The sequence below is a fragment of the Glycine soja genome, chromosome 5 (genome assembly GCF_004193775.1).
Source record: "Glycine soja cultivar W05 chromosome 5, ASM419377v2, whole genome shotgun sequence".
Taxonomy (NCBI): domain Eukaryota; kingdom Viridiplantae; phylum Streptophyta; class Magnoliopsida; order Fabales; family Fabaceae; genus Glycine; species Glycine soja.
In genome coordinates this window covers 4,015,734-4,140,816 of record NC_041006.1, presented here as the reverse complement: position 1 = coordinate 4,140,816, position 125,083 = coordinate 4,015,734, and the positions used below count along the sequence as shown (strand labels likewise).

The 125,083-nt window shown below is 30.5% G+C and overlaps 10 protein-coding genes, 1 long non-coding RNA gene and 2 pseudogenes across 18 annotated transcripts; 6 read left to right on the top strand and 7 right to left on the bottom strand.

Annotated features, from left to right (window-relative positions):
- Nucleotides 1–4,962: 4,962 nt before the first annotated feature.
- Nucleotides 4,963–5,873, bottom strand: LOC114412049 (putative calcium-binding protein CML19). Its single transcript, XM_028375815.1, has one exon. The coding sequence runs from the start codon at nt 5,771–5,773 to the stop codon at nt 5,351–5,353; it is 423 nt and encodes a 140-aa protein (XP_028231616.1). The 5' UTR covers nt 5,774–5,873; the 3' UTR covers nt 4,963–5,350.
- Nucleotides 5,874–14,366: 8,493 nt separating this feature from the next.
- LOC114412048 lies at nt 14,367–16,168 on the top strand (annotated as a pseudogene).
- Nucleotides 16,169–16,187: 19 nt separating this feature from the next.
- Nucleotides 16,188–18,634, bottom strand: LOC114412047 (argininosuccinate synthase, chloroplastic). The gene is made up of 8 exons (XM_028375814.1): nt 18,499–18,634; nt 18,335–18,419; nt 17,993–18,041; nt 17,643–17,825; nt 17,412–17,486; nt 17,141–17,326; nt 16,960–17,048; nt 16,188–16,845 (listed from the first exon to the last, which is right to left on the bottom strand). Exons 1-8 carry the CDS (start codon nt 18,548–18,550, stop codon nt 16,293–16,295), a joined length of 1,272 nt encoding a protein of 423 aa, XP_028231615.1. The 5' UTR covers nt 18,551–18,634; the 3' UTR covers nt 16,188–16,292.
- A 7,939-nt stretch (nt 18,635–26,573) lies between these two features.
- Nucleotides 26,574–29,114, top strand: LOC114412046. Its single transcript, XR_003666577.1, has 3 exons — nt 26,574–26,784; nt 26,918–27,217; nt 27,886–29,114. It is a non-coding gene; the product is annotated as an uncharacterized LOC114412046 (long non-coding RNA).
- A 67-nt stretch (nt 29,115–29,181) lies between these two features.
- Nucleotides 29,182–33,280, bottom strand: LOC114412045 (argininosuccinate synthase, chloroplastic-like). Its single transcript, XM_028375813.1, has 10 exons — nt 33,090–33,280; nt 32,748–32,797; nt 32,557–32,596; nt 32,021–32,159; nt 31,525–31,573; nt 31,216–31,398; nt 30,956–31,030; nt 30,686–30,871; nt 30,030–30,118; nt 29,182–29,920 (listed from the first exon to the last, which is right to left on the bottom strand). The coding sequence occupies exons 1-10, from the start codon at nt 33,154–33,156 to the stop codon at nt 29,368–29,370; spliced, it is 1,431 nt and encodes a 476-aa protein (XP_028231614.1). The 5' UTR covers nt 33,157–33,280; the 3' UTR covers nt 29,182–29,367.
- Nucleotides 33,281–36,569: 3,289 nt separating this feature from the next.
- Nucleotides 36,570–43,951, bottom strand: LOC114413805 (protein ROOT INITIATION DEFECTIVE 3-like). The gene is made up of 8 exons (XM_028378335.1): nt 43,721–43,951; nt 39,000–39,113; nt 38,646–38,779; nt 38,384–38,528; nt 38,097–38,302; nt 37,590–37,711; nt 37,125–37,357; nt 36,570–36,812 (listed from the first exon to the last, which is right to left on the bottom strand). Exons 1-8 carry the CDS (start codon nt 43,949–43,951, stop codon nt 36,570–36,572), a joined length of 1,428 nt encoding a protein of 475 aa, XP_028234136.1.
- Nucleotides 43,952–53,536: 9,585 nt separating this feature from the next.
- On the top strand, nt 53,537–56,914 carry LOC114412044 (nucleolar protein 56-like). The gene is made up of 8 exons (XM_028375812.1): nt 53,537–53,815; nt 54,414–54,628; nt 54,736–54,893; nt 55,022–55,209; nt 55,285–55,537; nt 55,770–55,918; nt 56,004–56,138; nt 56,374–56,914. The coding sequence occupies exons 1-8, from the start codon at nt 53,611–53,613 to the stop codon at nt 56,721–56,723; spliced, it is 1,653 nt and encodes a 550-aa protein (XP_028231613.1). The 5' UTR covers nt 53,537–53,610; the 3' UTR covers nt 56,724–56,914.
- Nucleotides 56,915–60,287: 3,373 nt separating this feature from the next.
- Nucleotides 60,288–64,462, top strand: LOC114412043 (adenylate kinase 4). Its single transcript, XM_028375811.1, has 6 exons — nt 60,288–60,542; nt 62,102–62,247; nt 62,327–62,446; nt 62,603–62,770; nt 63,511–63,600; nt 64,046–64,462. Exons 1-6 carry the CDS (start codon nt 60,437–60,439, stop codon nt 64,142–64,144), a joined length of 729 nt encoding a protein of 242 aa, XP_028231612.1. The 5' UTR covers nt 60,288–60,436; the 3' UTR covers nt 64,145–64,462.
- A 469-nt stretch (nt 64,463–64,931) lies between these two features.
- On the bottom strand, nt 64,932–66,775 carry LOC114413804 (annotated as a pseudogene).
- Nucleotides 66,776–75,458: 8,683 nt separating this feature from the next.
- Nucleotides 75,459–79,693, top strand: LOC114412042 (adenylate kinase 4). Its single transcript, XM_028375809.1, has 6 exons — nt 75,459–75,726; nt 77,283–77,428; nt 77,508–77,627; nt 77,785–77,952; nt 78,693–78,782; nt 79,228–79,693. The coding sequence occupies exons 1-6, from the start codon at nt 75,621–75,623 to the stop codon at nt 79,324–79,326; spliced, it is 729 nt and encodes a 242-aa protein (XP_028231610.1). The 5' UTR covers nt 75,459–75,620; the 3' UTR covers nt 79,327–79,693.
- A 223-nt stretch (nt 79,694–79,916) lies between these two features.
- On the bottom strand, nt 79,917–84,409 carry LOC114412040 (cyclin-dependent kinase G-2-like). Of its 8 annotated transcripts, none has more exons than XR_003666575.1 (7): nt 82,580–84,372; nt 82,311–82,446; nt 82,122–82,210; nt 81,907–82,018; nt 81,406–81,826; nt 81,164–81,274; nt 79,917–80,897 (listed from the first exon to the last, which is right to left on the bottom strand). XR_003666575.1 is itself a non-coding variant. In XM_028375806.1 (7 exons), the coding sequence occupies exons 1-5, from the start codon at nt 83,875–83,877 to the stop codon at nt 81,731–81,733; spliced, it is 1,731 nt and encodes a 576-aa protein (XP_028231607.1). In that variant the 5' UTR covers nt 83,878–84,373; the 3' UTR covers nt 79,921–81,274; nt 81,406–81,440; nt 81,723–81,730. The 8 variants fall into 8 exon arrangements, 4 of the variants coding, with proteins under 4 accessions (XP_028231607.1, XP_028231609.1, XP_028231606.1 ...); XR_003666576.1 differs by having other exon boundaries at nt 79,921–80,689; nt 80,784–80,897; nt 81,164–81,826; XM_028375806.1 differs by having other exon boundaries at nt 79,921–81,274; nt 81,406–81,440; nt 81,723–81,826; nt 82,580–84,373.
- A 2,615-nt stretch (nt 84,410–87,024) lies between these two features.
- Nucleotides 87,025–90,539, bottom strand: LOC114412039 (malate synthase, glyoxysomal-like). Its single transcript, XM_028375804.1, has 4 exons — nt 90,096–90,539; nt 89,266–89,591; nt 88,426–88,756; nt 87,025–87,873 (listed from the first exon to the last, which is right to left on the bottom strand). The coding sequence occupies exons 1-4, from the start codon at nt 90,441–90,443 to the stop codon at nt 87,208–87,210; spliced, it is 1,671 nt and encodes a 556-aa protein (XP_028231605.1). The 5' UTR covers nt 90,444–90,539; the 3' UTR covers nt 87,025–87,207.
- Nucleotides 90,540–116,361: 25,822 nt separating this feature from the next.
- LOC114412038 lies at nt 116,362–117,667 on the top strand. The gene has a single exon (XM_028375803.1). The coding sequence runs from the start codon at nt 116,437–116,439 to the stop codon at nt 117,304–117,306; it is 870 nt and encodes a 289-aa protein (XP_028231604.1). The 5' UTR covers nt 116,362–116,436; the 3' UTR covers nt 117,307–117,667.
- Nucleotides 117,668–125,083: the final 7,416 nt, after the last annotated feature.

Below are 125,083 nucleotides of genomic sequence, written 5' to 3'. Positions count from 1 at the left end.
GTTTACATACACAAAGTATTCCCTCAGGAGCCTGAAATGATTGTTGAAATTTATTGTATCGGTATGGTCTTACTAGTTTTCAGTTGAATATAACTTACAGAAATGAGGTTAAGGAATATTATCCGGGACTCTGAAACTCCCTTCTTTATAAGAAGCTTGATTGCTTGGCTGGCAATGTTACTAGGATAATCATTAAGGTGCTTATTGCCAGCCAAAAGAAGTGGCCGAGTCATGCATAAATGAACAGAAAACAAAGGTAAATGAAGAATTTCGTAGATGAAGCTTCGTAAGTTGACAATAGTCTAATGTGAAACTAAAATTTTGTTCTGTGAACCGAAAGATACCAATTTCAATTCCTATAATCTTTGCTACTATGCACCTAGTACCTCGGAGTAATTGGTTGTACAACAGTGTTCAACAATAAAAGATTACCAACAATTTAACAAATGCTATAATGAAATTTTGGAAATTTGAATAAATTAATAATTTATGAGCATGGAGAAGTTGGATGTACAAATAAAGAACGAAGATGATGCATGCAAAAAGATAATAACTCACATGTCCCTAGTACTGGGTCCATGAGAAGAACATGGCTCTCCGAAATATCTTTAGGAAGCGTATCATAAATAAGCGCAATGGAGTAGGAAGCTTCTTATAAATAAGCTAATGGAGTGGAAAACATTGTAATAATTAACATTATACATAAATATCAATATAAAAAAAAGCCACCTTGATCTTTTAGACTTGTATCTTTTATCATCTTTTTTAGCAATAACATCTTAAATTCTAAAGGAAATGAGAGAAATCACACGCACACACAAGGAGCACATCGATTTCTTTTCTTATTCATTAACAATGGGATTACATTAGGATATATATAATATATACATGCATTATCTTAAAACTACATACATTATATTAACCTACGTATATTATCATTATGTGTACATTACATTATCTTATCTTAGTCCGTGTACAATATTACGCATTCTGTGGGAGCTTTGCTCCCGCACCCCAACCCCATTTGTAACCTAACAACATGTGACCCTTACATTCCACTTCAACTTTGTCCTGTCCATAAAATATGAGTCATGCACAACAATCTCCATCTTAGAGAATATTCAGTCCCATGAAAGATAAACAACAAATCCACTTCATAATGTCTTGGGTTGGGGGTCTTGTCACATCTAGCATTAATCAACATTCAACAAGTCCAAACAATGCTTAAACTTGTCAGTTGTGACCTCCTTGGTTAACATATGGACTGCATTATTTGAAGTGTGAACCTTCTGAGTAGAACCTAACCAAATGTCATCAATTTCATGATCTTGTGGAACCTCACATCAATATCTTTGGTTCTAGCATGATACACTTTGACTCCTGATTCTTTTTCAAATCGATAACACTTTGACTATCACAATGCAATTGAACTTCACCTTGCTCAATGCCCAACTCTTACACTAGCCCTGCTAACCACACAACTTCCTTGCTAGCCTTTGTTGTTGCCGTATATTTTGCTTGAGTTGTTGACATTGTCACAAGAAACTGAATTATGAACTTCCAACAAACAAGCTCACCTCCAAAAGTAAAGACATACCTTGTTGTAGACTTTCTGTCATCTAGATCACCAACATAATTAGAATCCACATATTCCACAACTGAAGGATCACCTTATTGAATGCTAAACATAATACCATGACCTATTGTACCCTTTAGGTACCTCAAGATTCCATCCTAATGTCGCTTTACTGGGACAAACATAAACTTGTAAACTTGGCTTACAACACATGCCAAATCTAGTCTAGTGCACACCATATTATACATCAAGCAACCAACCGCACTAGCATAGGGAACCTTTGGCATGTACTCCACCTTAGCATCTGTCTTTGGACATTGATCTATAAAAAATTTAAAATGTTTTGCTAATGGAGTACTCTCAGGCTTCACATTGCTTATGTTGAACTTGTCTAACATGTTCTGAACATAGTTTTGCTATGAAAGCCACAATCGTCTTGACTTCTTGTCCCTATGAATCTTCATCCCAAGAATCTTCTTGGCAGGACCTAAGTCCTTCATGTCAAACTCTGTGTTCAACAGTGATTTCAACTCATTCACATCACACAAATGGTTATCAACAATCAGCATATCATCAACATACAATAGCAGAAAAAAAAGAGTCGTCATCAAGGATCTTGATCACATAAACACAATTGTCATACTTACATCGTCTTTAGCCAATTCGAAGCATGTAAGAATCAAACCGCTTATCCACTACCTTGGAGACTGCTTCAATCCATGCAGATACCTCTTCAACTTCAGGCTTCCTCCTTCTATACATATGCGTTTGTGGACTCTATCACCGGACATAAACTCAACTCACAACTCCATCACATTGTTTTTTTTAAGGTGATATTTCTCTTATAGAATTTATGAAAATCATATTTCATTTAAATAAATCAGTTTCATTTTTATACATTCTCAATGTACGTTACAATATTAGGAATCGTTTCATACAAGAAAAGTTTTTTATACCTGAAATCACTATTTTTCTGTAATTAAGAAAGAATTTTGGAGATCATAATTTTTAAGAATAACTAAATTTGATTGATTAATTATAAATGTTCTCATCCAATAAAAAAATTATAAATATTCTCATATAAGTATATTGAGAATAAAATAATACCTTAGTATTTTTGTCATAATTTAAAAATATTTATCACATTAAATAATTTAATAAGATTATTTTTAATCTAGAAATTTTAGATTCTCACCTCCTTTCATGAAAATATTTCATGGAAAATGTATTTTTTTAAAACATTATTTCCTGATAATATTATTTTCTTTTTTAAAAAATCAAGCGCGGAAATAAACATTTTCAACCTAAGATTTCTAAGAAACTAAAATTTTTTCTTCTAGAATAGACTCTTTTAAGATAATTGTTATAGTAATCAATAAATTATTGTACAGGTCAAATTTGTATTAAATGATAATATAATAACTAAAATTACATATAAGTTAAAAGTGTGAACATCAAGATTATAATTATTGTTTTGTTAAAAAATAATTATTAATTAATTCATGTGTTTGTAGGAAATATATTAAATAAGAAATATATATGTAAGAATAAAAAATCATCATTTAATCTTAAAATTTAATTATTAAAGTCATATATATATATATATATATATATATATATATATATATATATATATATATATATATATATTGGTTTTCTTATAAAAAATAAAAAATAAAAACTTAGCTACACATATTCGTGCGTCACATGCAAGCAAATTTTTGGGGGGTGACATATTTTTCAGATCTTTATAGCTAAACATTCACCGAAGAAAAAACACTAAAAAAAATACTTATAGTTGAACCGGATTCTCCACGACATTTTGCTAGGAAATAAAGCTTAAAGAAAAAAAACTTAAATGTAATTTTGATTTTTGTATTTTATTATGTAAATAATTTTAGTTTTTTTTATTTTAAAGTAAGATATTTAATCTTCTATTTTAAAAAAATTATAATTTTAGTCCAACCATCAATTTTTTGTCTATATTTATTTCTTTTATTTCTTACAATTTAATTAATAAAATCATTTATTAATGACATTTTTAATAAATATGTTTGGTACTTACTATTAAGTTGAATTTTACTAAAATAAAATAAAAACAAAATTGAAGATTGAATCAAAATTATAGATTTTTAAAAAAAATAAAGAAATTAAATATTTCTATTTTAAAATGAGAAGATAAAATTACATATTGAAGAAAATAAAATAACTAAAATTATCTTCAAGTCAAAATAAAAAATAGAGTGGGTCACTCTAGATTAAAGTATCTCAACGTGTACATTTCGTTTCCTTATATTATCTTTGTATTCAATAAATTAATTAATGAGGGTTTTATTTCCCTACAAAGTCACATGTTACAGGAGATTCTTCAATATTGCAATTTACAAGTTGAATAAAATGGTTCAATATATATACCAAAATACCTTTCATGATGGCATCTATTATTTTCATTAATGTAAAACATTTTTATACAATCATTTAATCATAATTTAGGTTAATATAATTTTTTAAATAATTATTATAAAAATAAATAAATTTATCATACATATTAAAAATTATGATTAAATGATAATTTTACGTTAGTACATAATCTCTTTTTTCTATTTTCATATGACATGCATGTTATTTTTATAATTGATTTACTGTACTCATTGTAGATAGATAGAAATTGAGTATTGGCCACAACCATAACATATGGTGGTTTAGGATTAAGTAATAATTCCTTCACTTAAATAGACTTAAATTAAGAACCATAACCAATATTATTAACAAAAAAAAGACATAGAACTTTAAAAGAAAATAGTAAACAAGAACTAAATTTGAAAAATCACTAAAATTGTAAGGATGTAAAATTTATTTAAGCATATAAATATGATACAAAAATTCTTTACTCACCTACGTACGTACACTAGGATCTCTCAATGGAATAATGAATTTCTCACTAGCTTTGGATAATTTCTAGACCGTGTTAATTAAACGAATAATCAGAACCGGTTAGCTTCTTTACAACGCCATAGCATTAACATGGTTTTTCTAAGTTCTTTCTCCCTAACAGAAAGTCGCATCCAAAGTAAAAATAAAGAAACGACACGTTGATTCGATAATTCAATTGTTACAAAGCCATTAAGTTATGTTGATTCCTACTTTTCTTTTCAAAGAATTGCATTCGAAAATCTTATCCGTAAACAGAGCAGGGCAAGTCATTCTTGCACTTCTGCATTTTCCACGAAAAAAAGAAGAGTAAATTAAAGTAAAGAACACAGTAATAATAGAATAGAAAAAAAAAAAATCCGATGCCTTTCAGACACGGTTCTGGTTTTAACTTGGAAAATGATATGATGGGTAAAGCATCCATCAATTGCTCTCCTTGCTACAGAAAAATGTTCTAAAAAAAATGATGTCTTCCTTTTAACCAAATTTCTAATAATCAAAAGCTGTTTACAAATCCATGATTTATACCAAATTAGGCAAAATGTACATACAAACAAATCATCAATCAAATTGAAACTCATCAAATTAACCAAACTATATAGACACGTGAAGAAAATTAACTTCTCTGTTATTCGTTTTCAAGCTGTTCTCGTATTATTCCTTCAAAACTACGTCGTTTTGAAAATTGTGTTAATATTTTCATAATTAAATGTTAACACAACTCTCAAAACGACTTAGTTTTAAAAGAAAAGCACAAGAACAACTTGGAAAGAGACAGCAAACAAGTTATGTTTAGTTAGTGCTAGAATCAATGTGCATGTAGCATTATCATGATCATCATAATTACTTCATCATAATTCTGAACTCTTCAAAGCTAAGCATGCCATCCCCATTCAAATCAAACCTACTTATCATCACTTTGCACTCATCCATGGACTTAGATTCTCCCAACTTCTTGAGCATCCTCTTCAAGGCCTTTGGGGTAATAAACCCACACCTCTCCATATCATACATATTAAAGGCTTCTCTCAAATCCTTCAACTTCTCTTCCTCTCCCGCAGCCTCCATCAGCTTCATCAAATCCTCCAAACACAACAACCCGTCGCAGTCCGAATCCAACGCCTCGATCGCCATCTCAGCCTCTTTCAACATAACCTCTCCACCCATCATTGATATTCTGTTCCTTAGCTCCGAGGGTGAAATCTTCCCATCACCGTCTTCATCAAAGTACCTTAGCACACGCTCGTATTCCTCACCCCTCATCATTGTTCTCAACAAACAATTGAATAAACAAGTATGTGTGTGTTTGATTTAATTAGGAACTAGAAATATTTTGGTTTGGATATGAAACATTTGATTGTGTTGGGGGGGTTTATATAAGTTTTGCTACGGTGGTGTAAAAGGCGTGTTAATTAATAATTTAGTTTTTCATGCAAGTTGCGGAGTGTGTTCGACGAAGAAGAAAAACGACACTAACGTCACGACATATGTAGTTAGTTGAAGTTCAATTGGATAACGCGGACCCATGAATTGAAGGGAAATTAAGACTTTAATTCAAATTCAAACACCCTAGAACAAGGAATAGTTATTTACGGTCAAAGTACTCGTGAATTGAATTGAAGGGAGTATTATTTTATCTTCTTTTTCTTTTTTGATGTATTGTACATTTGTAATTGCTTACATGGTCACCCAATGAATGAGCACCCAAGACGCGTGGCAATCACACGTTATCCCTGCCAATTGTCAAAGGGGTGTAGTATATTCCTATTCACATTTTAATTTTATACAGCAAGCACCTACTTCTTCTTTTTTTCAAGATATACAGCAAACACCTAATAAGTTACAGAATATTAAAAATTTAATGTTTTATAAGTTTTTAACTGTTTAAAAATACTGCTCTCTTCGTCCCATGATAATCATTCGTCCCTTAAACCGTCTAACAAGAAAAAATTTATCCTAAAATAATTATTATTTTAACTTCTCAATGTAATATAAATTACTTTTTTACTTATTTATATCTTTTATAATATTAATAAACAACAAAATTAATAATTATAAGATTAATTTTGTAAAATTAATATTCTTTTTTTATCTATTTATTATTGTTTTTGGTATGTGTAAGATAACATATAATGATAATTATAATAGAATAAAAGAAGTAATTTTTATCTTATTTTTTTATAGCCTTATACGCTCATTATGTAAAATAAAAATAATGACTTTTTTTATTAAGAATTTGTGAGTATGTAGTATATCATATAGATATTTTAAATTTGGATGATATCAAACGTAAAATATTAATATGTTAATTATTTTAAAGAATGTGGAGTAAGAATAAAAATATTCAAAATCTGTAAAAAAAAAAAAACTAATTAGTTAAAATTATAAATTGAAATTTATTAAAAGAGAATAGTATATAATGTAAAAAATAAATTGCTCTTAAAAATTCTAACTTATTATATAAATAATATAATTAAGCGTACTTCTTTATAAACATTGAAAACTGAAAATATATATCTCATTTTCATTTATAATCATTTAAATAATATTTGTATTAACGTTGTAAATATATGATATGATTTTATAAATATTTATCATTATTTTTACTGTTAATTTAATTATAATATTTTTAATGCATTTGTTATTTTAATTTTTAAATAATAGAGTATTATCATCTATGCACCAAAAAAAGAGAATAGTATTATTTGGAAAATATTATGTTATTATTTATGATTTATGTAATATTTTATTAGTACTTTATAAGTGTTTATTTTATTTTATTTTTTGAATGCAAAGAGCTTAACTCATTTCATTAATAACCAAATGATCAATGCAATGAGGCATAATATCAAAAGAATGTAGAATAACATGAAATCTAGACACTCTAGCAAGATTGTGGGTAACTAAATTAATTTGTCTACGGATCAAATTCATAGATGAATTGCTTTTTAAGGCAAGTGCGTCCTTATAGGTGCATGCAAACTGTTTCAAAAACATTTTTCCAAATGCGCTGTTATAAAATATTATTCATGATTTAGCATTATTTTGTTTTATTTTATAAAAAAAAATTAGATGTAAAGAAAGGAAGTTTTTTATAAAAAAAACGAAAAAGAAAAAGTCACCCAGAATAATAAAAAAAGGAGGAATGGGAGGGAAGTTATCAAATTGTCACGTTTTTTTTTTGTTGGTGATATGAAATATTCCCCTGTAGTAGTGTGAAATATGACATTATCTTCTTTTGTTGTTCTTTTAATATTTTAGAGCATATACAAATTCTACAATATGGTTGACCCATTCAAATGACGTGGTAGATGAAGAACATGTTTGGTTTCATGTGTAATCACGGTGATTTTCGTCAAATATGATTTGACAATATTAAAATATGGTTGGACATCATTTTTAATTTCAGCTCCAACCCATGGTGACTTTGAAGTAGTTAGGGAGAGCTTTCGATTCAACTTGATTCACGAAAATATAAAATATTATTATGTACATGTTTTCTCTTCTCAAGATATCCTGGTACTTTTTACACTTTTTGTGATAAGCTATAATTGAGTAGTTGGATACCTACATTTTTTTTTCATTGGTTGCATTTAAAGTCTATTTTAATAATTTTACGCTCAAAATTAATTATGACTCAAAGTTTTCAAACATTACTTTTTTTTAAAAATCAATATTCTAACATATGTTATCTAGATAAAAATCACGTTATTTTAAAATTAATTATACAAAACCATGTTAATTTAAAATTATGTTAATCTAAAATCAATTTTATTAATGTTCATCCAACACATATACAAAATTATTGTGTTGTGAGCAGCAAGAACGACTTCTCCTCAAAACAAGTTGGTGTAACATTACTAATGAAATGCAATGCAAGTAGGAGTACTTATGAAATTAGAATTAGACATTAATTTATATCAATAATTTCATTAAAAATATAATATTATTATTTAATAAATTTAATGATACATTTTTTTACTTTAAATATCTTTTTTGTTTTTCAAAATAATAAAAGAACACATTTTTTAGAATTTCTATGGTACCCTTAAAAAATTTATAGGGTTTTGATACTTTTGGTTTTTTAACCAATAAAATTATCATGTTATCTGTCTTCTCATTAATTATTTTTTTTTATTTTTCAAATTAGTCCTTGATTAATCAAAATATGTTTTTAAACATTTAAAATTAAAACTTTTAAATTAAAAAAATCTGATTAAACATAAGAAGTCTAAATCCTAATCTTCTTCACCTAGTAGCAAGAACAACAATGTGAACTTTGTTTCTTCAAAAAATTTCTATTTTACCAACTGCAAAGCTATAGTTTTTTCATTTTTCATTAATTGTGTCATGTTCATTTGCCTCTCGAGATGCCTGATTCAAAGGCGCAATGTATTATGGGTTATCTCGTAATCAATTAGGCAATCTGAATATGGCATTTGTTTGGGTTTTTATTATGTTTTGAGACAGGATTAAAGATCTGGGTTTGAAATATGAACTTGACTTAAAATTGAGAATTTTGAACATACAAAGGTCACGTTCTTGTTACTGGGTGAAGGAGATTAGGGTTTATCCTTCAACGAGTTTACTTTGCCGGTGAAAAAGATTAGGATTCAAACTTCTAATTTTATGTTGAATCAGATTTTTCAATTTAAAATAGTTGTAATTTTTAGAAAATATTTTAATTAATCAAGGATTAATTTAAATAATAAAAGTTTTTTTAATTAATGACAAGATAAATGACATGACAATTTTATTGGTTAAAAGACCAATATCAAAAATCCCCAAATTTTTTTGGCTATCATAGAATCTCACCACATTTTTTACCAATAGTAAAAATGCTTTTCTTTTCACCAAGTAATAGCGGTTACATAAACAAATTAGATTTTGAATTTCATGCAAAAATTATTTGGATTGATGGTTCATTTTCAATTTGCAAATTCAAAAGTTGTAAAAAAAAATTACGTAGTAATTTCTTTCGTCCTAAGGTTTAGTTTCAAATCGTTACCTTCGAAGATTCTTTGTAGAATTCTATAAGGTAGTTTGCTAATTTCAAAATTTATTTTACTCAAATTCATCTTTTCAACTCTTTAAACGCGAATTTAGTTTTAATATATTATTAATATAAACATTTTATACTACTAATATCAAATATTTATATATTATTCAATAAATTGAACCTTTAACATATACTTTTTTTTTATGATAATGTAGTTTTAAAATTTGAATATATTTGAATTTATTAAATTATATATTATTTAAAAATTATTCAATGATAATTGTTGTAATAGAAATAGATTATTACCCAGACTTTAGGTTCGATATTATACTTTGAATCCGAAATTTTTCAAAGATGAGTTGACATGATGACTTAACCGTCATATTCAACCAGAAGCAAAATTTATACAACTAGCAAACAGGGACGGCAACGTGGTGTAAATTTAATGTATATCTATAAAAATTAATTAGATATTTATAATTAAATATATTTTTATCCATAGAAATCAAAAGAAAAATTAACATACTATATCTCAATAATTAATTGAGTTAGATTTATTGATAAATGAGTTTAAATTAACATATGCATAATTATTAGTAAAATCCCATGGGTATAGATATTATCTAACCCAATCTTATTATGCTCTGCTATAAAATATTATTCCTGTTTTAGCATTGTTTTGTTTTATTTTATAACAAAGTTAGATGTAAAGAAAGGAAGTGTTTTTTTTAAAAGAGAAAAGGAAAAAGTCATCCAGAAAAAGGAGGAATGGGAGGGAAATTATCAAATTGTCACGTTTTTTTGGTGATATAAAATATTCCCGTATAGTGGTGTGGAATATGACGTTATCTTCTTTGGTTGTTCTTTTAATATTTTAGAGCATATTAATAGATGACCCGTTCAAATGACGTGTCGTGTTGTGAGCATCGAGAACGACTCACTCCTCAAAACAAGTTGCTATAACATCACTGATTACAGTATGTGCAGAATCCAAATCCACGAAGGAGTACTTATTAAATTAGAATAAAATATTATTTTTTTAATAATGTATTATTATTATTTAGTAAATTTAAGAGGAAATTACACTGGATTCTTTTCTGTTAAGGCTTATTATACTCGCTCTCTTCCTTGAAATCCATTTCTCTGATATCCCCTTACTCTCATTCATTGTTAAGTGTTAACTCACTGTGCTAACTTCTGAGTGAAATGACAAAAAAAGACTAAACTTGTGTTTCTCCAACACCCCTGCCTCTCCGATCGCACAACCACGTCCAAACTCACCCTCGCCGCCCACGACGACACCAATCACAACCCCAACAACAACCACGCCACCAATCACCGCTGTCACCGGAGCAAGACGCAGCGCTGCTGCTCCGTGGGGGCCTCCGCCGCTTACGGCACCTGCTCTGATTTCCCGGTGGCCATGGGCATCGACTCCAGCAGGAGCTCTTCGGCAACAAAAATCCGAATTGGTCGAGCGAGAGAGTGTGAGAGAGGGTTGAGCAAAAGTCTCAGGGAAGGGTTGAGCAATGAGTGATTTCAACTTCTCTCCTTTTATCATAAATTAGAATTTTTAAATTTTAAGTTAGAGTGTAATTGGATAGAAAATTTTAATTTAATTTATCATAAAATTTAAATTTTTGTAATTTAAAATTCGATTGTTTGAATGTTTTTTTTGAAAAATTTAAAATTTTAGAATTTTAAATAACTAAAAATTTGAAATTTTAATTTTCTTTTAAAATTGGAGAAATTTAAATTTTCTTCATCTTCTTCAAGAAATAATTTCTGAGTTCGTGTAACATCGATCGAGTATGAGCCTATACTTTTGAAAGAAAATTGAAATTTCAGATTTTTAATGGTTTAAAATTCTATTTTAAAATTTTAAAATTTTAAATTCTTAAAAAAAACATTCAAACAATGAATTCTAGATTACTTTTCTCAATTAAAATTATTTATCCAAACACATTTTAAGAAGAAATTTTAACATATTTCAAATAAAATATCCAAATACCAAATTTTATCTTAAAGAATTTTATAATAATTAAGGTCATAATATTTTTTTTTTGCGTGTTTGGTTCGGGTTGAAGTATCATTTGGATATGAAATCACATATATATAAAATAATTTCATGTGATGATTCATATTCTTTTCCTCTAAAAATATTAAATAAATTTATTTTATTTTTAATTTAAATAAATATCATTAATAATTAAATACAATCAATTAGCATTAATATAATAGATTCATGTTAATAAATTGATTAATCAATATATTGATGTTACTAAATTAATATTAATACAATAATTAATTACTAATAAATTAATTATCAATCAGATATTAATATATAAATTAGTTTGATTGATTTGTATTTTACAAATTGAGATATATGAAAAATATACATTGAATAAAATTTATATGCATATCATGAGTTATAATATATATATATATATATATATATATATATATATATATATATATATATATATATAAATTGTTAATACATTTTAATATTTACAAGAATTGGTAATAACGTTATATAAAAAATATATTGATATATATATGAAAAAATAATTAATATTAATAATTGGTGTTTGATTGATAATCAATGAATATATTTAATTTCAAAATTTATTATACTTTTTTTAAGTCAAAATTTATTATAATAAATTATATTAACTATTACTTTAATAATTTAAACTTAATATAATCAATTAATCACTATCAGTTTTATTTATATTCCAACATAAATTATCTGTAAAAAATTTGATAAGAATATATAATCAATATTTATTCTAGTTGAATTGAATATGTATCTTAAATTATGAGTTGTCATAACTTTTAAAAATCCTTATTATAATAAATTAAAATATCAATTTAGTAATATAGTTATCAATTAAATATATAATATTTGTTAATATTATTATTTATGCTCAACCATTTGATTAAAAAATTTAGAAAATATATTTTATCATTTAATTAAAATATTATGAAAAATAAACATATGGTAAATTGTTTCATATTCAATTAAAAATAATATGCAAACTAGGAATGACAAATCCATACCCACATATATTCATGGATAAAATTTGCAATAAATACTTAATGAATATGTTTAGTGTTTTAGTGGGTACAGTGAATAATGAGTACAATCGTACATGTATTTTCACAACAAGTTTGTTAATAGATACGAGAGCAAATATTATTATGGTACCCGTACATGCATATATGTGTTATTTGTTAATATTAAAATACTTAAATATGCTCTCTTTTTTACCAAGCTTAAATACATAAATATTTTTTACAAATATTTTTTATTTGTACTTTAGAGTATAATTTTATTTGAACTTATATTTTAGTGTATTTTATTTGAGTTTATATTTTACTAATTTTAGATAATTTTATTTGGAGTTCACAAAATTTATTATTTAGAATTATTGATGGACATTTTTAATTGTGTAGATTGTAGAATACTTGAATAACCTTAGTTGTAACAGTTAAAATTCTTTTTTCAAAAAATATTAAAATAAATAATAATTTTGTTAAAATATTTTTAAACCATTTTTTATTTTTGCAAAAAATATTCATGGATATTAAAAAAAAATTCACAAGTATTCGCTGTGTGAATAACGGGCGAGCACATGAAGAATATTTATCTTGCGAGATGGGTAAATGGTAACTATACTTGCGTCTACCTTGCCCATTGTCATCCCTTATACAACTCTTAATATTTTTTATGGTGTTTGGGGTGTAATAGATGGCAAAAAATTAGGAGAATTTAATGTAGGATGAAAATAAGGAAATGATGTAAGTATAATAAGTCTTAAATACAGAGAGGGTTAATGTAATTTACTTTAAATTTAATGATACAATTTTTACCGTAAATAGCTTTTTGTATTTTTTAAAATAATAAAAAAGCACATATTTTTATCAATAGCAAAAATACATTTTTGCTTACTTTTCATCAAGTAATAGCGGTTAAATAACGACATTAGAGTTTAAATTTCATGTGAAAATAACTTGGAATCACGGCTCATTTTCAATTTGCAAACTCTAAAGTTGTCGCTTCAAAAAAAAAAACGTCGTAATTTCTTTCTACCTAAGGTTTAGTTTTCTAAACGTTACATACGAAGATCTTTGTAGAATTCTACAAGGTAGCTTGCTAATTTCAAAATTTATTTTACTCAAATTTCATCTTTTCAACTCTTTCAACGTTAATTTGATTTTAATATAAGAGAAAGCAATGATCTAGATTTGGCATCAGATTTTTTTACCTCAGAAAGCAGTGTTTAACAATAAGCAATGCAAAGCCCGTTCCAACCTTCCATCATGCTAAGAATATAATCATGTAATTCTAAGCAAACCAAGTATATTTTATTTAAATGAACCCCGAAGATAAAAATAAAAAAGTAAAGTTGAGGTCCTTCACCAACGAAGCATACTCCGGATCTTTACATAGTAAAAGGTTCTTCCATGTGGATCACAAAACAAGGACTTGAAATGGGTTCCTAATTACTAAGATCAGTTTGCTAAAATTCCATGAAAAACCAATCATAACCTTAATATCCGTCTCATTCACAAATCACCAGAGAAGATAGTAACGAGGTATCTATCCTCATTTTTTTTGTTTCTTCAGTACTCTTACATCTTGAGAAATTGTTAGTCATGATTTGATTCATTTAATTTTCAAAAACAAATGTTCAAAAGCCATGTTACAATATTACATTTGCATCATTTGTGTTTTTACATAGAATGTGTTCCTACAGTTGATGAAAATTCAATGTAATTTTCTTGCTGGTTATTCAATTTCCCTACTCCTTATCTTGATGATCCATGAATTTTGGTAAAATTTAGGTGAGGAAAGATCATGCAAGATGCAGGAAGCAGAGATTATAAACAGAAAAGATCAAAAGCTAACAATGAGGAAGATTATGAAGGAGATCTTATCAACCAATTACCAGATGGAATCCCTGTAGCCATTTTATCTAAATTGCCAATAAATGATGCTGCTAGGACCAGCATCCTCTCAAGAAAATGGAGAAATTTATGAACCTTTTTTTGTGGAACCTTGGAATTCGATGGTTCACCTATTATGAAAGACATTAAGAAGGCTGCAGGAAGGCAATTGCAGATGGCAATGGAGATCATGTATGATGCTGAAAGGCAAACATATATAACTTGGATCGATGAATTGTTGAGTTCACTCAAGAATTCAACTCTACAAGGATTGAAATTTTGGTTTCATGTGGGTACTGTGTGTGATGTTGATAAGTGGATTCACTTTGCCATTCAAAAGAAGGTTCAAAAGCTTGAGCTGTATTTTGGACATACATTTGAATATGTTCTTCCATTGAACCTGTTTAAACTAGAAAGTTTTAATTCCTTGCATGTTTTGCGTCTGAAATCCATTACTGTGACCAAGGAGATGCTAGAGTATTTACTGTGTTGTAGTTCATTACTTGAAACGTTGAGCTTGGTTAACTCGGGAGTTCCAAAAACTATGATGGTTTCAGGTTCATCACTCAAGCTGAAATATCTGGAATTGGTAAGGTGTTGGGAGCTGATAAAACTTGAAATTTTTGCTGAGAATCTGGTGTCTTTCAAATACTATGGATCCCATTTGGACACAGAATTTAAGAGTGTTTCAAGTCTTGTGGTAGCAACATTTGGAGGATCCTTTGTGGAGTTCACTAGGGAAAGCTTTCTCCCTCAAATAAAAATGCTTAAACTAGATCTTACACAAAACGAACCTGAAGTGGTATAGCCTTATATTTTTGCTCTTCCTATGTTGCTTTCCTTGTTAACAAGAGTGATATCATTTTTTCTGTCTTATTTGCAGCTTTACTGGCTAAGTCAACTTCCCAAGTTAAAAAATCTCAAGCATTTGGAGTTGGCTGCCTGTGTTGATGATGGTACCACACTTGCTTGTGCATTGCTATTAAAGGCATCACCTTCACTATGGAGGTTCACAGTCAAGGTACTGTGACTCTTTGTATTGTGCATCAAGCATTTGCTTAAAAGCTAGGATAGTTGTAGATCCGAATCTGCCTTATTTGCATGTAGCAGATGCTAAATATCAAACCATCTTTTAGAACAGAACGCAAATTTACAATGAATGCGGGTACAATCTCAAAGAGTTGGCATTGGTTGGGTTTTGTGGAGCAGCATGTGAAGTTGAATTAGTTATGTACATACTTGAGAATGTAGTTGAACTCCAGAAGATAATTATTGACACAAGGTCACCAACTAAACCGGAATTGAGACCGCTGGGGGAGCACTTCAAAACTTGGGATCATGAAAAAACAGAAAGCGTGCTAGAGGACTGCAGGAGAAAATCCCACCTTGGATTGAATTTGGTTGTATTTAACGTGGTATTGGAAGCAAGGGCATCATAAATAGATTTGGATATTGTCATCATTTAGAATACTCAAAAAGTTATTTGCAAATTTTAGTTCAAAAGAAAAGAACTATTCAAGTGTTAGCTGAATTCCTACAATTTGCTATCCAAACCGCAAGAGGGATCCAATCCCATGTTTGTACATACGGGACTAATAAGTAGGAAATATCTTTCCTTTTCCTTCTATATTACTACTATCAATTCTAATAGTTAGGAAAACCAAAGATCTTTCTAATATCTGAACTTGAATTTCAGGATGAATATTAAATACGATTCATTTTATTAAGGTTCGGATGATCGGATCGACTATCAATCCATAGTACTCTCTAGCTTCAAGTCTAAACAAGCAAATGGACAATGAAATGAAGTACATGTGGAAATGAAACGAACACTTAGATGCCATGTTCAAGCATTGCTCGGACCCGCATTGGAAGACCATAAAGCCTGATGAACCCAGCAGCATCAGCTTGATCATATATCTGCCCACTTTCAAACGATGAAATGTCTTGCCTATACAGGCTAAAGGGACTCGTTCGGCTGGTTGCAGTAACAGAACCTTTGTAAAGTTTCAAAGTCACAGAACCTGTTGTGGTCTCCGTGATCTTCTGCATAAAGGCATCCATGGACTCCCGAAGCGGATCAAACCATCTGCCAGCATACACTAACTCTGCATATTTAAGGGCTAATGAATCTTTGACTTGTATTGTTTCACGATCAAGTGTCAAAGACTCCAACTCGCGTGCTGCAGCAAACAGAATGGTTCCTCCTGGAGTTTCGTACACTCCACGGCTCTTCATACCTACAAGCCGATTCTCAACCATGTCGACCCTGCCAATTCCATGCTTTCCACCAATCTCATTGAGCTCAGCAAGTAAAGATGCTGGTGAAAGCCTCCTCCCATTCACTGAAACAGGAAGCCCTGACTCTATCCCAATTTCCACATATCTGCAAGACATAACTAGTTCTTTCAAAAATGTAATTGTAAAGTACAACATCTTTAATAGTAAAACAGAAACTTGGAGGCTATATATAAAGTGAAATCACAAGAAACAAGCTTACTCTGGTTGATCAGGAGCATCCTCAGGGTCTACAGACATTATGTACATGTCCTTTTTAGGCTCATTAGCTGGGTCTTCCAAAATATCTCCCTTCCATGTCACAGATTGCATATATTAGAAAACAGCAATTTGTCATTTCTAAATAGACCTAGTGCTATAGTAAAGATAGCTGCAAAACATACCTCATGGCTAAGGTGCCAAAGATTCCTATCCCTGCTATATATGGATGTCTTTGTCACAGGAACAGGAATATTATGCTTTTTAGCATACTCAATAGCGTCTTCCCTCCCTGTAATATCCCACTCCCTCCACGGAGCCACAACGTTGAGCTTGGGGTTCAGAGCAAAGAAAGTGAGCTCAAAACGAACCTAAGAGTTTATATAGAAATGTGTTAGAATAAATAAAATAATTGACATGATTTATAAGTCGTGTGAGCCCAATAGTAAGACATGCCTGATCATTCCCTTTCCCTGTACACCCATGGGAAACGGCATCAGCTCCAACTTCTTTGGCAACATCAACCATGGCCTGTCAATATAAAAAGATAAGTACATTCCACTATCACTATCATTATCATTAGGATTTTTCTTCAATATAAAAAGAGTGAACAATGCACTAAGAGCTAATAGAAGAAATGGCTTTACCAAGGAAGATGAATATATGAAATTTTTCAAGCAGAAGTACCTTTGCAATTACAGGGCGGGCCATTGAGGTCCCAAGCAAATACTTCCTCTCATAAACTGCACCAGCACGTAGGCAAGGAAATACATAGTCACTAACAAATTCCTCCTTCAAGTCTTTTACCACTAATTGACTAGCCCCACTGGCTTTAGCTTTCGCTTCTAAACCTTCCAATTCTTGTATACCCTATGAAATTTAGTTTTGTTATGACATGCAGCATTTAAACAAGAATTGTATAAACCAATTCCCCTAGTCAGAAAGTGTAAAATCTTGAAATACCTTTCCAATAGCACAATTTACACAACAACAATGTTGATTACAGAGAATGAATTAAAAAGAAAAAGGTAACATACTTGGCCAACATCAGCAGTGAAGCAAACGACTTCACAACCATAATTCTCTCTGCAACAGCAAAATCATTAAATAAAATATTATTATTATAATAATACTACAAAATAAAAGGCAAATTGACAGGGATAAGAATCACCAACTTTAGCTCTCCAATGCTTTATCACAAAACTCATGCATTTTTTTGGGGTAAAAAACCATCAGATCATCTACACAATCTCAAATGGTCTCAGATCTCTATTTACAACACATTCTAATGAGATCTAAAACATTTTTTTTTCTAAAGAGAAGCTCAGTAATTCTAATAGAAAAATGGGGAAAAAAAAAGAGCTACATAACATATATACCTGAGCCATGGAACAATGACTGATGTGTCTAAGCCACCACTGTAAGCCAGCACAACCTTACTCAATTTTCCACGTAGGGCAACACCTGCAGTTGCTTATAATAACTGCATGACAAGTAATAAATCTGGAATTCGGAAAAGAAACAAATTCACAAAAAAGGGCACCTGTTGTATGAAGGGAAGGAGCAGTAACAGGGGATGCTTTCAACTGAGCCATTGTTACACAACACAACACAACACAACACAAGTACAGCGAGTGAGTGAGAGTGTTGTTGTATACTGTATAATATAATATTATAGTATATGTTAGGGTGGCGCCTTTTATGGCATGATTGATTTATTTAATTTTTGCTACATTATGGCATGATTGATTGGATACAAAAGGAAAGGGGAGGAAAAATAGGCTAAGAAATGCAAATTAGCAAAAATTAATTCCTTTCAAATTTGAAACATACCCACAAAAATGCAAAGGAAAAAAATAAAAAGAATGGGACCATGTAAAGAAACAATCCACCAGAAGGAGCTGCACCCGTTTGGCTTTTAGTGTACGTGATGGTAAGTTACATTACATAGATACATTATATAAATTTTAAACTCCTAGATTCAAAACTAATAATAATATGCCAAAAGTTTATAATTGGGTAAATTAAGAAAAAATGTTATTTGCTACCAATGGCTTTTCGTCAAAATTAGCAACTTTTCAAAAGTGAATAAAAGAAAAATGTGAATTTTTTTTGTCTTGAGCCTTCGGTTCATCATAGAAAGAGATCTTGATTAATTTGGAGTTCAATCAAAATGTAAGTAAAGTCTAATAAAGAATTATTTTTGTTAAGAATCGAACTCAAATACTACTCGAACTATTTAATTTTAACTTCATTATATTAATTACTTGTGTCCAATCACTTGATTATCTGAAACATTAATAATAAATTATTTTTAATTTAAGAATTTATTTTTGTACCCCAGATCATCTTTGGGTTAAGTCTGGCTTAACCTAATTACCTTGGTCTACTAGGATAAGTTTTGGTCGACCAGATTCATAACATATCTTATATTATTATCATTATCTTATCTAATATCATGAATTTAAGAAAATGAGATAATTATATCTTATGTAATATATAAAAATAAAGATATAATTATATCGACAAAATCACAAGAATGGATTAATTTAAAAAAAATACAGGAATGAATAGATTTTAAAAATATTGCCTTTCGGTAAATTGTATTTTAAAACACGACTTAATATAAATACTGTCGTGTTTTAAAACATGACTTTAGAACTTTGCAATTTTGGATCACGACTTCAAGCATTTAAAAAAAAATTGTGCACCTACCAACGTGAAGTCCAAAACACGACTTCCACTAACGTACATGTTCTATAATATTTTTAAAATCTACTCATTTCTGTGATTAAAAAAAAAAACCATTCATGTGAATTTACCCAATCATATCTTATCCCTCGATACCACTATATATATATATATATATGCCACAATAGAGGAATTCTATACCAAAACAATTTTCAAAATATATATAAATAAAAAATGAGTAATAAATAAAATTAATTATATATAATGTGTTTTTTAGTGCCCATATTTTAATATTTAAATAATGAAGCTATAAATTAAATATATAACTGTTTACTGTACTTTTTATATTGTAATACAAAAAAAAAATGTGTATAATAACAACAACAACAAAGTTTGAACGAGTTCAGTTAGGTTAGAAGCAATTTACAACTTCCTCTCTCCTTTGGTCTTTTCTCATGTGTGCTAGTGATGGTGTCTTACTAGAGAAATGTTCGGTGAGAATTGACCCTCTCCCTCTACCTCAGTTACTTCTTATGGCACTATCAAGCGAACACATGTTTTCCCATGGGTGAGGGGATCTTCCAACTACAACTGGTCTTTTACTCCAAAGAGAAAAGAACCTAACTCTTGGGCCTGTGCAGACTCTTGACCAGGCTGTTCCAAAACGAAAAATAAAATATAAAACTAATTATCACATTTTATTCCTTGTTTAGGAATATTTATATCATTTTACATGTATGTCTTTCGTCTTTACTTTCACTTTCTTTGTAACTAGATAAGAGGAAAGAAAAAAATTGTCCTTATTTTCTTTCTTTTTTCCCTTGCTAGGTAGCTTCTTCTTTGTTGACATCTCTTTCAAAACTCTCAAAGTGTTTCCCATAAAATATAAGTATGTTGTGATATCTTATATCGGTGGCAGGCCTACATTGATATGAGTGTGTGAAAATGCACCAACTGGTTTTGAAAAGTTACATGTAAATATCTCAGTTTTTTATATTTTATTCTCCTAATTTCTCACTTATCTTCATATGCATAATAATAATTATAATTATTATTAATTTTAAATTTCAATAGACTATACCAATTGATTTAAGGTCCTAAATCCCTCAATGCTTGATATGCAAACAGATTCGACAAACAAATATAAAATTAATAGAATATGTTTGATATTTATTTGTTTACAATGAAGATTGTCTTTCATCTAAAGACGAGTATGTTCATCTTATGAAAAAATTATTCATTTGTTTGTTCAAATCAAAACAAGCTTGATTATAATTATATATAGAGCAGGGAAGAGATGGGGCAAGTGGTTACATTGTCAACCTTGTTGTCCCAAGCCAAAGAAAACTTGAACCCAACATTAGTCAAAGTAGTTTTTTTTTTTTTCAAAATCAAGGATTGATTGGATAGGTAACCACAAATTTGATTTAATTGTCATGCCTAGGAGTAAAACTTCCTTCATTCTCACTATTGCTTCTTTCACTTTCTGTTACATTATAAAAAATCCGTTCCAATACATTTTCAAATGCACTTTCTACAATACAATCGTAATGGAATTGCAACTCATAAAACTGTGAGTATGTCTAAGTTATATGCAAATGCAAACATTTTTTTTAAATACACATGTATATAGATTAAAATTATATAAGTCATTTATAAATATAACTTTTTTTAATGTATATTACCATCTATCACTGTTTATATACACTTTTGTAGATATTTATATACATATTTACTAATAATGCTTTTTTTATAAAATAAAAATCTGTATAAACTTAATACTCATAAAAGACATGGATTATTACAGTTAACAATGACAATACAAGAAACAATTTAAAGAATAAATATCAACTAGCTCCCTAGAATATAATATAAGTTTGCAAAACAGTTTCCTTTTCAATTAGATACATATGCATGTCTGATTTCACTAAACCATTTCCACTGATCAACGTCAATAAAATAAAATATAAAAGAAACAAAATAAAAGGAAAGGAGCAGTAACCTAACGTAAGGCCATCCCTAGCGCCAAAAAATAACAAAATAAGAATCAAACAACAAAATCCGAAAATTCAATAAATAAGTAAATAACACAATTTGTCAAATAATGGAGGGAAAGAAGGGCCAAAGACTGTCTCCTCCATTACCCAATCACAACAACCATTTGCAAGGAGACACAAAAAGGGAAAATCAGAAAAACACAGGAAATTTTCCTCTCTTCCCACATACGAAAGGGAAAATTCACACTTGGAGGACTCGTCGTGCCACCGTCACCGCCACCTCACATCGCCGCCACCACCGTCACACGTATTGCATGTGAACAGGAAAAAAAAAAAAAGTTGAAAGAGGCATTGACGGGGAGGATTTTGAAACGGTTAAAAGTCGGTAGCATGAAGTGTGGGTGGGTGGAAAGAATGAAGTTTATTTTTTTCTTTTACCGTTGCATCTTGAAACATATAATCTCATTTCTTAAAAACGTTCTTGTTAATCAGTGTAAGATACATATTAATTGTTATTTTTATTTTTAATGTAAGATTAATTATTCATTTTTACTTATATTTCTTACACTATTAAAATCCGAACTATAAAAATAAAAAATAAATTAATGATAATAAGATTAATTTTATAACATTAATATTCTTTTATTTATATTTTTTTCTTAAATTATATAAAATAATTTAAGATGAATATTATAATAAAATAGAGGGAGTAATTTGTATATTTATGGAGTAACTTTAACCTGTAGTGATTTAATAAAAGAAAAACTTGCAGTGATAAAAAAATAAATTAAACTTTTTGATATTTTTAGTTTTATGTATTTATTGTTTGATAACTAAAATTTATATAAATGATTATTTTGATTTACACTAAAAATGTTTTATATAAAATATGGGATTCATTGTACTAAAAGTAAGTTAGAAATTCAAAATGAATTTTATCATTGGAGTACAAAACAATGCACCTACATGACACTGAGCGACCCATAAAAAGTGAGTTGAAAACACAAAATGGATTATACCATAAAGATGTCCAAGTATTCTTGAAATAATATTAAAGAAAGTGATTGATTACTAACGTGTTGTATCCCCATTCCCCATCATATTGGATGGACATGTGGATTGCTAACAAAAAATACTAATTTAACACAAAGATAGTAGAAAATAGAGATAGAGATTATTTTAATGATTATTAGTCATTAAGCTCAGGACTCTTAAATTCATCTTTGAAATAAATTGAAAAGGGAAGGAAAGTTTGGGAGATGAACGAAAATTTGCTTAAATTCACCTTTTCTTTTGTTTGTAGTATCAGTAAAAGGTGAAGGAAAGAAAACTTTTGAGAGTACCCCACACAAAAAAGCTATCCCCTCTTATGTGAAGAGAAAGGAGAAGGAAAGAAGACAAAATTATTTATGGGTCACTCGTTTTATCAGTTCATGGGCTACTTTATTTGTCACTGCTTGCTACTTCGTGACTTTCCTCTTCATCCTACAAAGGCTATCTACTTCATAAAGCATTGTTTAGGACCATTTTTTGCCATGAAACATGGTCTCTGATTGATGTTATTCATAAGGCTTGCAACCTTGCCCATTCCTACCAGCTGAGTAGTGACATGATGCTCAATTCTCTTCCTCAATTTTCTACTTCATCTTGCAACCAGGGAGACTTACGTTGGAATGCTCCAGTGCATGATCCCCGTGATCATACTGGTATCTTTATTTGTGGTTTTCAAGCCAACATATGACAAAGTTCGGTGCTTCATACGAAATTATTGGCAATTCTGTTTAGGATCAAATTAGCTCGTTCAAGAGGTTTTTCCTTCATTCGAGTTGATTTTGATTCCAGGAATGCAATCCAGGTCTTGGATGGAAATTGCAGTAGAGATCATCCTTGCTGTAACGTGGTGGAGGAGATTCATGCTGTGTATTCATGGAAATTTTTTCTCACTCGTATGGAAATCGAAGAAGATGAATAGGTTTCAATAAAATTAATAATAAATTTTAAAAAATACTATAAATAAAATTATTCTTAATAATTAAATTAATTAACTTTGTTAATAAGTATAGATTAGTCAATTACATCTTATATTGTAAGATGAGAAAGTAAATGGTAAAAAATTAATATATTATTTTATAATTTTTAATATTATAAGGAAAATATATAAAAAAAACTTATATAAAAATATTCTAAATATACATTTTTCTCTAAGATTAATTGTTACACTTTACTACTTAATTAAATGTATTTATGTATATGTTTATTTTCTCTTATTTCACTTTTTAAGCAACCAAATAAAAAAATGAAAATTTAAATATTTTTTGCTTTTTTTATTTCTACTAAATAATTTTAAAAAGTTTAATCTATTTAGTTTCCCATCTTATTTTTTTGTTCAATTTGATTCTTCATCTTTTAAAAAATGTATTTTAATCTTTTACTTTTTTTAAATTAATTCAAAATGATTTTTTGGTCAGTTTGAAGTTGATGTTATTAATGATATTTAAATATTAGTGGCTAAAAGCAACCACAAAAAGAAAAAATAAGAAGAAGTTTCATCCTCCATAACCCTAATCCCCTTTTGAATCGAAAATCCCATGCTACTCATACAAATCATAAACCATTGTCGCTGTGAAGATTTGAAGCTCACAAACATATTTTCTGACGAGGGCACTACAAGCAATGGCAGCAAGGGTGAATCACATACGTTCAAGTTCAAGGGTGTAACGAATATGAAGTTGATGAGAAGAGATTTGATGCTAGAAGGATAGGGAATTCAAGAAGTTCACCTTGGCATTGGTTATGGTGGCATGGTCGATTTGGGCAGCAATGGTGTTTTTTAGAGTGTTTGGGTCACAGTTGGTTGATGGATGAGGGATTCTCTCACTATTTTGGGCAGATTTGAGCAACCAAGGTTGATGGTGGTGGATTGGATGGTGCTCAGGGTTGTCGACATTTTGGGAGGAGATGGTGGCGCAACGGGTTGATGGTGGTGGTGTTTGACTTGGTTGCGTGGGGTCAATCAAAGATTGTGGTGGTTGTGGGTAATAGTGGTGCGCGTGAGTTGGGTGACAAAGGTGAGGTTGGCAGTGTTGGGAATTTTCAATAAACCATATACAATACCAAATGAGCACCAAAACACATTATGTCATATTATCAAGAGGTTTTAAGGAATACATGGATCCATAGAGCTTGATTAACACGCAGCGGAATCTGACAGTGGTCACGAACAATTGGTTTAATGACCTTCCTTAACCAAATCACCTTCTTCCTTATGGGACCTTTGTTTTCTCTTCAGATGGGGAGAGGAAAAATTGTTTGTTGATTTAGTATATTGGGGACCATAACCATGCCTTATGTTTTAAACCTATTAGGGTTCCCATTATCCCCCAATGGACCAAACTGGTTTTCGCTCATTAAGCCCATATCAATTATCTGTTGGCAATCTAATGGACTCACTTAAATAGATCACTTTATATTGAACCCATTTAAATATAAATAACTAATATAAATGTTATAATATAATATGTAGCCCATATTAATTAATTAGGAATTATAAAATTCATAACAATCTCTCACTTGGGTTTCATATTAACCTTAGACATTTATATCACAAAATTCTTTAGGCGCGCAATCGTACGTTATTTACTTTTAAACTCCTTTTATACAATCTGGTCCATCTCATACAGCAACAGGAAACCACTGCAATTTTCATCATAATTTAGCTTGACTAAGCCACAATGATCTCCACTGTTACTCATACTCGATGACATAGATCAAATATGGATAAGCGACATGGAAATTACATACAATGTGATCTTAATCATGTCTATTTCTAACTAGTCCAAACTTTATTCTTTATAGAAATCAATCCAAAATACAATACAAATATTGCACACAAACAAACTTATAATGAAATGATAAACTTCAACTTTATTTCTGCAGAAAATCCAAATAACAAATATGTTTGTAAACCATAAGATATAGAACATAAGTAAGACTCCCACTAAACTAAGGTATTGTCAGGAATTATACCCATATGAGCAGTGTGCTCGTGAAAAAAAAACTTTAGTGTCATACCTTTAATAAGTGGATCAGCTAACATGGAATGAGTTCCTATATGTTCTATACAAATCTATATTTTCTGGATTCTTTATTTAACAATCAAATACCTTATGTTAACAAACTTTTATTTGGTTGAATTCTTAATAAGATTGCAAAGATATTGTTTCAATAAACACCTGATGGCTACTTAATGTTAGCAACAACAAGCAAGTCAATTACAATAATTTATCAATCATAAATTCTAATATAATGTCTCATAGCAGAAACTTATAACTTATAAATTCTAGTATAATGTCTCATAGCAGAAACTTAATTAATTAGAAATTATAAAATTCCTAACAGGCAGCACAAAGTAAAAGATGAAGAAGAAACTTATAATTTATAATGATTTTTAGCTGTTAATATTTTTATTTCATTACGTCATCATTTTACATGTATAGAATGATTATTTTGAATAAATTTAAATAAAGAATTAAAATAAACCTTTTAAAAAAGAAAGATCAAACTAAACCTAAAAAATAAAATAAATGATAAATAAGACATTTGACCATTTAAAAATTATTATCATACTTTTTTTTTTCTCTTGCCTTTCCTTTCTTCCCTTTCATTTTGTTTGCATTTATTAGTATTTTGGTTATTACAGGTAGCACCATCGGTCAAGGAGAATTCAACCGAATAGCATTCCCGAATCCCGACACTTTCTTACAAAATAAATACCACGTGTCCGATTCTTATTGGCCTAGTCCCCATTCCCGTAAGCCACACTGCACCCCCTACCCTTATACTACTGAAAAAACAAATAATTCTTCCATTTCCATATTGTTGATAAAGAATAAGATTTCTTAACTATTTGTTTACTTCCGGTTGTGTTTTACGTTAAGTTATCTGCAGAATCTTGGCGGAATATCTTGGGGAAGATAAAATGCTGGGTCTAAAATTTATATATCTTTTGATACTGCAAGTTCCCTTGAGAAATATAATCTAAAGGGAGAAATTGATTATGAGCGTGCTTTACATGCTGAAGCGGCTGTTCGTGGAAAAGCTATTAGTAAGCGTTTCCATGTTATCTGCTTTGAAGATATAAGGTACTCCATTGCTTCATGAGTCATTATGACTGTAATTTTCATTGTTATTTGATTACTTTTATAGGCCTAGGGCCTGTGATGAGGTGTTTTTTATTTCTTTAAAAAAAATTATGCATGTGCATTGGTTTGACAGGCCTTACACTGGGTGGTTGCATAGGAATGATTCTAAGGCAAGCATTGCAAACGGGGTAACTCCAGAAGGTTTTATAGGTAATGCTGTTAACATGGTTGACCTGGACATAAATTACTTGCAGATTATGACAGCCTCAGGTTTTGGATAACGGGAAACAGTGTTATTTAATCTTTTCAAGAAGCTTCAGGTTTACGAAACAAGAGAGAGTATGGTGGCTGCCCGAACCTGTATAGAGGATGGTGCTGTTTCGTTAGATGGTGGCATTTTAAGTGAAAATGGAATTCTCTCCCTTGGTTACCGGTCTCTCTCTCTCTCATGAATATTATCTTCTGCATCTGCTTTATGTTTACATTCATTTTTGCGTGGAGCTCTCAGAATATGATGCCTGCTGCCAACAAGTTAATTAGCCGCGCTCATAGCACAGTATTATTTTAATATTATTAAGATTTAGACCAAACATTACACGGGAAGAAAAAAGAGAGAAATTAAAATAAGATATAATTCCAATGTTCGGCCTATGCTAATAACACACGTGGATCAAATAGTAGAAAATCAATGAATAGCCTGTTAATGGGTCCCATTTATTTCGCCATTACCATTGCATGGTTCTAGGAGTATGAGGCTCGAAAATAATATACCTAAGAGAACATCATTCAAATGTCTATTCTTTTATTCATACTATATGTTATGATCTTTATTTGGTTAGTTATATTACTCACTTAAATGAGATATTACTCACTTAAATGAGATGATGAGATAACAGAATCTATCTGTAATTATATGTAATTATTATCCCATATTATTATGTGATCATGTTTAGTATATACATAATTAGAAATTTTATTTGGAGAATCAATTTGTAATCTTAGTAGATTTTGTTGTAACTCTCCTCTATATATTTATGCTTTTACACTTGACTCTTTGGGATTTTTTGGAACCCTTCTATATGTTTTCCTTGTGAGAACCAGAAGGTACTCCCTCAGGAAATTGAAGAAATCTTGGCACAGATTGAAGAGAAGAAGTCAGATCTAAGGATGATTGAAGAAAGAAACAAAGGACTGGAACAAGATCACGCCAAGAATATAAAGAAATTTAACAAAAAGAAGGAAACATACGAGAAGTTTACGGATAGAATGAAGCCTATGACTGAACTTTTGCTGTATTTCTGAGGAGACTGGTTTTCTTTGCTGTCCTTTTATTTATATAGAATGTACAGTACAGGACGTGAGTTATCAGAATCGGAGTCTTTCTTCAAGTTTCATAGTGTTGTTGCTCTCAAAACGTGTTGAACATTACCTGGATTGGGTCATCATCACATCCGTTCTTGGTCAACTTGAATGGTTTAAGATGTAAACTCAAATGCTACCGATATTGTACATATAAGGCTTGAAAATTTGAACCTTAGTGGCATAATCGATGCAGATTCCCTATGCAGGCCCCAAAAGTTAAGAGTGATGAGCTTGGCTAAGAACAACATTAGAGGAACTATTTCACACTCAATTTTGCGTTGTACGAGGTTGACACATTCAAATGTAACTAGAAACCAATCGAGCAGGAGGTTGCCAAATAAAATGGAGACATCTTAAGGACTTGGACATCTCTTGTACAATTTTTCTGGTATGATCCCGAGTAAACCACGATAAGACAAGAAAACTTGGTATTTGAAGGATGAAAGCTTGGTGCCATTAGTTATGGGAACTGGATTGCTTTTGCCATCCCTTTACTTTATGGTAAAGAAGTCAGCAAAGTTAAATGCATTGAAAGAGGTAGTTAAAGAGCATCATCATATGTCTCCAATAAAAAAAAAAAAAGGCCATAACTCGCAAAATGTAAAAAGAAATTTGAAAGCAGTATAGAGGAAGAGTAGAAAAACAGAAGAGAATGTTATTTTGGTACATGGCTTGTTACTCTACTGAATAAGGCCTTCTATAGAATAAAAAGAAGTTGCCGGAAGAAAAAAATCAGATTGGGTTTCACTCGTTGGCTTTGTCTAACCAAGTCACGAACCAACAGTAACCGACGAAACAACCACTTCTGTTTCCTGCTTCTTGTACTTTTTCAGCAACCATATACTAAACATACAAAATGTGCCACCATGATCTCACAGCTACCTCCTTTTTTATTCTTTTTCTTCTGTAAGAAAAGTGTACACAATAATTTGAAACCTTCAGTGCAAGGATCATGTAATTTCGTTACATTTACCACTTATTTGCATATTATCCTATCCATATTCACTCAGCAGTCAGCACAACCAATAATAACAATAGTCCGGACAAACAAAGAACTTTGTTAACATATATGATTTGAATTCAGGATGAATATTAAATATTATTCATTTTATTAGGATTCGAGGGATCTAATAACAATACATGGTGCCCACTAGCTTCAATCCACATTTTCTAAACAAGAAAATGGTCTATTATATCAAGTACATGTTGAGAAATGAAATCTTAGATGCCCTGCTCAAGCATTGCTCGAACCCTCACTGGAAGACCATAAAGCCGAATGAACCCAGCAGCATCAGCTTGATCATATATCTGCCCACTTTCAAATGAAGAAATGTCTTCCCTATACAAGCTAAAGGGACTCGTACGACTGGTTACAGTAACAGAACCTTTGTACAATTTCAAAGTCACAGAACCTGTTGTGGTCTCTGTGATCTTCTGCATAAAGGCATCCATGGACTCCCGAAGCGGATCAAACCATCTGCCAGCATACACTAACTCTGCATATTTAAGGGCTAATGAATCTTTGACTTGTATTGTTTCACGATCAAGTGTCAATGACTCCAACTCACGTGCTGCAGCAAACAGGATTGTTCCCCCAGGAGTTTCATAAACTCCACGGCTTTTCATACCTACAAGCCGATTCTCAACCATGTCGATCCGGCCAATTCCATGCCTTCCACCAATCTCATTGAGCTCAGCAAGTAAAGACGCTGGTGAAAGACTCTTACCATTGACTGAAACAGGAAGCCCTGACTCTAACCCAATTTCCACATATCTGCAAAACATAATGCATTCTTTCAAAAATGTACAGTACTAAATCTTTAAAAGTAGAACAGAAAATTGGAGGCTATATTATAAAGTGAAATCACAAGAAACAAGCTTACTCTGCTTGATCAGGAGCATCCTCTGGGTCTACAGACATCATGTACATGTCCTTTTTAGGTTCATTACTCGGGTCTTCCAAAATATCTCCCTTTAGTGTTACATATTGCATATATCAGAAAACAGCAACATGTCATTTCCAAAATAGTTTTGGAGCTAAAGTAAATAAAGCATAATGCTAGATCAAGATAAAGTGTGGCAACTTATTGCAATACAGCATAGAAATCATGTTGATGATTCACATGTTCTAGAGACTTCTAAAACATTATTGGATTCCTTGAAACTTTAAATGATGACACTTTAAATTATTGAGGGACTAAGTTTATTATTAATATCTTGTGGGCTAAAGTGATGGTGCTTGTATTCTGGAAGAGAAAATGATGGTTTATTCAAGAAAAAAGTACATGACATAAATAGTTAACGAGTGTAATATCTAATCCGAGAATTAAAATGCATTTATGCATTCATAAATAGGACATTTCATTCCATTTATTCACACAATAAACACTATCATTCATTCACACTAAACAACTAGCCTCAAATGAATGCTTAGGCTTAAATTCAATGAATGCTTGGGCCTAAAAAATGACAAATCATTAGATATAGCTAATTTCAACACTACAACTAGAGCTATACTAAAGATAACTGTAAAACATACCTCATGGCTAAGGTGCCAAAGATTCCTATCCCTGCTATATATGGATTTCTTTGTCACAGGAACAGGTATACTATGCTTTTTAGCATACTCAATAGCATCTTCTCTACCTGTAATATCCCACTCCCTCCATGGAGCCACAACATTGAGCTTGGGGTTTAGAGCAAAGAAAGTGAGCTCAAATCGAACCTAAAAGTTTATATAGAAATGTGTAAGAATAAAAAAAAAAATGGGCATGACTTAGTGTTATGAGAGCATAATAGTAAGACATGCCTGATCATTTCCTTTCCCTGTACACCCATGGGAAACGGCATCAGCTCCAACTTCTTTGGCAACATCAACCATGGCCTATCAGTCAGCAGGTATCAATCAATATATGTTATATAACGAGGGAAAAAAAGATAAGTACATTCCACTATCATTATCATTATGATTTTTCTTCAATATAAAAAGAGTGAACAATGCACTAAGAGCTAACAGAAGAAATGGCTTTACCAAGGAAGATGAATATATCAAACTTCAAGCAGAAGTACCTTCGCAATTACAGGGCGAGCCATTGAGGTCCCAAGCAAATACTTCCTCTCATAAACTGCACCAGCACGCAGGCAAGGAAATATATAATCTTTGACAAATTCCTCCTTCAAATCTTTTACCACTAATTGACAGGCTCCACTGGCTTTGGCTTTCTGTTCTAAACCTTCCAATTCCTTTATACCCTATAAAATTTAGTTTTGTTATGAAACAGATGCAGCATTTAAACAGGAAATTGGATCAAACAATTTCCCTAGTCAGAGGTTTAAAAACTTGATTACAGAAATAAATTAAAAAAACACACAACATACTTGGCCAACATCAGCAGTGAAGCAAACAACTTCACAACCATAATTCTCTCTGCAACACGAAAATCATTAAATAAAATATTTTTTTTTATCAGCCACATTAAATAAAATATTAAAATAAGAATACAAAGTAACAGGTAAATTGACAGGGATAAGAATCACCAATTTTAGCTCCCATGGTTTACTGCAAAACTACAGCCGTTTTTAGTTAAAAACACATCAATTCACCTATACATTCTCAAAATGGCCTCTGATCTCTATTTATACATTCTAAGAAAAATTTAAACATTCTTTTCTAGAGAGGAATCAGTAATTAAAAAATAAAAAACAAAAATAAAAATAAAAAAAGTTAAAAAAACTTGATCTCTAAGTCCATAAGGATTCGACTATTCGTCATTCAGATTTCAGAATATATAAGGGAGAGGAAAAATCGAATATTACAAAAGCACAACTTAAGTCTAGCAGAAAAATGGGGGTAAAAGGGGGACAACATCTATACCTCAGCCATGGAACAATGACTGATGTGTCTAAGCCACCACTGTAAGCCAACACCACCTTATTCAATTTTCCACGTAGGCCACCAGCCTTTGTGGTTTCAGAAACTACCTCTGTATCACTGCGTGCAGCTGCTTTAATAACTGCATGTCAAGAAATTTTAATATCATTACAGACACTAAACTTAAATATATCAAATAGCTCCAAATCCATATTTCATGTGCCGAACACAATGTGCCTCAAACGTCTACTGCTGTTATGACATAATTTTGGTAAGGAATGCTGATTTTTAAAACACAAGTGAAAACAAATGAGTCAATTACAACAGATGAAGAATACAATACAAAACACTAACAACAGATGAAGGCCGGTCCCCAAGCCCCCCAATATATTGGGTTGTTTTGTCACTCTTGTACTATATGTGTGTGCTTAGTAATCACTTAGATAAGCTCTTATAAGTCGAGTTTATAAATCAAGTGAATAAAGGTAACGCCTTCCAGGTGGGGAAATGGGGCTACAATTGAGACAAAAAAATCTTACCTTGAAGTTTATTGGCACCAACGCTTGTTCTTAGCCCCAACTACAAACAGCACAGAAATCCAAATACCAAAATAAGGCCAACATAGCACCCACAAAAACCAAAAAGATACCAAAATTAAAAATAAAAGAAGAACATAAGTGGGGTCATGGGTGTGTTTGTAAAGACTAAAGTTTTAGCTTTTAAGAATCACCTCTTTGAATGACGAAGGTTTTGCCTTCCAGAAATGATGATACAGGTGCCCTGCAAATAATAGAAATCAACGGAAGAAAAAAAACAAAAAAGGAGAACTGTTAAGCATACATAATGAATCATTGATCTTCCTTTACGAGTGCTGCAAAAGCTCTAAACTTGAGAAAACTTTACAATATCAATGAAAATGAATGAAAGGAAAGTTCCTCTGCCCAAGATTTGTTAGCATTTAAAAACTCGGGGTTTTTCAGTTTGTGTCATCGTTCAAAACATAACATTTTAAGCAAGGGAGTGATGATGAAGTTGGAACTCGAAAAGGAAACAGAATCGGAAAAAAGGGGACCTGTTGTATGAAATGAGGGAGCAGTGGCACGGGTTGAACACGCAGGGGAAGCTTTCAACTGAGCCATTGTTGCAAAAACAACACAAGTTCAGTCAGTGAGTGAAACTGTGAGAGAGTTCTATTAAAAGTGTATTTGAGCGGCGTCTTGCAAGAAACGAAGGGTTTTCAAGTCACACCGTCACAGCTTTATGTCAGTCTCTAATTGTAATTTAACTTTTCCTAATCCTGAGTCCATTAGGTTTTTATTTTTTTATGCATTCCGTGTTATTTAATGGATAAAAAATGATAATTCCTTTCCTTTATTTTTTTAAAAAATTTCTTTTAGTTATTTGTCTTTCAAAATATTTATTTTGATTCTTTAGTCTTAGTTTTAGATCAATTTAGTCCTTTCAAAATAAATTAATGAGATTTTAAGATATAATTTTAAAAAAAAATTATTGATTCAAAACACGATACATATCAAATTAAATTTACCCATAAAATATTCTCACGTATTATATTAATGACTAAAATAGTACTAGTATTTTATATAATTAAATTTATAATATATATTATAATTAAGATACAAATATATTTTAGATTTATAATAAATAATTAATTTCAAGATACAAGGTTAATTTTAACTATTTAATGATTTATTTTAAATATATTAAAATTTAATTTAAAAATAAAAATAATAATAATAACTTGAAAGAGATAAGTAATTAAGAAAATCAACCATACAAATAAAGATAAAAGAACAAGTAGTTTAAGATGGTTGAGAAATAAAATTTTTAGCTATTATTTTAATCAAATTAGATTTTTAAAAAAATAAAAATATATTTGAAAATAATCAAAAACAAAAAAATGAAAATATAATCAAATGGTCAATTCATGATATTAGGATAAAACATTTTGTCAAAAATAAAATTCTAAAACACATGTTCAAAATAGTTATTCCAATGAAGGGTTAGAGTTAGCTTGGGGTATGGATTGTGATAATGTTCTCTACGTTTCTCATATTCGCTTAATGTCATCAAGCTTGTCAAGCAGGGCATCAATGATTGTCATATATATGCAACCATTGTGATAAATATCAAAGATTTCTTGATGGAAGATTGGAGGCTAGATTTTGTTCATTCTCTTAGAAAAGAGAACTTTTGTGCTAACTTCCTTGCAAAGAAGGACCCAATATTGGGGTTGAGTTATGCGAGTTAGTTAGAGCAATCACCTAGAGAGATGTAGCAACTACTTCTTGCGGATGTCATAAATATGCCTCACATGAGATTTTAGCCTTTTGCTTTTCTTGTCTTGTTTTCTCTCACATTACAAAGATGTGTGAATATATATATATATATATATATATATATATATATATATATATATATATATATATATATATATATTTGGTGAATACGAGTGAAAGAATTTAATATTGATTATGTATATTTTAAATTAAAAAAATTATAGAACAAATGTCGCATGTAAAAAAATGTCACTTTTTTTAATTTTTACTATTTGTGTTTGGCTCCATTTTGTATTTTGTTTTCGCCTAAAATCTAAAAAGTGAAAAGGATATCTCTTGACTCTTGAAGAGTTGAAGTCAGCTTCGAGCACAAACGTTAAGGGTATAAATATTTTTAATATATATATATATGTGTGTGTGTGTGTGCAAATTATGGTGGGAAAGTAAATTCTTTTTGTATTTAGTGTACAAAGACAAATAACTCGATCATTGACCATCAGATTAATGATTTTTATATTGAACGACTATATTTGGTCCGTACAACCTTTTGTACTAGTTATTATTCTTTAATAGTCATGATGTATTTTACTTCTATGCCCCTTCTTTATTATTAATTATTTTATTACAAAATGTTAACAAAAATGTTATTGTCTTATTTGCCCTAAGGTTAAGATTTTTTTAACTTATTTAATTATGATTTGTTGAGTATTGGTTGGTCTGTCAATGTTGGCGTCATTGTAGGGAGAAAACTAGTTTTAGAGAGTATTTGATTAAAGTGGTCGGCAAAGAGGTTTGTAAAGGATGATATCGCAGGATCAAGCTTGACCTTTGAGCCATCGTAGCCGACACAATAGAGGATCTTTGGCGCGGTGAAGGTTAGGGTGTTGTAAATAGTGTGGAGGAGTCTGTCATGGAGGTGTTCATGGAAGGCAGAGAGGCCAAAGTCGAAGACCTTCAGGTCATCGGCACCATCCAGGAGGAGGTTTTGTGGCTTGAGGTTGCAATGGGCGACGTCGTGGCAATGGCAGAAGCAGAGCATGGAGACGAGTTGTGCGAAGTAGCAGTGGACGAGGGGCTTCGGGAGGCATTTGTGGCTAGAGAACCTTAAGAAGAACTTGTTGCTGCTAGTGAAGTCAATGATGAGGTGAATCTTGGTTTACGAGATGACAAAGTCAAAGAATCACACTACTCACAACCCATCCTACAAGGCCCACAAGAATGGCATCAAAAAGCCGAAGAGGCATCGCCACACTTCCACCAAACTCCAAAGGGATTGATCCATAGTTTATGAGGAACCAAAGGTACACGAGGAAGCATAACAAGAAAAACAATGAAACAACCATCGAAGAAGAGTAAAGTGTCACTAACAAATGGGGCTATTAGGATTTGATTTGTTATTCAAGTTCCATATGTTTTGTATCAAATCTATCTATAGTAGTATAGTAATTTTTGTGAGTTAATTTAATCTAAAGAGAATGTCGTACTTACTCTTATAGTATCATTGTTGGTTTTGTTTAAGACACTTGAAATTTTATCAATGGATTGTTATTCAGCTGGTTATGCTTTAAAAAAAATGGTGCAATTGTTTTTTTTGTTAACTTAAATAAAATATTCAAAATATTAAAATATTTAAAACCCTGAAAAATTTATCATACCCAATTATCTATCTTTGTGCACCAAACATAAAAATTTATTTCCCCACTGTGTGTGTATCTATATACAACTTAACGAGGAATACTAGTTGTCTTTCACACTCTTTCTAACCCCTATTCTATAACTGGCTGAAATTTATTGAAAATTATCAATTTTGATAAGTCTCGCTTCTACATCAAAAGAGTGTCGCTAGCATTCCTCTAATTTAATTTTATGCAACAAATATGTGTATTTACAATGTCGAACCGTTGAAGTTGATAAACCAATTTGTTGTCTAGTTGGGATTTGTCCCGTTTAATTTGATAATGAGACTCCCACGTATAAATGTGTATCTCAAGATCGTTACATATATAAAATAATATTACTAATCTTCATCCTCTATTCCATAACACCAACTCAACTAAAGAGCAATGCAAAATCATTAGCATTTCATATATAAAAACAAAGCTAGATCTACGGAGCAAAAAGTCAAACCATAACTCTAGAAACATACTTGGAACATAAACCACCTAAAGTAAAGGTCTAGTTATTTGATTTTGAAGATGAAGACCTCAAGTTTATATGAAATATAAAAGTGCAAATGACTTTTAAAAATAATTTAGCTAAGGTTTATGACTTTCCTCTTCCTGCATTAGACTTTGAATTTTGAACTTTTTTCTACTAGCTTTTGGCAAGTTAATGTTGTTTGTACGAAACAATCTGTGTTGCATCATACCCAATAATTTTGACTGCAATTGTTTGTTTATCACCATAACATGCTTTGCCATGTTTGTCGCCAATACTCGACTCTCTACATTTGCTTCCATTTTCATTTGCATTGTCATGGCCATAGGCAGATCTCCTTTCTGTCCAAAAGAAATAACAATGAAAACACATTTGCAATTGCTGAAAACATGCATACACAACCAACACACATTATAACAAATTACAAAAATCCCTAGTGTTGAGTTGCTTATATCTCTAACTATACAAATATGTAGTGACAAATATTATTGTTTTCTTTTGATGGGGTTAATTATAAAGGATCAAGTAATCTTGACTAGTTATTACTAATTACTTATTCATGTGTAAGTTGCAAAAAAAAAGCAAAATGTTGCATGTAGGTTACATTGACATGTTTTAATAAATGGAGGTTATTTAGGGAAAGAAGGAAAAACCTGTGAACTAGAAATCTTTTGTTTCAATAAACCAATACTTTCCATATCAATGTCGGTTTGAATTCCTGTGTAGAGTGGACGTAAGGAAAGAAGAGTGGTAGTTCCCTTAAATGAGTTGACTAGCTGGGGATACTTTTCAAGCTGAGAAACATGATACTGATTGGGGACTCTTCGGTGGTTTGGTGTAGGGAGCAACGAGGACCGTGAAACTATCACAAGATTAGTTACTTTCCCTGCTTTTAATAAAATCATCAACTTAATGTATGGATTTTGTAACTTTGCACTAAAACATTGATCATCAATATTAAGGACTATACAAATTGACATTTGTGTAAGTGCATATTGGATGATCTTCGAAATTCCATTTTACCCCAATAAATATTTTATAAATTCTCAATTGGCTACCAACTTTCTCAAGCCATAAAATTGGTACGAATAATAATGCAACAAGATAGGTTATATTACCTTTTTGAATACTGAACCTTTGAATCCTTTTCCAACTAAAGATATCCCAAGCACAGATAGAACAATCTTCTGAGGCAGATATTAAGCATGCTCGAGTAGAGGTTAAGGCAGTAATGGCTCCACTACATAGTTAAAAAAAATTAAGTAGATTATATTCAACCTCAATATATGAACATAACTTAAATTTAGGTTGGAAGCAAGGATCAAAACTTAACCACTCAAAGTAGGTTGCTCTCTACTACTAAACAAATGGGTTCTAAATCAATGCATTTGAAACAATATCCAATAGTACCATTTAATTTTGTATGAATGGAAGTAACTTTAATATTTAAATTTACATGTTTGGGAAATAATTATGCAATGACAACTCACAAAAAGTTCAAAATTAAGTGTTTTTGTTTCTACTTTGTAGTTTATATGTGGCTTCTAATCAAACATATCGCGATGAAAACATATCCTTAATAAATAATGCAAGATGAAAAGCTCCAAGCACTATATATATTTTACTTGTGTCCTTTCAATTCAAGTGGTTGTTGGCTTTCATTGACAATGGAAAAACCTTCTTCCTGACCAACATCAAGCTTGTTAACAATTATTGTTCCCTTTTCTGTTCCGCAAAATAAGAGCATTTCCCTTTGGTGAAGGGTGATGGAAGTTATTGCAAAAGGATAAACGTGAGTTTGCACAAGCATTCCAGAGATAAAATCCCAAACCTATGACAAATAGAAATCTCATATCATGAAAATCTTACAATTTGTAGGAGTAAGAGTTTAAATGCAAAAAAGTTTCATCACCTTGCATGTGCCATCAAGGGAGCTTGATACTAATCTTGATAAGTAACTATTTGGTGTAGTTAAAAGCCCAGTTATGGAAGACATGTGCCCTAAAAAACAATGCAATGGAGGTGGCGAGCTTCTTGTATCTTCTACATCTAATAGACTTCCATCAAATCAAATAAAACAAATGCATCAATGCAAAGGTGCTTAATACTTATTATGTTATTACATATACTCGTGGGGCCAAAAGTTGTCTAAGGAAGTAAATTCATTCTTTTACCTAATCATGGGCCAAACACATATCATTCCATCAGATGAACTAGAAAAAAGAAGAGAATTGTCATCTGAAAATAGCATGCAATTTAAAGATTTATTATGAGCCTTCCAAGTCTTCAGTAATTTTCCATTGGTCACCTACAATTCACAATATATCAGGATTTTACCAAAAACAAGTGTTCATCTAAGTCTCACATGAAAGCTCATACAAAAGAGTGTTAGGACCAAAGGCAAAGTTTAGTCAGTTTAAGCTAGAATTATAGGCAATATCTTTATGATGATGTAAATAAAAACATAGATTGTTGAACTGAAAGTTATTAATCGAGGAAATAGAATTTTTTAAGATGTTTATACATACATCCCAAAGATATGCCTTTCCGGACAAAGCTCCTCCCACGAGGTATATGCCATCATTTGTACAAGAAAGTGGCCCAATAGCCTCCACCGTGTAATTCAAAAGTGGTTGTTGAGGCTGAAAAGTGGAAACAATAATATACATGTAAAAATGAAATTTTTAACAAAAAAATTTTGAATTTTTAAAAAGGTAGGATAATAAGATACTACCTATAATCACTTCTATAAGAAAAAGTGACATTATATTTTACACTATAATTTGTTTCTTGTAAAAATGTCCAGAGGTAATTCTTCCATTAAATTATTGATTTGTCATGACAATCATGACATGACATGAAAGTCGTAAGCACCATTGATGCTTGTCAAATAATTTCCTTATCATACAAAGGGTATGTCTAGTCATTATAAAACAATAAGACCATTGAATTCTAATCATTTATCTTTTTCTTTGTAGCTATTAAAATATAGAGAAGGGTCCAGGCTTAAACCTAGGTGTAGAGGAATATAACCCTCCCATGTTGACTCCCCGCCAAAGGCATGAAGGTTCTAAACATATGAGAATGAATGATCAATTTCTTGACAAAGTTTTACATTACTTGGTCATTTGAAAATTTTGTGCCTCTTTCTTCATAAATATTAAATAAGTGGAGTCTTATCAAAATTTGTTAATGTTTGTGAAGAGAAATAAATGTAAAATTTTAACATTAGAGGATCCATTTCCCCATAGCATAGTGAGGAAATTGATCCCTTGTCACCTTGTCAATATGTTTAAGGAACTCAACTATCTATCAATTGTGTTAGACCTTGTTGGTATCTAAACATGTAACTTATACCATCGAGATATACCATGTAAGGACAATTTTTTTAGTACATTATAAACTTTGGGTTAGGGAACAATCAACCAGAATTTCAATGAAGATTTCTCCAACATAGTAAGAAGGCAAACTTCCTTGATATTTGCATGGGATTGAAAATATATGTATTTGCAACATATGTGCATTTCCAAAAGAAAGCAGACAAGATTTGGCTATGAATACTTATCATCAAGCAATACAAGTCTTAGTTAGTGAAAGAAAATTCATATATTTTTCTAGGTCCCTAGTTATTGGTGCTAAGAATTGTGGTTGAAATCACAATAGTTACCCTACAAGTTTAAAGAATCAAAAGCCAAGCAAACAAATTTACAAGTTTTAAAGTGTCTTTCAAGGAGCTCATAAGAGACAAAATATTAAAGTAAATTCATATATTTACATGATGAAATGAAAGTTACTATTTTTAGAACAAAACTCATGCAATTCCATAAATGTTTTTGGCAATGCTCTCCAATGGTAATTGGAGTTTCACTTTAATAATCTATGTTGACCTAATATGAATATTTATTATGTGTATTACTATGTAGGGGAGGCTAAATACAAGTCAATCCACCTCGTTTTGGCTCACTCTGCCTAAGAAATGAGCCACAACCCAACTCATTTATAGGTGGGCTAATAGGCCAGTGAGCTAATCCAACAAAATTAATAATAACAAAAAAGAAGAAATAGAAAAAAAAGTTAAAGCCTTTCATTTCATAACACTAGCTTGAATTTAGTTAGAGGACCTAAAGTAGTAATAATTTAGCCTAAATTAGAATATAAATTTTCTTATTTTATTAAACAAACTAATAATAATAATTAACAAATATGTACGTTGAAAAATACTAAACACTTAAATAAATAATTTAACATGAATTATACTGACCAATTAAAAACCATGCATCAACATAACACAAGTAAAAGTAATAGTAACAACACATTTAAAAAATAATAATTAGACGATAGGCTAACCCACATTCGTTAGTGATCCGTCAAATTGGTTGGTTAAGTGGATTGATGTATTGAACCACCTAATCCACCCTATAATTATCCTATCATTTTTTGTGGGCTAGGTGGGTTGACCCATTGTGTTTGGTCCACTTTGTCACCCCTTAACATTGAGGTGAAATTTTAATTATGCTTAGAGAATAACACCTAAAAAATTACATATAAGTTTTATTCTTATTTTCATGACATGCCTTAAAAAGCACAAACAACCTTAGAGAATTGATTGATGCAAAAAAATTTATTTTCTAAGATTTTTATCCCATATTAATTAGTGTTGACTATGCAGGCTTCTGCGTAGGAATAGCATTAATTATGGTTCATTTGTTTCATATTTATTCTTTTGGAATTCAAATCAACCCTTAAACTATGATGAAAAAAATTCAAGATTTTGAAGTCCAATGCAACTTGTTGAAATTAGGGTCATGCATGCAATCTTTTTCTCCAAAATTAAATAGCCTTCACTTAGAATATGACAAAACTTAGATGTAATTCTACATATATTTTTTTGTGCCGTTTCCAAATCAAAAATTGAGGTTTTACCATGATAATCTATGTTGACCTTCCATGCAACCCTTTAATTATTGAGGTAAAACTTCAATTTCAACTATAGAATAGCATAAAAAAACATAAATTACATCTAAATTTAATCCTTACTTTCATGGTGTGTCTTACAAAGCACAAACAAGTTTAGAAAATTCAAAAATATGAAGAAAAAAATATTATGTTTCTAAATTTCTATCATGTATTGATTATAGTTAACTTTTGCAAGCACATTGTAGGAATAACATTAACCATGATGCGTTTATTTTATATTTAATCTTTCAAAATTAAAATCAATACTTAAACTATGACAAAAAAATATTCAAGATTTTGAAGTCTAATGCAACCAACTTTAAATTAGGGTTATGTATGTATTTCTTTCTCCAAAATTAAATAGCCTTCGTTAATAGTGTGACAAAACTTAGATGTAATTTCATAGATGTTTTGGTACTATTTTTCAATCAAAATTAGAGTTACACCTTGATAATTTGTGTTGCACTTTAATGAAATCTTTTACTACGTGGATTATTGAGGTGAAACTCCAATTTTAATTGGAAAATAACACCAAAAATACATGAAATTGCATACAAGTTTTGTTCTTATTTTCATTACATGTTTTAAAAAGAACAAAAACGATTCAATAATACAAAGGAAAAAAAAGACGCGTTTCAAAATTTTTTATCATGTATTGATTGCAGTTAACTTTACAAGTATCTTTGAAAGAATATCATTAATTATGATGCGTTTATTTCATAAATAATTGTTTGGAATTCAAGTCAAATCTTAAACCGTGGTAAAAAATATTCAAAATTTTTGAAGTCCAATGCAACCAAGCCATGCTAACCTTTAGTGAAAATCTCTATTACATTATTACCAAGGTGAAACTCCAATTATGATTCAATAACACCAAAAACTCCTATAAAATTACATCTGATTTTTATCCTTTTCTCATGACATGTCTTAAAAGACTCACGCAAGTTTAGACATTTCAATAATGAGAAAAGAATATGATGTTTTTCTAAAATTTCTCTCATGTACTGATTAATGTTGACTATGCAAGCACCTCTCTAGAAATAACATTAATTATTAGATGTATTTTATTTCATATTTTGAAAGTCAAATCAATCTTTAAAGTGTGACGAAAAAGATTCAAAATTTTGAAGTCCAGTGTTGCTAGGTTTAGAATAGGATCATGTACACACTTTTTTCTCCAAAATGAAATATCCTCTACCTTAAAATATATATGTTGCAAAAAAAAAATCACATGTCTTAATTTGACTTGAGAAGTCAATAACAATTATATGAGAAACTAATTTGGAGATTGAAAAATTAATTTAAAAAGTAAACATATATATTTCTTGTATAGAAATGTTGAACATACTTTACCAACCAAAATAGAAACTAGTTTCTTAGTGGTTGACCTAAGAGTCAATGGAGAAGATCTAAATACATTTGTTTAAGTTCTTTTGTTATTGTTCTTCAATTAAAAATAGAGTTTTACATAGGAAATCTATGTTAATCTTAAATGGAAACCTTTTTTATTTATTAAAATTAGATTTTTACATAGGAAATCCATGTTAATCATAAATACAAACCTTTCTTATGTGGACTATACCCAAATGAAATTCTAATCATGATTGAAAAACGTCAATATTACCTAAAGAGCAACATCTAAGTTTTTTTTCCGAAATCAATTATCTAAGACTAATCCTTCTTGAAATACAAAAATCATTAAAGTAAACTTTATATGCGTGCTAACAATGCCCCATTATATGTTTAAGATATTTGAATGATATTTTAAGTACGATATTTTCCCATGAACATGAAGTGACATACATGCATATCAAATAGCTGATTATTATTATTTATGTTGCAAAAAAAAGCTAATAACCATGTGATTTACTCACTAAAATGCAAGAATATCTATAAATGAACTTTTCAAAACTTCAGAATAATATGCGGTACGGTTTTTTTTTCTTTCAATATGTTATTGATACAGAGTTGTTTCTCTTTTTAAAAGCAGTGACAAGTTTTAGTCAAAGACTATGAGTGTACACATGGTAAATGTTTTCCTCCTAACATAATTTATTCGATACCCAATGGTTAATCATGATTCAAACTTTAGACCACTTGATTAAGAGGCACAAGTGACTAACGCCAACCATTATTGGTTAATCCAATATATATATATATATATATATATATATATATATATATATATATATATATATATATATATATACACACACACACGCACATAAAAACTCAAATAAAAAATAAATATAAGTTGTTGGGATGAAGAGTTTCAGGTGTTAAAAAATGTTACCTTGTTGAAAGACCAAATTGCAATGGCTCCGTCGCCAACAGACCCGAGTTTGTTTGATTGAGACGCCACAAGGAAACGGTTTCTCAAGCACAAGAAGCCAAAAGGTGGCGAGGCACATGTTGGTATGTGAAACAATTTTTCTCCTGTTTCCAAGTCCCACATCGTCGCCCCTATCTTCATGTTCTTGTCACTACATGCCAACACTGCCTCTCTTTCTTCCACCACCGTCATCGATGATGATATCTCTCAATGCCTTTGTTGCATGTCAATGCCTTCAACGCTCAAACACAAATGGTATATATACATGAGATGAAAATGATATGAGAGAGAATGCGAGATCTTATTTATTAATTTAATTTGTAAAGACTAAATTAAATGAAGGGTGATAATGAAAACGACAAAGTAGTTGAGAAAGTGATGATGAGACAGTTTACTTTTTTAATAATTAGTTTTAAAATTATATTATAAAATATAAATATATGAATTTATACAATTAATTAAAAGTTACTGCTTTTAATATTTAATAAATAATATTTAAATGTACAAAATGATTAAATATTATTTTAATATTGAAAACATTTATGATTGATTGTGTTTAATTACATAAATTATAATATTTTACTTTCTTTACTTGTAAATTTTAATGATATCATTTTGACAGAAAACATTTTTTAAAAACATCTACACACCTGAATTCTAAATAAATATTTTAACAAATAAATTTTTGAAAATTAATATGTGGAGTTCACGATTATTTTTTTTTTAACTAAAATTATATTCACTAAATCATACTTTATTACTATTGTTGAAGTGAAAATTTTCTATGATTTTAAAAGTCAATACAATTATGTAAAACATTGAAAGTTACAGATTTAATAATTTCTTAAAATAAATAAATGCAATATAATAAATATTTAAAAATTAAGTTTTCAATTAATAAGGAGAGTTTATAATTAAATATAATTCTTTACTAAAATTATATGCATTGGAATTATATTTCATTATCTTTAAATAATATTTTATAAATATAAATTTAAGAATAATGTAATTTAAAGTTACAGTTTAAATATTTTTAAATTAGTAATTAAATTAAAAAACTAAACTATTTCTCATCATTAATATTTTTTAATCTCTCCTCTAATTCAGGTTAAAAGTTGTTAAAAATTCAACAGAAATCATATTAGATAATTTAGTAATATAAATTTTAAAAATTAATGAGACTAATATTAAATTTTTCTTTACAAAAATTATATTTTTCTTTGTTAAGATTCTATTTTAAAATTTTGAAAATCAATAATTATGTTGAATATGAAATGTTATAGACTTAAAATTTTTTAAATAATTAAATGCATCATAATAAATAGTTTAATACTATAAAATGTTAAAATTAATAAAGAGATATTTCAGTTAATTTTTTTTATTGGTATTATAATCACTAAAATTATATTTATTGTTTAAGTGATATTTTATAATTTTAAAATTTAATAATTATAAGATGTATCAAAAGGATAAGTGAAGGATTGTAATGTGTGTGAGTGTGAATGTGTTATGTGGAGAGAAAATATAGTGATTTGAGTGTCTCAAAGTGAGAAAAAGTAATGCCTATTGTGACAAAAAAATGTGAGAGAAAAAAATGTAGCATAAATAGTAAAACAAACTCTTGTTGAGTCAGAATTATGTAATTTTGTTGTTAAACCTAAATCAGATTGACTTGATTAATAATGGATTAGTTTATGTCATATCAATCTAGCATAAATAATTATAATATATTTTAAAATTTCCCTACCTATAGATAAATTAACACATACACACATTAAAAAAGTGGTGGGAATAAAATTAGGAAAAAAATGTTAATACATTGAATATAACTACAATAAATATGGTGGATGATTTTGCATAAAAAATGTGTTATTTCTCTTTCTTTTCATATCAAAAGGTTAGCAGTAGTATATTCATCTCAACCAAACCAATCTAATTTTTAACATTTTCTCTATTTTCATTCTCTCATCTCAAATTTTCACCATTAGCAAAACAAAATATCAATGATAGAAAATAAAATTAAAGAAAAAATGAAAAAAATTTAATTATTTGTTTTAACAAAAAATTTAAAAAAGGAAGAGTAATTTTGTTTTCTTCCTATTTAGTTGAATAAGGAAAAAGAAGAGGTATGTTCATTAAATAACTTAGATATCCTTTTTTAATAGAAATAACTTAGATATCCTTAAAGAACAAAATATTGCAAATTAAATGCTCATAAAGATATACTGACAAATTAAAAAAATGTATTTTTTATTCTAAAAAGTATATCCTTTTGTTGCCCACACTTTTGCTTAAAACAATATTAAAACTTATTAAAAACATTTATTTCATTTCAGTTTCATTTACAAATCAAACAATAATTTTTTTCTTATTTCATTTATTCTCCTTTATTAATTCATATAACCAAATGCATTGAAATTCAATGAGAAAACTAAATTATTGGAAAAAGTGTTTTTGGATGATTATTGAGTAAACTCCCAAGTTTGTCTTTGGGAAGATATCCACTATGTGGATAAAACTAGCTTGAAGCTTGTAGCTAAAAGTTAAAAATGTAGCTTATTAAATTATAAGTGTTCGATAAAATTAGTTGTTGAAATAGTTGAAAATTGTAAAATAAAAGAAAAATAATATTATGATTTATTTAAAAGGATAACAAGGAAATTAGATAAATATATTAAGGATAAAAATATAAGAAAATATAAAAAAAATAAAAGCATTTTAAAAAACACAACTTGAAGTATACATCAAAATTTATTCCGTTAAAAGAAGCTCATGAAAGGCGTAAACAAGAACATGGAGTATGAAATCCTCATGAAGGATAAATCTAATATGTCCGAACAACAACGCCAAGACCACGAAAAGTATTGTGACCATATTAGGAAAAAAACTAGGATATTAAATGTTTAGTTGTTATGTACTAATGTTGTGTTTGATCTTTAATTTTAACTATGTAGGTCGTTGTTATATTTTAAATTCATAATTTTATGTTGTAAAACTAAACGTTATAAAAGTAGTCGTTCTAAAACTAACGGTTGGAAAACTAGTCGTTATGAATGAAGCTATATAAATGTCCAATGTTTCATCATTCTCACATGTTCTCATACAAACTACACAATATTTTTCTCTTATTTCAAACACTTCAGTTACCATGTAATGGATCCAAATATCAATTTAGATGAAGCTTTGGACCAAATGGTAGATGAAGAATTGGAAGACAAAATCGAAGAAGAAATTATTAGGTTGATACTAAAGAGCCAACATCAACTAGATGGCAACACCACTAAGCGGAGGCAAAGTAGAAGAATGGTACATCAGAATCATAAGGAAGGTCATGATCGATTGTTTAATGACTATTTCTCAGCAAATCTTGTGTACACAGAGACTCGGTTTCGAAGAAAGTTTTGTATGCAAAGGCATGTATTTCTTCGAATTATAGACGCACTTAACAATCATGATGAATACTTTCAAATGAGGATCGATGCACTAAGTCAAAAAGACCTATCTCCATTGCAAAAGTGCACAACTGCTCTTCGTATATTGGCTTATGGCTCATCTATTAACAATGTGGATGAATATGTTTGAATTGCTGAAACCACTGCATTGGAAATGCTTGAAGCGATTTGTATCAAGCATCTGCACCATATTTAGGAATGAGTACTCGAGGAAACCAAATAACAGAGACATTGAACGACTATTACAAATGGGAGCGACACATGGATTTCCAAGTATGTTAGGTTTCATTGATTGCATGCACTGAGAATGAAAAAATTGTCTGGTTGGGTGGAAAGGTCAATTTTGTCGAGGTGATCATCGCAACCCAACAATCATTCTTGAAGCCATGATATCACAAGACTTGTGGATTTGACATGCATATTTTGACACTGTGGGTTCAAATAATGACATTATTGTGTTAAATGAATCTAATGTGTTTGATGAAATTTTGTCAAGACATGTGCTCGCAGTACAATACACCGTGAATATAACCCAATATAATATAGGATACTATTTAGCGGATGACATTTTTCCAGGTTTTGCTACATTTGTGAAGACCATCTCAATGTCACAAGGAGAAAAATAAAAATTATTTGCACAACGACCAAAATCAACAAAAAAGGATGTAAAATGAGCATTCAAGGTGCTTCAATCTTGATTCAGAATTATATGTTATCTGACACATTTTTGGGATGTTATTATAATGAAGAGTATCCATGCATCATATAACATAATATGATTGTTAAGGACGAACGTGACACATATCAAAATAATATTAATTATAATATTGTAGGTAATAACATGTCGACATTTGAAGTATCTTCAGGTGCTCACCTTAGTATCATATCAACACACCTCTAAAAGAGAGTAAATGTTCATGACAAATAGAAACATCGCCAACTTTAAACAGATTTGGTCAGCATATTTGGGAACGTTTTAGAAAAAAATAACAATAATTAATTGTATGTAATATTTTATATTTTCATCATTGTTTTTTTATTATTTCAATGTCATTGTGTTTAATTATCTATTATTATATAAAAATGTATTTTTATTGTTATGTATTTCCTTTCAATGTTATGTAATTTTTCTTATTTTTTAATTGATATTTAATATTTTCTTCAATTATTCATATTTATTATTTGTATACAAAAAATGAATTAATTATTTTATTTGAATAGTAATTAAGTTATAATAAAAAATATAAATGTGTGAATTTTTTGAAGTTTTTTTGTGACTTTTTAGCATTAAAGTAAAATTGTATATAAATTTATTAGGAACGTTATGGTATTGTGAGGACTACAAAAAATTGTTGTGGGGACTATAAATATGATTAAGAAACTCATATAAAAAACTTAAATTAAAGATGTCCTTGGTGATATTTGTATAAATTATATATAAGTATTTTAAATGTGTATATTTTGTTCCTCCTAATTTTGTATATTTAAACCCTACTCCAAATAGATTTTTTTAAATAAATATTAGTATTAACATAATTATATAAATTAGTGACATGGTCAAAAATAAGAAAAAATAGAATAAAAAAATATGAAAGACAGAGTAATTGTATGAAAAAAATTATTAATTAATAGGTAATATAATTTATTTATTAAATATTTTTATTTTATATTTAGTGGATTAATCAAATTTAACATTAAATAAATATTTTAAAAAAGAATTAACTCATATAGTAATGTATATATAATAGTGTTTACGACATAACTTAAGTAAATGAAATAATTTAATGCTTTAGATAGTAAAGAAGAAAGAAAGGGACTTAGTTTTAGTTTCATCTCTACAATAGTGTCACTTCATTTCGCATTAGCATGAAAGTGTCATATTATATCAAGTAACCGTTAATGGACGAAAAGATTAAAAAATTTGTGCGATCAAAATTTTAAAATAAAGAAACTAAAATTATAAATTAGGAAGTATAGGAAAATAAAAAATACAATTTAACCTAAAATTTTAATCAAAAGGAATAAGAAATTAATCGAAAAAAGTTTTCATACCTAATGATGGAAAAATTTAATCAAAAGGAATGAGAAATTAATCAAGAAAAAATGTTTTGATACATAACATATACTTGTTTCATTGTCTATTGATGTACAACAAAAACAAGTTTCCATTCCATTTGGTGAAAAAGGAAACATAAGAAGAACAACTCACCTACAACTAGCAAGGGAACAGCCAAATAGGGCAATGGAGTAGCTGAGTAGGAGAAGTAGGAGTGGGAGAGGAAGAAGGGTAAGGACTGGAAGGAAAGTTTTAAAACGGGAGGAGTGTAAATAACTAACTAGAGTTAATCTTTTTAAAAAACTATATATATAAAAAAAGGACTTGGCTCTTCTAGAGTAAGGGAGTATATATATATATATATATATATATATATATATATATATATATATATATATACACGTGTGTCAGTGCATGTAAAAAATCTAAATTTAATTATAATATTAATCATTAATTTTATTAGTGTACTTTTCACGCACTCTAATAGAGCTAAATCTGAAAACAAATGGAGGGAGGGAGAAGAGACATAAAAGGGAAATGAGAATAATTCGGGCCTATGATTCGACTTAGGGAGTTGCTACGTGCACCCAGCATTATTGCTGGGGCACCCAGCAAACAGTGAAGTGGCGAAACTGCCCTTCAGCAATTATTCTTCCGGAAGAAGGTTCTTCCGGAAAGTTTCCGGAAATAATTTTTCCGGAAAGTTTCCGGAAGAATCTTCTTCCGGAAGATTAATTTGTGTCTTCCGGAAATACTCACAGACAATTTCCGGAAGAACGTCATCCGGAATGTTTCTGGAAGAAGATTCTTCCGGAAGAATTCCATTGTCTTCCGGAAGAAGCTTCTTCCGGAAGTTAGTTTTTTTTTTTAATGCGTATGTAATGACGATTTTGCCCTTGTGTAAATTTCTTTAAATTAACGTCTTCAGGCTGTGTTTTACTGCGCTTTCTTTGTTTCTTCTTCCGTTTGCTTTGTTTCTTCTTCCGTTTGCTTTGTTTGTTTCTTTCGTTTGCTGTTGTTTCGGTGGTGGTCCCTTCAGCAGTCTGTTGGTGGTCCCGTGAAGTGAAGTATTTGAAGATTTGGTGGTCCCGTGTTCCGTATTTGAAGTTTTATTAGTGGCTGTTGTTCCTATTTTGTCGGAGGTACGCGTTTATTTCGTTTTCCGGTTAGCTTTTAGAGAAGAAAAACAGTAAAAAATGTATCCGAAAGAAATTTTAGGCACAGAAGGAGGAAGGTCCAGAATGACCACTTCCGGATGAAGGTCTTCCGGAAGTTACGAAGGCCAATTCCGGAAGAAGGTCTTCCGGAAACCTTCATCCGGAAGTGGTGAAGGCCAATTGCGGAAGAAGTTCTTCCGGAAACTACTTCCGGAAGCACTTCTTCCGGAATTGGCCTTCGTAACTTCCGGAAGACCTTCTTCCGGAATGTTAAATTATTACTAATTTATTTTAATTTCTGTTTTATAATTTTTTTAATTTCTGTTTTATATATATATTTCTGTTAGTTAATAATGAATTATTGGTTTAATTAGGTATAATGATATATATTGTGGATTATAATTTTTTTTGTTTTATAATGGTATATATATATATATATATATATTTCTGTTTTATAATTTTTTTTTATTTCTGGTTTATATATGTTGTGGATTATTGATTTAATTAGGTATAATGGTATAATATTAAATGATTTAGGTAACTTAAATGTATAATGGTACAAAAATGTTTTATTAGTTGTTTATTATAGTGATAAGTTTAGTTTAAGTAAATAATGTAGTTATAAATTTAGAATATAGTGATAATTTTAATATAGTCGTGTATGATGCATATGTCCTATTAATATGTTTGTTATTTAAGGTGTAGTAAATTTTTGGATGTGGTTATATGATAATTTGAATGTACTTGTGTATGATGCATATGTCCTTAAGATGGACGAAGATCAATGGAGGTATGACTTTGCGATGTCACAAGAAGTTCATATGGATTATGATTATGATAATCAAGAAGAATGTGGATATAAGTCCAGGATCGCCAGTAATAACTGAACAATCTATCAGTGGACTTAATCCTGTGGCAGCCACCAGGCCTTCAATCTCAGGCACTGGCCTCCCAATCAGTGTCAGCTTCCTCCCATGTGACACTAACTTCAAATCAGGACGTTCCTGATTTGAAGTACAAATTATACAATTATTAAAAAAAATTAATCATAAACAAATAAATAAACAATGACAAATAATTAACAAATTAAAATACCTGTCCACTCCACACGGCATGTGCAACATGCTCGGCAAATGATGTGAGCACTGACGGGTCACGTGGACCACCAGGGAATCCCTCTGCAGCATCATCACCATCTGACCCCTCACCACTATCAGCACCCTGTGCGTCCGCACGCATCTTAGGTGCCTCCGTAGGCTGCTCAGGGACATCATCAGTCATGTCAGCGACGTCCTCAGCCATATCACGTCCCTCCGTAGTCATCTGATGAACGCGTAGCCTACGGGCTGAGGCAGTAGGCCTACGCCTCTCGGGAACATCGCCAGCATCCTCGTCAGCAGCTCTATCTCTGCCTACAACTCTACCTATGGCATGACCTAAACCTCGTGTTCTGGCCATGATCTGTAAATCATGTCGAACACGTATTTTTTTCGGTCAAAATATACACAATTTTCTTTATAAAAAATCAACTTTATTTATAAACAAATAAGACTAACTTAAATCAAATTATTTTCACACATACACGACCTAATTTTAAAAAAAAAATTAAACAACTTCATTTATATAAAAAAAAACAACTAATGTAAAATAAAATTATTAATAAACATGCACAACTTAATTTTTTTTTAAAAAAATTAAACAACTTCATTTATAAAAAAAAAAAACACAACTAATATAAAAATAATTCATTACTAAACATCCACAACTTAATTTTTTTAAAAAAATAAACAACTTCATTTATAAAAAAAAACACAACTAATGTAAAAAAATTAATTAGTAAACATCCACAAGTTAATTTTTTTTAAAAAAATTAAACAACTAATGTAAAAAAAAAATTATTTAGTAAACATCCACAATTTTTTTAGTAAATAAAATACTTCATTTATAATAAAATAAACTAATTAATTATAAAAAATTAGTATTTTTATAAAACTTCCAAAACACACAACTTTAATTATAAAAATAGACAACTTCATTTTAAAAAAAAAACACTAATTTAAAAAAAAACAATAAACAAAAACAAACACAACTACTTTTATATAAAAAAATTAATTTACAAATTAATATTTAGTAAAAATACACAATTTAAATTATAAAAAAAACATGACATCAAAAACCCAAACTTCATTTTTCATAAAATCTAAAAAACAAAATAACCAAAATAAATAAAATAATTCATTTAAAAAAAAACAAAACAATTTCTGTTTAAAAAAATTTAAAAAAAAAAAACACAAAAAAAAAAACAAAAAAACCACTTCCGGAAGAAGTGGTTCTTCCGGAAACATTCCGGAAGAAGGGGTTCTTCCGGAAAGGTCTTCCGGAACTTTGGAAGTTCTTCCGGAAGTGCGCGTCTTCCGGAATTCTTCCGGAAGAACCACTTCTTCCGGAAAGTTCCCGGAAGACGTTTTCCGGAAGTCTTCCGGAAGAACACTTCTTCCGGAAACTTTCCGGAAAAGGTTCTTCCGGAACTTCCGGAAGAACCCCTAACGGGTCTTCCGGAAGACTCCGCCGTCGGCCATTTCCCCATTTTTTCCGGCGTCCTCTCCTCTCGTTTTCTACCGTCCTCTCCTCTCGTTTTCTACCCTAAAGTTACTATCCTAAGGTAACTATCCTAAGGTTCCACTGCTACAAGCTATAACAATGTTGTATCAAAGGGGAGTTAGGGAGACTAACCTCGTTCGCGGAGAAGAAGAAGACGACGTTCGCGCTTGCCTTGCCGGAGAAGAAGAAGCAGTTCGCGGAGAAGAAGAAGCAGTTCGCGGAAGGAATGAGCAGCAGCAGAAAAGTTTCTTCCGGAGAGGGGGGGGCTTTTTATAATTTTTTATTAAAGGGCAAAATTGTCCATTCATAAAAGTTGCTGGGTGCACCAGCAATATTGCTGGGTGCACCTAGCATCTCCCTTCGACTTAGGTACGAGGCCCAGCCCACTACTAATGACCAAAAGTACCTTCCGAATTTGGTTGGCCGACAACTCGACCCGCAATTCTTCTTTCTTGTCCAACCCGACCCGTTTCAAACCAAACATCATTATTTTGTTCTTTCTTAAACCCTAAACCTCGGTACCCAGTAGGCCGCAGCAAGTGCCATTTTATTTTGCCCTACCTCCTCGATTCTAGGGTTTCAACAATGGCGCTGTTCCTTCTCTACGAATCCGCTTCGGGCTACAGCCTGTTCGAGGTTCACGGCGTCGATGAAATCGGCCAGAACACCGAAGCGGTTCGGAACTCCGTTTCGGACCTCAACAGGTTCGGCAAAGTCGTTAAGCTTCGCTCCTTCAACCCTTTCACTTCCGCTCTCGATGCTCTCAAACAGTGCAACGCCGTCTCCGAAGGTAACCAAACAAACACTCTCATACTGTTATTCTCTGCGCGTTTTTTAGGTTCTATTGAAGCTGTATGTTATAGGGATTCAATTCGTACCAAGTTTATTAGTATTATCATTATTTTTCTTATTTTTGGTTTATGCTTCGTTTGATAATTCTGTTTTTTTTATTGCGTTTTCAGTGTTTGCTAACATGCGTGATATATATTAAACATTCAGCAAGTAAAGTCTTGTTTGGATAAACTTTTCCGTAAGTACTTAAAGTAGGAGAAAATAAGAGTGTAAAATGAACTGGGCATCTCCAAAAGCGGAAAAAGCTGAAATGATAAGTTGATTTTAACTTATATTATTTTAACTTTTTTTATCGAGAAGCTTATCCAAACAGGGCTTCAGCCATGTTTGTAGGAGAAAATAAGAATGTAAAATTAACTGAGCTTCTCCAAAAACTGTAGTGATAAGTTGATTTTAACTTAGAGGAGAAGCTAAGTTCATTTTACCTTTTTTTTTATTTTTTTATGGAAACAGGGTTTAAGTATTAGTTGTATGTCTTGTTAACTTGAATTCTTTTTAATTTTTTGTATGTTGCTCATTTTTTTTTGAATGTTCAGGCATATTAACTGATGAGCTGAGGACTGTCTTGGAGACCAACTTGCCTAAAGTGAAGGAAGGTAAGAAGTCCAAGTTCAGTTTAGGTGTGTCCGATCCTAAGATTGGTTCCCAGATATCTGAAGTGACTAAGATTCCTTGCCAAAGTAATGAGTTTGTGAGTGAACTTCTTCGTGGTGTGCGATTCCATTTTGATACGTTTGTTGGTGATCTCAAGGTTAGTGTTTCCTCATGCCTCCTTTTGTGTTTCTGTATCCAGGACACCTGTATCTTATTTATATCACTAATTTATATATTGTTTTTGTGCTGCTTGATTTTTCACAGTCTGGAGATTTGGAAAAGGCACAACTTGGTCTGGGACATAGTTACAGCAGGGCAAAGGTGAAGTTTAATGTTAACCGTGTAGACAACATGGTTATTCAAGCTATCTTCCTTCTTGATACACTTGACAAGGATATTAATTCATTCTCCATGAGAGTCAGGTAGTATGTCTCAAATTTGAATGCTCAATTAATTATAGAATTTTCTTATTCAATATAATTTGTTTTCTTTGAGAACATTGTGAACTGGAAGAATTCATTTCTCTATTTGCTTTGTCAATTATGTGCAGAGAGTGGTATTCTTGGCATTTTCCTGAGCTGGTGAAAATTGTAAATGATAATTATCTGTATGCCAAAGTTGCAAAATTTATTGAGGATAAGGCAAAGTTGGCTGAAGACACGATTCCAGGCTTAACTGACATAGTTGGAGATGAAGATAAAGCAAAGGAGATTGTGGAAGCTGCCAAAGCCTCCATGGGTAGAATTCTCATCTTTTTGGGTTTAACTTTTGCTTCATTCTCAGTCTGAATCTTCTTTCTCTTGACGTTTTCAGGACAGGATTTGTCCCCAGTGGACTTAATCAATGTCCATCAATTTGCACAGAGGGTAATGGACCTATCTGAGTACAGAAAGAACTTATATGATTACCTGGTTGCTAAAATGAATGATATTGCACCAAATTTGGCCACTTTAATTGGTGAAGTTGTTGGTGCTCGTTTGATTTCCCATGCTGGTAGCCTCACAAATTTGGCAAAGTGCCCCTCTTCAACTCTTCAAATTCTTGGTGCGGAGAAGGCTTTGTTCAGGTTTTTACTCCACCTTTTGTTTTAAAGATTCTTAAATTTTGAAGTGCCAATTTGTTCATTGAAAGTTAGAAACTAAGTCTAAAACTAACAATGAATTTGTAGAAGTGAAACTGTAAGAATTTGGTATTTCCATTGTTTAGGTTGTTTTGTCTGGACCTCAGCTAAAATACAGACATTACTATTCCTTGTGCACTCACTGCTATTTTATAATGTCTTTGCCTGCTTTATTTAGGGCATTAAAAACAAGAGGAAACACTCCCAAATATGGTTTGATATTCCACTCTTCTTTTATTGGTCGGGCATCTGCCAAAAATAAGGGCAGAATGGCTCGATATCTTGCAAACAAATGCTCAATTGCATCACGGATTGACTGCTTTGCTGGTTTGTTTCTTTCATATTCACTTTAGCAATATCTCATGGCTGTACATAGCACTTTGTCATGATTTAGCTTTGTACCTCAATGCAGAAAGGGGTACTACTGTTTTTGGGGAGAAACTGCGTGAGCAAGTTGAGGAACGACTTGACTTTTATGACAAGGGAGTTGCCCCTCGCAAGAACATAGATGTCATGCAGGCTGCTATTGAAAGTGCTGAAAACAAAGGTAGGGATGAAGAGATCCCCTTTTATGGCTTTCCCCAAAACATGAAAGATATAAATTTGGTTGTGAATGTAAATGAACTTATATTGGCCATTATATGTTGAAACTTTTTTTTTTTTAAATTGCTGAGACTATTGTGGAGAGTTAAGTTTGTTTTAAAGTTGAGAAGCTTATATGTTGCAATTCATACTTTGTTATATGTCTTGGTGTGGAAGCTGATGTATTCTATTTGTTGCAGATACAGAGATGGAAACAGAAGCACCTGCCGAAGTTTCAGGCAAGAAAACCAAAAAGAAGAAACAAAAAGCTGCTGCTGCTGAAGGTGATGACATGGCTGTAGATACAAATGGTGATGCTGTGGAGGATCATAAATCAGAGAAGAAGAAAAAGAAAGAAAAGAGGAAATTGGAACAGGAGATGGAGGTCGACGATCAGGCTGAAGATGATGGTGCTAATGGGGTCACAAGTGAACAAGAAGGAACAGTGAAAAAGAAGAAGAATAAAAAGGATAGTAACGGAGAAGCTTTGGAGGCTGGTGGAGAGTCTAAGAAGAAGAAAAAGAAATCAAAAAAGAAGGATACGGAGTAAACTATGATGTATTGCAGCTTTAACTGTTGAAATCGAATCTTTTATGTTATAGTTTTGGACAATGTTAAATTTGCTTTGTACTTTACCAGTTGCTGCACCAGTATAAACTTTATGTTGACTTGTCATTTGGCATACAAATTTTGTCCTAGCAATTTTCCGCGTAATTTCAGTATTGGAAAAGTCTATCTCAATGTTTTTAATATACTCTTTTTTAACTGTTTAATTGCATCACTCTGGGACAATTTAAGCAATTGAACATAAAGTTTTTATTAAAAAAGGAAGTATTATTGAAAAAGTTACAAGTTTACTTAATGATTTTATTTTACTTATAATACTTCAAAACAGATGCATTATAGAGTATTTGGTTTGAGGCAATGTCTTGTGTTTTATTTATTTATTATTTTATGCTCGTCACTTCGCCTTAGACTGCAAGGGCCAAGGAGTTTGCGGGCCTCTTAACCCAGTGTAATCTAAATTCTTTCTGCAAATTTATCCAAGACATCATTCACACTAATATGAAAAGGGTGATAACGCTCAGAAGTGAACACATTTGTTAAATAGATGTGACTGAAGTCACGTGTAAAGATTATTGGACTCTTTAATTCAGTTTCTTATGTGAACTTTTGTAAAAATAAAATAAAAAGTAACATAATAAAGTAAAAATAAAAAAATACTTAAAATCGAAACCATTCCTAATTTACTACAAAATCTTTTGCGCGTTTCAAACCAAATGATTTACACTTGTTTAAGAACTAGGTGTGGGCCTGGGCAAAAGCATGGTCAATGTAAAAAACAGTAAAAAAAAAAAAAGAGAAAGAGAAAAAAAAGAAGAGAATTAGAGGAGGGTGCAGTAATACATGGCAATAAAATGTGGTAATGACACGTGGATGAATAAATTAAAGGTTGGACAAATTTATTAATACTAATGATGAAAGGAACTTAGCTTTTATTTTAATATTAACCAATCCTATTTTGAATAATCATCAACAGAGGTTGAGAACAGTGAAAAGTGCTAATATCTCATCTCAACTAAAAGAGGCTTTCACATTAATATCTAACTCTTTAATCCTACTATAAATAAAATTATAAATGTCTGTTAAGAATTAAATTAAGAACTTTTACAGTTTTGCTCGTTGCAAGGGTTACTGTAAAAATCTGACAATTTCAAAAACTTCAGATGTCAGCTGCGTAAAAACCTTCAAATGTCTCTTTTGTGTTTAGAGAAAAACCTTCAAATGTCCTAGAAAAACTGAAATTTATCTTGCTATCGAGCTAATAATATGTTATCAATCACTAACAAATAAATTAAGCTTAATTGTTTCTTTTATTATTATTTTTCCGTTCCTTTAGACTGTATTTGATTTTAGTTTTTTTAGTTGATTAAATTTCTCTTTTAAAATTAAGTAAATTTAACCTCCATGAAACTATTTATAAATTAAATTATTTTTTGATAAAATCAAAACATGGAATTTCACTCAACATAAAAATAAAATCTAAAAAAGCTCTCTTTAAAATTATCTTGTAAAATATTTCAAATCCCATTAACATTTTACTAAATTTCTTATAAAGTTACTTATAAATTTTAAAATTATTTTCTAACTCAAATTTATCATAAACTCCTAAATATGTAGATAAAAACAATAATTTGAAAATTTTTAAGTAAAAATTTGACAAAATGAATAAATTTAGTTAATTTTTAAAATAAAAAACTTAACCAACTTAATTTTTTCCATAGAAACTAAAAAATCACTTATAATTTAATTATAAAAAAATTCGAAATACAATTAAACTAACTACTATTCATTTAACTGTTATACTTGTATCAAAAGTATACAATTTCTGTGGGTAAAAGAAGCATCTTTAATTAAAAAGGAATACTAAAGAGAACATAAAATAAGATTTGTTGGTTAACGGCAACAACCAACTGGTAAACTGGGATTCAGATCCTCTACAAGTGAACATAGAAATGCACTGTATGGAGTTTCATCCAACGGCCACTAAGCTTTGAAATAGTACTTTTTTTCATACTATTACACAAACATTTGAATGGCCATGATTGCACACAGTTGGTTCACCAACTGTTGGCGATCTGAAACAGATGAAAGAATTCAAAAAGAAAAAAGCGTCTGCGTCTTTCATTCAAACTGGTATATAAACAAAATAATTAATTTTATATCATTTAATCTTTTTTATTACGAGTAAGATTATTTTTAAAATGTATTTCATTCAAACTTATTATTATAAATAAAAATGAATCAACAAAATAAAAATAAAATTAAATAATGATATTTTAAAACAATAGTATTAAATAAAATAAAATAAATTTATTTATATTTAAATTCAACATACAAGATTATTTTTTTTTGAAATATATAAATCAAAAAGGAAATATAAGATGAGTGCATATCTTCTAGGTTGTAAAGTATAATTGTGCAGTATTTGATAAAGTAAGTAAATTATTGATTAGTACAAACACTTGAATCATAGAGTTTATCACACTAGATTTATTTCATTTAACGTACAATTTTTAATTCATATGGATTCTGAAATAAAATTATGCACAACAGATTTAATAACCCGATTAGCTCCTTTACAGAAGGATAAACAAACGTTGATAGTCAATATAGTTGATTAAAAATTCTTTAAAAATTACTTTTAAGCTTAAAATTAATTAATTCAAACATAAATTTAGCATTAGAAAATAATGAGAAAAAAAAAGTTAATGCTCATTAGTTGTCTCTGAATATAGCTTACATGCGAAACCAAAATGTAACCAAATTCTCGTCAAGTCGAGAAACATATATAAGTGGATATCTAATAATGTAACCAATAAAATCTCATAACAAAGCTTAATAGTAACACACTTTCTGGCAAGAGAATGAGAATGATGAATACTTTCTGACACTTAATTAATTCCTAATTTATTAATCGAGTTCAATGTGTTTTTTTTAAGTTAACATTTAGAATTTATATGAAATTAAAAAATATGAAAATTTAATCTAGAAAAAAAATGTTAAAAATCCTTTTTTGAAAGGTGCAAGGTTAAAGAATTCATTTTTTTTAATCGATACTGACACAGTTACATTTTAATCTCAAATGCTTCGAAGAGTGCCAGTGGGATTGTTTTTCTTTTTGAATAAAAGATATGTAATATATAATTTGAAGAGTATAAATAAGTGTCAAAGTTTAAATAAAATGGAAGTAACATGGATATATATAAAGAATGGATCTGGTGTAGTAAGGATTATGATTTAAGTGTTATATATATCAATAATTTGTTTATTTTACTAAATACTGCACCATTATATTTTAGAGGATTTACACTCGTATAAGATTTCCCTATATTTACACGTGAGAAAATGCAAGATAACACATATTTGATTTTTTTTAAAAAAAGAAATTCTTAGATCAGTAATAATTATATACCTAAGTAAAATTGGTTGTCTTTGATGCAGTCGTAGTCTTGACTTGACATAGAAAAACCAACCCAAAGAAAATATTAAATTAAAATAATAAAAACGGTTGAAAGGAAAACAGAGAAAAAATAATTAGAAAAAAACAGTCACCTAACATTTGTAGCTAAACAAAGGGCAAGAGACGGCGAGTTGAGTTTTGAAAGCGTGTGCGTGGGAGGGTCCGAAGTTGGAGATAGTGATTCTGGTTCTGTTCTGTTCTTCTTTCTACTCACAACAACATCAGAATCAGAAACAACAATGGCCAACACTAACTTGGAAGATGTTCCCTCTCTGGATCTCATGACTGAGCTCCTTCGTCGTCTCAAGTGCTCTTCCAAACCTGACAAGCGTCTTATTCTCATTGGTATCTATCTCCATCTCTCTCTATATATATTTTAAATAAAAGAAAATTTGACATAAAGTTGTCAGTTTTGTGCTCGCTGCTAATTCAGATCCGAAAATTCGAAAATGCTTGTGTTATATAGTTTGATGCTTTCGCACGCGTTGCGTTCGAATGTTGTAGATGCGGTTTTTAGGGTTTCCTTCGGTTGTATTTGCTGTTGCTTGAGTCATAGGGAAAATGCTGAGAAATTTATGTGATTTTTGGCTCTACTGTTGAGGATGGAGATACACTGGGACGATGTACTGGGTTCTTCAGTTACTGGAGGAGAAAATGAGAGACAATTTGCTTTTCGGTAAATGGATTTTTTGTTGTGTTTTTCGGGTGATTTTTTTTAAACTTCTTTTGAAGGATTTTAGGAGTATGTGCTTGTTGGTCTTATTCTTTGAAGTTATTGACTGGCTGGGTATCGGTGTTTGAACCCCAAGTAGTTCTGATTCATGCTTGTTAACTGATTAGTACCTGTTATTTGAATATGATTCTCTAATTGTGAATCTAAATTCTGCACGCGTCCATCCCTTAGAGAGGTTTGTGCGTGTGTTCTTTCAGGCTTGATAATTTTCAGACTAAGTAACGTAACTGACTTGAGCTGTGTGGGTTTGCTTTTAGACAATAGAGACCTGTACATTTGAGGCAAAGAATTTCTTATCGTGTGATTGGATGATAAACTAGTTTAAATTTGTTTATAACTTCCTGTTGAAATTCAGTGTATTTTTACATTCATGCTAACATTAGTTTGTAGATTTGTCCTGTGTACCATCGGTGGAAAGATGCTAGTCTGTGGTGGTTTTTTTTTTCTTTTTTTGATTTGGTTTCAATCAAGTGCTGTTGGTTTTGTCTCTAGGACTTTATACTCACTTGATTATCATTTAGAATTGTACTCCACTGTAGAGCCCATGCTTTCTCAGCGTGTTTTCATCTTTAATTGCTAGCAACTTTTCCCTATTAATGCAAGACTGGTCATTTTCTGACACCTACATGTTCTATTTGCAGACAGAAAAATGAAAAGCGAAATTGAGTTGCCCTGTTGAACTTTCAAATTGAATCTGTTTATGTCACAAGAGTTAAGATGGGAAATTTAATGTGTATATTTCAATAATCCTATTATAACAGGGAGGTTTCACCCATAATGGATCCTCATTCTCCTTTTTTAATGCTTTTCTTTTTATTTATTGTTTGAAAAAACAAGAGTGAAACACAATACTTCCATGTCTTCCATAAACTTTCAAATTGAACCAATATTTTGTGAAGTGATAGCTCCTGTTTCAATTGATGAGTAGCTCTTAGATTTGTATTGTTCCTCTGTGCTGCACTTAGGCTACTATTTTAATTTGATATGCTTCCATATGTCTTGCGCCAATGTTCCAAGTACTGACAAGTTAGTGGGGTAGGGTATCCTCATTATTTGGCTTGGTTAGGCCATTTAAGATTCTTGCTTTAAGAAATTACAGTATATATTTGAAATCGTTAAATATAGTTTCAGAAATTCAAGTGGAGTATAACTTGATAAAATGTTAATGCAGGCCCACCTGGATCTGGAAAAGGCACCCAGTCACCAATCATAAAAGATGAGTACTGCTTATGCCACTTAGCTACCGGTGATATGTTAAGAGCAGCTGTAGCAGCTAAGACCCCTCTTGGTGTCAAGGCTAAAGAAGCTATGGATAAGGTAAGGCCTGTTTGTATATAATCTCAACTGAGCATTTACCTTGAGAGATTGCTAACATGATAGTGTTACAATTTTTCAGGGAGAACTTGTTTCTGATGACTTGGTTGTTGGCATTATAGATGAAGCAATGAAGAAACCATCATGTCAGAAAGGTTTCATTCTTGATGGTTTTCCAAGAACTGTGGTCCAAGCACAGAAGGTATGACATTGTTTTTGACATCTGAGTTACTAAGTGTGTTTCTTTTGTTTGAAAATTGGGCTTGTGCATATATAAAAACAGAATTACTTGATTATATGCACTGTTTTACATGCTGTTCATCTACATCTTTTGAATCTGTCTTTTCTTTATTTGCAGCTTGATGAGATGCTGCAAAAACAAGGAGTTAAAGTTGATAAGGTGCTCAATTTTGCAATTGATGATGCAATCCTTGAGGAGCGAATTACTGGTCGCTGGATACACCCATCCAGTGGCAGAACTTACCATACAAAATTTTCCCCTCCAAAGGTTCTTGGTGTTGATGATGTAAGTCTGCATCTTTATTTAAATCCTGCATAATGATAGTTGCTTAAACATGACTTCTACTTATAGGTGCTTTAGCATTTATGAGAGTTCTGTAAAATCTTTAAGTATTATTCAAACTTGAATATTGTTTAGATGTCCAACATTGACTAGGAATATAGCTGTGCACTTTTTACAAGACTTGGGGAATTCTCCACCCTAGAATGAGCTCTTGAGATTGAGTTAGGCAAAATTCCTTTTTAATATGGTATGAAAGCCTATGAATAGTCTGAATGTTTGGCCACTCACAGACGTGTAGTGACACACGCTTAAAGCTCCTGTCTAGTCTTGGGTGTGAGAGGGGGATGTTAAGGTGTCCCATGTTGGCTAAGAATATGGCTATAATACTCTTAATAAGACTTGGGCTGTCCTCCCCCCTTGAGTTAGTATTTGGGGTTGAATTAAAACCTAGTTCTTTTTTAATAAATATAATGAGGTGCCACACTTTTTTGTTAAGATGTTTTATTGGGAAATGAATTTGATTTTAGGGCACTGCTGAATTTAATTGCTGGCAGTAATGATAATCTATAAAAAAAAAATTGTTTCTTTTTATTTTTCTCCTTTCCCATTTTTGATGAATAGAAAGTTTAGGAGAAGTGGAGGTTGCCCAATTTTAAAGGTTAGGACATGCCACAAGCTTTGTTATGGCAGCTTAAGGAAACACTAGCCCTTAACACTTTCATTGTCGAATTTGTTTTCCTCAGGTTACTGGTGAACCACTTATCCAGCGCAAGGATGACACTGCGGCTGTTCTTAAGTCAAGACTGGAGGCATTTCACAAGCAAACCGAACCGGTATGATTTTGAATTCTTTTTACTAATGGGTTTGGATTCTCTTATGTTGAGTAACATGATATGGTCTTGTTTGAGACAGACACAATTTTGATTAAATCTAATTAGAATCATATGAGTATAGCCAAGTAGTTATGATATCCTTGTTTGATTAAAAATGTCTCTTTTTTAACACCTCCATATTATGGTTCTCAACGAAATGAGAGGATCTAAATTCTTTTTTTACTAAACATGTTCAATTTGAAACTTTCGTAACAGAGTAACTGTCAACAAGATAACGTGATGTAATCTTGGTTTGGTTGAATGTTTATTTAAATTCTCTCACCATTTCATTAAATTTCTATCCTCATCGGTTCTTTGTGTGTTTTGATGGTTTACCTGTTTTGTTTTTAGAATTTTCTTTGTAATTTCATGGCCTTGAATGAATGTTTGTGCATTGAACATGCAGGTTATTGATTACTATTCAAAGAAGGGCCTTGTTGCTAATCTTCATGCTGAGAAACCACCCAAAGAGGTGACAGTTGAAGTGGAGAAAGTGCTGTCTTAAATGGAGATCACCCTTCGATCCTGGGGCTCGAACCGCAATTGTTCTTTTTTCGCTACAGGAAAACTTTTCGTTGCCAATTTGTATTTTAATATACTCTGAAATCCGCTTACCTTTCAGCTTTACTGCAAATGCCGGCTGTTCTCAAACCCACATTCGAAGAGCAACTTTGATGAATAAAAAAGTCGAGTGAATTTGAATTTCGGTCTCTTTGCTTTTTCTGCATGAATTTTCACTCGACATTTGCAGGTGTTTTCAAACCCGTGAAACTTTTGATTTCATGAACTAGTTGGCAAAATTTGAGCTACTTATTGTGGGGAAGCATTTGTCTGCTTTTGATGGTGTGAAATGAAATTTTGCAAGAAATAATTGTTTGGTCTTTGTTTTTCATGATTTTGTTTCTATATATGTTTAATATGAAGTGAATAATAAATTTTACTGTATTTTTAATTTGAAAATTTTCAAATTTTCAAATATTAATGTTTTTAACTAAAACAAGTTTGATGATACTGACAACCAATCACAATCACAGTTCATGGAATGTGACTTTAAGGTTGTTAGTATGAATTTATTTTTTTCCCTGATAAAAATGCATTATGAACAAAGTTATAACAAGATACTAAATAATTCATGAAGATTTTGTATAAGTAACCTGAAAATTGTAATTTTTTGATTAATTAGCTTCTCCCTGACAATGAGTTCGACTAGCAAGTTGAACATTTTGCACACAACAATGAAGTTGGATTCTGAATTATTAGAATTATACACAAATCAAATCATACACGTCTTGTTCAAACGAACATAATAGTATTTCATAGCTTCAGTATTTCTTCACCAGCCTCCACAAGGCCCCACTGTAATTAAGGGATATAAATTATCATCACCACAGGATTGTCAATACAAAAAACAAAAATAAAAAAATCTCATCATTACAAGAGGCTAATTCCCTTGAACTTCATCAAATTATACACCAATGGCAGTGTTAAGAAGACACAAATTGAGCGCTAATATCACTTCAGCACCCTTGGTGGACTTCGCCATCTATGTAACAGCATGTGTCTCTTTTCTCAGCAGCTCCACAAGCTTCTAAACCCTGCTTCACCATAGTTCAACTTGCAATCCACTGCCTAAACTCATAATTCCACCTCTGGTTAAGATTAAACGTAGGAGAAAAAAGAACAAGACTCGATAGCGCCCAATTGAACAGCGCAGCCAAAAGGATAGGAACAAACCATTGTAAATGAAAATAGATGGTACAGGAAGGATAAGAACATACCAGAGCAAAAATCCATCATCTATTACTAAATTGTCCTGAATTGTACGTACATCATTTTCACCAGCACAAGAGTGGATGCATTTGTTTCAGTAAAGGAAAAAAAAGTCGGGTAATGTCATACCTTCTCAGATCTATACATCAATTTGCCACTTCTAATCTAATTTATAACAAACAAGAGCCTAATGAAGTCCATTACCCTGTTCCTTGCAATCATATATCATTCTTTTTATATGATCATTGACAAGGTAAGACAAAGTCGGAAATAATGACAGTAAAAAAAGCATTGTTCTTGGTATTTCATGCATCCAGCAAGAGTACCTGTACTATCACTGCCAAGAAGGAAAAATTGGCTTGAAATCAGATTTGGGAAGAGGGGCTTCATGGAACCAATCATGAAGGAGGGCATCTTCTGCTGTTATCCTCTGCAAGAAGTAAAACAGTTTTAATTTGAATTCATGTCACAGAAAACAAATAAGAATTTATTCAATGAATTATATATACCTTTTCAGGGTCATAAGTTAGCAGCTGCTTCAACAAGTCAAATCCTTGCTCAGATAAAACTGGCAAACCATAAACGATGCAGCTGGAAACTTCTTCCTTAGTGTATTAAACCTGAAATATCAATCAAACAGTTGCAAAGTGTAACGGCTTTATAAACCATAACACAGAGTTCTTATCAAGAAGAAAACGAGAGAAAACATGCTTACAGTTGCTTAACAAAATTTGCTTTAGCCCCAGGTAATTTGAATAATCCTGGCCAAATTTTCTCATCAGGCGTACCAAGGGTTGGAAAAATCTGCAGACATTTGACAAACAAAGAAGTTGTTTACTATAATAGCAGAACTTTCAATAAATAGATGATAAACCAAGTGATTTTAGTAATAATAACCTTATCAAGTTGTTCAAGTTCACTTTTACCCCTGAACAGAGTTTCCTTGGCAATTAATTCAGCCATTATGCAACCCACTGACCACATGCCAATTGCTGTTGAGTATTCTTTAGCACCCAGCAAAATTTCAGGTGCTCTGCACAAACCAATACAACAATAATGAGTTGTGACATATACATTTCTCTACCAATATGATTGAAAAATCACAAACCAGATACATCTAGAGATAACTTCAATGAAAACTAAAAAATAAAGAAAAATAAGTAAAGGGCTGATCTAGAAAAATAAACCCTACATGAAAGAGATATTTGACACCTTCAAGAAGTTGCCGTACCAAGGATTTAATTTCACTCATGCTAAAGGGATGCTTCTTAACCTCCGTCAGCCCCTTCAGGTCATACTCCATGTGCTCCATTACCATAAAAGTACCATCAAAATCATCAACAACAACTACTTCTTTAACATTCATAATGGAGGGATGATTAAAAGACAAGAAAATGTTTACTTCTCTCAAGGATGACATTGGAAATCATCCCTCTCTATGTTCATCACCTTCTTCAATGCTACTAGTTCTCCGGTCTTCTTATCCCTAGCCTTGTAGACAACACCATAAGTTCCTTCGTTTATTTTCTTAATCATCTCAAACTCGCACACACTTCTGCAACTCAACTAAAAGAAGTTGAGAACAGTGAAAAGTGCTAATATCTCATCTCAACTAAAAGAGGATTTCACATTTAATATCTAACTCTTTAATCCTACTATAAATAAAATTACAAATGTCTGTTAAGAATTAAATTAAGAACTTTTACAGTTTTGCTCGTTGCAAGGGTTACTGTAAAAATTTGACAAATTCAAAAACTTCATATGTCAGCTACATAAATAAAACCTTCAAATGTCTCTTTTATTTTTACAGAAAAACCTTCAAATGTCTTGGAACAACTAAAATTTATCTTGCTATCGAACTAATAATATGTTATCAATCACTAACAAATAACTTAAGCTTAATTGTTTCTTTTATTATTATTTTCCCTTCTTTTAGACTATATTTGATTTTAGTTTTTTTTAGTTAATTAAATTTCTCACTTTTAAAATTAAGTAAATTTAACCTCCATGTAACTATTTATAAATTAAATTATTTTTTGATAAAATCAAAACATGGAATTTCACTCAACATAAAAATAAAATCTAAAAAAATTTCTCTTTAAAATTATCTTGTAAAATATTTCAAATCTCATTAATATTTTACTAAATTTCTTATAAAGTTACTTATAAATTTTAAAATTATTTTCTAACTCAAATTTATCATAAACTCCTAAATATGTAGATAAAAATAAAAATTTGAAAATTTTTAAGTAAAAATTTGACAAAATGAATAAATTTAGTTAATTTTTAAAATAAAAAACTTAACCAACTTAATTTTTTCCATAGAAACTAAAAAATCACTTATAATTTAATTATAAAAAAAAATTCGAAATACAATTAAACTAACTACTATTCATTTAACTGTTATACTTGCATGAAAAATATACAATTTCTGTGGGTAAAAGAAGCATCTTCAATTAAAAAGAAATATTAAAGAGAACATAAAATAAGATTTGTTGGTTAACGGCAACAACCAACTGGTAAACTGGGATTCAGATCCTCTACAAGTGAACATAGAACTGCACTGTGTGGAGTTTCATCCAACGGCCAATAAGCTTTGAAATAGTACTTTTGTTCATACTCACACAAACATTTGAATGACCATGATTGCACACAGTTGGTTCACCAACTGTTGGCGATCTGAAACAGATGAAAGAATTCAAAAAGAAAAAAGCGTCTGCGTCTGCGTCTGGTAACCGCACCTACCCAAAGAAATTGATATATAAACAAAATAATTAATTTTATATCATTTAATTTTTTAATAGGAATAAGATTATTTTTAAAATAAAATTAATAAAATTTATTTATATTTAAATTCAAGATACAAAGATTATTTTTTGTTTATATATAAATTTAAAAAGGAAATATAAGATGAGTGCATATCTTCTAAAAGTTATAAAGTATAATTGTGCAGTATTTGATAAAGTTAGAAAATTATTGATCAGTACAACACTTAAATCATAGACCTTATCACACTAGATTTATTTCATTTAACTTACAATTTTTAATTCACATGGATTCTGAAATAAAATTATGCACAACAGATTTAATAACCCGATTAGCTCCTTTACAGTAGGATAAACAAACGTTGATAATCAATATAGTTAATTATTTTTTTTAAATTACTTTTAAGCTTAGAATTAATTAATTCAAACAGAAATTTAGCATTAGAAAATGATGAGAGAAAAAAAGTTATTGCTCATTAGTTGTCTCTGAGTATAGCTTACATGCGAAACCAAAATGTAACTAAATTCTCGTCAAGTCGTGAACTAGATATATAAGTGGATATCTAATAATGTAACCAATAAAACCTCATTTCAAAGCTTAATAGTAACACAGTTTCTGCCGAGAGAATGAGAATGATGAATACTTTCTGACACTTAATTAATTCCTAATTTATTAATCGAGTTCAACGTTTTTTTTTTAACATTTAAAATTTATATGAAATTAAAAAAATATGAAAATATTTAATCTAGAAAAAAAATGTTAAAAATCCTTTTTTGAAAGGTGCAAGGTTAAAGAATTCATTTTTTTTAATCGATACTGCCACAGTTACATTTTAATCTCAAATGCTTCGAGGAGTGCCAGCGGGATTGTTTTTCTTTTGGAATAAAAGATATGTAATATATAATTTGAAGAGTATAAATAAGTGTCAAAATTTATATAAAATAGAAGAAATAGCAAGGTAAATGAAATGGAAGTGATATATATATATATATATATATATATATATATATATATATATATATATATAAAGAATGGATCTGGTGTAGTAAGGATTATGAGTTAAGTGTTATATTAATCAATAACTTGTTTATATTACTAAATACTGCACCATTATATTTTAGAGGGTTTACACTTGTATAAGATTTGACAATATTCACCCGCCAGAAAATGCAAGATAACAAAGATTTGATTTTTTGAAAAAACAAAAATTGTTAGACCAGTAATAATTATATACCGTAAGTAAAATTAGTTATCTTTGATCTAGTCCTAGTCTTTGCCTTTGTTAGGAAATAAAATAAAAGGAATAAATGAAAAGAAGATATAAAGTCTCAAACTAAATGATAAAACATTAGTAACAGTAACTTTATGATAGAACATGGATTAATAATGTAATATAATATGTAATAAACACAAAAGATAATAATAATTTTAAGGGGAAATTTTAAGTAGTTTAAATTGAAACGCGCAAACGTTATTCTTAGAAAAAAAATTGTCTACACTACATTGATAGAAAAATCTGATTGTTCTCCTCTCCCATGATATGATAACCCGTTGGTTCTAATCGTGTGCAGTGAAAAAATCTCTGAACACCAGTGTTCTTGTTCTAAAAAAAATAATTTTTTATAAGAAAATGAAGAGAAGAAATTTAGAGAAAAAAACAAATTATTTTTCGCTTGTGTTTTTAGCTAAAGAATGCGAAAGATATATATATAGGCATAGATCCTTTATACAACGATACAAATAACTCAAAGTAAAAATACCACATTGAGTAAACGTTGTTGGACACCAACATGCAGTAAAAAACCAAAACAGACGTAACATATAACAAACCAAATTGACCCACTAAAAGCAAAATCCTAAAAGATAGAAATTCTAGTATTACATAACATATTCTAACACAAATATTGTATCTTATAAAAACAAAATTAATATAAATAATATATTTTTATAAAATTTAAATTATAAAACAAATATTTACTAACATTCTCCCCATAATTTAAAATTTTAAAAGGTTATAAAAAAACACATTTTGTATGGAAACATAAAAGAAAGAAAGCATGTGATACTGTGTTTTAATATAAGGAACCTTTCGGGTTTGAGTCTCATATCTAGTGTTTATAAACTTTCATCCGAGAAAGATGTAGAGACTTAATTTCTTGAACTACATCTTCTTTAATTGGACTTTAGTACACAATCCCTACAATATTGATGTTTATTTAGGTTCTAATAAGTGATTGCGCGTAACACAACTTTGCACATGTATCTTGTTTCGTGAGTATCACTTAGATATTAGTTCATATCTCACAGTGGCGGCCCCACCATCACACTCACTAGGTGAATCCTCAAAGAGTTATTTATAACCCCCACCCCTACAATAATTGTCATGGGATCCATTAAGAGGTTTTTTTTACACAAAAAAATCACATATGTAAATACCTCAACCTTAATATTGCAACAATTTATAATACAGATCGTCATAGGAATGAGAAACGGAACAACTTTGCAAAATTTTATTTTGGTGTACTTTAGTCAGCAAACTATTTCGTTACTACCCGTTGAACTCTATTCATGGGATCACCAATCACAATCACATGGAGACAAGTGTCAATTGTTGTGACTAAATAATGAGTTTTAGTCCTATGTCCCTCGACGACTCAAGTACTTGTTGCGTGTCAACCCTTTTGTAAGCGGATCCACAATATTATTTTCTGACCTCACAAAGTCAAGAGAAATAACACCATGAGAATTCAAATTTTTTATAAACTTATCTCTCACTCTTAAGTGTCTTATTTTTCATTAAAATTTTTGCTAGTAACTTTAGATATAACAACTTAACTATCACAGTGCATTGAAATTGGAGGTATAGGCTTATTCAACAATGACAAATCATATAGCGAATTTTAAAGAAACTTAGCCTCACTACTAGTAGTATCTAAAGCAATAATTTATGCTTCCATGGTAGAACGTGAAATAATAGTTTGTTTAGTAAATTTCTATGATACTGCACAACAGCTAAAGTAAAGACATAATTGTTTGTCAATTTTTTTTCATCAGAATCAGAAATTTGATTTGCATCACTAAATCCCTCAATAACAGCAGGAAAACATGTATAATGAATGTCATAATTAATGGTTCCTTTTAAGTATCTAAAAACCCTTTATAATACAATCCAATGAGAATGATTAAGATTATTAGTATATCTTCCTAATCTATCAATGCAATGTCAAGCCTAGTGAAGTTTGTCAAATGCAACAAAGAACCAATAATTTAATAATATTTATGAGAAGAAATTCTTTTACTCAAATTTTTCTTTAACTTAATGGATGAGTCATAAGACATAGAAATAGGTTTCACGTTAAAATAATTAAACTTCTTCAATAGCTTTTCAACATAATGTGATTGGGTTAAAACCATGTCATCATCTTTCTTTATAAGCTTAATACCCAAAATCACTTCTACAAGACCAAGGTCCTTCATATCAAAATTACTAGACAAGAAAGACTTCACATCATTTATGAAATGCATATTACTATCAAATATCAATATGTCATCCACATACAAACATAAAATGACACATCCATTATCATTAAATTGTTTCACATAGACACATTTATCATTATTATTGATTTGAAAATCATATGAAAGAACAATTTGATTAAACTTTTTCTACCATTGCTTTGGAGCTTGTTTCAAACCATATAAAGATTTAACATGTTTGCAAACTTTTTTTTCTTTACCTGGTTCTACAAAGTCTTGAGGTTAACTCATATAAATTTCTTCTTCTAATTCACCATTTAAAAAAGCAATTTTTATATCCATTTGATGAATTTCCAAATTAAAAACACAAGCAAATGCAATCAAAACTCTAATAGTAGTAACTTTAGAAATAGAATAATATGTATCAAAAAAATCTACACCTTCTACTTGTTTACAACCAATCACAACAAGTTTTGTCTTAAATTTTTCTATAGATCCATCAGTTCTTAATTTCTTTCGAAAAATCAACTTACCCCTATACTTTTACAACCAGGGGGGAGATCAGTTAGAAACTGAGTTTTATTAGTTTTAAGATAATTCATTTCATCATTAATATTTTATTTCCAAAGAGGTGCATAAATAGACCTGTGGTCTCACCATAAGTTTTAGGATCATTTTAAAGTAGAAAAAACAAAATTTAGAACCAAAATACTTAACTTTTTTAGATCTTTTACTCCTTCTAGGTTAAAAAGCAATGTCCTTATTAGCATTACTATAACATGGTAAATTAGAACAAGAAGTATCACAAATAGATTTAGACAATTTATTTTTCAAAGGAAAAATATTTTCAAAGAAAATGAAATCTTTAGATTCCAAAATAGTATCATTAGAAATTTCGGACACTTATGACTTAACAACCAAGAATTTATAAGTAATACTATGCAAAGAATATCCAACAAAAACAACATCAACAGTTTTTGGTCCAATTTTCCTTTTCTTATTAATAGGGATGTTAACCTTTTCAAGACACTCTCACACTTTAAGATATTTCAAATTTGATTCTCTTTTTCTCCATAGCTCATAAGGGATTTTTTCAAAATTTTTATAAGGTACCCTATTAAGAATATGACATGCATAATATAAAGTTTCACCCCACATATTTTTTGGCAAATCAAAACTTACAAGTATAACATTCACCATATCAAGCAAGGTACCATTCTTTCTTTCCGCAATACCATTAGATTATGGAGCATACGGAGGTGTCACTTCATGAATAATACCATGCATTTCACAAAAATTACTCATATCTAAAGATGTGTATTCTCCACCTCTATTAGAATGTAGAATTTTAATTTTTTTTTCTAATTGATTTTCTAATTTTGTTTTATATACTTTGAACTTATCAAACAACTCACTTTTGTGATTGATTAAATACACATAATAATATTTGGAGAAATCATCAATGAAACTAATAAAGTATCTCTTACCACTACGTGTTAACACATCATTTCTATCACATACATCACTATGAACCAATTCAAATAAGTTAGTTTCTCTTTCAATACATGTAGTAAAACCCTTTCTAGGTTTCTTTGGTTGAATACATGTTTCACATTTTTGTTTTCAATCAATAAAAGCTTTAGGAATAAGATTAAGAGACATTATTTTTTGATGGAATTCAAATTCACATGTTCAAGCCTAGTATGCCACATATCAGAACATTCAACATTTGTAACAAAAGAAGAAACGTTAGATATTTTATTAATAGAAAGAGGCATAAGACTTGACTTAAACAAATCATCACAAATGTAGCCAAAAAACACCATGTCTAGTAATAACAACTCTATTGGACTCAAAAACAACCTTGTATCCTAGTTGGACTAACAAAGAAGTACTTATTAAATTTTTCCTAACATAAGAGATGTGATAGACTCCATCTAAAATATTTTTTTTTTCCTAATATCAGAGATGTGATAGACTTCATTTAAAACAAGAAAACTCCCTGAAGATAGTTTTAGCTTCACTTGACTTTCTCCTACCACATGTGCCATACTCCCAAAACATATTTTAAATAATAGTATAATTTTGTAAAGAGATAGGTAAAATATCTATTGTTTGAGTTATGTTTGTTTTATTGTTTTGTGTGTTGTATTTTCACGTATTTTTTTAGCAAGGAGCTACATATATAGAGGCAATCAAGTCACCAACATGTAGCAACAAAATAATATTTGCAACAATAACGTTAAAAACAGAAAATAAAAACTGATGTTAAAAACTTGTAACGTTCATAAGTAAAATATAGCTTCCTAAAATATAGGAATAGAAGTAGTGGGATGCTTTTAGTTTTTTTCACATAAACTAATTCTAAAAGCATTTTATCTTTAAAAAACATAATTGATAAAGAAAATATATTTTAATTTTAAATTTTAAATTATAAGAAAATATTTTCCAACAATCTCCCACTCATTTAAAGTTTAAAGAAATAAAATAATATAACAAAAACATTTTTAATCGAGCATAATACATTGTGTTTTTACCTATAAATTTTTCATGCTTACAAGAAATGAACTTAATCATTTCCATAACAAATATTTTGATAAAAGAAAATGTTACTGCTAAAGAGACTATGCAAGAAAAAAAAATAGATTTTTCTCTTTAAAACTGTTAAAAAATAAAATAAAATAAAAGGAATAAATGAGAAGAGTATGCAAAGTCTTAAATTAAATAACAGTAGCAAAGTAACTTCAAAATATGGTAAAGCATGGATTAACAATGCAACATAATATACAATACGCACAAAGGAAAATAATTTTAAGGGAGAAATTTTAAATAGTATGGGTTGAAGCCCGCAAACGCTATCCTTGGACACCCTACTCTATTAGTAGAAAAATTTTATTGCGCTTCTCTTTCAAGATAGGCAACCCGTTGGTTCCGATCGTGTATAGCGAAAGGATCCCCGAACCTTCTGAATATCAATGCTATTGCTCTCAAAAAAAGGAAAAGAAGAAATTTAGAGAAAAAAAAAACAAATTATTTTGTCTGCTTGTAACTAGAGAAAAAGAGAGATATATAAGCATAGACCTCATTATGCAACAACGCTGTACACCAACGTGCAGACAAAAAAAACAACTTAACAAACATGTAACACCAACTTAACCCACTAAAAGCAAAATCCTAAAAGATAGAAATTCTAGTTTTACGTAACAGATTCTAATAAATATTTTATTTTATAAAAATAAAATTAAATATAAGTAATATATTTTTATAAATCTTAAATTATAAATCATATATTTACTGACATATTACTTGACATAGAAAAACCCATAATTGTAAAACCCAATTCGGTTCGACAGGTTGGACCAATCCGATTGGAACTCGCTGGCCTAATTGGACTGATTCCACTATTGGATCAGTCACACAATTGATCTGGGATGATCCGGTCAAACTCGACCGATTAAGTGTCGGATCTTGATTGGATTGATCCAACCCGACTGATTTTACAAAAAAATAATGGACAACCTTTACGACGTCGTTTTGATGTCTCATTATTATCAATTGTTATTTTTTCTTACTCAAATAATATTAATTATATACTTATATATAAGAGATACATGTATAATTTTAAATTTTTAATATATGTTGAGTCAGATTGAATCAATTACTGGTTTACCAGTCAAATCACTAACCCACTGTCTCAACCGAGATCATGACCCAGTAGGGTTTCACAATTATGAAAAACCTACCCAAAGAAAATATTAAATTAAAATAATAAAAACGGTTGAAAGAAAACAGAGAAAAAATAATTAGAAAAAAACTGTCACCTAACATTTGTAGCTAAACAAAGGGCAAGAGACGGCGAGTTGAGTTTTGAAAGCGTGTGCGTGGGAGGGTCCGAAGTTGGAGATAGTGATTCTGGTTCTGTTCTGTTCTTCTTTCTACTCACAACAACATCAGAATCAGAAACAACAATGGCCAACACTAACTTGGAAGATGTTCCCTCTCTGGATCTCATGACTGAGCTCCTTCGTCGTCTCAAGTGCTCTTCCAAACCTGACAAGCGTCTTATTCTCATTGGTATCTATCTCCATCTCTCTCTATATATATTTTAAATAAAAGAAAATTTGACATAAAGTTGTCAGTTTTGTGCTCGCTGCTAATTCAGATCCGAAAATTCGAAAATGCTTGTGTTATATAGTTTGATGCTTTCGCACGCGTTGCGTTCGAATGTTGTAGATGCGGTTTTTAGGGTTTCCTTCGGTTGTGTTTGCTGTTGCTTGAGTCATAGGGAAAATGCTGAGAAATTTATGTGATTTTTGGCTCTACTGTTGAGGATGGAGATACACTGGAACGATGTACTGGGTTCTTCAGTTACTGGAGGAGAAAATGAGAGACAATTTGCTTTTCGGTAAATGGATTTTTTGTTGTTTTTTTCGGGTGATTTTTTTTAAACTTCTTTTGAAGGATTTTAGGAGTATGTGCTTGTTGGTCTTATTCTTTGAAGTTATTGACTGGCTGGGTATCGGTGTTTGAACCCCAAGTAGTTCTGATTCATGCTTGTTAACTGATTAGTACCTGTTATTTGAATATGATTCTCTAATTGTGAATCTAAATTCTGCACGCGTCCATCCCTTAGAGAGGTTTGTGCGTGTGTTCTTTCAGGCTTGATAATTTTCAGACTAAGTAACGTAACTGACTTGAGCTGTGTGGGTTTGCTTTTAGACAATAGAGACCTGTACATTTGTGGCAAAGAATTTCTTATCGTGTGATTGGATAATGAACTAGTTTAAATTTGTTTATAACTTCCTGTTGAAATTCAGTGTATTTTTACATTCATGCTAACATTAGTTTGTAGATTTGTCTTGTGTACCATCGGTGGAAAGATGCTAGTCTGTGGTGGTTTTTTTTTTCTTTTTTTGATTCGGTTTCAATCAAGTGCTGTTGGTTTTGTCTCTAGGACTTTATACTCACTTGATTATCATTTAGAATTGTACTCCACTGTAGAACCCATGCTTTCTCAGCGTGTTTTCATCTTTAATTGCTAGCAACTTTTCCCTATTAATGCAAGACTGGTCATTTTCTGACACCTACATGTTCTATTTGCAGACAGAAAAATGAAAAGCGAAATTGAGTTGCCCTGTTGAACTTTCAAATTGAATCTGTTTATGTCACAAGAGTTAAGATGGGAAATTTAATGTGTATATTTCAATAATCCTATTATAACAGGGAGGTTTCACCCATAATGGATCCTCATTCTCCTTTTTTAATGCTTTTCTTTTTATTTATTGTTTGAAAAAACAAGAGTGAAACACAATACTTCCATGTCTTCCATAAACTTTCAAATTGAACCAATATTTTGTGAAGTGATAGCTCCTGTTTCAATTGATGAGTAGCTCTTAGATTTGTATTGTTCCTCTGTGCTGCACTTAGGCTACTATTTTAATTTGATATGCTTCCATATGTCTTGCACCAATGTTCCAAGTACTGACAAGTTAGTGGGGTAGGGTATCCTTATTTGGCTTGGTTAGGCCATTTAAGATTCTTGCTTTAAGAAATTACAGTATATATTTGAAATCGTTAAATATAGTTTCAGAAATTCAAGTGAGGTATAACTTGATAAAATGTTAATGCAGGCCCACCTGGATCTGGAAAAGGCACCCAGTCACCAATCATAAAAGATGAGTACTGCTTATGCCACTTAGCTACTGGTGATATGTTAAGAGCAGCTGTAGCAGCTAAGACCCCTCTTGGTGTCAAGGCTAAAGAAGCTATGGATAAGGTAAGGCCTGTTTGTATATAATCTCAACTGAGCATTTACCTTGAGAGATTGCTAACATGATAGTGTTACAATTTTTCAGGGAGAACTTGTTTCTGATGACTTGGTTGTTGGCATTATAGATGAAGCAATGAAGAAACCATCATGTCAGAAAGGTTTCATTCTTGATGGTTTTCCAAGAACTGTGGTCCAAGCACAGAAGGTATGACATTGTTTTTGACATCTGACTTACTAAGTGTGTTTCTTTTGTTTGAAATATTGGGCTTGTGCATATATAAAAACAGAATTACTTGATTATATGCACTGTTTTACATGCTGTTCATCTACATCTTTTGAATCTGTTTTTTCTTTATTTGCAGCTTGATGAGATGCTGCAAAAACAAGGAGTTAAAGTTGATAAGGTGCTCAATTTTGCAATTGATGATGCAATCCTTGAGGAGCGAATTACTGGTCGCTGGATACACCCATCCAGTGGCAGAACTTACCATACAAAATTTTCCCCTCCAAAGGTTCTTGGTGTTGATGATGTAAGTCTGCATCTTTATTTAAATCCTGCATAATGATAGTTGCTTAAACATGACTTCTACTTATAGGTGCTTTAGCATTTATGAGAGTTCTGTAAAATCTTTAAGTATTATTCAAACTTGAATATTGTTAAGATGTCCAACATTGACTAGGAATATAGCTGTGCACTTTTTACAAGACTTGGGGAATTCTCCACCCTAGAATGAGCTCTTGAGATTGAGTTAGGCAAAATTCCTTTTTAATATGGTATGAAAGCCTATGAATAGTCTGGATGTTTGGCCACTCACAGACGTGTAGTGATACACGCTTAAAGCTCCTGTCTAGTCTTGGGTGTGAGAGGGGGATGTTAAGGTGTCCCATGTTGGCTAAGAATATGGCTATAATACTCTTAATAAGACTTGGGCTGTCCTCCCCCCTTGAGTTAGTATTTGGGGTTGAATTAAAACCTAGTTCTTTTTTAATAAATATAATGAGGTGCCACACTTTTTTGTTAAGATGTTTTATTGGGAAATGAATTTGATTTTAGGGCACTGCTGAATTTAATTGCTGGCAGTAATGATAATCTATAAAAAAAAAATTGTTTCTTTTTATTTTTCTCCTTTCCCATTTTTGATGAATAGAAAGTTTAGGAGAAGTGGAGGTTGCCCAATTTTAAAGGTTAGGACATGCCACAAGCTTTGTTATGGCAGCTTAAGGAAACACTAGCCCTTAACACTTTCATTGTCGAATTTGTTTTCCTCAGGTTACTGGTGAACCACTTATCCAGCGCAAGGATGACACTGCGGCTGTTCTTAAGTCAAGACTGGAGGCATTTCACAAGCAAACCGAACCGGTATGATTTTGAATTCTTTTTACTAATGGATTTGGATTCTCTTATGTTGAGTAACATGATATGGTCTTGTTTGAGACAGACACAATTTTGATTAAATCTAATTAGAATCATATAAGTATAGCCAACTAGTTATGATATCCTTGTTTGATTAAAAATGTCTCTTTTTTAACACCTCCATATTATGGTTCTCAACGAAATGAGAGGATCTAAATTCTTTTTTTACTAAACATGTTCAATTTGAAACTTTCGTAACAGAGTAACTGTCAACAAGATAACGTGATGTAATCTTGGTTTGGTTGAATGTTTATTTAAATTCTCTCACCATTTCGGCAAATTTCTATCCTCATCAGTTCTTTGTGTGTTTTGATGGTTTACCTGTTTTGTTTTTAGAATTTTCTTTGTAATTTCGTGGCCTTGAATGAATGTTTGTGCATTGAACATGCAGGTTATTGATTACTATTCAAAGAAGGGCCTTGTTGCTAATCTTCATGCTGAGAAACCACCCAAAGAGGTGACAGTTGAAGTGGAGAAAGTGCTGTCTTAAATGGAGATCACCCTTCGATCCTGGGGCTCGAACTGCAATTGTTCTTTTTTCGCTACAGGAAAACTTTTCGTTGCCAATTTGTATTTTAATATACTCTGAAATCCGCTTACCTTTCAGCTTTACTGCAAATGCCGGCTGTTCTCAAACCCACATTCGAAGACCAACTTTGATGAATCAAAAAGTCTATTTATTTTGAATTTTGGTCTCTTTCTTTTTTCTGCATGAATTTCCACTCGACATTCGCAGGTGTTTACGCACCCGTGAAACTTTTGATTTCATGAACTAGTTGGCAAAATTTGAGCTACTTATTGTTGGGAAGCATTTGTGCTGCTTTTGAAGGTGTGAAATGAAAATTTGTAAGAAATAATTGTTTGGTCTGTGTTTCATTATTTTATTTCTATATATGTTTGATATTAATTGAATAATAAGTTTTACTATATTTTTAATTTAAAATTTTAAAATTTTCAAATATAAATGTTTTTAACTTAAACAAGTGACTTTAAGGTAAATATTATAATTTTTTTTCCTGATAAAAATGCATTATGAACAAAGTTCTAACGAGATACTAAATAATTCATGAAGATTCTGTATAAGTAACCTGAAAATTGTAATTTTTGGAATAATTAGCTTCTCCCTGACAATGAGTTCGACTGGCAAGTTGAACATTCGTTACAAAGACCAATGAATTTTAGCCATCCATCACTTTACATTTTGCACACAAAAATGACGTTATACAAGACACTACATGCAAAGAGTGTAAAAGACATACTAATTTTATAGCGAATAAAAATAAAATCCCTTTGTTTGACAACCAGTGCTTGAGAACTGATTGCAAACCTTTTAACTGAAACCCAAGTGCTGGATAGCTAACATCAAATATCAGCTACGTAGTGCTCAGCGCTTGCAAGGTTCACTACTTGGGTATGTTTTAGGTTATCCATGGGGGGATGGTAGATTTCTGTTGGATTCTGAATTATTAGAATTATACACAAATCAAATCATATACGTCTTGTTCAAACGAACAAAATAGTACTCCATAGCTTCAATATTTCTTCACCAGCCTCCACAAGACCCCACTGTAATTAAGGGATATAAATTATTCATCACCACAGGATTTTCAATACAAAAAACAAAAATCTCCTCATTACAAGAGGCTACTTCCCTTGAACTTCATCAAATTATTACACCAATTGCAGTGTTAAGAAGGCACAAATTGAGCGCAAATTTCACTTCAGCACCCTTGGTGGACTTCGCCATCTATGTAACAGCCTGTGTCTCTTTTCTCAGCAGCTCCACAAGCTTCTAAACCCTGCTTCACCATAGTTCAACATGCAATCCACTGCCTAAACTCATAATTCCACCTCTGGTTAATTTAAAAATTCATATTTCGGTAAAGGGGCATACATCATTTTATTTCAAGGACCAACTTTCAAAATGAAAAACCTACGATTGTTTACCTGTTGACCATGTTGAAAATGAGTATTGCTTGCAATTGATTTATTTTTCTACAAGTCCAACAACTATCAATGCTTGGCACATCAATGCACCCAAAATTTTTAAAAGAGCATTTCCTGGTGTAAAAATTAAATGTAGGCAAAAAAGGAACAAAACTCGATAGCATAACCATGAAGATTACATCACGTTATCTTGCTGACAGTTACTGTATATCAAAAGTTTCAAATTGAACTTGTACAGTAAAAAAGAATTTAGATCCTTTTATTTTGTTGAGCAACATAATATGGAAGTGTGAAAAAAGAGACATTATTAATAAAAGCCAACAACACTATCATTTTATTTCAGGGAACCACTTTCAAATTGAGAAACCTAACATCATTACCTGCTGACCATGCTCAAAATGAATATTCCTTGCAATTGATTTATTTTTCTACACATCCAACAGCTACCAATGCTTGTGCATCAATGAAGCCAAAATTTTCAGGAGCATTTCCTGTTGTAAAGATTAAATGTAGGAGAAAAAAGAACAAGTCTTGATAGCCCCCAATTTAATGGGGCAGCTAAAAGGATAGGAACAAACCATTGTAAATGGAAATAGATGGTACAGGAAGGAAAACAACATACCAGAGCAAAAATCCATCATCTATTACTAAATAGTCCTGAAATGTATGTACATGATTTTCACCAGCACAAGAGAGGATACATTTGTTTTAGTAAAGGAAAAAAAAGTCGGGTAATGTCATACCTTCTCAGATCTATACATCAATTTGCTGCTTCTAATCTAATTTATAACAAACAAGAGCCTAATGAAGTCCATTACCCTGTTCCTTGCAATCATATATCATTCTTTGTATATGATCATCAACAAGGAAGACAAAGTTGGAAATAATGACAGTAAAAATAGCATTGTTCTTGGTATTTCATGCATCCAGCAAGAGTACCTGTCCTATCACTGCCAAGAAGGAAAAATTGGCTTGAAATCAGATTTGGGAAGAGGGGCTTCATGGAACCAATCATGAAGGAGAGCATCTTCTGCTGTTATCCTCTGCAAGAAGTAAAACAGTTTAAATTCGAGTTTCATGTCACAGAAAACAAATAAGAATTTATTCAATGAATTATATCTACCTTTTCAGGGTCATAAGTTAGCAGCTGCTGCAACAAGTCAAATCCAAGCTCAGATAAAACTGGCAAACCAATAAACGACGCAGCTGGAAACTTCTTCCTTAGTGTATTAAACCTGAAATCAATAACTCACAGTCAAACAGTTGCAAAGTGTAACTGCTTTATAAAACATAACAGAGAATTCTTATCAAGAAGAAAAAGAGAGAAGGCATGCTTACAGTTGCTTAACAAAATTTGCTTTAGCCCCAGGTAATTTGGATAATCCTGGCCAAATTTTCTCATCAGGCGTACCCAGGGTTCGAAAAATCTGCAGACATTTGACAAACAAATAAGTTATTTACTAGAATAGCAGAGCTCTCATAAATAGAGGATGTGAAGAAAAACCAAGTGATTTTAGTAATAATAACCTTATCAAGTTGTTCAAGTTCACTTTTACCCCTGAACAGAGGTTCCTTGGCAATTAATTCAGCCATTATGCAACCCACTGACCACATGTCAATTGCAGTTGAGTATTCTTTAGCACCCAGCAAAAGTTCAGGTGCTCTGCACAAACCAATACAACAATAATGAGTTGTGACATATACATTTCTCTACCAATATGATTGAAAAATCACAAGCCAGATACATCTAGAGATAACTTCAATGAAAACTAAAAAAGTACTATAATGCTACTCACCTGTACCATAGTGTAACCACAACAGGAGTATATGGCTTCAGCGGGCTTCCATACTGCCTTGACAACCCAAAGTCGCATATTTTAAGCTCCCCATCATGGTTCAGCAGGATGTTTGATGATTTCAAGTCCCTATGGATAACCCAATTATCATGGAGATACTTGACACCTTCAAGAAGTTGCCGTACCAAGGATTTAATTTCACTCATGCTAAAGGGATGCTTCTTAACCTCCATCAGCCCCTTCAGGTCATACTCCATGTGCTCCATTACCATAAAAGTACCATCAAAATCATCAACAACTACTTCTTTAACATTCACAATGGAGGGATGATTAAAAGACAAGAGAATGTTTATTTCTCTCAAGGATGACATTGGAAATCCATCCCTCTCTATGTTCATCTTCACCTTCTTCAATGCTACTAGTTCTCCAGTCTTCTTATCCCTAGCCTTGTAGACAACACCATAAGTTCCTTCGTTTATTTTCTTAATCATCTCAAACTCACACACACTTCTGCAACTCTGAAGCATGTTTATGTTTCTCAGCACATGCATCAATCCACCACACTCATCAGAATCTGATGGAGAATCACCATCATCACTTTGTTCCTCAACATTGACCATGGAGTCCATAAGGAAGTCCTTTTCAGAATCAGTGTCATCAGAAGAAGCACCCAAATAATGATCTCTACCACTACTTCCTGATGATCTAGTGATTGTGCTCTCTGAAGTTCCACCGCCATGGAATTCACCAATTTCAGGACTGGAGCTCACTTTGCCGTGCTTCTGTTCATCATCAGCACCTCTTGGTGAGGGACGAACATCACAAGCCCATCTTGACTTTGTGATTGTCCATCCTTGCACATCTTTGTCTTCCTCCAAATCGTGTGGGTAGCTTCCCGAATCTGTCAAAGGCTCCTCCATAACATCCCCACAATCAACACCATTGGCTCCAGGACTGCTAGATAGAAATGGACAAGGAGGAGACAGAGCAGCAATCTGCAAGATCCCACTCTTTGAAGAGACTCTTTCTTCCTTCTCTGCTAGGTCCCATATGATTGGAGAAAACTTTCTTCTCTTCTCTGGCGGTGGCACCACAGGGGCAAGCTCGTGTTCAACACAAATCTCACCTTCCTCTTTTTCAACATGGAACCGCGTCTCTCCTGAACAAGCGAAGTGATGGTTGCGAGAACCACCCACTTCCACGCCGAAAGAACCATTCGTATGGTGATCAAACCCCTTGGTGGAACCATATTTGCAAAATTCTCTTCTCAGGGAAACACTTTTTCGCCCTGCCGCCATGTGATTGACAAGCACAAGCACAAGTCCTCTCAATAAGCAATTAAGAATCGAAGAGAAACGTATATCAAACCCAAACCCTAAAAAATCCCCAAATTTCCAAACCCTAACCCTCCAAAAAAATCAGAACGGAGGATTCAATATTTTTTTCAATGATTCACACAACCCTAATCAATCAATAAAAAAACCACAAGACAAAAATCAATTATAATTTTCTTTACTTTTTTGCTCGATACAATCAACGGCGAACCGTATAAAAATTGAAATGAAAAGAGAGAAACGAAACATGAAAGCAATCAGGCAAAGTATGAGAGGGGGATGGAAACCCAAAACGGTGGCTGCGTCTGGTTAGGGTTCAGAGGTATCGAATTGCCTTACCGGCGGCGACACGAAAAGCGAAAGCGAAAGGAGAAAAGCAGAGACGAGACGAGAGAAGCCGCCTTCGTTGACGCGTTTGTTTGTTTTGTGTGGGATTCGACTGAGGCGTCACCGACTTAAATAAAATAACGCCTTTCAAACCATGAGGCGGCGATCTTATCAATTATTGCTGGATTTCACGCGTTTTGCGAGATCCTTCTTTTTTTTTTTTCTCCCCAATTGTCCACCCTCTCAATTAAACTAATACTGATAAAAAAACTAATTAAACTAATTAATTTTAATTTGCCTCTTTCTTTTTCTTGAGTTGATATATTTCTATTTCTTTCTTGAAAGTCTATTTATATTATTTATCTTTAAAATAAATGAGTATTTTTTTGCTTTAAAATAAAAAAGGAAATATTCTTTTTTTTTAAATTACGCAATATTTTTTATATTGAGTAACTTCTTTTTTTTTTAATTTTTACTACTTAAATTAGATTTAATTTGAATTTAAATTACTAAAATACCATATTTAATTAACGATGTGTTTTATTTTTAAGAAAATAATCTAAATTCAAATTTTAAAACTTGGTAGATCAATATTTGAGATATATAAATCTCCTTAATTTTATCCATCTCAATATATTATTTATTGGTTTGGTACCTAAAGAAGAGATAAATAAGAAATAATGTGAAAATAAAAATATTTAGTTTAAAATAAATAGATAAGAGATGAAAAGAGATAGAGAAATGAGTAAAAATATATTATAAATAGTATAAGTCTATCCCATTTTTCTGAATTTTTTTTTTCTCAGCCAAGCAACATAAAAAAAAAATCCATCTTCCTCCACCCCTCCAATCTTACGGGTGGAACCAAGAATTTTAGATAAGGGGAACCAATATAAAAAAAAAAAATCATGGCCTAAATTTTTTTTAAAAATTTTAGATGCATGACATTTATAAAAAAATTCAATATATAACTAATATTTTCTTATGAAAAAAAAAATATATAAATTGTATTCAGCATAAGAGATATTAATCAACAAGTGTAACTAACACATAATTATTAAAATAGTCAAAGACCAGTAACCAAAGGAGAAGAAAGTAAAAAAAAAAATCATTTAAATTAAGTGAAAAGAAATGTTAGATAAAATATTTCAAAGATAGATACTTGAGTAACACATTAAAAGTTCTTAAAAAATACTGGATTAAATGAATAAGATACGATAAATACTTAGAAAAGTTAATTAAATATAAATGTATCATTAACAAAAATAGAAATTATAAATCTAATAAAATATTACCAAAAGAAACCAATTTCTTTTATTTATTTAAAGTTATTTTAAGTATTTTATTATTTCTTCCTTTCTAATTTATAGGACCCAATTAAAAAAAATAACATATAAGATAAAAAAAATACAAGATGAAAAATGTTAGAAGAGTAAAAAGAAGTCATAGTACAAAGTAGGAAGAATAACAATCATAGAGAAAATTTATGATCTTGCGAAAGCCAAAAAATATATATAAGAAACTAAATATAATTATCAAATTAAAAAAATAAAAAATGAAGAGAATTTGACTTTTAGATCAAACATTGTTAATAATGACCACAAAACAATACATCAAATCCAAAATTATTTTCACACAAGTAATCTATAACTATAAATAATGAGAATTACTTTATTTGGTATACACATTTTATTGAATAATTTTATCCTTAAATCATTTCTTAAATTTTAATATTTTCTTCTAACTTATATTAACTTGCCACTACTTTTATATTATTATTTTTTTATTAACCACATTTAACTTTTATTTTTTTATTTTTTAAAAAATTTAGAAAAACATGAAGTATCTCTTTTCTTCTAGTTAAAATGGTAACAACTTTTAACATCCACTAATATTTCACTTAAAATAAACACTAAACATATTTGCGTATTCATTCACCTCTACTTGTCCTCTTCCAACACATTTGTTTCTTCTTCATATTCCAACCAAAGCAAATCAAATAAGAAAAAAGAAATCTGAAATCCGCAACTTCAATTTTTTTTTTTCTTATTAGGCAGAGAAAAAAAAAAGGTGTTTGATTTTCTTGGAAACTTCATTTTCCTTTCTTTTAGATTTTTTTTGTTTCTCTCTTATTCATTAGGATTGAAGGGGTCATTCTTCGATCCAAAAGTCAATGATGCATCGACCTTCTTTCTCTTAAGTTTCTTCTCTAGATTCAAAAGAGAAAAAATGAGTAAGAAAATGAAGGTGGCCAAGTCTAGGGTGTGGTAGTCACTAAAGAAGACGAGTTGATATTTATAAAGAGATAAAAAGGTTGTTGTAGGGGGTTTGAAGAGATAAAAGAAAAAAAAATGACATCATATTCAGTCAACCGTCACACAGGCGAAAGAGACATCCACGTAATGGAAGGAGGAAGTAGTGGCATGAAAGACGAGGAGGGTTACATTAACGCACAAGACTTGCAAAAAGAGCTAAAGAAATTCAAAAGACAGTATTAGCAATTTGTTATCCTGTGCAAAAGTGACTTTAGTATTTATAGGAAGCCTTCACGAAATGCCCATTGTCTCCCAACTTTCATGGTTCCTTCATCTAAAATCTTTAGAGAGACTTAACTATGAATAATGTTATATTAACAATGTGGAACTTTGCTGGTCGTGACAACATCTATAATGACAATGTGAAACATTGCTAGTCACGTCAACATTAAGTCATACACATGTTTTGTATTTTGAGAAATCAAAACCAGACATGTTTTTTGGAAGAACATAAACTGATTTCTGATCATTTTATAGGAACGAAAAATCCATTTTTCTCCTTTTTATTGAATAACGATAATCACAAAGTCATACACATAATCATGTGAATACGATAACCACCGTGCACTTGTGATTTTCTCACAACAGTAACTTTAAGTACACAAGACAGAGTCCAAGTGATCCAACCATTAGGCAATAATGAACCCCTTAATTAGTTCGAAGCTTTGACGGTTCCTTCCTTGGGGTGATGCACGACTATGTAATTATAGGCATCCAAAGTGAGAAAATCATCAAGTGTTAGGGACGTGCATTGGCGAGTGAAGATCTTGCAAGCCTCCTTGTACATTCCCTTCTCGAACTTCTCTGTTCCCACTTCCTTTTCAATCCTAGCCATCTCTTCTTCAACCACTCTATGAAAAAGGTCTTTGTTCACTTTCTCTCCAAGCCCATCCCCATCTAGCTCCACTCCATACTTGAGCCACTGCCAGTTCTGCACCCTGCTAATCTCAGCAGTGGCAGCATCTTCCATGAGGTTGTAAAGAGGCACGCAACCGCTTCCGCTGAGCCATGCTGCCAAGTACTGAATGCCCACCCTTGTATTCAATCTGAGACCTTCCATGGTCCGGGTTCCTGTTGGTATCTGCAAGAGGTCTTGTTCAGTTAAGTTTGCAGCATCATCGCGTTTCACTGTGTCTATCTGGTTGGGAGCATTGCCCATGTTGTTGTTGAAAACCTCCATGCAGGATGGAATGAGACCAGGATGTGCAGCCCAAGTTCCATCGTGGCCTGCCTTCACTTCTCTAAGCTTGTCCTTCCTTACAAGTTCCAGTGCTGCCTCATTTGCAACTGGGTCATCTTTGATTGGAATCTGTGCTGCCTGTTGAACAATTTGAACTTTTCATCAGACACATCTTCTATATACAGTTTTAAAAAAAGGGAAATAAATAGTGTCATAGTCTAATAGTTTGTAGTTATTTGCAAACATAAAAAATAAGCTAAACTATTCATTGGTTCCTGCAATTATCCTGATTTATAGTCCCTATTTGCCTAACAATATCTTGTGACGATTTATCACTACAAAAAGAAATTATAGCTGTATTACATCACCAAGAAATGCTCTCTGATTTTAGCAATAGGGCTAAAAACTTAACTTTTATACATACGTAAAAACTTGAAATGAGGACAACTATAGAGAATGAATGAATAATTTAACTTCAAAAATATAATATAGAAATCAAAGTAGTTCTCTTACATACCATTCCTAAAAAGTAATACCATGACCAAACAGATTATGTGACAATGTTCATTAACAACCAACAATCTGAAATTGTATAGCCTATCATCTATATACCATTTTGCTTAGTAGTTAGAACTGCTTAGAAATGAATATGCATTACTAGTGGTAAACCAAAGTAGTTCCATTACATACCATTCCTCCCATAGCATGCACACCGCGCCTGTGGCATGTCCTGATGAGGAGATCAGAGTAACTCTTCATGAAATGTTGAGTCATGCCAACCTGGACCCTGTCTGGTAGTAGACGATCTGGGTGAGTCTGGAAGGTTTTAACATAACTGAAAATGTAATCCCAACGCCCACAGTTTAGACCCACCGAATGCTCTTTCAGCTCATATAGAATTTCATCCATTTGAAACACTGCAGGAAGTGTTTCTATCAGAACCGTTGCCCTTATGCTTCCTCTTTCAATGCCTGCTACATCCTCAGCCTTCTCAAACACACTGTTCCATATCTTAGCTTCCCTGAAAATCACAAGTTTCTTACATTACAATTCTATAATATGGAGTTCCTTAAGTGCTGGACCATCCGATTGAGGGCGGGTGGACCTCTAATCTTTGAGATCAATATAATAATTTTAGAGGACATATTCAATAAACTGTTTTGATCCCCCATAGTCAAGCCAGATCGTGCATAAGAGAGTACGTTGAGGAGTATTGAGTTTTGAACAGGTTTTAGGACTATTCAGTCATTGTGAAGTGTCTTTGGTATTTTTCTTCAATCAGAATTTGAAATTTGTCTTGTTGCTGATGTTTAATGCAAACCTTTATTATGCTGACTATTGAAAAGAAACTTTAATTTCAATTGAAAAACAACACCAACTAAACAACTGCATTTAAATTTTGTCCTTCAATGTATTTATAATACAAAATTGAATTCTAGCTTCCACTAAAAGCTTAAAACTTATGAAATGACTAACAGGAGTAGATTTGTTCTTGGCTCTTGTGTTATGACTGTATAGCATAGTGCTTACCTTGAATGCTCCATTTTGGGAAGATAAAAGAAAGGGCCAAAGCCAGCACCTTGAGTGCGTCGGAATGCCGAGTGGTTGTGGTAGAAATAGAGGCCAAAATCAACAAGGCAACCAGTTGCAGGTTCACCATCAATCAGAATATGTGCTTCAGGTAGATGCCAACCTCTTGGTCTCACAAAAAGCTTTGCTGTCTGATCATTGAGCTTGTAAACCCTGTTTCTTACTTTGTCATGGAAGCTTATTGTCCCATCCACAGCATCCTTCAAGTTCACTTGACCACTAATAAGATTTTCCCAGGTCGGTGACAGTGCATCTTCTAAATCAGCCTTAAAATTTAGAAAAACAGCAACAACATTAGGTGCTTTGGTTCCGGAATAAACCAAATTCAATCAACCCTTCTATAATTAATTAAAAAAAGAAAAGACTTAATTGAACTTTTATTTTCTTACTCAGACGGTAGGATTTTCGTAATTTTAATTGCGCCAATTGAGTCTTTTTAAATTTCTCTCGTTTACAATTAGGTCCTTCCATCCCTTCAACGTGCAGTATTAGATGAAGTTACGGCAGAAGGACCTAATTAAAAACAGAAAGAAAAAAAAAACTTAAGAAACTCAATCTGGAGTACAATTAGTAACCAAGAGTGTAAAATCACACAATTACAACACAATAACTAATAGATTTAAAATGCAAGTATACACCAATTTTTTATACTATATATGCCTCAACTCCCAACTCAATTATTGATTAACAACTTTAGTGAAATTACAAACATAAAGCATGTTTGGAGTCCAAACACGCACTGTAATAGTGTAGAGTGTAGATACACAAACCATAAAGACTTTAGCTGCAGAGTTGAGAGCATTGATGACCATTTTTCTGTCCACAGGGCCAGTGATCTCCACTTTCCTATCAGCAGCAGCTGGTGGAACAGGTGCACACAGCCACTCCTGGTCTCTAATGTGACTGGTGGCAGGATCAAACCCCGGAAGAGTCCCTTCATTGTACTTCTTCTTTGCCTCTCTTCTGCTCTCTAATGCATGCTTGATATCGCTCCTGAACTCACGTTGCAGCTCAGCAACGAATTTCAAAGCGTCTTTTGTGAGGATTTTTGCAAACTCTGCATCGTATCTTCCTAGAATGTCCACTCCTTCTGGCACTTCATAGGTTCCGAGGTCCATCGCCTTTCTCTCTTCCTGCAGTGTTCGTAGTCACGAGTGTGGCATTAGAGCAAAGGCACGGTACACAAATTAGGTTTCATCAATCATTTCGTCCGTACAACATGTATTAACTTTTCATTTTAAAAATAAAACTCTAGGATTCAGTATCTGTACGAATAATTACTTTTATGATTAGGTCTTTATGTTTTTATTTTGTAACCGTTTTAACATCAATAGAAAATTAAAACATAAAAAAATTACTCATATCAGGATTGAAACATAAAATTTTAGATATGAAAATTAAAACCAAAAGTTAATACAAATATAAATACAAGATGACTAATTAAGCCTAAGACTTAAAGTAGCACACATGATTATGGTTATTTTTTTTTACCGGTTAAAAACTAAAAAATTATCTAATAGTTAAAAGTTATTAGCTGAAATTGAAAAATTAACTTATTAAATTATTAAATTATAAGTGTTTAATAAAATTAGTTATTAAAATAATTAAAAAATTTAAAATAATAAAATCATGATTAGAAAATTGAATAAATATATTAAAGATAAAAATAAAAGAAAATATAAGAAACTAAAAACTAAAAAATAGTAATATTTAAAAAAACACTAAAAGCTATTAAAAAAATTTATTTATGGAACACATAATTTTTTTAGCCATTCAAAAAAGTTAAAACTAACTAAACTTTTTTCCGTATTTTATGTACCTTGACATAAACTTTTTTACATAAAACAAGTAGTATTGTTAGATGGAATCTATCCCTACATCAGTATATTTTTGGATATTTAGTGATCTTGACATTGATGTAGATTATTTATTTTTGTTAATAATTAATCTTTGTAAAAAAAAAACTTATCTGATTACATTCAATGAAAGTTTTTTTTTTTTTTTCAATCTAAAAGACTCAAATTTAAAATCTTATAAGGAATCAATTTAATTATTCTCAAACCAATGTTGGTCATGTGTACTTGGTTTAATAATTAGTTAAGCTCACCATAATTTTTTAAAATAAAAGCAAAGCAATAAGCACTTGCTTTTGTAGTGAACTTGATCGGTCGTCAATTTATGTATTTGTTATTTCTAAAATTTATTTAATAAATCTTTCAAAAAAATTAATAAATGGAGAATAAGACTTACATATTCAATAAATTCATATAAATTTCACTCGATTAGAAAAATTGTGTAAAAAAGAATATTAAAGAGCTCGCATCTTTATAAACATACTTTTTTATTATATTTTTTAAAAATGTTATTCAAATATCTTTATTACATTATTTATCTTGTCGTGAACTTCTTTATTATCTCTTTTATGGGTTTATCTAGGGTGAAGTAGTAAATTAAGAGTTTGTTTAATCCCTAAAAGATAAAAATATAAATTCAGTTTTTAAATATGTAAAAAATATGATAAATTAATTATGTCATTAAATTTATAAGATTATTTTATCATTAAATTATAATGTTCAAAAATCAATTAGACAATAAATTGTATTTTTAGGAATAATTTGATATTAATTAAGTTGTAAAATTTAAAAATCAATTTATCAGGACTATTTTATTATATTTTTTACATATTTAAAAATTAAATTTAAATTTTTTATCTTTTAACAACTAATTCATCCGTACTTGACACTTTCAAGCTTTCAAGAACTATTTATCCTTCCATTATTCCTTCCATGCTTCTGTCACTTTTAAAAGAAATTTTTTACTTTTATTATATTTCTATTTTAAACTTTTTTTCTTGAGAAGTAAACTTCGGAGGTTGGGCTTTATTTCATATCTATAATAAGAACATTTTGTACATCAGAAACCAATAGTGAGCGATCTGCATTGGATGCTCCTCTACCCATAACATAAGTAAAGCCAATTGTGTCAGCCTGTCTGCTATTAAAATTATCTGTACGAGGTACAAACCGCAATTGTGTTTTGAGGTGGGTTAGCAAAATAATGATCAATATCATGGAAAGCTAGATAGATATTATTAATGATCAATATCATGTACATCAAGAATTCAAGATCAACAACCGATGTAATTTACCAAAGCACCTCCTCTATACGGTCCAACTGATTAAATTGAAATGCTAGCTTAGCAAAGTCTTGTATACAACTTTATTTGCTGTTCTTCGTATAGCCCTTGAAGTTATAAGTTAATGTGTAGACCACACAATCCTTTATAATTCAATTGAAATATGCGCACTACTAGTACTACTCCTTTATTTCCAAGCTTGATAAAGTTGAGATTGCAATCAGTCTCACTCTTAGATATTTTTACGGACACGGGTCATTTTCCTTATATCCAAGACTTGTCGTTGGTGGTTTCTGAATATAATACCGAATCCTGTGTGCTACCAAAGGAGTCAAAATTGGCTTTGATGGGTGGGGTCTAGAGTGCACCAATAAGATTAGTAGGTTATGACAAAATTGTACTACTCATCCACGGAACCCAAGCTTTTTGTAGCACAAAGGGTATTGGCATTTGGTGGGATATTAGTGTGGACCCTCTAGATTAGATTCCTTTCTTGAGTAGGAGACAAATAATCAAATAAAAAGGTTAATGTGCTTGGTTAAAGGAAAATTAAAGAAGGAAGAAATATAAAATTGTAGGGTTTATTTTTTTACTTATTTTTCTTTATTTTTTTGTTTTTCTTAAACCAATTATCTCTTTCATATTTGTATTCACCTTTTTCTTATTTTAATGTATCATACTTTCATTTATTCCTTTTTTTTTTCTACCAAAAAATCCGATGCATCAGGGTATATATTGCTTTTGTTTTCCAGGGTTTTGACCGATGGTGCTATGGGTAGAGCTCGATTGGGGCTGTGGAAAAGGGCCCTGTGATTGACATAACCACATGAAAGCCAGATTTTTAGTCTTTTGTTTGGTTTTGAGGGAAGAAAGAGAAGAAATGAAAGTAGTGAGAAATAAGATGAAAATTAAAATTATTTGGTTGAAGAAAAATAAACTAGAGAAAAAATATTTAAATTAAAAGAATTTGGTAAGTAAAAAAAAAGAATACAAAAAGACATTGATACACTTAAAAAACATACCATTTTTAGCATTTAGTATGAACATGTTTTTTAACCTGGAAAAATCAAACATGTACAGTGCACAATGCCAATTTTTAACTCAGCGATACGGGTTAAATGGGAAAAGCAAGGTACACCACCAATTTTCTTGCACATTTGCTCACTTGAGAAAGGAAATTTTTATTGTGAATCCTCCCAAAAAAATTTAAAAACTTTCCTTCTTTTCCATTCAACCAAACCAAATCACTCAAAATAACACATTTATCCTCTCTTTCTTCTTTTTTTTTCTTTTTCTTTTTAGAAATACTTTTTGGAACGAAAGACAATCGTTTTTTTATTTCAGAAAGGGGCCCAAGCCAAGCTACAGCCCAACTCTACATGGAAATAAAATGCCCACAAAATCAGACTACAAATTAAATTTAGAGTTTCTAATATAGCTTGCTGATTAGTTGCTTCTGAAGTGTGAAATCAGTTTGAGCCTTGAGGCGATCTAATAGCCCTTTGGTTTCCTTCAGCCTTTATTCATAGTAAAAAAAAAAAACTAAAAAAACATTTACATTACAGAACTCAATCTCATGTGAAAAACCCACCTACATTTTTTATTTGTACTCTGCGCGTGTTTCCAGAAAAAAAAAACATTTTTTTAATCAATTATTACTACCACCCTATATTCTTACCAATCCTAATCCGTTGGGTACAAAAGACCAAAAAAAAAAAAATAATACTAAAATTACAAATTTTCCATGTTCTTCCTTTAGTTCTATGACACTAACTTAAAACAATTCATGTGTCTCACATTCAAATAAGATGGGATAAAACATTTGAAATTATATATATATCAACAGAAGGATGCCTCTACTTAACAGAAGGGTCTAGGCATAACTTGAGCAAGGAGACATGAAATGTTGAGTGAATCCGACAGTTTTTAGGAAGATGTTGTAACTCGTAGCCAATTAGACCTACCTTTTCTAGAATTCTATAAGGAAACTACTTTGATAACATTAAATGACATAATTTAGTGACAAAATTATATATATCAAATCAAATTTTCAGTATAATTGTTTTCATTGCTAGTAAATATAAGGCCAGTTATATATCATTCAAAATAGCTAAAATCGCAAACTTTATTCTTCTCTTCCACGCATAATTATGAACGTCCCAGCCCCTTCCATGAAACGATGAAGTGGGAAAAAGACAAAGACAACTTAGGAACACACGCAAGACAGAATCCAAAGGACCCAATTATTAGGCATAATGAACCACACTTCCTTGGTTCAGAGCTTTGATGTTTCCCTGGGGTGATGCAGGACTATGTAATTATAGGCATCCAGAGTGAGAAAATCATCAAGTGAAGGTGACGTGCATTGGCGAGTGAAGATCTTGCAAGCCTCCTTGTACATTCCTTTCATGAACTTGTATGTTCCCACTTCCTTTTCAATCCTATGCATCTCTTCGATCTTCAACCACCCTTCCAAAAAGTTATTTGTTCACCTTCACGCCAAGTCCATCTCCATACTTAAGCCACTGCCAATTCTGCACCCTGCTGATCTCAGCAGTGGCAGCATCTTCCATGAGGTTGGGAGCATTGCCCATGTTGTTGTTGAAAACCTTCATGCAGGTTGGAATGAGACCACTGCCTTCACTTCTCTCAGCCTGTCCTTCCTTACAAGTTCCAGTGCAATTATTAAAAAAAATAGTTATAAAACTATAACAGTTTAATAGTTATGATTATTTTAAATAATTTATATTTATTTTAAAAAAAATAGTTATAGTTATTAAATTATATTTCAAATAACTTATTTTTATTTTTATTCATTTATTATGTAATTGATTTTAGATATAATTTATTGTATAATTACTTTATTCAGGTTATATACTTATATTTTAAAAACAATAACGGGTTATATCAAATTAATTAGTCATATAAAGCTAGTTATAGTTATAAAACTTACTTATAATCTAATTATTTATTAGTTAGGTTATAATTATATAAATACTCAAATCATCAGCATCTCTAATATGTATTAATATATATATATATATATATATATATATAAAGGTTTAATTACTCATTTGATTTTATAGTTTTATAATTTGTATCTTTTAGTTTTTATAGTTTGGAAGTGATTTTTTTAGTTTCTATAATTTATATTTTAATTTTCTTTTAGTCTCTCTAGTTTGAAAGTGATCTTTTTAGTTCTTATAATTTTCATTTTTTTTTTAAGTTCTTATAGTTTGAAAGTGATCTTTTTAATCTATATACTACATATTTTAATCCCCTTTTAATCTTTACCATCAAAATATGAATAATATTATCAATTACAATTAACTACAAAAATATTAGCAAATAATCCGTAACTAATTTATTACAAAATAATTTGTAATAAAAAATAGTTGATAATTTATAACTAATTTGTAGCTAATTATTTTTATATATATTTTTTGTAGCAAGGACTAAAAGGTAATTAAATTATAAATTATAGAGACTAAAAAGATCACTTTCAAACTATATATAGGGATTAAAAGAGTATTAAAATACAAACTATAAAGACTAAAAAGATTATTTTTAAACTATAGGGACTAAAAAAGGATTAAAATGTAAATTATAAAGACTAAAAAGACTACTTTCAAACTATAGGAATTAAAAAATACAAATCATGAAATTATAGGAACCAAATGAGTAATTAAACCTAAAATAAATTTATTGAAACTTATAATAATTATTTTAAAAATAATACCAACCATAATTTGTAATTGGTTGACTCGCATGATCATCTAAAGGGTTTTCATCCCATTACTAATTGTCATTGGTTGGTAATTTTTATAATAATTATATTAAAAGTCATATTAACAACAATTTAATTAATTGATCATGTATAAGTTTTTATATGACACCGCATAGAAACTAAACTCAAATAAAAATTATATGGCTATTTTTTATGTGGCACTCTTGAGTTAGCAACCAACCAACCATCTAAGATGTTATAGTCTGTAATCTAAAATTACTCTCTTGCTTAGAAGTTAAAATTGCTTAAAAATAAATATGCATGCCTATTAGCGATAAAACATAGTAGTTCCATTACATACCATTTCTCCTATAGCATACACACCATACCTATGGCACGTCCTAATAAGGAGGTCAGAGTATCTCTTCATGTCATGCCAACTAGGATTTTATCTGGTAAAAGGTGATTTGGATGAGCCTGGAAGGTCTTTAACATAATTGAAAATATAATCCCAACGCCCACAGTTCAGACCCACCGAATGCTCCTTCAGCTCATACAGAATTTCATCCATTTAAAACACTGTAGGAAGTGTTTCTATCAAATCAGTTGTCCTGATGCTTCCTCCCTCAATGTCTAGTACCTTCTAAGCTTTCTCAAACACACTATTTCATATCTTAGCTTCCCTATTAGTCATAAGATTCTCTTATACTACAATTCCATAATATAGACCAAAAGTCCAAAGTTAAATTTAATTTATTAAGTGTTTTTGGTATTGTTCTACCACCAAATTTAGATTCATTTCCTTTAGTGTTTTTAGTAATGTTTTACTTTTTCGATCAAAATTAGAATTTCACCTTAGTAACATACTTATGCTGATTTTAAATGCAAACTTTTAATAGGATGCTGTCAAGATGAAGCTCAAATTTTAAATAGAAAATAATACCAAAAGTATTTAACTAATGGTATCTTAGTTTTGTATATTACAAACCAAATTCTAACTTCCCATAAAAGCCTAAAACTTGTGAAACTTAATTGTGTGTTTGGATTGAAGGTGATAAAACTGATTTTGAATGAAATTGATTTTGGTAGAAGTAGAAGTTACTCCAACATATTTTAATTTTATCATGATTTTTTTGCATCATAATTAATCCTACCATGATTTTGAAAACAATCCAAACATCCAAAATTTGATTAAAATCAAAGATGACCCACCTCACCATGATCTACTATGATTTTGGAGACTATCCAAACAGAAACTAAAACATGTAGTTTTGTTCTTTGGCTCTTGTGTTATGACTGTATAGCATAGTTCTTACCTTGAATGCTCCATTTTGGGAAGGTAAAAGAAAGGACCAAAGCTAGCACCTTGAGTGCGCCGAAATGCTAAGTGGTTGTGGTAGAAATAGAGGCCAAAATCAACAAGACAACCAGTTGCAGGTTCACCATCAATCAAAATATGTGCCTCAGGTAGGTACCAACCTCTTGGTTGCACAAAAAGCTTTGTTGTTTGATCATTGAGCTTGTAATCCCTGTTTCTTACTTTGTCATGCAAGCTTATGGTCCCAGCCACAGCATCCTTCAACTTCACTTGGCCTCTCATAGGATTTTTCCAGCTTGGTGAGAGTGCATCTTCAAAATCAACCAGAGAAATTGTAAATAAAAATAAAAATCAGAAACAACAACTTTCAGTGTTCTTATTCCGGAATAAACTGAATTCAATCCACTCAAATATAATTAAAAAAGAAAAAACTCAATTACATTTTTAATCTCTTACTCTTACCTTAATTATGAGATTTTGGTCCTTAAATTCTGTGTTAATTGAGTCTTTTACTATTTTTTTTTTTATCATTTATAGTCAAGTCAACATCCTCAGTATTAGATGAAATCATGATGGAAGGACTTGGCTGTAAATAGGAAAAAACTTCAAAAACTCTATTAGCATAATTAAAATAGAAAAATACCAAAACTATATAATTTGTGATAATTGATGAGTAAAAATGCAATTAGGCCAAAAGAGAACGCTACTATGCACCAACTTTTTATACTACTTTTGTGTATGTTTCATCTCTCAACTCAATTATTGATGGATAAGTATGGATAAAATATGTTTATAATTCTTAATAAATATTTAAATTTTTGTATTTTTATATAATTTTTTTATTGAGTCTCCAATGTAATAAAAATAATTTTTTAGTCTTTTTCAAAAAGGAACTAATAACAAATAAAAAAATTTATCAGGATCATAAAATAAGAAAAGTGTGAATGATTAAAAAAATATTTATTTTATCAAGAAGAAAAACAGAAATTTTTTTATTAAAAAACAAACATAAAAGTTAAATATATATTAAACATCAAAATCATATTATAGAGAGTGTACATGTACTAAGTGTTCCTATCAGCACCAGCTGGTGGAACAGGTGCACACACCCATTCCTGTTCTCTTATGTACCTCGTGGCAGGATCAAACCCCGGAAGAGCCCCTTCATTATACCTCCTCTTTGTCTCTCTTCTCTCTTCTGCACTCTAATGCATACTTGATATGGTTCCTGAACTCACGTTGCAGCTCAGCAACGAATTTCAAAGCATCTTTTGTGAGGATTTTTGCAAACTCTGCATTATATCTTCCCCGAATATCCACTCCCTCTGGCACATCATAGTAAGACTCAATCTTTTTCACTGCTGGTGTAGGATAGCCATAGGTTCCGATGTTGCACTTCTTTCTTGCTGCAATGGTCGTAGTGAAAATACAATGTGACATGAGAGCAAGGATTGGGTAGAATTTATATAGAACAAGTAGTACAGTAGATGGTTACAGATTTTTCTTTTTATCTACTTGACATGCTTACTATAAAAAAAGAAAAAGAAAAAAAAGCAGCACGTTACAGCACGTCAAACATTTAGGAAGAAAATAGGGTGTGTTTAATTTAAGAGAAACATAGTGAATATGTATATGTTGTAACTCATAATCAATTATATTTATTAATTTAATTGTGCTTATAATACACTTTAAAAATATCATCTTCCTATATGCACTTTTAATTAGGGATGTGTGCTTAATTTTTCATAACAACATTTAAACAGATAACCAAATTTTAAAAAAATAACATTCAAAATTCAGTTAAAAATTTAATAAAAATATAGGAACTCGTGGACAAATTTAACCTGAAAAAAATAAAATGTGATATAAATATAAAGATATTTTTATCTTTGCATAAAAAAAAACTTCTCCCTTCCTTTTTTTGTGTCTAATTTTGGACCCAACATATAATTGTATTAGCAAACACTTACTAATGTGCTTTCTTTTTATGTTTGTTTTCCTTAGCAAACACGTACTAATACCTTCCCTTTCTTTTGGTATTTGTTTACGCGAAATGAGGGACAAATTAAAATATTTGAATATTTTATTTTCTTCACGATTCGTTCTTTTGCTTTACATCAAAACAAACAAATTATTAATCTTCTCTTTTAGGCCGTGTTTCCGCAATAGAAACCTTTTTTTGGAAATAGAGTTAACACTTGTCGATTTGGTATGGTAAATAAATGAGTTAAGTTTGAAAGTAATGAATCCCACAATAACAACGTCTCTCAATATTAATTGTAGTGTTTGTCATTCTATCTTGTATGTGTTCTTTTTATTTTATTTTAAATATCACACAATTTTTTTAGGGTATTATAATATTTTAATTAGTTTATTCACTTCTCTTCCATCTATTTCTACTCTATTTCTCTTTTCTCTTTTGTCTAATTATTTCTTTTATTTCTATCTATTTTATTTTTCTCTTCAAAATCAAACACAACCTGAAATTTCTTCATCATTTATGAATGATCTTGTTAGGAACACATTTTTTAACACTTTTTTCTAATATTTTTTTTATTGTTTAAAATTTATTGAAAACTACAACATAAAAAATTATTAACTATCTTATGAGACCCACAATATTTTGTTATTTTCAATAAATTTTAACAAATAAAATAATGTTTATGAATATTACAAATAACATCTTTTAATGGAAGTTTGAGTATTATTATGGAAGGTTTCAAAAGTATGAGTTTAATGAATTAATAAATAATTGTTTTATTATTACTTCCATTATTTTATACGTATCCATTTTTTATATAAAAAAAAATTGTTTAAGTATCATGTTGTGTCCTTGTAAATTGATTTGATCCATTAATTAAGTTGCAAATAATTATAACACAAGGTATTTCATCATCTCTTTTGTATCATGGGTGTATTACACATCTAGGCGTAGAGAAAATTCTGAGTACATTTGATAAAAAAAATTTAAAAAAAAAAGACTTGGAGTACAAATTCAACAAATGCACCATTGGCAATTGATTCACTTTCTCAATTGGTTCTCTTGAGAAGTCCGGCGCAACCAGTTTCTAATAAGGGATCCGGTATTGGGCTCACCAAGCCCATATTCAATCAACGAAGCCCATAGCTATTTCATTTCATTTGGGCATTCAGTAATGTGGAAAGTCATTGATATTAGGGAAAAAAAATAATACGGAAATTTCGAAGTGTTTATATAGCCCAAGAAGAGGAACAAAGTCCCTATATTGGAGCATGCAGTGCACAAAGAGAAAAATAGAGTCTTGCTTGTGTTGTTTCACCACAATTTCGGTGGCATCAAAAGACATACTTAGTTTTGCTTGTGTGCTTTCAATAGTTTGTTTAGTTAGATGTTAATTATGTTATAATTAGGCTGACAGATTTGTTCCAATCCAATTCATTTTATAGTTCAACTTAAAAAAGTATTATATACTTTGACTAGTCTTTTTACTAAAACCTAACTCCGTTGTTTTATTGATTTTGTTTATTTTGTTTTTGTTTTTGACAGCATTGATTTTGGTTTCTATTCAGTGTAATGAACAATTTTATAATGATTTTTGCCATGACACCAGTAAAATAGTGAGATTAAAATCTTGTCACGTCGTATTTTCCTATATTATTTTCCCTAGCAACTAAATTTTACAAAAAATAAAAAATAAAAAGAACCTCATTTAAAAGAAAAATTGTCTCTAATATTCAGCACAGATATAAATCATTTGATTTATTTACTTATTATTTTCAGTGACTTTCCGAGTAAAAATATTTCAACGAAAAAGTATTTGTTTCTCGTGATAATTGTTCTCTTAATTATTTCTTAATTAAAAAAGACTATTTGCTTCCTCACAGCAAATCTTCACAACAATTAAATATAAAAAAATGAAACGAGATTAAATAAATTAAACTTTTATCATAAATTGATGGGGTTAAATATATTTAAGTTCTTAAATAAATCATTGAATTTTTTTATGGGTCCTTAATAAAAAAAATATTGTTGTGAGTTTTCAATATATTAAAATTTTTATTTTGTGTTTTTATCATTAAGATGTATCGTCTTATAAATTGATCTTTATAATATTATTAGTAGTTGCATGGTGTCACATCATCACTTAGCTCATAATAAAAATTTACAACAAAAATTTTAATATTTGAAGAACTCAAAACAACAAAAAATTTATCAGGAGATTCAAGATAAAATTTTATTATTTCTCAGAAATCTTAAACATAATTAAGCCAGAATTAATATCAGTTTTTACACCTTAACTTATGAAAAAAAATCAAATAAAAAGCTTCTAAAAAGATAATACTGTGATTTTAATTTATAAAATAATTTTGATTTGCCACTAGGTACTTGTTTAGAATACAAACGAAGCCACTCACTCACGCGCACTGCAATGCGCAATCATAGCCAACAATCCCCGGGTTCAAAACCTATCATGTCCCTTGCCTTCCAAAAAGCAAAAGAACGAATGAGACTCGTCACAACATTTTTGTTCATTTCTCTAGTAGTGCGCTAAATAGTTCAAACGCCAATTTAGAAATTACAAGGGACAGAGAAAGAAACACGATGATGAAAAAATGATGGCATTAATATATAGTTTTGACCAAAAATAATATACATAAGTTGTCATTTTTTATTATCTTAACAGCATTTAAGTAGTGAAACTTACTGGGAGTGTGATAGAAAAAAGTAACAGTAGAATTTAACCCAAGATAATGTGGTATTGTTGAGTTGTGACGTGGCCTTTAAGTAAATCCTTTTTTTTTTTTAAATGTAAATCTCGTCAAGGATTACTGTTATACATAAAATTTATTAGTTTATGGCCACCTCTTAAAATTAAATAGTTTACGATCATCCTTTTCTCACCCTTCACTTAGAAGGCTTGACCTTCTATCTTATTTATGCTTTCTGCTTTTCCCCACCCATTACAAATACAAAAAAAGAAAATGCAAGGCTCACTCTTACCAAAAAAAAAAGTTTTGCATTCTTAATCATGAGAACATTGAGTAAATCAATTAGAACATTCTGTCTCCTATTTTTATTAATAGAAAAGTTAGTTAATGATAAATTAATTTGTTAGGTTTATAGCTTTATATTTATTTATTTTTACACGAGCTTTGTATTTATTAATAATTTGTTTTCTTGCTAATGTTTTATTAATAACATGCTTATGTGTAGTTAATTTATTCAAGTAATTTTTTTTCTTGTGTGACTCATTTATCTTTTTTTAAAATTCCAAAACAATATACTTTGACTATATATATAATGAAATTTTCTTTTCATTAAACTTAATTGAAGTTTAATTATTATTGTTGTTATTTTCTATAATTTTATATTTTTATTGGTTATCGGGTGTTTTTGTATTAATAATACTTGTTTGTTAGTATATCCCTTATACCGAATACAATTATAAATGAGTACATTTGTAAATGCTCTGTGAGAAACTTTTCCTACTTTTGACTGAAACATTATTTTTACTCTAAATTTTTCTCTACCAACAAAAAAAATTTCTTACATATAGTATTTGTCATACATGGGAAATTTAAATATGCTTTGTAAAATAATTTTTTTTGGGCTCCCCTCATAATCCTGCCTTCACCTCTGATCATAATATTACAAATAATATTAGTCTCTGTCCTAATAGACGGAAGATGACAAGGAAAAAAAAAGCATCTGCTGATACGAGAATATAAGTCTCAATTTTTATGTTTTCGTTGCACTTCCATGATGCATTTCTTTCTTAGTTTTTCATTTGGCTAATTATAATGCGATCTCTCTCTTTTTTTGACCCGCTGCAATACAAGTATAAATAAACGTGTAACTTTAAAATAGTTTCCAATGAACATTTTCCTAAGTCAACATATCAAATTGGGCAAATCAAGAGGTTACTTAATTATTTTAAGAAAGTATCTACACATTTCCTTTTATTGCATGACACTCGTCACGAGGGCTTCTAGAATCCAGATTTCCTGTTTATGAGTAGAATACAAACGGCTTTTTTAATCATGGTACAATTTTTATTCAAAATAACTAGAAAGGATACATTTTGAATTAATTATGGAAATGGATAGGTTGCCAACCTAAATATGAAGAAATCGTGCTTCATGATTTTGCTTTGCAGGTTTTTTTTTTTTTCCTTAGAAGAAATCCTGAATTGGTGCACGATTTCAATATTTTGATTTTTTTGAATATTATTTATCTAAAATCATGCTTTAGTTGGCAATTTCTTTCTTTCTTTTTAATATTTAAAACAAAATCGTGAATGCATTCACAATTCTCTTAGCAATGAAATATGTAAAATACCTTATAATATATTATCTTTTTTTCATAATTAATTAGCATGTATACACTATTATTAACATATTATTTTTCTTATATTTTTGTAAATTAAAAAATTTCTTAATCATTTATAATTTATGCTAAAAGAAAAATCCATAATAAATTTACCAAAATAAAAAAAACTGAAATCGTGAATGCATTCACGATTATGTTTTAAATATTAAAACATACCAACTGAAACACAATTTTAGATAAATAATATAGAAAAATAAAAAATAATGAAATCGTGCACCAATTCACGATTTCTTCTAAGAAAAAAAAAACCCTGCAAAACAAAATCATGCTTCTAGGCACATTTTTTCATATTTAAAATTGTCTTTGGTTGATAATTTACCCATTTCCATAATTAATTTAAAATATATTCATTCTGATAATTTTTGAATTAAAGTTACACCAGATGGTTAAAAAAGCCAAATACAAACACGGCCCATCCCTGTCTTCATATAATATACATCTCTCTCTCTCTCTCTATATATATATAGAGAAAGGAAAATTCTTCAATACTTGTCACATACGGACATACCTACGTGTGGCAAAAATAGCAAATTATTGTAATTAAGAATAAGGTAAAATATTTGCGCACTGAGAATAGGATACCTCATGCAATTTTATATATCCTGATCTCGAAACTGTGTTGCGGAGATTCTACTTGCTTTCAAGTGTCCAAATCTGGTTGGCTTCTGATACTCTAATTATGGAGGGAGACTCTAATCAGCATGTTGTCTGCATCATTTTTCTTGTTTGGTTTCCCTTGCATAATTAAGGGAAATAATCCATGTCTTTTTCTTGAAGATAGCATGCAACTAATTGCGTTATATATATAGAAAGATCTTCTATAATTTATTTAATTAATTGTTAGGCTGATTAATTAATGAGGCCTTCAACTCTTGAAAAAGACTCTCATTCATGGATGACTTTAGCATGAAGCTATATATAGAGCTAAGAGAACTAAAAAGAAGGAGAATCTATTTTATTTTCTATTTAATAACTTTTTTTCAGAGCTAAGAGAATCTATTTCCTTCTATTTAATAACTTTTTTTTTATAAATTTACAAAAATAATAAATTAGACATGATTAAAATTTATTTTAAATAAATTATTTAGATTTTAATGAGTAGTTTAAATCTTAATATAAAGTGTTATTTTTAGTCATTAACAATTTCTTTAAAATGTAAAATTTTAATTTAGTGATGGAGATAAAAAAAAGAAAATAGTTTGAGATTGTTGAGAAATATTTGTTGTCTTGTTGCATGTGTAATTAATGTGTGAAGTGTACCTCCAAATGAGAAAAGACAGAGAATGTTGAGAATATCTTCTTCTTGCCTTCCTCTCGCCGTCCATATTCATGACAAAAATGATAATAATTTCCTTTATTATTGAAATAATTATTTTTGTAGTCTCTGAAACTTGAAATGAATATGATTTTTGTCTTTAATTTTAAAAAAATCATTTTAGTTTCTCAAATTTAAATAAAACTTGAGTGACTAGAAATATATTTTTTCAAATTTATAGGACTAATTATTTTTTGTTTTAAAATTTAAGAAACTAAAAATATATTCATTCTAAATTTTAAGAAATGTAAACATAATTAAGCCATACTATTAATTTCATAATGTTACAATTAGAATTGAGGAGATGTATCGATACTGTTGGGATTTTTTACTTTCTAGGAATCATATTTCTGCACAAAAAAGTATTAAAAAAATAAAATAAATCATTGTTCGAATTTTATCTTTATTCAATTTGAATATCAAAATAATAAATATAAGTATAATTTAATGGGTAAAATCCACTTACTTTTTTTAATCTTTTCCTTTTTAATAATTTTATTTTTTTTAATTTAAATTTCTTTCTTGACTATATTCTAATGAAATTCTATTATTACTTTATTTTTTATCATACATAAAAAAATTCAATATCAATAATATTTCTATTCTTCCTTAAAATAGAAATACTACTTGCTTCTGGTTAAGTTATTCCCCACAAATTACCTCCTCCACACATATCACACCACATAACAATTTTTTTAAAGTAGAATTGACAGAGTGAGGTGATTAGTGTCAGGGGAACATTTTTTTTTTGGCATGATCAGGGAAATATATTAATCACTTTATTATCATATTGCAGCTTTTCGAATGTTGAATACATCTTTATTGGTTTTTATTCATTATAATATGAAGGCTTAGGATGCGATCATATGCATTAAACAAAGGCTTCAATTGGAATTATATTAAAATTATCATATTATTATGCATTTATGAAAAATAATTATTGATGTTTTTAGTTATTATACTATATTAAAAAATTAATTAGCTAATCAAACATCAAACATATATAATAAAAAACACGGTTCTAATTAGTTTAATAAGTATTAAATATAAATATGAAATAAAACACATATTCATGTTTCGTTTTATAATTACCAAACACAGTCTTCAAAATAATAGTTTTTTTGGGTATAATTTTATCTTATTTAATTCTATTTTATTATAACCATTTCCCAAACGTTGCCATATATATGTATCTTGTCAAAACGTTCATTTTCAAGGCGCCGGAATTACACTGATCGCTAAACAAATCCATGACATATTGGTAGATTACATAAAACACAGTGCAAAATTAATTGATTTGATGGATATCTACCACCTTATTCTACTCCAACATGTCATGATAAGTTCGTTCTTTGATTTGAATCCAAAAGGACATCACATCATTGTTAGTCAGACAAGCAGCAAAACAAAATTAAGTCACGGAGTCAAAGAGGTAAAAGAATAGTCAGAACATATCTTAATTTTTTTTTTAATAAATTCTGCAATGTTATATAAAATTTAAATTAGTTTCATTTTTAACTCTAGTGATAATTTTTTTTTTAAATCTTGGTATTTTTTTGTCCTACAATGGATTTTACCATTTAAAATTTTCTTTATATTTTAGTTTAAAATAAATATAAGTAATTAATTATCTAAATTTTAATTATAAAAACTAATCTTAAGAAATAGAATATATATTAATAATTAAAATATTTATTAAGATGCATTTTTGTCTCTGATTAAACCTTAATTCAGTGTTTGGCATTGATAAATGAAGTAAACCTGTGGAACATGATTAGAACCTTAAGAGAAAAAAGGAAGAGATGCTCAGCAGAGATATCGGCCAATAACAAAATTAATCCTCAATATTTTGATTGTATACAGTCCGATCTTCCAAAATAATATTAAAATTCTGAGAAGTTCAGCATCAAATTTCACTAAATGTAAAGAGAATAATATGATTATCTGAATATCATTATAGTTTTTTTGGGGAGTATCCTTATAGTTATGTATGTGACAGTAGGTATTTTTATTGGGCAATGATAATTATGTAGTACTATAAGATATTATTAGTAGAATAGTGTTTCAATGAAATAATTATAAATGAGGATATTATTGAGAAAAGATAATTAATGTTTTCTTAATTTTCTAAACTGATTAAAATAATCTCCTCTACCCCTCTTCTTTCCAACAAGGATCTCCTAGATCTTCAACAAGGAATGGTAGATATTGCCTCTAGGGTCACCCATCTAACAAAAATTGCACAAATCGACAATCTCTGTGTTCAATCTCGGATCCCTTTGCATGCTGTTAGACCTTGTGTATTTTTGTTGTTTTTTTTGGATCAGTTGTTGTTGTTTACGATCTGTTGTGTGTTCGAGTGGTTTCTACTTCCTTATCCTCTTCATTTGTGTTGCCTCCACGGTCAAGGCTGTTAGGGAAAGAAAGTAAAAAATGATTATTTTTTTTAAAATAGTATAGATCTTTAAGATTCTTAAAAAAATCAATTTTCAATTTGAGATATGTATTTGGTGAAGGATCTTGATGGTATTAGATCTTGAGCCCAATATCTCTCCAAGATCCTACACTTAAATGCCTTTTATTAGCTCTCACTTATCAACAATTCGTGTCAAACTATAAAGAATAGGTAATATCAATCAACAAGGAAAAATTTCAATGATATACACTATCTAACATTTAGAAAGACAGTTAAAGAAGTATTATTGCAAAATAAATTGATGATACTATAAGATGTTGACTTCAAGTCAGGGTCCTTGGCCCAAATTCATAAAGATACACACCCCACCAAGGCACCAACCTCAGGCTAACGAAGCAAATGAGGCTGTTAGCATTGAGTTGCAATCAACCTAACAAGATTTTGAACGATATCCTACTCTTTAACCTTAAACCTAAAAGAAAAATGAGGCTATTGACATAAAAGACCTTAAAAATATATACACTTTTTCAGCGAGCCTAAAAGGTGATTGGGGGGGCTAAGGACCAACATGAAACATCAATTGGAAAATTTTGAGGGTAAAAAAAAATGTTAGACCGAAGGTGAATTTATTCATGCTCAAATTAATGTGCTTATAAAGTTACATGGCTTTCTTCTTAGTTTATATAAATAGCAATAGAGAACATTTATTATACGTGGATGAGAAGAGAGAATGGCCTAACTGTAGTACATATTCAAAGTGAATTGACAAAAAGATCTTGTCTCCTTGAAAATATGGAAGGTGCCATAGTCGCTTTAATATGATGCGCCAAATTCACCATTTTTTTTTTTATGCGCCAGTAAGTGGGGCCCTTATCATTTTAAGTATAAATTACAAAAGTAATTGTTTAAGAAAATAAAAGCAGTAAAAAAATACTTACAATATTAGACATTTAAATTACGTAATATTCCAAAAATGATTAAAAGAACTAAATCTCATTGCTCAATACACTTAAATACTAAATAAGTAATAACACCTCTTTATTTTTATATTAAATGTTTTTGAAAAAATTAATACTCCTTTTAGACTCATATATATATAAAAAGTAATTTTATATGTTAGATTTAAATATAAATAAATTTAACTAATTTTAGTATATTTAATGTTATAATTCTTAAGACACCTTTTGTTTAATTTTAATTCTATTTTTAATTATTTTTTTTATTCATGATAACAAATTTTAATCAAGAAAATTTTAGAAATAATTCTATTTTTTATTTGAGATAAAAAAAAATGATGTCAATTAACTTTCCTAATCAATATAAAATGAATTATTTTTTACTATATATGAGTCCAGAGAAAATACATCACAAATTGTTATAGCCATAGCAATATATATCTAGATCCAATCACATCCCTAACCTGATTATTGTAATGCTTAAACATTAATTATTGGCATACAATAACTATAAATAATATTGTAAAGTTAAATTTATAATTAGAAAATGTTTAAATTTGTTTCATCGAATTATTTTTATACAACCAACATAATGGGATATATATATATAATTTTCATCTCACCTAATTTCATTCACTATTTTTTTTATTCACTTTATTTATTTATTTATTTATTTCTTTGGATCAAACACATTATTGACAAAACGAGGTTGAATTTATATTTTTCAAACTCATGTTTTCCAATCCAGTTCTACCTTTGATGGTGGAAAATAAATAGAGTCTAACTTTCCCAAATAGTCCATTGAAACTTATTTATTCCTTTTCCATATGAAAACATGTATAGTCGTAGAGTATTGATACATCAACATTCTTATATCACATGTAAACACTTATTTGAAATTAATTTTTTCTCTTTATATCTCCCATCTTATTAAATTATATAACTTATTATACATACACCTTTCTCCCCACCCCCCACCCCCCACCCCCCTCAAAATGTCAAATAGATTGAAGTGTCTATGGATCTTTGTCTTTATCCCTAATAGTGTTAGAGCGTGTTTGAATTGCCTATAACACCTCCCATTTGCGTTCAATTTATATTTTCAGGAAGTATCGTCTTTTGTGCTTATATTTCTAATTTCGTGCCTACAACACAAAAGATCTAACATGCACTTCCTGTTTTTTAGGTGCACCTATCTAATCGGCCACGTAATAGGTCTTTGGATCCGGTTCACTTTGAAAATAGCCTTTATTCATGTGGAAGGTACAATTAACAATCACACCACAAAAAATAAAGATGATTTCAGATCCCCTGAACATTATTCCATGAACCGAGCTAAACGGAACAACATGTGGTTTGTGGAGCTAGGTGCAATCAAATTTGGAAAATATTTGCATGACACTCAATATGTTATAAAAAACTTTTAAAAAAATATATGATAGAACTTATAATATAATAAATATTTATCTATGAAATTTTTAAAATAAAAATAACTTATGCATATATTTTTTTCGTTTCATTATAACTTTTGTATAAAAGAAAAAGATATTTTAAAATAATTATTAATTCAGTTTTTTAATATAATATTAATTATAATTCTTGTAATATTAAAGATTAATAATAAAATCTATAAATAAATTAATAATAATATAAAAATTATTTTTTTTATATAAATAATTTAAAAAGATAATTATAATGGAACGGATAAATTAACTATATTATTCATCAAATTTACACTCTGAATAATGGTACCTTATGGCCTGAGCTTGAGATCTTCCACTCCGACCAAATCGTACCTTATGTTAGACTGACAAGCCTGCTTCAGCAGCAATGCACACCACATCATTTACTTGTACTACAAAAGTGCGAGCCAGTCAGAAGCTAACACAAAACCAATGGCTCTGATTGCTCCATTTGTAGTTGTTGCATGCAAATGGGCTAAGGACTATATCCTAGGACCAGAGGTAATAGGGCACGATTGTCTAGGGTTTTTCTTTTGCTTGGACCAATGATGAATGAGGGTACGTTGTTACGTGCCGTGATTCCAGATGTTGAAGGATTGCGTCCAAAGAGCGGCAATGGTTATCAATAGCGCTTTGAGTTGGAGTGCTCCCATTGCCTCAATGTGTTGCAGAATCATCATTTTTTTTCGTTTTCTTTTCTGTTGTATAATACAATTGTTTTAAATATGTTTCAACACTGTGGAAGTATGTCGATATTTTAAATTTTTATATCTAATAAATAACTTGATTTTCCTCATGAGGACGAGGCTATGGCTTTATTTGCGTCAGGATGCAAAATGGTGATTGATGGCCTCATTCAGCCGTCAACAAATGTTATAGAGTTAATTGGTTCTATTGTTGATAATTGCAGACAGAAGCATCTTTCTGTTCAAAATTGTTCGGTCAATTTTATTCGGAGACAAGCAAATAAGGTAGTTTATTCATTGTCAAACACGTCTAGATTGTATATATACTAGTCCTCATATTTTTTTTAAAAAAAATTATAACTTGATTTTAGTCTCTTATTAGTGTTATCTCGTGTCTTAAATGGATATTAAATTTATTTTTCATAATTTATAATTATTTTATAATATTATAATTTTGTTATATATTATTAATTACTTTGTATATTTTTTTAATGAATGTGTGTGTTAGTATATCAAACTAGGTGTTATATTAAATTATCTTTGGAAGTGAGATTATCCATTTTAAATTTATTGTTCATTTTCAATTTTGGTATAACAAAAATAATATTGTTAAATTATTTTTATAATATTTTTTGTAATGTTTTGACTTTCAGAATCTATTATATTAGAAGAAGAAAATATAAAAGCATAAAATAAACTATAAAAAAATAAATTAATGATAAAAAATACAAAATAGTACATTAGAGGAAGAAGATAAAAAAAGGATCAAACTATAAAAAAATTGTTTATACCAAGGATATTTTCTAACAAACAAGTGTTTTGTTAACTATTAATTTCTGCAAAACATAAAGTTTCCTAAATAGGTATTGTTTCTTCTAAGAAAATCTTCTTGGTATGCATAGCTAGAAATTAAACCGTGAGAATAAAAAAAATGGAAGATTTAAAAAGCATCATAACTAATTTAAAAATATAGTTCCCTAGAAAAAATTAATCGATGGAAAAGTCTTTTTTTTTGTTCTGATGCAAGAAGAGAAACATGCAAACAACCTGAAACAAAACAAAGAATATACGTAAAAAAAAAAGGAAACTATTAGATTAAATATGTAAAAAAAAATCAAATAAAAATTAAAAATATAAAAACTCACTTTAAATAATTTGTGTTTTTTTTTTTGCATTTATCCCTCCATTGAAACTGGATAAAAAAAAGAATAAAAATGTTAGCATTGACTATTCCAAAAGGGAAAAATGTAAATGATAAAAAAAACAACAAAGATACTTAGAAAAAAGAAAATTCATATAATATTACCTTAGAAAAAAATGCAAATCAAATGAAAAGTAATGAAAGATAACTTGTTTGAAAAATAAAAGAAAGAAATATTACTATTCAAGAAGATGTAAAAATATAAATTAAAAAAGAAAAACTTAATATATAAACTAAACTTTAAAAGTAGAGAAATAATAATAAAAAGTCAATGCATTTTCTCCATCGAAATTGAATAAAAATAAATAAAAAGTGTTAGTAATTAGCTAATTAAAATGAAAATAGTAATAGATTGAAAGTGAATAAAATGTAAAATAACATTAAGAAATAAAATTTCAATACTAAATATTAAAAAAATTGTGTAAAAAAACATTCAAATAAAATTGAAAAAGATAAAAAAAAAACCTTACTGTAGAGAAAGAATAAAAAGGTCAATACATTTGTGTTTCTTGTTTATATTAATCAATCTCTCCATTGAATACGACTGAAATTAAAAGAATAAAAAGTGTCAACAATTTTCAAAAGAGAAATATAACAATGTATGTTTAAGTATTTATAATTGAAACTTAAATCATGCAAGATTTTTTTAAGTTCTAAAGAAGATGGATCATAGGAGCATGAAATGCCAGCATATCGTAGAGTTAGCAAGGATGACAAAGAAGAGAATCAGAAAGCATCAAAAAGAGAGAAAGGGTATTGTGTGATTTTCTTTAAAATATGAATTTATAGAAGCGGAAAAAGAGTACAAGAGAAACCATAACACCAAAGTTTATGTAATAATATGTAATAATTAAATTATTATTAATGATCAATCCATTATGATTTAAATTTTCGTATTTGTGCACGTGTTACAAAATAATTGATGAAAATAATGATTTTTTTATTTATTATGATAGAAAAAAATTATTTTAAGATTTAAAATATACCAATTTACTAATATATGAATTAATCAATTATAATAGTTATTAATTAATAATTGAATTAATTGATCAATTATATATTTTTACTAATCAATTATATGTATGATATTTTAGGTGCGCAGGGTAGTATAATAAATATTTTTATTTATTAATAAAAATGAATTATAATCTACAATTAGAGTACGTAGGACAACCTAATTTGTTTGCTAATAATTAAGTTTTACTAAATTAATAATAATAATAAATTAGTTTATATATTTAAAAATATAATAATAATAATAATAATAATAATAATAATAATAATAATAGAGGTAATCAATCAATTATATATATTTATATATTTATGTTAAGATAGTTATTTACATAAATAAAATAATAATTAAATAATATCCTAATAGAATAGAGTCAATATATAATAAAATAGAATTTGGTATATATATATATATATATATATATATATATATATATATATATGAGATTTTAGGTATGTAGGGCAGTGTAATAAATATTTTTATTTTTTAATAAAAAATAATTATAGTCTACAATTAGAGTGCGTAGTGCAGCCTAATTTGTTTGTTAATATTTAAGTTACACTAAATTAATAATAATAATTTAGTTTATGTCTTTAAAAATGGAAGTAATAATAAATTAGAAGTAATCAATCAATTCTATAATATTTTAGATAAAGATAAATTTATCATTATTGAATTAATCAATCAATTATTAGGTATTTTTGATATGATAATTGTTTAAAAATTTAGAATAATAATTAAATAATTTCCTAATAGAATATAATGAATATATAATAAAATAGAATCCGTTTACATAATAGAATAATATTTATTATTTGAATGAATAATTGAATTAAATAATATTATTTCATTGTAATTTTAGAAAGAATAAATTTGAAATTTTCATGTGTTATCACCTCATAGAATTAAACATATTATATATATATATATATATATATATATATATATATATATATATATTATAAATTAATGTAATATTATGATTTTAGTTCCTTATTCTATATATTTATAGTTTTTATTAAGTGACTGAGTGTGTGTTTGTACTTTTTTGTACCAAACGTATGAGAATAAATCGGTGAGCTTGCAGGTAGTCAAATTTATTTCTTCAATTTCCAACTTCAAATTAATTAATTTTAAAAATAAATTTCATTTTATCTTAAATTTAACTATTTTTTTAAATTAGTGAAAAATAAGGTTTATTAATTTTTTCTCTTGATCCTTAACTATTTATATTTTCTGCTAATTAATTTTAAAGAATTACACATATGTCTCTAATAATTTATAACTTTTCAATGATGGCTTTTAAATTATATACCCAAATAAAAAAAAAGAGTTTGATAGCTATATATTAAAACTGTAAAATAATTTTGCACTGTCATTCAACTATAATTTATTATTGGTATGATTTTTAAATTAATTATTATAAAAATTAACAAATTCATTCTCCATAATGGATTAAAATTATTTTATATTGTTGGTTCATTGTCTTGTTTCCTTATAAGATACTTATGCAATACTAAAGATGCTTGTTAGATTTAGAAAAAATATTCAAATTAATTTTATTATTATTTTATTTCTATTATTAAGTTAATTTAATTTTAAATTTAATTCAATCCATTAATTAATTTCAATTAATTTAATGAATTTTTTTTAACTTTAATTTTTGAAGTACTTAATAAATTTCTAAAATCTATAATAATTATGATAAAATTAATTAAAAGTATTAAATATGTTATGTTATACCCTAGTCACTACAAGTTTGAAACCAATATATATTTTATTTTACAGTTAAAATATTAAAAATAAAATGTATTAAAATATTTCTATGTACGTTGTAAACTAACTAAAATTTGATGAATGTATAGATAAATAAGTTATAATATATATATATATATATATATATATATATTTAAAATTTCTTCTTTTAATTTCTTTTTTTCTCTAATGTTTTGCATGTGTATAGATGAATAATATACATGCATCTGAAATTAAATTTTAATAAAAAAGTGTTTGAGTAATTTACAAAAATTATGATGTATGTCCTTAAAAGAGAGTACTGTGGATATGGATAAACAAGGAGCAAAGCCGTGGGCGGCTGATATATAAATGGGAAAATATATATCGTTCCAAAAGGAAAAAGTATATTTTATTAATATAAATATAATCTATTTTTGTGGCCTACTCATTTATTAAATACAATAACATACATTGTCGATCTTTTTGTTTATAACAGGTTATAAACACTTATATAAAAATATACAAGATAATAAATCAAGTTTTTCTATAAGTTAAAATTAACTTATAAACTTAACTTTGTAAAAGTTTTTCTTATTTAAGTTCTGTAAAAGTTAAATTGCATAAGTTAATTTTAGTTTAAAAAAATTATTCAATTCATTTTCAACAATTGATAAAAAAAACCAAATTCCATTTTAGTATTTAAGAACTGAGTTTTCCGTATTATTAACGACTTAACACGTACGTATTACACATGCAGTGTGTGACTAATAATAATATAATCACCATCGACGGGTTGAATGCTTATACGTTAGGTAGCACATCTATTTGATCTTTCACAGTTGTGGTAGGGGAGAAGAGTGCTTGCGTATGCTGCAAGTACTAAGTATAATGGTCCGAATGAGGGAGGCTTAATTCTGATTAGCCTAAAAAAGAAAGAAAATTTACCATAAACTCAGTCTGCACCTAGTTTTAGGTGCTGCTTTCAATAGGCAAATAACTATAAGAACTTGGGTAAACCGTAGTCTCACGTCATGAAAATTAAACTTATATTCATGTCCTAATCTTTCCATTCACTTATATAATTGTTTAAATATATGATTATAGGTTTAATTTTTTTTAACTTATACACATAATAAAATATCTATTAATAAAAGTATACAATAATTAATATTTGTGTTGAAAATAACTCAAGTCTCATATGATTAAAAGTAATCCTACATTAAAATATAACTAGTACTAGTTTTTAGGATTGAGTTAAACCTCTCACATTATTATTTTAAGATATATCAGAGCAAATTCTGATTATGCTTGTGCCCGTGCTAAGTGTTTAGGATAAGTTAAATCTTTCACATTATACATTTTAAGAGTTTGATTATGAAAGAAACTTGATTAAAAAATAATAAAAATTTGACCATCCACCTGGCTCGATCTCTAATCTCACTGCCATTGGCACACACACGTGGTGGTCACCACCATCTGGAACAATCTCTTCCTTGTCCCAACCCTTCATACAACGGTCAAAGTATCTGATTCACAATCCCAGAAGCTAGCAGTCCTACGTGTCACTTTCCTTCTCCCAACACATGACACGTTTCCCGCCCCAACCAATGCCCTTCCCCACTCACTCCCCTCTATCCTCACACGTGTCCCTTTCACAATTCCTATAAAACCAACACTTTGTGTATACTCCTCCATCCATGCTTCAGTAATTAGCTTCGAGCAACATTTCACATAGATAAACCAAAACGGTTAGTTTAATTTTAGAGAGGGAATAATGGATTTAAGAGGAGGCTGTTGCATCGCCAGGTATGTACCCGGTGCATCCCACGTGTCCACCGTCGACAAAATAATGCTTAGGTTTCGTCCAATCGCTCCCAAACCCGCCGCCGGAGCCACCGCTTCCGACGGATCTTCGTCTGAAACCAGCGACGCTTTTCTCAGAAACGGAAACACGAAGAGAAAGTACGTAAGAGATAGCAACTACACCAGCAAACGTAGAATCTGCCGGAGAAAGAACTCTAATTCCTCACCGGAGCAGAAGCAGAAGCAAACGACGCCGGCTGTGACTCTTCCTTTGCTTCCAGAAACTCCCGATCGGAAGGATTTTCCGGCAAAGGATCTAACTCCATCACCAGTGCGAAACAACAACAACAACAACAGCAGCAACAAGAGCAAGAAGTTGAATATTATTAACAAGAACGTGCCGGTGTGGGTGAGTTTTGCGAATCGAAGCCTTACGATGATGGGAGGGTGGTGTTCGTGTGTGACGGTGGAGAGCTTGACGGACACGTGGGTGGAGGGCGAGTGGCTGGGGAGTACGGACGAGGAACGCAGAGTGAATCTGAGCAAGGACACGTGTCCGGGGTTCATATCAGACGGTTACGGGAGGGTGACGGGGACGAATGAAGCATACGAGAAGATGATGGAGGGTGATGAGGGACAGGGACCAGTGTTGCTGGTGAATAAGGTGAACACAGTGGTTCCGCACGCGTCGTTCACGTGCTTGGTGAGGGTGGTGCAATACGCGTGTGGGAGGGAGAGAAGCTCTCTCACGGTGCCCTGCGACGTGTGGAGAATGGACTCTGGTGGGTTTGCATGGAGATTAGACGTTGAAACTGCGCTTAGCTTGAGACTGGGTTACTAATTCACAAAGGTATCACGAACTCGGAACGCAAAACGGCGTCGGTTTATGGTCATAGAACTATATATAACTATTTCTTCTCTTTTAAGAGCTTAGAATTGTGAATATATATAAATATAATATAACTACTGAGGCTAGCTTGCTTGTTTGACTGTAAATTAATGCATGTACCTTGTCTTTTGTTCTCTTTTGGATGGTTTTTTCTGATTTGAGTTTGAGCTTGGAACAGCAGTGAGATCATTATGAATATCTCGCTATGTACCGTAGTTATGATCATGTAACAATTCTGGTTCGTGAAACTTTTGTTATGCCACATATATACTGGCTCTTGTTTATATGCGACCTGACATATATCTTTGTTTTCGATCTGATTAGTTAATTACTTCTTCGTCCATTATGATATAAAAGGAGGATTAAGTGTTTATGATAATCGCTTGTTAAGTTTTAGAAGCTGATCTACTTCTTTACCCAAGACTCCAGCAGGAGCAGGAGGGATGCATTGCAATTGATCAATTGTACTGTTTAAAATTGTTTAGATCATGAAAGAGGTAAGAAACATTTAATATAATTTAATTGAAAAAATTGTTTGAATATTCTTGATTGTCTCTTTTTTAATTAATTAAATATTTGTTTTGCTGATGATCATCTTCTTGTGAAATAAAAATGTAAACGGAATGGGGTTTGGGAGATGGGACAAAAAGCTGAAAAATGTGTTTGGGGAAGATGGGACATAGGAGGTGGGTCAAATAGGCAAATGGTGTTAGGGATGGTAGGAACATGGAAGGGGTACGTGGTCGCTAACCGAATTCAATGTCACTTGGGATACCATTAACCTATGTAACTCTGGCGTCTGGTGATTGCACCACGTTGCTGCATCCGAACCAACCATGTAAACTTTTACTTTTCCTGCACCTCAGTTCAGATTTTTCTTTGCTGTTTCTAATTGATTAAATAAAATGGAAAATCATGAATGAGTATATGGAAGAGTCAAAGAAACAAGGTCTATAGTTTGGAATTGAGTTGCAGCCGATGCAATTATAAGCCAGTAGTGCATAAGTTTTGAAAAATAAGACCATGCATTATTAAAATCCAAGGGTTCAGAATTTTTGAGTTAAACTTTAACAAAAGTTGATCTAGTCGGTAAAAATTAAGCTCATATTTTATAAGGATATTTGTGTTCAAATTTTGCTTCTTATGTAAGAATATTATTACTAGATAATTTATAAGTACTTCTATAACGATTTATTAAGTGGGTCTTGAGGCATTTTTTTAGTCTTGTGAGTCAACCAGATCTAATTCACTTAAAATTTTTACAATAATGCTATTTGATACTAGCTAGAACAAATGAAAACAAATATAGGTATGATAGACAAATTTTTCTTTGATTACAAAACATACAAAATATTTTTTTTACTACCTTTTTGTCTTCTTCTTTTGATTTTAAGGAGTATTATTTCATGTTGTAAAAACTAAAAGGTATATGAAAGATAAAATTAATCATACACTAAGTAAATTGATTATTTAATGTTGAGAAATATTAGCGATATTTTTTATGACACTTTTTTTTAACATTCTTCCTGTGATTGATTGGTTGAAATTATTAAAAATCATTAAGTTTGATAGGTTTTACTATTAAATTAGAAAATAAAGTTATTAAATGAGAATAATAACTCACTAAAATTAATATTTTTTTTAATAAATTTCAGTAATTCATAAAGAGAATATTAAAAGAAAGTATTGATAGCATTCACCTTCACGTCAATTTAAAAGTTGTAATAATAAACTAAAAACGTATGAGAAATTCTTTGTTCTACACTCCTACTACTACTCTACGTAATGTTTTTTTTATTATGAGACAAATGTAAAGTATCCATGAGAGCATCTATGTCTGGATAATTTTTGCTTACAAGAATTTTTAGAGTTTAAAACAGGGATTCTTTTTTCACCTTTTTTTTTTTTATATATCCTTCTGTATTAACGCCTATAACTTTTTTGTAAATTTTTTACTCTAGCAATGTCATTATGAATACTTTAATTTCATCATTTAGGGAATAAATTTTCGAAACCATGTAAAAAAGATTCACTTCAGAATTTAATTTTCGGGAGTTCATTTTTTAATAGTTGTAGAATTGAAATACTGAAAGTTATTATCTTTAAAAAAAAAAAAAACGTTGAATGTTAAATTTTTATGCATTTCGTAAACAAGTCTCCGAAATTCTAATTTTATAATTGTAGAAATAAGTTTCAAGAATTCTAATGCCAACTTAATACACTCTTCATGTTCTTTTTTTTTTTTTTTGTCAAGTTTTATACTTTTTATCTCCACAACAATTTTGAATTTCAGCTTTTACTCCTAGTTTACTTGCTTATATGCTCGAACTCGGATTGAGTAGATCACTCACCCAACCGACGTAAGGCTCGATCTTGATAAAAAAGGAAAGAATGAAAGTTTAGCACATCACCAAAAAGATAAAGATAAAAAAGATTGAATAATTAAAATCGGAAGTTGAATCCTCCTTCTTATTGCTTTGACAAGACTAAGGTCTATTGACTTGGATACCAAACCTCTTAGTTCAAATACGATGTTATTATGACCGAGAAATCAGATAAATTAGACTTTCACAACTTAATTACAAGAACATTTTAACATCTAATGTGGGGCTTCGATAAAACTCTTGTCGACGGTCTCACACCAAAATCGACAACCTCATGGGATAGCTCGTTCTTACCTGAGTTGGAGGACTCTTCCAAGCACGACGACGACTAAGAAGGTGTGGAGAGCACCGAATTGGATGAGGCATTCAACGTCACAACGAACATTTGTGGTTGCCGCTGACGCCAATCGGCTCTTGCAGAAGATGTCGAGTGAAGGTCCCTGCAGCATTCCCCAACTTCGCCCCTCAAAATGACTGCACGTTCCAAATGTATTGGGCATAGTGGCTTAGGAAGGTGATGTGCATTGGAAGAACAAGACTACGGCTACACTCACATTCATCAGTTCGAACATGAGATGAGACTATAGAGGTAAATCTAACTAAAGATAAAGTCAATACACTCAATATTCTTATAAATCCAAATTTTAACGAATTAGTATTGAGTAATATATAAGAAGTAATTTGTGAAGATTGTCATTTTTAACGTGATTACCATCCACTCCTAATTTTTTTCATATATACCATGAAAACCCAATTTTTTTCCACCATTATTACTTCTTTAAATAATAATAATTTCAAATAAATCAATCCCTTCATTATTTATTTCCTTTTACTCTTTTATGAAAGAAGAAGAAGAAGAAGAAGAAGAAGAAGAAGAAGAAGAAGAAGAAGAAGAAGAAGAAGAAGAAGAAGAAGAAGAAGAAGAAGAAGAAGAAGAAGAAGAAGAAGAAGAAGAAGAAGAAGAAGAAGAAGAAGAAGAAGAAGAAGAAGAAGAAGAAGAAGAAAGAAAGAAAGAAAGAAAGATGCATTTTGAACGTTGCTCTGCCACTCTACACTCAGGTTCAGTCGCCTGATTCACTGAACTCGCACATCTCTCTTGCATCTCCAGAATGATCCCCGCCACTGTCACACCGTGACGGCGTGGATTTTCCTCCCTCACTTCAGCCTCGTCACGCCACCACGGTGAGCCTCCGTGACGACGTTACCACTATACGGTTGTTATGAACTAGGACTAAGCTACTCTGCTAAACTACACTAATGGTTACCTTCATAATTCTTCTCTATGCTTTTTCATTCATTGCTTCATATTTATAGGCTTACATTGCTATTGGTACTTAACAAACTAACAATTTTGTTGTAATAGAATTGAGGGAGCACTGTGGTTGTTCCCTAAAAAATGGTAACATAATTGAGGGAGCACTATGGCTGTCCCCTAACAGAATAATGGGCTTAGTACAGTTTCTTATTGGTCTGGTAGTTGCTATGTTGCTATTGCAATCAATACCCACCGTTGGAAAAAACAACCTTGTTCTCAAGGTTGGACAACAAAAACAAGCTGAAATAGGGGTGAGTTTAGAAAACAAAAGGTACGTTAGTGAAGTTACTTTGTTTGTGGGCTCGTTTGGGCCTAACAATAATAATGTCTGAATCAATAAAGCGAGGTGCGTGACCTGTGCCACTGAACTGAATTGCCAAGGAGAGGATTGGGTGTGTGACCCGCACCGTGGAGCAATCGAGGAAGGTGTTAAAGACGGTGGGGGAGATGATGGTGGAGGAGGTGACTTCGAAGGTGGTTGTGGATGTGGCGGTGGGCGTTGACGCTGATGACTAACAAAGCAAAGCTGAGTCTTAGTAGCAGAGAGAACCCAAATCCAACGCAGACGAATCCGGTGCGCGACGGCGACGTCCCCGAGCAGGATGATGTCTTTGTCGCAGGGGATCTTGTGGTAATGACGATGGTCGGTGCGGAGCGACAGAGGCAACAGATGGTTGGACTAGAAGTGGTGGTTGATGTCGACACGGTGGTGCTGGCACACTCTGATGGGGAAGTAGGTGGTGCCGAAATCAATTCCGATAGCAGGACCATTGCCTTTTCCAACCATGGGAAGCGGAGTCGGGATGGGTGTGGGGCTTTGTTGCCTGGGTGTAGGGCATGAAATCGCGAGCAACATAGGAAGGGGAGGTAGCATTGGGCAGTTTGGGTTGCCCCATTCCTGAGGGTAAAGCTGAGGAGGAACGTGGGAGTGTGGTGTGAACTAAGGAGGAGGCACGTGAGGGCGAGGCGGAGGAGGGTACTGGCTGGGGTGGTAAGAATAAGCGTTTGATGGAGGAGCTGGCGACGATGGCGATGGCGATGACGGTGGTGGCTGAACCGAAGAAGGAAACGGGGAGCCTTGGCGAAATATCATGATATCCGGTTTCAGGATAATGAGATCGAGTTTGAAGAGCATGAAGGCTTGGGTCATGGCGAAACGAAGTTGAGAGAGATTGGAATCCATGGAAGCTTGGGCTGCAGCGAGTGTAGCCATGGTGGCCTTGAGGCGGTCCAGGCTGGCGGTGAAAGGTTTGGCATCAGCATCCGCCATTGAAGAGTGACAAAGAAGGGGCAAGTCAGACCAATTTGTTACGAACTAGGACTAAGCTACTTTGCTAAACTACACTAATGGTTACCTTCATAATTCTTCTTTGTGCCTTTTCGTTCTTTGCTTCATATTTATAGGATTACATTGCTATTGGTACTTAACAAATTAACAATTCTATTGTAATAGAATTGAGGGAGCACTATGGTTGTCCCCTAACATAATAGTGGGCTTAGTGCAATTCCTTATTGGTCTGGTAGTTGCTATACTACTATTGCTATCATCGATTCTTCCCCCTTTCCAATATCTCGCGTATCACCCTTGCATGGACCTTATTGACGACATTTGTAACCAAAACAGACACCCGCCATGGCCATGCTGCATCGTGACGGCGTGGCTCTTTTGCTCTTCGCCATAGCCGCTACTAGCCTCTACCAATGGAGAGCTGCTTCAATGTTTAATGATACTTAGGATTAGCATTTAGGTTTTAGAATTGTTGTTCCTTGTTTTCTATTTCATGTGCATCTGATTGTCTTGCAATGGGTCTGGCTCTATTGATTTTTTTTCCCTCAAGTCCAATTCGTGTGAAATCTATAAAAGAAACAAATAATCACTAATTAGAGCCTTTGTTGATAATAATGCTTTAAAAAGAAAAGAAAAATATAATGGTCATACAAAACTTATTATAAAGAAGATTTTTCATAAGATACTTTTAGAACCTATGATAATAACAAAGATTAGAATATAATCTTAAATAAAAGGTAATAAAATTGTAAATAATCAATCTTTATTCAAATGAATTTTTCATCTAATTATATATATGATTGATTCCAATTTCTATAATTAAAATATTAATCTTTTTAAATGAAAGAGATAATTAGATGTGATATTTTTGTTTGTTAGAATTCTGGAGTACATAAGTTGTGAGATCTTACTATGCTCAAAATTATCTTAATTAATTTCAAAGTGGCAAATGAAATTTTGTTTTAATTTAATTACGATATGATGATAACGAACTACTAGTAGAAAATTGGTTAATTGGATGTGACATTCCTTTAATGCTGAAAGTTTATGGATACAAGTTGTGACAATATGATGTATAAAAATTTCATTTAAAATAGTAAAAATATTTAAATTAACATTAACTTGCTTTTAAGAGGTTGACTTTGGTGTGACCTCTATTAATTGTACTTTTATGACTTACGAACTTAGGCAATTCAAAAATCCTAATATAATAAAAATATAAATAAGAATAATTAAAACACATAAAAATTTAAGAATTAGGTGGATTCAGATTCTTTATTGTATCAGAAGATAACAAGACTAGAGAACCATCCTTATTGAATCCAATAAGGTAAAATATAAAATTTCACCAAATATAAATATTGGAGTAAATTAATTCTCATATTCTATTATAGCTCTTAAGTGTGGTGAGATACATGTTTTAAAAGTTATTAATAAATTGTTTAATTAATTATAGGTAACCATCTTAGGAAGAATGTCATATGTACTAATACATTTTGTATGCGTAATTGACTATTGAACCTAAATCTGGTTTTGAAAGATTTTTTTTATAGGTTCTCCAATGTTTTCCTAATGAGAAATATTGGTGGTTGCTTTACTTTTTTTTTTTTTTTTAACGCAGTTTTGAATTTTCTTTGTCTCACGGCAATCTTCGGACATATACTAATTCAACCAATTAATATTGAGTTTGGTCAGATAAATTGACTTACGGAGATATTTCTAGCAAGAATCATAACTCAATTGAATGAAATTATTAAGTTGTAAATCTATTTTGTAAAAGAGATCGAGAATGGATTATGATAATAAGGGATATATAATTCAGCAAAAATAGCAGCTGTGAAATACTGCTTTGATAAGCAAATGCAAAATACTGTTTTTATAAATAGTATAAGTTAGGGATCTTTTGTGCTCTTCTGTGTATGTATATAGCAGTGTGCAAATGAGAGTTCTGTCCCAAAAGAAATAGTCGAATTTGTTTGAAAAAGAGCAGGTAATTGTATTAAAATCCTTGCTCAGTGTATATTGCCTAAAGCTTTTCCTTTGCAGCATATTTATATCACTAAATTGTTTTGTGATCATGTTTGTAGCCACTTGATTTAATGCATTTAAATGTTTGCACTGATTGCACATCACCTGTTCGATGAAAAGTTCAAGCAAAATTACTTCATACTTGCCCCGATAATAGTGAACTTAGTGTCTAAATTGGTTAACAATTCCCAGAATAATATTGAAATTCCTCTTTGAGTAAAAGTGGTTTGAAAACTCTTGATTTTTTTATGGGCATGTTTATGGTTTTTTTAGGAATTATTTACCTATTTATTGATTTGTTCATTTATTATGTGGTATGTGTGTCAATTTGGGAAAAGCTTTTTAGGAAAGAAAAAAAATGTAAAGGATGAATGTGAGCCACCTACAATCCCATGAACAAGAATTTATGACCGTTGATGTAGAATAGTTGAACCCTAAACTTATTAATTAATTAATACTAGAAAGGCTACATGGCTGCCATTTTTTTAAGTGCAAATTTTATGCCGATGGTGCTGGCACTAGAGATAGATGGCCAGGAAGGTTACAGCATAGATTGAGACCAGGAAGAAATTCTAAGGTACTATTAGAGTGATACTCCCACCGGTTAAAGTTTGATCTAAATCTTATTATGATATTCTAAATTTAATGTAAGGAGATAGTATGGTTATGCTATTCTCATGTAGTAATCATGTTTTTAATGTATTGAGTGATACT

Excerpts from the sequence above, each read along its gene's own strand:
- LOC114412049 (XM_028375815.1), bottom strand. The coding sequence starts at position 5,773 with ATGATGAGGGGTGAGGAATACGAGCGTGTGCTAAGGTACTTTGATGAA.
- LOC114412047 (XM_028375814.1), bottom strand. The coding sequence starts at position 18,550 with ATGGCTCAGTTGAAAGCATCCCCTGTTACTGCTCCTTCCCTTCATACA. Across the intron at positions 17,327-17,411 it reads CAGGGAAAGGGAATGATCAG|GTTCGTTTTGAGCTCACTTT; the intron begins GCATGTCTTACT and ends ATAAACTCTTAG. Across the intron at positions 16,846-16,959 it reads GATGCTCCTGATCAACCAGA|ATATGTGGAAATTGGGATAG; the intron begins GTAAGCTTGTTT and ends TATGTCTTGCAG.
- LOC114412045 (XM_028375813.1), bottom strand. The coding sequence starts at position 33,156 with ATGGCTCAGTTGAAAGCTTCCCCTGCGTGTTCAACCCGTGCCACTGCT. Across the intron at positions 31,574-32,020 it reads GTCATTGTTCCATGGCTGAG|AGAGAATTATGGTTGTGAAG; the intron begins GTATAGATGTTG and ends TTCGTGTTGCAG. Across the intron at positions 31,031-31,215 it reads CTCGCCCTGTAATTGCGAAG|GCCATGGTTGATGTTGCCAA; the intron begins GTACTTCTGCTT and ends GCTGACTGATAG.
- LOC114413805 (XM_028378335.1), bottom strand. The coding sequence starts at position 43,951 with ATGACGGTGGTGGAAGAAAGAGAGGCAGTGTTGGCATGTAGTGACAAG. Across the intron at positions 39,114-43,720 it reads CAATTTGGTCTTTCAACAAG|CCTCAACAACCACTTTTGAA; the intron begins GTAACATTTTTT and ends TCCACTTTTCAG. Across the intron at positions 38,529-38,645 it reads TGTGTTTGGCCCATGATTAG|TCTATTAGATGTAGAAGATA; the intron begins GTAAAAGAATGA and ends ATTTGATGGAAG.
- LOC114412044 (XM_028375812.1), top strand. The coding sequence starts at position 53,611 with ATGGCGCTGTTCCTTCTCTACGAATCCGCTTCGGGCTACAGCCTGTTC. Across the intron at positions 53,816-54,413 it reads GTGCAACGCCGTCTCCGAAG|GCATATTAACTGATGAGCTG; the intron begins GTAACCAAACAA and ends TTGAATGTTCAG. Across the intron at positions 54,629-54,735 it reads CGTTTGTTGGTGATCTCAAG|TCTGGAGATTTGGAAAAGGC; the intron begins GTTAGTGTTTCC and ends GATTTTTCACAG.
- LOC114412043 (XM_028375811.1), top strand. The coding sequence starts at position 60,437 with ATGGCCAACACTAACTTGGAAGATGTTCCCTCTCTGGATCTCATGACT. Across the intron at positions 62,447-62,602 it reads CTGTGGTCCAAGCACAGAAG|CTTGATGAGATGCTGCAAAA; the intron begins GTATGACATTGT and ends CTTTATTTGCAG. Across the intron at positions 62,771-63,510 it reads AGGTTCTTGGTGTTGATGAT|GTTACTGGTGAACCACTTAT; the intron begins GTAAGTCTGCAT and ends TGTTTTCCTCAG.
- LOC114412042 (XM_028375809.1), top strand. The coding sequence starts at position 75,621 with ATGGCCAACACTAACTTGGAAGATGTTCCCTCTCTGGATCTCATGACT. Across the intron at positions 77,628-77,784 it reads CTGTGGTCCAAGCACAGAAG|CTTGATGAGATGCTGCAAAA; the intron begins GTATGACATTGT and ends CTTTATTTGCAG. Across the intron at positions 78,783-79,227 it reads TTCACAAGCAAACCGAACCG|GTTATTGATTACTATTCAAA; the intron begins GTATGATTTTGA and ends TTGAACATGCAG.
- LOC114412040 (XM_028375805.1), bottom strand. The coding sequence starts at position 83,877 with ATGGCGGCAGGGCGAAAAAGTGTTTCCCTGAGAAGAGAATTTTGCAAA. Across the intron at positions 82,447-82,579 it reads GTGGTTACACTATGGTACAG|AGCACCTGAACTTTTGCTGG; the intron begins GTGAGTAGCATT and ends TGGTTTGTGCAG. Across the intron at positions 82,211-82,310 it reads AACTTGAACAACTTGATAAG|ATTTTTCGAACCCTGGGTAC; the intron begins GTTATTATTACT and ends AAATGTCTGCAG.
- LOC114412039 (XM_028375804.1), bottom strand. The coding sequence starts at position 90,443 with ATGGACCTCGGAACCTATGAAGTGCCAGAAGGAGTGGACATTCTAGGA. Across the intron at positions 88,757-89,265 it reads CCCAAAATGGAGCATTCAAG|GGAAGCTAAGATATGGAACA; the intron begins GTAAGCACTATG and ends TGTGATTTTCAG. Across the intron at positions 87,874-88,425 it reads TGCATGCTATGGGAGGAATG|GCAGCACAGATTCCAATCAA; the intron begins GTATGTAATGGA and ends ATTGTTCAACAG.
- LOC114412038 (XM_028375803.1), top strand. The coding sequence starts at position 116,437 with ATGGATTTAAGAGGAGGCTGTTGCATCGCCAGGTATGTACCCGGTGCA.